This window comes from Chenopodium album, chromosome 22 (genome assembly GCF_948465745.1).
Source record: "Chenopodium album chromosome 22, dcCheAlbu1.1, whole genome shotgun sequence".
Lineage (NCBI taxonomy): Eukaryota > Viridiplantae > Streptophyta > Magnoliopsida > Caryophyllales > Amaranthaceae > Chenopodium > Chenopodium album.
Window position 1 is genome coordinate 38,749,511 of NC_137855.1, and position 115,630 is coordinate 38,865,140.

Genomic DNA, 115,630 nt, shown 5'->3' on the forward strand with positions numbered 1-115,630 from the left:
AGAGAATGAAAATTAATTGTTTTTAGAAAGATTATATTGTCTTTAATTGATGTATATTTTGAAATTGTTTGTATTATCCGGCGTGATGGATGAGAAACACTACACTCCATTCAATTGTGCAAGAAAATGGATCGTGTTTGGTTTTTATGTTAAGTAATGTATACTTTCACTATTTAGTTCTCATTTAATGTACAAGATAGAAGAGAAGGTAAATACTATATACAAGGAGGGTTGAAGGGTAGAAACTAGAAAGGCTTGCTGTATATATATAAGCTTGACTTCTTGTGTGTATATTTGTTGATTGAATGCCCATGACCCGTATTTTATAGTTGAAGATGGAGCTTGAAAGAAATGGCTAGAATACTCTAGAACTCCATTCATCATTCTTATTGATAGAATATGAAACACTTCATATTCTGTGATTATTATTTGTGTAATTATGTAGAGAGACTCTTCATTATACTTGTACATTTGCTATTTATATTGAAGCAATGACATAACATCTCTCAAGGAGATTTACACATTTCTACATGGTATCAGAGCCAATAGGAACATTAGGATTTTTTTTTCTGTTCATAAAGATCTAGAATTTTCACGAACCACATCTTTTAGTGGCTTCCAATGTGAAGAATTCTTTGAACTATAGTTACTATACAACTTGATAATTCTAGAGAAATCATGAGTAAATACTAACCTTACTTGATAATTCTAGAAGCTTTTAAAATATGCACAAATCCTTCACCAAACAATAATGGGTCTTTAAAGTTTGGATTACAAGTATATATCAACAAATTAATAGATACACTTGCTCTAGCTTCCATTAAAAATATACTTCAATTTATGGATCATTATATCGTTACGAAGTGTCCCTATTAACTAGCATCGTCCTCTCCTCTATTGACCGCATATAATAAGCTAACAAGATTTCAATTTAAAAGTCAATTGACGATAGATCGAGTGGCGGTATTTCCTACCTACTGTAGTTATCTTCTCTCTAATCTTCAATGTACAATGGGACAGCTCGCTAGTCGCGAGTCCCGACTCACATCGTCACAGGATGAATTTATTTGGTTCATACTTCATTAATCATTATAGAGAATTTTTGACAATTCGTTATGTTGTATACCGCCCGGCATGCAAAAACATACTATTCATCATATTTCTATTTTAATTTCCTTGCATGCATGATGACGTATGTTAGAAAAGCTAATTTCTCGAAAAAATATATAGAGTTCGTTGTCTTTTGGAGGATTTTTAATTTATTGTTTAATATGTAATTTTCAAGTTACAACTTTCTTCAAAAGTCTACACTCTATTCTCAAAGAAGATTGACTGGCTTACCTATAACTTTAAAACAGGATTATGTGCAACAAAATTAGGCTTTTTGGTATTTTGTCAAGACTCTTGAGATTATTAAACTTTGCACAAATTTATTGACTTGATAAAGTTAGCTTGATTTTTTTAGGTAAGTGAAAAACAAAAATTCATATATAATTAAACTAATACTCTGTATGTTTGAAACATAGCATCACGTATATAATTTTGAGGTGTCTTTTTTTTTTTTTTTAAAAAATAAAGGCCGTCACATTTTTTTAGATAGAAATCGATTAGTACTACCTTGTTCTCATTCCAGGACAGAGGGGAATGAGGATGTATTGTACTTAGGGCCTGTTCTGATTGAACTGAACTGAAATTAACTGAATATTTTATCAGAGGAGGATATTAGGAACTGAATTGAATTGAACTGAAAATAATCTGAAGAGAACATGCCCTTAGTAGATGGTTGGGATCTCCTAAGCCATTGTAGTTGAAGCCCAAGACTTATAAGCCTCATTTAGTGAGAATGGGATTCCATACTACTATACATGGTACATCTATGTCATAATCCATGTATGTGCATTTATGATTGGATTTGTGTGTGTGTTAATTTTAAAGTTAAGAGTTAAGGACCAATTTTTATCAATTTCACTTTCAATGACAACCAAAATTGAAAAATAATAATAATAAAGAAATAAATTAAATTAAAAAAAAAAAGATTTAATTTTCTAATTCCTATTCAATGTGATTTGACCTCATTTCTATCTATATATCTCATTTTTCAAATTTTTTTGTCTAATTAATCAAATACTTAATGGCTACTAAAAGTAAATTCAAGATTTTTTTATTTTTTGAAAAACTACTCTGGCAAAGATTGATTTACTATCAAACGATCATTTTCTATGACACAAGAATTATTATGTCTTGTCAAACATGCTAACCATTTAGCCGGAGTATGTGCGTGCATGAATATACTATCCATTTCATTATTGATGTGGACAAAGTAGCATGCATGTATACAATTATACGAAGGGGTGTGGTACGCTAGATTGTAAAAGAAAATTCTTGAAAAAGTTGGCTAGCTCATGCCGCAATCAATGTGTATGGATTTTTTTTCAAAAGAGAAATCAAGGGTTAACCCTTGAAATATGCATGCTCTACTTACTTCCATGTGCCTATCTTTCTAAATTTAAATCACCCACTTAAAGTAGTAATTTATTTTCTTCTACTGGTATATTATATTAAATGCACACTTTTATAGATTTTTTTTTTTTTTTTTTTTTTTTTTTTTTTTTTTTTTTTTTTTTTTGGGTCAAGAAAGGTATGCACATTGTAAGAACCTTCTTCATTGCAGTCAAAGGATGAGTTCTCATGCTTATATCGTGATATATCATTATCATCACTCAATTAACAGATTTCAGATCATTTAATTTCAACAAATTTCATCTTATCTCTAGACTGTGGTGATGTTCAATAAAGAAATTTTGTTTAGAAAAACATAGATATGTTGGATTGTCTAGAATTCAATTTTGAAGTGACTAGCGTTGACTAATGATATATAGATATCAACAATCACATTATGATTTATTTTGGGTACATATTTGTGACCTAGTCACTCAGTATAAGTATTATGACCGTAGGTGTATAGTATATGAAACCGTAGGTGTATAGTATATGAACTCGGTAAAACTAGCCATGTTGTGACAACTCCTCGAGATCTAATAACATATCCTTTTATCATAATTTTTACACCGTACTTCCAATCTTGCTCATAAATTTTGCAGTATAATCAACAGAAAGAGTGGAATCTAATGATAAATGGAGAAAATAATGGTACAGAAATAAGTTGAGAAAGAACAATCTTTCATTGTGCAATGGTAACCAGAAATGTCAGAAAAATAGTTACATGGTACAGAAATCGAATACAAAAAGAGGTTACATTGTGGCAAGCAACATTGCCCGAATTTTGGCTCTTAGCTCATCAGGAACTTCTGTTGTTTCAGGAGGGGGTAAAGATGGAGCCTTATCTTGGTAAGATAGCTTTGAAACATCAACAGAGGCTTCTGTACTAGCGTCATCACCAATGGCTAACGAAGACTGATCTGAAGATTTGGTTCTTATCTCACCTTCCTCCAATTCAATTTCCTCCCTTAGAGATTTTCTCTCACCCTTCCTAGATTTCCTTTTATGGGTGCCCTCTTCTTTTCTGTAGTATTTTTGCTTACGTTTACGGTTTCTGTGCTCATCTTCATCAGAAGAGCTATCATGCTTGTGCTTCCGGTGTCTCTGCTCATCTTCATCAGAAGAGCTATCATGTTTGTGCTTCCGCTTACGACGCTTGTGTTCATCATCAGAAGAGCTATCATGCTTGTGCTTCTGCTTCTGCTTATGGCCCTTGTGTTCATCATCAGAAAAGTTATCATATTTATATCTGTTATGTCTGTCATCTTCATAGGGAGAAGAAGTGCTATCATGGTTGTGTCTATGTTGAGATTCTCTGGTTCTTGACAATGAATGCTTTTTTCGATGTTTGTGAGCATCCTTGCTTCTATCTCTATGATGCCTCGAGGAATGATGTGACCTATGCTTCTTCCTAGAATGCCTTGGATCATCATATTCTTCATCATTCCCACTCTTCCCCAAGTACTCATCTTCTTCTCCTTCGCTGTCATCATGTTTTCGAGACCTATAATGACGGCTTTTTCTTCTTTTTTTTTCAATTTCATCATCAGAAGAATTCCTTACTGGCATCTCAATCCTTTTTGAAGTCTCAGCCTCTTCTGGAACACAGCTTCCTTCTCTATCTTTGACTTCTCCACTGGCTAGCTCAGTGGCAGAGCCAGGGAAATCGGAGCTGGATGGTTTTACAGATGAAGCTTCCTGGGGCTCTGTACCCAATGGTGCAACACCACTCTTTATCATTGCTGCAAACATCTTTGCTCGTCTCAATCTTTCAGCCTTCAACTTCTGCTCCTTGGTCATCCCAGCTTCAGAGGAGTCCGCCTCACCAGCTGCTGCACGAGCAGCAGTATTGGCAATTTCTTTAGCAACAGGAATTGTAACATTGGATTTCTGATTTTCTATTAACTTTTGGCCTGAACTTTGATTTTGAGAAGACTGAAGGCTTCCAAAACTTGATGCCTGCCCACCCTCATTGCTGGAACCACGACTTACACCACTCAAAGATGTTTTGGAGAATATATCCAAATTAGGTTTCTTAATGCCTCTAGTGGCAGCCTGAAGGATTGCTGCTGCTGCTGCTGCATCCACAGTAATTCCTGAGTGCTGCTGAGTCTCTTTGGATGGATGATCATGTGCATCTTTTTTTGATTTGCTAATTACCATTTTGAACTTCTCTTTCTTGTCACAGTCAAGTGCTGGATCATCATCTCCACATCCCATGGATGATGAGATATGACTGTCCTTCCTTGAAGCAGTGTTCTTTTCAGTCTCAATGTTAAAACTCTTACCGCTTAATCTGGACTGTAAGAAATGATGAAGGAAAGAGAAATCAGGATTCCAAAAATAAAAAGAGAAATATGGAACCAAATATAGCAGGGTTATTTCCTATCCATATCTGATGAAGCGTGAACAATAGGCTGTATCATGATGCAACAGTGAAATTGAAGGGCTTTGTCTCACACGGTCACACCAATATGCTTTATAAAGCTACATTCTAACAAGTTAAGCAGGAGGAATGTGTTAAATTGACTCAGAAGCTGAAGCTTAACTGATAAGGAAAGCTAAAAAGATAAATAGACATAGCTCAGAGTAATAAACATTGAGCAATAAACAACATTCTTTACAAGAAACAAAGTTTTCATTGAGTAATGTGTGACAATTATGAATCAGCTTACTTTTTAAATAGGTATCCTATATTTGAATAACACAGAAACAGAGGTCTACATATGACTATATGACTAAAGTATCAGACTGACTTCGCATCAAAAAAAAAAGTATAAGATACTAATATAAGCATCCCATTTCACATTAACAGGCCTCAATATCTAAGCAAATTCAACATAACCCACCGCTATCCAAACATACTTTTCAATAAGCTACTGGTTTATAACATGTAGTTACTTATAAATCTCCCAATGCCCATTGTCCCAACAGGCTCATCCAAAGTAAACTGGCCATGACTTATATATATGCCCATTTTTAATCAAAATTAATACATGACCTTTATATGACTAAGAAAATAACAGCAGATACTATTAAAAGACAAACCTCTTGAGCTTTCTTCAGAACCTTTAGATAATATGGGTGATACTGGTTGGATGGCACCAAGAATGGAAACCTGCCATGCTTTTTGTCCTGCTCTATAAGCACTGCCTCAAAGTCCCTACCATTTTTCAAGATGATCTCAACTATTCGATCAATTAACCTTTTAACTTCTGCTGGAGGGTCTACAAGCAGCGATTCACCTTCAGAAACTGGAAACGAACTTGAAGTTTTTGAATTGTCCATGATGGAACCAGCAGAAGCTAAAGTGCTGGCCTCTTTATTCACGGCATTTGCTTTTACAGACTTAATGCTACTGCTACGATTTTTACTCGATGAAGGCACTTTCACTTTAGAAGGATGTGCAACTTTAGAAACAATCTTGTCCTTTCCAGACTCGCTTTCAGAACCAGTAATTTTTTCTACTTCATGAGACTTGGACATCACAGCTACTGCTGTAGTCTCATCAGAGTCTACCTGAATAGATTCTTGGTTAGGCACAGCTGCAACATCCTCATCTTCTCCTGTACCATAGAATGAACCCAGGAGAGAAAGTGCTCCACTAGTTTGATCCTCATTTGTGTTCTCATTCTGAGACTTGCCATCATGGTCAGCTTTCAGAAGCTCTGGGTGATCAACGAGATATCTGAAGTATGGGTGTAGATGATGATGAGGCATCAAAAATCCAAACGTTGGGTTATCTCCCTGTTTCACTCTTAAAACAATTTCAGACTGGCCACCATTTTCTCCAACAAACAAAGCAGTCCTTGCAATAATCTGATGCACTTTATCCGTAGGAGGCTGAAAAGAATCAGAGGAAAACAAAAATATGCATTAATAAAGAGAAGATATTCTCACATGTTAAATTTATCTAAAATCTTGTAGAGAACCAAGAATAATAAAAGCCAAGGGAACTTGATAAGTAGCATCTCACGTAGAGCTTGATAATCTTAAACGATATATTATCAAAATTCTATGAGGAAACATTTCATTCCATATGCTCCACGCGACTATGATGATGTGAATTTCCAGGTAAAGTAATTAACTCTATCATCCTAATCCCACCTGCATGGCCCATCTGTCATCACATCAAAAGGGAACAATGTGCCCCTGAATGGCAACTTTAGGTCAGAAGAAGTCCATCTGCTCCAAGCATCTGAAAACTTAGACATAGTAAGCCTCAGAATAACATATGCACATCAGACAAATACCATTTGTTTACATCAGCTAATTATCCAAAGAGGAAAAAAAAGCATCAACTTCTTTAAACACTTATAGAAGCCATGTGTAAGATGTATAACTGAAAAGGGATCAGCTTACCAGATTTTGTAGTAAACTTTCAGGCACTGTAAATGGAGGATGAAATGCAGATGTGTCAGCCACATCAAGATTTTTCTGGTCACTGTAATCAGTAGAGTTTCCATAGGAGAAGGGCACAAAATGATATCCAGAGGCATCTGTCTTCGCCGCTTCATTTTCTATTTCTAACAGACAAAACAAATCCAAATACAGTTATCATCATTGTCTTCTGTACGAATTAGTTATATGATCTAGATTAATTGCAAAAGAAGCTGAGCATCAAAAGAACCCAAGAAAATTAGATATATGATGTTACTAGTAGAGTGAGGACGGAGGACATTCTTACTTGACATTTCAAGAGATTAACCAGTTGAAGATAAGATATCTTTCCTGCAAATGTGGAAATATGTAGCAAAACAACATAGCATGCACCTGTAACTAACACTTGTTACATTACAAATTGATTTCCATAACTTTCTCATCTATAAGTTAACCAATAAATGCAAATCAGACCTCATCAACTAAGTATCAAAATCCAGCGCCCCATGCCCATAGAAGCATTTTCTTAGCACTCCCTAATTTCCATGCCTAACAACCCAATTCCCTAAATTTCCCCTGCCCTCTCCAAAGATTCCAAAAACTCATTTATGTGATCGTTCTTAGTAGCAGGGAGATCACAACATAAGTGCTCCATGAAGCTAGTCACATCATCTTGATTTCCAAAAAATCCCATATACTCACCCTTATTGTTACTCTATCGATACAAGACCCTTTCAATTGCCCTTTTTATCTTACAAACCCACAAACATTCTTGCAATTGTACATCAAGCGCATAATATTGGTGAGGAAATGGAAGTCAATAGTCGAAAACTTGACTTTTTGGCCATAGAGTAGCATTAAGCTATTTTTTTTTAATACAAATAAAATTAATTCAAGGTACTCTTTGTTGATAAAAATAAATAGATTCAAGTTACTATTTGACAAAAGAAAAATCAATGTGGTACTAGCTCACAATTGGAGCAAAAACAAGCTATTTATTTTTTGACTATTTTGCCATTCTTATGAAGAAATCCTTAGTATATTGTGCGCCCATTCTGTGCACTTATACAACAAAATGAGCAACATGATCTGGCCTGCAATGAGTGCTCCTTCAAGTGAGCAACATTATTTTAATTTCAATAACCCATCCTCATCTGAATTATACTTATAAACAACAAATCAAGCAACACTTTCGTAATCTATTCTTCTCCACAGTGAGTGCTCTCTCAAGCGAAGATTATCTTAATTTCAAATACCAGTATACCACACTCTCATCTGAAAAATATTCTTAAAAGACGCGAACAAAAACAACCTTTTCGTGATCTTAACCACAATGAGTTTTCTCTTGAATTAGTAACATTATCATGAATACAAAAAACCACACCCTCGTCTAAATAACAGACTTACACAGCCAAACTTGTGATCTTATCTACATTCCAAGCACTAATTTGATCAACATGAACACTCTAAATGAAGCTGATATATAATTTACCAGATTATGACCTAGTTAACAAACTATAACTTAGACTAACAATTGAGAGTTCTAATTCCTTATAGTTGCATCATTTTCCACACTACATAACTTAATTCACTGGAATTAACTATAATATCAAAATCATAACACAGAATTCAATTTTTAATCAATTCAAAGCACAAATCAGTTCAATACATTGCTTGCTTATTGATAAATCACAAATCTAGAACAAATTCAAAATCAAACTTTTCAGCTGAAAAAAGAGAGCGAGAGAGAAAAAGAACAAACCTAATTCATCAGAAGAAGACGGAAGATCAGCGTATCGTTCGAGATCGAGCTCAGCTTCGAGATGAGAATCGGGAGACACTCCTCCGCCGCCGCCATGAACGGAGAGCTTGCGGAAAGAAGAGGGAGGATTTGTGAGAAGATTACGAACATCAAAACGATCGATTGAAAGAGAATTCCAATCAATTAGGGCATCTTTGGAGTTGACAAAGGCGGAGGTTGCGTCGTCGTCGAAGAGCATCGCATGGCGGCCGACTACCTCGAGCTCGACCTCCATTGTTGAAGAGGAGAGAGAAAGTTAGGTGAAGAGTGAATTTGATGAAAGGGGGCGAAAATAGAGGAGAGAGAAACCCTTAATTGGTGAGAATTGGGGATTCTTTCGATCAAGGTGATTGGAAACCTCCCAACCCAACGCCTTTTCCCTTCCGTGGAGGTTTGCTACTTGCCCCTCTTTTTTCAAATAATCCCTCCGTTTTTATACACTTGCTCTATTTCTACATGTGCGCAGTTTTAAGAAAAATTGTACTGGGGTTGATGGAAGGTAAATCGGAGGAAAGAGAATTAAAAGTAATAAAATTGAGTCCCACTAGTTAAGAGAAATGAATTAAATATTATAAAAGTTTTCCAAATAAGAAAATGGAGCAAGTATTTAAAAACGACCGCAAAAGAAAAGTGGGAACATGTATGTAAAAACGAGGGAATAACAGACTGTTTCGTATATATTATTATTATATGTACTCTGTACTACGTAAAATATTATGAGTACACCGTTAATAAGTTCTTTAGTTAAGCGTAATGGGAATAAAGTCACTCACGAATTGACACATTTTCAATTTTTGAGTAAAGAGTGTGGTAATCCAAATGGTACTCTCTTTTTTTTTTTTTTTTGGGATTTTGATGTTGCTTTTGAATGATTTATGTATCAAATTAGTTATCCCTTTGTGGGTTTTTAAGTAAAAAAAATTTATTTGATTATCTTAATTTGTAATTTGAATACCATTTACAAACACATAATTATATTTATCAGAGGGAGAAATGAACAACCTAACACAATTAACAAAAATACATGGAGCACAAAGTATGAATCATAGTTCTATTTAATTAAAAGACCTAACAATCATAATCCTTTATTATAGAATTTTGTTATCTTGATGTTATTCTTTTATAAAGACATTTGACTGCTTATGATTTTTGGGTGATCCATTAACTCTGTTCTATCTTATATTTATCCCATGATTTTCCATGAGAAGAATACACACATTATTCATCTACTATCATTTCTTTCTTCTTACTTTCTTTTCTTTAGAACATAAATTTATGTGACTCTAGTATCCAACCTGAAAACTCCTATGTGAAAAACGTTATCCTCAAAAAAAAAAAAAAAAAAAAAAAAAAAAAAAAAAAACCAATTCCAACTATGTGAAAAAAACCCTGAAAACTCCTAGAAAACAACATTATCTATTCCTATTTAAGCGTCGAAACCCCTCTCAATTCCAACAACACCAAGGTGAAGTTCAAAATGCTTGACTTTCAAGAGATAAATTGCAATTAAACACTTATAAGTTACAGTTGAGGCATGCTATGAATTAACAAGGCTTGAGTTACTACGCAATTACCTCAAACAAGCTGTAGTAACTAGTAAGATCAATACATCTAGAACAATTACTCTATCTATTTAAAAACTTATAATATACACATCACATATAACCATATTGCCTTGATATATAACTAAAACCAAAAACAATGATTACATGATATATATACATACTATCAGCTATTGGATATTGCAACACTACGCATTTGATTGGCAACAAAGAAGTTGTATGTTGACAATAAGTACTTGTGATTCGTGCTCAAACAAGACCGGGCAATCTCCACCAATTCATTGCAGATACTTAATACATTGTCATCTATCTGCATAAATTGAATAGCAAACAATATTATCAAACAATAAGAAGGAAGACATCCATTACAAGTATCAACATATTCATCCTTGTTTTATTTGAAGTTTTTGTCAATAGAGGTATAATATCATGTCTATCTATCTTTGAACTGTGTTCTCTTAAGTGAGCTTAGTAGCTAGTGTGCATGCTTATTTCTAATCTCCCACCTTCCCTTCATGCTAACATTTCCAAGTTTAATTTAAGTTGTTTAAAAAATAAAAGAATAAAAAAAATAGTCAAAATTTTTAACTATTGATAATACTATGGAGATACTAGTTTTAAACTCAAAAATCTTAGCTAGGCTAAGTTATCATCTACAAATGGTTTGTGTGTAAGGGACTAGTGGAACAAAGAGGAGAATTTAAAAGGTTGTATAAATGAGCTTCTAAAGCACTTGAGCTCCAAAAGGATTTCCACCTCCTCAACTAATCAAGCATTCCTCATACAAGTGACACTCACATTTACAACGCCTAGAGACTTCTATAGTTCTATACAACACCATTCCAAGGATACATACAAATAGAGGTCAGAACTTCTATCTCTTATTTTATCTCTATTGTGCCTTCATGGCTGGACTAGAGCCTTCGAATGCAGGCCCCTTATGCCTCCAAACATCCTTACATATATAGGCCATCAACGCATCCCAATCCTCCATTCTTGGACCTCGGCACATGCTCACTATAATATGTTTATTAGAATATTATGGCCTGGAAAATAAACTTCTTAATTGGGTAACATACAAATTACAAACACCTCATATCCATCACTACATCCACACATCCATTTCATTTTGCAAGGATTTTAAGCTGCAAAATAATTTCCACATGGTTTTTTTTCAAGCTCCAAAGTTATTACTCTTAAGGGGCAGCATACACTTCTACTTTTAGTACGAATGAGATTCCCCACTACCCACATCGGAGGAACCACATCCTCTGAACAGCGACCTTCAGTAATAACAAAGCCCTTAACACAGATAAACGCCTCATGAGTTTTAAGTGATCAAACCCTTATTGGCTCAAATACAATATGTAGCAAAGTGTCAGCAGTTCAGGTCTAAACCGTTAGGAAATTCTTTTTCTGACCAAGATATTCAGCAACAAATCTAGCGGTGCTGGGTGGACTAGCAGAAGAGTTGTGACAAGCACACCCTACTACATAGAACTGTTGCCACAAAAGTGCCACTGATAATCGCGACATAACGGCCGCATTTTTACACCATGCTTCAAACCCCATGAGGCCATGACAGCTTGTTGGGAGCTGGAGATGCAAGGGTGAAAAATAAATAGACTCCCTCTGTTTTTTTTTTTTTTTTTTTTACACATTTCTCATTTCACGGAAACCAAGAATTGTACTCCATATTTAAAGTTTTGGGAGAAAAAAAGTAAAGTGTCATATTGACATATAAAAATATTAGTTTGAGATTTAAGTGGTGGGTCCCATTTCTAAAAGTAGTAAGTTGTGAGTAAATTAAAAAAAATTCAAAAAAGGAAAGTGAGTATTTAAAAGAAAACGGAGGGAGTAGTTCAGAAGAGCCACCACTAAGCTAATGAAACTAATCAGGACCAAACCTGGAGGGCTGATACAATGCAGTTGCAAGCTTCAAGCGCAAGGCTTCCCCGAGCAATCTAGATAGTGACATTCAATTATTAACATAAGAGCCCATGATGAAAACTCGGCTGTAAAGGCAACAACACATAGAAAGATAAACATACCGGGGAAGCTTCTTCCTTAACTGCATGAACAAAGTCCTGAAGAATGTGACTACAGATAGATGCAAGTTCCTCATGGTAGTATGGATCATCAAAATACAGGAGGTCATTACCAGGAACCTGCATGACATCACTGTATACCATAAGAAGCAAGAGAGAAACATATAGCTTTTTCATATCTTAATTGAGTAACCTAAGCCATTAATTCGATAATGACAAGTTAAGCTTGCAAATTCATTAAAGAAGGGAAGTGGAACACTATTATGGAAAGATACAATTAAGGTTCATGTCCATCAAACCTGATGAAAAGATGGGAAATCAGTAAAATAATAACTTTTATAAACAGACAATTCATTCAAAAAAGACTACATCATTCTCACTAATTTCATAAGGCAAAATAAACTACCTCAAACATGGTAATCTTTTAAATAAACAGCTAAATAGAAAACCCTCATATGGGACTCCAGACGTCCTTCAGGCCTTCAGCATATGAGAAGCCCATTGGAGTATGGCGCTAAATAGCCAACTACACATACAAATGCAGCCAGCCAGCCAAAAATGGAAACTTTATAAGCTCTTCTTAAGCAATTGGACATTTGGACTAGCCTATTCGGGGCACAGCACTAAGTTATTGGATATTGGATATGATATCAAAAATATAAATGACACCGCAAATCTATTCTTTTAATACTTATAAACTGCAAGTTGGATAATACTACACCCTATCTAAGGCAGTATATACAACCACCAAGAAGTGAGGGCCTATACAGAATCTCAAGGGGATTAAAATTATGTGGTCATAATAACGAAAAAAATTACAGGTACAATTTAATTTATTAATTAGCAAAGTCCAGTCATATATTCTTTATAACAAAAGTTAAGCTTCCTATGAATGACATGAAAAATTTCATTGTCGAGACGACCAAAAGATGATTTTTGCATATATAAAAGATATCTCATAGCTAAATGGCATACCTCTTTCGTGCCACAAGGGCTATATGGGAGTTTATGCTGTGATAATGCTGCCAGCAAAATAATATTTGCGCACAATGTTCTGACTCTTAATCTAGCAGTATTTTGCCTGAGAATAAATTGCATAAATAAGGGGTGGAAAACAAAGTATTGGAAGTAAGATTCTTTTTGGTATTAATAAAACTTACAATGAGTGAGAATTAACCAGTGAGAGTAAGCTCTTTGGGATGTACGTGACTCCACGCATAGGGTTACCTTGAAGTGATGCAATTTATTCAGTATTCTGGTAGGAAAATTTCGAAGCATGATAATTTCTCATAGGAAGATATAACGAAAAAAAATGGGAGTGGTGAATTCTTCAAGCGGATGGGAAGAAGTGTGCAAAGCGGAATTTTACTTGCTAATATATAATCATAGGCTCAAAAGTTGGACTGAATAAATGTTGCCCCTGCCTAAACACAGAACCACTGGACACGGGAGATGACTAATTCCTCCTTTTTTCTTTCCTAGAATAAAACACATCACAACACATTTCACAGTTTGATGAGTGCATAAACAGCACACTGACAAAATGGAAAATCTTTATTTTTTTTTATTTTTTTTATTTATATTTGCCAACCTAACGCTTACATAAAACAAGCTCAAATAATCTTTTATTTATGAAATTTCAATATGATTGGTGAGATCTAAGTCCATCTATAGTACCTGGAACCATGATCAAAAGGCTGCACAGTTTTTGTATTATGCAGATGACTCTACCAACATCAAGCAGTGTCCCTGAATCTACAACACAAAATTAATGTTAAAAAGAATCTGCAGTTTGTAATACACATGATATGAACACACCAAGAAAAATCAAAAGCAATCCAGATAATCCATATACATGGCCCAGGTGATCAAATGAGACACTTATCACTAACAGTGAACATCTAAATGATGTGAAGTAGCACAGCAAGAAAAATCAAAAGCAATCCAGAGAATCCATATACATATTCTGGGTAGGCAAATTAGACATCTATTTGTAACAGGTGTGTTGCGATAGAAAGTCACCAAGCTCTCACATACTATACATGGAGTTCAGGTTTCATTCACTCAAATCTCAAGTGGTAGTTCTGAAATGTCAGAAAATTGTTTAAACCTAAGACTAAACTATGATCTTGCATCATTTTCCTTAACAATAATAGCAAGGTTTTTTAAATAGGATTAATCATTGGAGACATCTTCCATCATGAACCGAAGGCAAGTTTTCCACAGAGATTATTCAGAGAATTAAAAACAATTTTAGGAATGAACATTGCCCAATTGGACGCATAAGATAATGGAGTTGTGCTTCTCAGAAACATGTTGCTCGTCAGGTGGAAACCTTGACAGTAACATTTTAATATGCTAGCATAGGATTCTTTATTAATAATAGATGCTTTTAGCATTTACAATTTAAAGAATCTTTATAGGCACGATCAGCATTCACATGCAGTCCCACTATTTCTGTCTCTCTCGCTTCCCAAAGTCTCTTTTCCTCTATCTACTTGTTGATTGATCAGTTATCAGCTTATCACATCCACTATGTCATGAATGCCAGTGAATGTCTAAATGAACCAGAATGGAGATAGATAAATGTCTCTACTAATAAACAATATACATACCACTTATGTGAAGGTAGGTCTTAGACTCCTCTTTGAAAATTTTAGTAAAAGCATTTACAGGTCAAACCCAGTAAAATTGATTGTCTACAAATCACCTTTCACTCTTTCAGTGACTTCTATCAATGGTCAGTTGTAGCTATTAATGCAAAAGAATACTCCCTCTGTATTTTAGTAAGTGCTCCATTTCCCTGGGCACAGCGTTTTAGAAGAAATAGTAGAATGCATTAATTTACTATTGAAGTGGGGTTGATTGAATGAAGAATAAAAAGATATGAAAAGGCAATAGTAGGGTATAAGTGGGAAGGAGAGAGAATTAAAAAAAAAAAAAAAAGATAGGAGAACACTAGTGGGGAGGAAAATAGTAAATATTTATTAAAAGTTTCCAAAAATAGAAATGGAGCAATTATTGAAATACGGCCAAAAACAGAAAGTGGAACACTTATAAAATATGGAGGGAGTATACAGTATGAATGTTCAGCAAGGAATAATTGTGGTAGCTAAATAAAAACACATATCTTTTGGGACTAATAATTATAATCAGAGAAGAAAGTTTGTCAATCATAGAGGGATTGTGGTTGTATAGAACAACCAAGATAGTGGAGGACCCTAGAAGTAGCTTTGGTAGGATAGTATATTTCACTCTAGCCAAAATATTATTCCAGCAAAATTTGCATGATAACTTGTAAAGTGCTTCATTTCCCGCAATGTCTTGAATTTTTAATCACCAAAAGTACATATTTGTGCAACTACAATAAAGTGACAAATAAAGTTCAGAAACTGTAACCCAATGTTTTCATCAGCCATCTATTGTAGAATGCACTCATAGTGCATCACTTGGAACCACAACATTTGGTACATAACAATGGCTTAAATAGAAATGATTCAACTGAGCTGATAATGCATTGAAATATCTGGTTGACAAAACAGACATCAAATTATGAAGAGCTCAAGCAGGAAACCAGCGACAAACAAGAATGTTTTAAAATTTAGGGAAACAGACTAACCCTCAGCAACAAAATTTTGAAGAGAACTTAAAGTTGAATCTATTAATCCATCTGAATGACAAACTAAGCCGCTGGTCAATGCAACCTGGAAGTATATAACAGACCACCATGTGATTACTCTCAGTATTCAGAAACCTAATCCAACAACAAAAACCATTGAAGCCTCATACCTCAGCAGTCTCAAGATATAGATATAACTGCTTTACAGGAGTTGCAATAGAAGGAATTGTAGCTTCAGAAAATGCTAAACAGGACTTGCCAAAACAGACAAGTTGCTTTGAATCCTTCAAAGCTTTCATCACTAAGCAGTTTGCATGATGAACAAGAGTTTCCTGCAACAAATGGAAACATCATATAAAAGTAATTCATAGAAATTATTATGTCCTTTTGAAAATAAAAAGTCACTTCAATGGTCAAGGTTTCCAAGCTTTGACTACAACAAATACATATATATATCAAGCTAAAATTTGAAATTATTTCTTTTTCAGTACGTCTAAATCACTACAGAAATTCTTCAACGTATGCCTTCGTAAGATACACTGTTGATAAATAATGGTGACAGTCAACATCACAAAAACATTATATGTGGACTGCTTTTTTCAAACAGAGTAGTAAATTAACACGCCAAAATATTGCATCAATGCCTTTTTATAAGGCTCCCACCTATGGCAGGTTATTGTAGTCCGAGTAGGTTGTAAGAAGAAGTGTAGTTATGTCCCAACAATAATAATCAGCAAGAGACTGAATACTAGATGTATGTCAGTTCCTTTGTTTAAAGGTATCGACAGGCAAGCAACTTTACAACAATAAAGGAATACATAGTAGGCACATGAGACTGAATATTGGACCTAGTTCTCTATCTCCAAAGACCAAACATAGAAAGTTTTTCACATATCATCTCATTATGCGCAATAAATAAACGGTTTTTTTTCCCTATCCATTCAAATAATTTTGAATCCAAATCTACTAAATCAAAGATTCTAATGCATCATTAAAATTGATGTCATTCATAGAGTTGCTAATTAAAACTATATAAAAAAATAATAATAATAATAATAAAAAATAAAGGAAAATTTGTTAGAAACAACCTTTTAAAGTGTTCACTTTATTTAAAACAACCTTTTAAATATTTTTTTACAAATTCAGACCACATTATAATTTTTTTTTATCAAAGACAACCTAATGCTAATTTTCGGCGTTGACTCTATTTTTTCGATGTTGACAACGAGTGTATGAGACATGTGACCTCATATATTGCTAATTACACCCCTTTCCCTCCAATTCACTCGTACTAAATCCCCTCCTCTCTCAAAGTAATTTGTCACTTTGAAGGGTTTTAATAGGAGTTAATTGGAGGGGAAAGGGGTATAATTAGCAATATATGAAGTCACGTGCCTCACACACTCGTGGTCAACATCGGAAAAATAGAGTCAACGCCGAAAACTAGCATTAGGTTGTCTTTGGTAAAAAAATTTTATAATGTGGTCTGAAGTTGCAAAAAAAAATTTAAAAGGTTGTTTTTAATAAAATAGACACTTTAAAAGGTTGTTTTTGACAAATTTTCCAAAAATAAATAAAAATTAAAAAAAAAATTGTAATACCAATCAATGGACAGTCCAAAGGTCTTGCATTTTATCTTTCTAGTTCAGTTCCCTGTTTAATTGATGAGGGCAGAATTGATTTATCAAGGCTATGAGAACATAAGCAGAAGGAAAAAGATTTAGCAACTAATCATGGCAACATTTTGCTTTACTTAGTGGCATGCCTAGTAGAGAGTACTGACCTTGATTTCATCAGCACTAGCAAAAGTTGCACGACACTCAATCAAAAATGCCAGGTGACGTTCCCATTCAGTCCCAAAATCAACCTGCTCACACAGTTTCCAAAATCAAAAATTACAAGTCACATAACAGCAGCGTCAGCACATGATGATAGATAAATTTCACATAACACAAAAAGAGTTACTTTTAAAATTGGGAGAGAGGGGGATTGAGGGTTTGAAATTGTGTATATATGACTTGTTACCATTTGCACAAAACGAGAGCATAAACGCTCCAAAGGTTGATAATCACTGTCCAGAATGTCTGAAGAGCCCTTGGCATTATGCAGACCCTGACAAACTTCGAAAAGGAACTGTATAGTAGTCGGACACCAGATACATCCATTCCTATAGATATAAAAGATGTACTTAGGCAGACATGAAGACAACTGGAATTAGTTAAGACAAGTCCCAAAAGCAAGACTTGAATCCTCAGGCTTCTAATTGCAGAGATATCTGAGAAGGCTTAATTGCAGAGAGTATGAAAAGACTTTTAATTCCAGAGATACATGAGATCAGTGTCGGAGCATTCATATGCACAAAAAAAAAATGCAATGCATCAGCCTTTCATACTGCCTAATCATCAACTCAAAACACCTTCAACTATCAGAAACAGCACATGATACAGATACTGAAACCTGTAATTGGCTGCTTGCTAAAGTACCTTTCAGTTAGTAATTTCATCTTTGAGAAATACACATATTGAAACATCTAAGGTTTATTCAATCCAACCCCTCTTCTATATTTTTTTAATCACATATCCATTCTCAAGATATCCTGAAAATTTTAAAAAAAGAATGCTCCAATAATGTTAGCTTACATCAGTGCTACTTTTTTGTTTCAATCTACTTGCTACAAAATTAAATCCAGTGAATTTTTCAGAAATAGTCACTCCACCTGCCCGTCAGCCAAAATGATATATTAGGATGTTGTGGAGGACATTGAGGCTACTTCTCTGCTTAACTTCTCATTGCTCATATCATTTATTACATGATCCCTATCCTGTAGAGTGTAAACTCTCTATTGTATACCAAATATAATGTATTTTTGTTCATTTTCATTCACCCTCAGTATTGTTGTTTTATAATTCATATTTACCCCTTTTCTATTTTAGCAGGGGAGGAATGGGAGGAAGAATGAGATTTAAAGGGGGAGAGAGGGGTTCCATATCATCTGCAGTATCAAGCTGTTAATAGTAAGTGCCTTTTTTATAGATCCTCTTTTTACTTTTTAGCAATATTTCTACAGTGTACACTACTCGCATACTCCACTTTATATAAACTTGTGATTTAGCCCCCATTCTCTTCATCCTATCCAAATAATATTCAGTAAAAACAACCATTAGGTAAATTTAATTTCAGTACAATAAAAATAAGTTAAATCAAAAATAATTTTTAATCAGCAAAAATCATAAACTTTAAAGAACATATATAATAGAGAACCAGTTTAAACAAGTTCCAATCACTAAAAATAATTTCAGTAAACAATACTCAAGTTTAGCAAAATTAAAATAATTTCAGTTCAGCAAAAACAATACAAGTATTAGTTTAGCAAAATCAAGGTAAAGAAAACAAGACCTTATACTTAACGAAAAACAATTATATTGGAACTTGTTAGATTCGTCTCAATGAGTACTTTATTCAAAAATATATTGTATAATTTTTACCTTTAAATTATCTAGTATATACAGAAATGTTGCAGCTAAAAAAACGAAGGAAGTATCTCTTTTCAACGACTAAGATATATTTTTTATACTTCCATCTATTACTACCCTTTAATAACACCACCCTCCCTTAACATATGTTGTTGCAGTAGAATATACAGATTTCAGAACAAATATTAAGACCTATGACAGGTTATACCAAATCCACAAGACCACAAGTTTTTATGAATTGCAGTTGAAATTATAATATAGCTTAATCTAATTATTACATACACAATCAAAGGGAAAGCACTTTTAGTGAATATTTTAAGAGTGTAAACTAATCTTATTATATGTAAATTCAGTTGGGGAAAAAGCCATTATCCTACAAAGGGTATGTTTTTTATGTATCAAATTATTACAGCCATACCATCCGCTTGCCTGAATAGCTAAACATTACACCTGTAGGCTAGTAAATGATGATCCAGATTCTCCTCTGTAAACCTATTCATATACGAGCATTTTTATTCGCTCGTCATTGTTCAGAGAAAGCTGCTACCCTAATGTTTTGACCCAAAGAATTGTGTAAAATAAGTAAAAGATATCCAATTGATTGATTAAAAATTTCAACCCTTTATTCAGCTCATCTCTGTCAAGTGTAAAAGAGCTTTAGTGAACTGGAAAGCAAATTAATCCTCTCCTATGTTGAGGTAGTAAAAGAAATTAGATTATTGCCCTTAAATTTGCACTTTAGTGAACTCAACTTGTCGTTAGTCAAAGAGTATAACGAAAGGGGAAAAAAAACTTCATTCATCAGGATAGCAACTGTGAGACCAAAGTAGATGATACTATGTACCTGGTAGCAATTTCAAGAATACGCATATTGATGGCATTCTTTGAAGTCCCACGCATGACATCCATGATTTCAGCAAAGAAATTCTGCAACAACCATCAAAACTGATATTGAGATGACTAGCATCAGTAGCATGTACTCCAGTAACTTCATTTGGATACAGAAAACTAAGACATACAAATACTTCATATAGTCGCACAAAATTTCAAGTTAAATGTTCTTTTTTAAAGGGAACGTAGTAGGAGTAAAATATGTCAACACAGCAACTTACGGCGTAGTATTCTTTATCACATTACATTGTAACTACAATATCAATGCACTACAAACTTGTAATTTACAACACCAATGTATATACTAATTAGAATAGTATGAAACAATTATGTAACTTGTGTATAGGCATTAGTGCATAACCTTGAAAGACACAAAGCCTGAAATGGGAGTAATAATAATAAACTAGTTGTGCTCTAGCACACTTTTACAGCGTACAGACATCTAATCAAATCTGAGACACATAAATGTGAGGACAGTAGGAGAAATACCAGCTCTATAGTATCTTCCAAGCACTTTGTATGACTAAGAATCTTGATAAAAACAGACTGCAAGCTCTCCAGCTCACTGTCTTTTATCCATTTGTTGCATGCTCGCTCTGCAATCCTCTCAAGTAGCCCTTCCAATTGAATTTTCTGTCATAAAATAGAGTTGACCAGGAGGAACTAAGAAGCATTAAGTAACGGGTCTACACTTTCTATCAGGTTAAGAAAAATAAACCAGTATTTACAGTTACACCCTTTTTTTTTTACCAAATCAACTTTTAAAACCATGTATTCAATCAATAATAAAAAAAAATAATAATAAAAAAAATAAAAAAAGCCACGTTTGTTTTCAAACAACTGCAGAATAGGACATTTAACAGCTACTCTTACTCACCATCTGATTCTGAAGGACAACATCAACATAACCATCTATGACTTTTAGGTAATCACCCAGGTCTTGGTACTCAATAACATCCTGAAATTCCAAATATTAGTCAGCAAAATGAATAGGAAGTAAAGAGCAATATAATCATGCTCTATGTTAAAAGCTGCAACATGAAACTTGACAATATACAATCAGCTCTAATGGCAACTAGAGATATATACAATCCATGATCCAACATCAGTATCTATTTGTCTCTGCTTAATCTTACACAGATAATATCTCAAGAATAACACACGTGAATAAATTTGTTTCAGTAAACCTAAGAAGAGTGAATAGAGAAGAGAGGAGAAAAGCCATATATTTCAATGAAAGCTTAACAATATGGCAGGTAACAGCTCTTGATAATCAAGATCTAGTTTCAAGCACTTATCTAACTGAAAAAAATAGTTTATTTCATAAATGCATCCCTGACCTATAAGATAAAATACCCTCAAGATCAAAACTACAAGCAAACAATTGCAAAAAACAGGTATACATCAAGAAAGATCAGGTGGTACAAATGAACTGGAAGAATGAATTAATCATAAGAGAAACATTATAGACCTGAATCACACGCTCCAAAACCACATTGACGATCTCCACAGGGGCGTCTGTTTCATAAAGCCTGAATCCAAGGAGCCGGAAATTCATACACTAAAAATTAGGGAGAAAGTATAAAAAAAAATGAGTATTGAACAGTTCTCCTGAAAGCATACATCGGATATATATTTGTTAAGATTTCAACTCAGGAGAAATACACAGAGATCCCTTTTTTTTTTTTTTTTTTTTTGAAGCAAATATACACAGAGATCTAATATACCTGATCAAAGGATGAACCAATGCCGCACTCAATGAGGTCAAGAATGTGCAGAATATTAGATCTAACAGCCTCAGATGGGAGTTCCTTAAGTAGATGATGAAGAATGAGTGAGACACAAGAATGTTCGCCAAACAACTCTGATAAATTCCTTGTTATTCCAAGCTCGAAAAGTATATTGCATCCTTGCTTTAAAATAAAAAATTAATTAATTAATTAAAATAAATAAGTAAATAAAATAATTAAAAAAAAAAACACACACACACACACAAATGTCAGCTAAAGACAAGTATTAAATGCAAACTTCTAGGAAAACCATTAATGTAATGGATCAGTAAGTAGAAGCCACCCCTTTCCCCTCCCCACTTGGCTCTTTAAAATAAGAGGATTTTATCCACAAGAAGAGAACATACCAAAACTTTACAAACAAATATTTTCTAAGCCAAGAGACTATGTCACTATGATGGAAATTCAATAATGAAAGTCCAAAAAAAAATTACAAAGCAATGCAAAAAGACACTTTCTTCTCAGCACAGCACGATATTAATGGAAAAATTAAATAGTGTATAGTATGATCAGTGGTAAGTCACGTCCAGAGAGGTCTTCACCTAGGAAAGAGCTCAATCCTTCCCAATGAAGTTGCAATCTGCAAGGAGTGAGATGAGGCACAGTGCATGATAACAAACCCAAGTTATCAGAAATCCTCCAATATTGGTTTATGTAACAATACCATTTCTCTCTATTAACAATAAATTCACAAAGAAAATGAGCTAGACTTCTGAATTCATATGATCCCTTCTTATCAGCAGCAGTTTGGCATTGCTATTTGTGATAATGTTGTGTTCTTAGCTTATTTCTGACTAGACTTTATATGCCTTAAAGGTTGCAGTAAGCAATCTATGTTAATGCACCAGAAAATCATTTTTGTCATACGCTAGATTGGAAATCCTCTGTTTTGTGGTCAGACATGCATCATAATGCGGTTAAGGGACTCCAGGACTGACTAGAGTAGTTTATAAGCTTATCTTTGAGATTTCTTCAAGGCTTTCCCATGCTTTGTCTTTCAGTGATGCATGGTGTAGTTACAACACTCTAATAGCTAACGGAGGAGTACAGGACACCTAGTCCTATTTAAATGTAAATGATATTCATATACAACAAATATGTACCCTTAACTAATTATATGTATGACTAAATCTGACCTAGGATCTAGCCGCATCCTGAAATTCTAGAAGCAAGCAAAGCTACTTATTCAGAAACAAAGATTTGCTTCTAAGTTTTCTTGTGCTTTAGGTTTATACTAGAGAAATTGAAGATCTTGTACTTCCTAAATAACATCAAGACTACGCCAACCACAAAACACCACTGGCTTCTATTATTGCCAGCAACTTCAAGCTGAGATCACACTTAAACATTCTTGCCAGCACAAATTATAATTGCACTCAATGGCTCTCAAAACCAATTCCTTGTCAAAACAGAATTTGAATCTGATGGAAATCCAATTTGATACAGGAAAAAGAAAAGACAGTGAATTAGATATAGCAAGAGTGTAAGAGTTAAACTCATTAATGTCTAATCAAACCAGAAAGCATGAACTAAAGTTCATATCTATCTATGAACTTGTAAGCTCCAGATTCTAGAGAGCTATGAAAGAGAAGAAACCGGCCTTGAAGATAGGGGGATGTTATAGTCCCGAGCAAATAAAATCAGTTATCAGTAGGAAGAAGGAAAAGCCACATGGAAGAAGTTCAAGAAGTACAAAAATCCATTAAGCATGAGGGAAAGAAACAGAAGAAAAGACAGATTCAAGGAAATCATAGACTAAGATTGAGAAAAGAATAACCTAAAAAAGATGCAGAGCAAAAACCTTTACATAGCACTCTAATTTCTAAGTACAGTCGTCCTATGGGAATGAGCATGCAAATAACATAGAACTCACTAAAGTTACATACTCAGTAGTTAATATCTCACTGACCTGATGATCCTTAAATAAGCATTTCATGATATACCACATGGATGGTTCCATGAGGTGAACAACGACTTGATTATTCTGGTTGTTTCTACCTTCTGTGGTTTCTTTCGATGAAACAAGAGGTACCATCATGCGATTAATGTCTTTAATGCAAGTAACAAGATACCCTGCAAATTGGGTAGTTTATAAATGGTATCATAATTAATAAATAACTGAGAGAATGGTAAGATCATAATTTATGTAAAAGAAAAGTGGAAATCCCAGCAATAGACGAGGCAACAATTGTTATCCCACAAGCAAGCCAGGTGAGATTAATCAAAATTAAGCAAGCATGTATTTACAATTTCAAAGTCTTCAGCTTAAAATTCATCCATTTGGTATCTAGCTGAGTTAGTCTCATTTAGCAAATGTTGTGAAAAATGTGTTTCAGATTAAATGTTTTACTTTTATCCGGGGAAGGGGGAACACTACAGCAATCAGCTTGTTGCTTTAATGGTTCAAAAAGCCAGCTAACACGACAATGAGAGGCACATGTGACATTGTGAATTTCAGTTCTTAGTTACTCAAATAAGCATTTTGAAATTAGCTCCTTGGTGAGATTTCAAAAATTGATTTTCTTACATAAGAAGAAGTATATACTAGGCATCTAAACACATATATTGATATTTTGCTACTTAAACTAAAGTCTAGAAATTCAATGAGTTGTTAAGCAATTCCTCTTCCATACTCTTTCTTCTCCTAAAATATATCAAACCCACACTTTGTCCTACGACAACGACAACAAAGCCTTAGTCCCAAAATGATTTTGGGTCGACTAACATGAATCGTCATAAGGAACCGTCCGAAAACCCACACTTTGTATTCTATATTAAAAAGTAACCACAAACCAAGTGGTCCCCAAAAGTTACACTCTCTCATCTTGCATAGAATTGTGTATTTAGAGTGAAGTTCAAAGAACTAAGGAAGTATAACTAGTTAACTACTATTACTTGAATCATAATTATAATAGAAACCAACACTATAAAAAGTCATTTTTTTTTTTCTGCATTTAGCTAAAGCTTTTGGAACTTCTTTGAATTAAATACAGTAAAATTGATAGTTGAACCACATTAACGTAATTTATCTAGAAAAATGACAAACAATAAAAATATATAAACAAAAAACAAGAAACAAAAGACATAGGAATACACATCAAGCATAAACCCAAAAGGTACCACAAAACAAATATGCAAGTTTCAATTGAATATACCATTTTGGCATAAAGGTAATTTCTGAACACAGTAGACCATATATAGATGACAATATGCAGATGCCAAGGGATTGCCTAGCCCACGCATCATCGCCAGCAAGCGATGGATTACATCAGTGGTATCATCAAGTAAAAAACGCCAACAAGGCAATATAGCAAGCTCCAAGTAGCTGACATACAAAAAATCTCATAAGGTAGTGGCAAAAAAACCAGAAGAATTGTCAAAAGTTATAACAGGTTTGCATAATATACATACATAAAAGAAAACCTTCGGTTATTTATATGGATCTTGATGAGCATTTAGATGGATTCATAACAATGATTCTTGAGTTTGATGTTAATGGCAATGGACCAAGACAGTAAAGCCACATTGATAATATGTTCAAAGCTTCACAACATAAAATTTCTTTCTCTCAAAGGCTTTACACTCTAAAAGTAAATTATCTTTATCACACTAAATATAATTACCAAATTAAATAAGATTAAAACTCAGGAACAAATTCTAATTAGTGTGCAAGAAACTAATTAAGCAGATTACATTTCCAAAAAAATAAAATAAATGATAGGTGGTTTGCTAGAACTCTACTGTATCTTATCTCCAGCATAAATAGTTGCTAAATTGTGTCCCTATCCATGTGAATCCTCAATAATATTATTCCACTATAGCAACATCATGAAAATAGATGGACTGTAGCTGCATTGTTTGACATGCCCATATTTTAACACACACATTTAGAAGTAAAATAGTACTGAACAAAGTTAGAACTCATGCGATGCACGATTTATAACAAGAAAATCAAATTTTACAATAAAATATTACTTCCTCCATTTTTAAATAATTGCAAAACACCCTTTAGCACACATTTTAAGAAAATTACTATTCACTGGTCCCTAAATGACTAAACTCTTTCATTAACCCTTTTAATTATCCAGCTTACTCCCTTAAATTCATCAGCCATCCCTTCAACAGCCATAAATGTCCATCTCCACAACCCCTACCGCCACCGCCTCCACCATCGCCCTAAAATCAACTAGGAAAAAAAAAACCTACTACAACAACAACAAAACTTGATTTATCTGAGTTAGATAGTTCAATTTTGAAGAAAATATCCGGATCTAAGAAAATTAATCAAAGTTACTTATAAAGATAAATGAATTACTAAAATAACCACCATCACAAAAAACAACCCATCTTCCTTTCCTCCTCATCCCAATCACCGTCATCATGACCATTGGGCGCCGATACAATTAAGAGAGGAGAGAGTAAATTCAAGAATGAGATGGGGAACTAAATAGCAGTGGTGATGGAATAGACTGTTTTGCCAGAAGTGGTGAAGGTGGGTGGTGGTTTTGATGAGATTTGTAAGATGGTGGTTTTGAACTATCAAAGGCTCGGGGGGTTGGAGGTGGTGGTTTCGGACAGAGTAATGGAGGTGGTGATGATTTTAGTGAGGTGGGCGGTGGTTACTGTGGGAGTAGTGGTTTGGTAGGTGGTAATATTGGTTGTTATGGTAAGGGTAATGGAGAAGGGTATGTATGAGTTGAGCTTTTTGGAGAGTTTTTAGCTTTGAGGCCTATTAGAGGTTTGACCCTTGAAAGCATTTTTTAGGCTCAAAAGCTCTTTTAGAAAAAGTTCGTTATATGAGCTTTTTTTAAATTAGCTTTATTTGGCTATTACATACACAGAATTAGCTAATATGTAACACTTAAAGACCAAACATTTTAAAACAATCAGCAATTTACCAGCTAGTTAGACCATTTAATACCAGATGTAGCAATCAGCAGACTAGGTGCATAGATAATACAAGTAACATTTATGCATTAAAATTAATTCTTCAGAAAAGCATAAGAGACATTGAAGAAGAGAAATCTTTAGAATAAGAATATCGAACAGATGATTAGATGATATAAGCAGTTGGAGTGTTGGACAAATGGCCTCTACAACGTAATTTATCAGATTATAATATAGAATATAAAAAATTAAAAAACTTAAGACATACATTATGAGAGTATTCATCATTTGTTTTCTGCATATCTATGGGTCTTCACATCAGCATTCATTGGTAAGTGAATGAGGATGTTAGGATCTCAGTGCAAGTTAACTGCATTTGTATGTGCCTCAATGCATCTAAATGCAAGCAGGAGTTTAAACAATAAGGAACATATTAGAGAAAGAAGCAGTAATCTCACATTCGAGGCAGCAGATCACGTATGGAACCAATCTTGCAAAACCAATTGTGACAGGTTTCTTTTGCATCTGAGCAAACATCACTCACTTGGAAATCCTCTATCATAAACCAATCACAAATTTCAGATAACCATATTTATCTTAAATTTATGGAAATAATTTCATACACTAATTCCGCATCTACTGACATCCCTGAACCCTAATAAGAGGGTACTGTTTCTGAAAAACAACCAAAAGGAAGTGCAGGAAGTATAAGAAAGAAAAAAGATTTAACGTAATGTTCTCTTCACTTGAGTTCATTTTATACTATCTTATTTTGCTAGTCATAAACTTATGACTTATCTTATATTATTGGACCTTATTAAACCTTATTGGGCCATCTTCTGAAAATTGGCCTTCTGCTTAATGCGCTCCCAAAAGTTGAAGCAAGAACCAAAAAACGCAGAATGTGATGATTAAAAACAAGACGAAAACCTGGCAAAGCATGAATCTGTGAACCATCTTCTGAAAATTCGGCCTTCTGCTTAATGCGCTCCCATACCATATCACCAAGCATATCCAATATGTCAGTAGCAAGAGTAAATAAGGTTGGATAAAATTGCAGCAAAGCTGTATCCCTCAATAGCCTACCAACCTGCAAATTAAGCTATCTCTGAATTCCATGTTACATAAAGAGAAAATATCAAAACTGCTTGAGCGAACACAATTTTTAATTTATTTTCAGTTGTATAATAAAAATGAAATCCCTCATCTACATTAAATTGGACTCATCTTAAACATATTTTTTGAGGTAAAATCACAATTCTGATTCCACAAAAAGTGGCTTGTCGAGCAACTTTGTGGGAAGCAATGAAAACTTATTTCCTTAATCCCCGAGTGACCACAAGAAATGGTAAAAAGAGAAAGCAAAGTTTCTCCTACAATCACTTCTAGAGCACAAATGAGAAGCAAATCAATAATAAATTCACAGAGTTCAATAAATGGGGGAAATCACAAACAATTAAAGCATAGAAGCATATTTGAACCCAGAAGGACACCTGCAAGCACATAGAAAAATAACTAGAGTGGTCATTTACTCTCCAAATAAATATATGCCCTCCTTAACAGTGATATTGCTATGTCTGTCTGGTTGTTGTAAGGCAATTTATCTCTTCTTTTTATATACTCTCTGGCTAGTCTCTGCTGCTGATTAAGAGATGTTTATCATAACAATCACATAGAAACCCGTGATGATCTTGAATAAGGAAAGTATAAAAAAAAATTACCAGAAATGGCCTTAGAAGAATTTTTCAACTAAAATACAAAGATCACTTCACCTATACAGCAGCTTATTAGATTTAGCTAGGAGATGTTAATGAAGATGTGAGCAAGGTGCCTGGAATACATAAGGCCAGAGTCCAACTAAAGATAATGAAAAAAACCTACAGCTTCATCAACTTGCCTTAACAGATAACTTCAGAGATTTAAAATGATCACCAGCAGCCCAAGTACAAAGAATTTCATTCTTCATTTCACTTAATCTCGCAGTATACTCTTGCTGTGTGATAAATTTTACATCCTCAACAGCTGATCCCAGTGGATCATCCAATTCATCCAAATGCGTATTTGACTTCTCATATACTGCATAAATAGGCATCACTTCGGAATGAATAAGGTAGCTTAAAGCATTAAAGAGGCAACCAGCAGCATTTGTGAGGGGGAAAAGTCATAACATCAAAGGGGGCTGTATACTTGCATGTTTACAAAAAGGTAGAGACAAAAAAGCTGACATTGACATAAAAAAAATTAAGAGAGAAAAAGATCCTTATTACCCTTATGACTTCTGACCACCAAATCAGCAGCCTGAAAATGATGGCAACAAAGATGTGAATAAAACAGCTTACTAAAGAGTAAAGAGTAAAGACATTACATGTTCTAACATGAGAAAGGTGAAAATATTCAGGCTAAACCATGATTCCTTCAGTCAGATACTAGCAAATTTCCAAACAATATTTAGAAGTAAGACAATTAATTGTTTTCTAATGAGTTTTCTAGGCATCTTTGTCACACAAAACATTCATTTCAACAGAAAATACCAGCATGAAGAGGGCATATCTCTTACGACACGTTGGAAACTACAAAAAAGGTTCTGCTTGATTATTTCAAGAACTTCCAGGATCTAGAATAGTAAATGGGGTAAACGCAAGCAATAGACATACAATATTTGCTTAGTAGAGATGACAAAATGGCCATTCAATTCAGGTTTGGGTTAGGGTCAGATCATACTGAAATTAGGGGTCTTTTGAGGTACCTATACAGGTTGTGCCAGTTTTGGGGCTCTAGTTTTCAACTAGGTTTGGATATTAGCTGGGTAATTCTGGGTCAGATCTGGCTAAGTCTACTTTAAGTATTTATGATGTTCAGGTGACTGCCACGCTTACCGATGAAACTGCAACCGTCTTAGAAGGAGGAAACTTCTGCACCAAGAATTTCTTAAAAGTGGTCCACTCTTTCCCGAGAGTTTGAACAGCATTACTGCTTGAGATATCTGATTTAGAAGCATATGGAGCATCCTCTGAGTTTTTGGAAGGCACAACTATGCTGCCATGTGGTGATCGTAAAGGATCGAAAGTGCCATCCTTCTCTTCATCTTTGACATCAACCTAAAGCACATATTATTGCACAAGCAATTGGTAAGCAGAAAGAGGAAAAAAATATATAAAAAAAAAATGAACATTAATTGATCAATAGTTGGCACTTCACATAAAATAAAAAGGCTCTTCTAATTAACAATTGTTTTTCTATGCTCCAGTCGCACCCTGAATCACAAAAATAGCAAGTACAAAATCTTTCAGTTTCATTCTAATTTTTTTGTCTTTCTTTTCGAAGAGAAAATGTTTGACTCCACTAGGTGTGATCAGTGTGGAGATCTAATCCTTCTAAATTATGCTTAGATCATTCATTTCAATGCATTGTCTAACTTGTCTTGAAAAAAAGATATCATTATTTTGTGCATGTGAGTATCATCCTCCAAATTAATGTTGATTTTCACTATACTTGCATGTTATTTGTTTTGGTATGAACTATGATGCACATCACACTCCGGAGTGCACATAATAATTTGCTTCTTCGCCTAATATCCAAAATATTGTTTACCTTCATCTCATGCATAAGTATAAATTCATTCCGTGTACAGAAAATTAATCCAAAAATACCAAAATGTTCGAAACAAAGGTCGAAATTAATCACTGTTGAGTTATCTACATCAAAAATGATCAATTTCACCTAATTAGCATGATCAAACCCTAGGAAATTAAAACTATAAACAAAGCCATTAATTCAAAGTGCAAAAAATACACACTGATTTCCACATTACATTCCTCTTAATCATACACATCGAAATACTCTAGAGAAATCAACGAATTTTAAACTAATGATGAACAAGTCAACAAATTTCTAATGCAATTTGCCGAGTCCACAAATTAATTGAATTTTACTGCGAATAACATAGCTAATTTTAATCGAAATAAACATGAACAGAAAGTTGAGAATGGAAACCTGAGGAAGGAGAGAAGGAGTAGAGGAGAGAGGATGAAGATCGGCCGGAATACGAGGGAGAGAATGTGCCTTTGCTTCTGCGGCGTAGTCTCGTGCTCGAAATTTGACGACCATTTTTGCTGGTTTACTGCTTTCAGTATCCGCCATTACTCCTCGAGTCCCGGCATCAAAACTTCAAGCTTTCTAAATTCAGACTCGCTAATCAGGCTATTACTCGATCCAGTGGTAAGGTTTGCATTTCATAAGAATCGTAACCACGAGTTTGTGGAATAAAACCCCACTAGACACTTTGAAATGAGGTTTTTCTTACCCTCTCTACTTTTATGTGTCTACCTATTATGATTTACTGAATTGATTAAAGCTTAAATGAATAGAGCTGAAATGAATTGTTTATGAGAGAATTCGAAGGAAATTAAGAGTTGAACTAAACTGAACTGATTGGAGCTAAATTGAACCGAACTGAAATTAAGCTGAAGAGAATAGGTCCTAACCGAGGGTGGGTTGATCTACTGTTGTAGACTTGTAAGATACTTGCCTAGTGGATTTGATGAGGAGCTCACCTTATAACTTTGAGGTCACGACTTCGAATCCATTAAAAGTGCTAGAAAGAAATACTATCATGTAGGTTGTTGGGTCTAATACGAATCAAGAAAAAATTGAATTGTATGCTCGTGCTAATCTTTCATCGATAACAAGGGTCATAATGAGAAACATTTACTTAAGATCGCTTTATCATTATAAGACCACTTTTGAGAGTCATCATGATAACTTGTATTTTGGTATGGTTTTAGGGTGTCTTTGAACCTTGTTTACTTGATAAAATCAGTGTTTTGGTTCACTTTTGCTCTATTACTATGCAATTTTTGTATACCCTATGCTTCACGGGTTGTTGGTGTTTTTGTTGAGTTGCTAGGCCTAAAGACGACCAAGTGAAGCCTATGGATGATGAATCAAGTTGGAAAGCAAGAAGATGATGAAAAGAAGCCAAAGCAAAGTAGCCAAGTGAAGAAGAAGAAGAAGAAGAAACTGCAGTGGAGCGGCCTCTCCAAATAAGTGGCGCGGCCTCTCCTTAGGCGCGGCCTCTCCAGATTAGTGGAGAGGCCTCTCCACCCCTTTTGTTGCAGTTACTGTCAAAGTTGGCAGTTTCAAGGATTTTGTGAGGAGAGGCCTCTCCAACTTTGTGTCGCGGCCTCTCCATCTGGAGCGGCCTCTCCACCTATTTGGAGAGGCCTCTCCACCTCGTTGCCAAACTTCCTGCCTCACTTGGCAGTTTTGAAAGAAAAAGTTAGGAGAGGCCTCTCCAACATTATGCCGCGGCCTCTCCACCTGGAGCGGCCTCTCCCCCTTTCTGGAGAGCCCTCTTCGCCCTGCTACGAAGCTTTCTGCCATTTTTGTCTCCAGTTTGGAGCAGCCTCTCCAAGACCTGGAGCGGCCTCTCCACTCACATGGAGCGGCCTCTCCAGGCCTTGGAGAGGCCGCGCCTAACGGGTTCCGCGAACTTTCTATTGCGGAGTTTACTATGAAATTGGGGGTTATAAATAGCTTAAAGGGGCTCATTTGTGGGGATCTTCTTCTCTCTGAACTCCATTAGACTTATTATCTTAATTATTTCATAGTTTTTCCTCTCCCTTAGTTTAGTTTCTCAAAAACTCAATCATTTGTAAGAATTATTGGATTTGTTCCATCAATTTCAACAATTTTCCCAACTTTGAAGTTTATTAAGTAATCTCTTTCCTCTATCTCTTGCTCTTAATTTTTAATTTTAATTGTTTTGAGTTGATAATTTCTCCCTTAATCTTGTTTATTTATTCTTGCATGTTTAATCCATCCTTGTTTCATCTCTTTCCTAGCTTATTTGAATTCATGAAAACCTTAGATTTAATTGTTAGAGTAGTTTCCACCATGTTTAGAGTAGTCTCTTAGTTAGGGGTTGGGTGAAGACCCAACCAAGCTATGGCTAATTGACTTGGAATTATTCATGTGCTACTTTGGATTGATAGTTGTTTGTGCTTGAATTGATAATTGCATGTGTATTTTGTTGGCCACATTATGCCCATGTGTTCATCCCTCTTCTCACATCGAAAGATGGGGTTTTGGAGTGAGTCTTTTCTTGTGTAATTAGATTATGCTACTTTCATGATTTTGGATGTTTGGTTTCATTGACTAGGTTGCCTTAGTATGGTAATTAGGTGAGAAATCCCAATTATTCGAGCTTCATGCTAGTTCGGAGCGATCGAGAGACAAACTCGAGCTAGAAACCCACTTCCTATCCTTGAGATTTAATCCTTATCTTGTTAGTGCTTAATCTAGGGAGTACTTATGTTGTGACTTTGAAAGAAGGCAATGTTAAATTCCTTTTCTATCTTCTATGTGTGCTCATGATTCGTCCTTGTTATTGATTCCTTGGCTTTGGTTGGTGTTGAATCCCGTTTCCCCTAGCATTCTTTTATATAGTAGCTAACCATTCAAAACCCAATTTGTGACCGAATTAGCTTACAACCGTTTCATACTCTTGGTGTTCTTCACCCATTCCCTGTGGACACGATCCTCTACTTACCCTAGACTTGTCTTAGGTTAGTTTAGGTAAAAATATTGTTTGGTTAAGGGTAATTGTCAAACGACCGATTATTCCTTTACCAAAATGGCGCCGTTGCCGGGGAATGGCGTTAAGCATTGAGTCACTTATGAGATATGTGAGACTAGTTCATTTGTATAGCTTTATTTTTCTCTGTTTTCTTTGACTAACCTACTAATCTCCCTTCTAGTCTTCTTTGTTTATGCCCAAACGCAGCAATAGGACACTTCCTCTTGTGCCGTTGAATCTAGAGCTTGAAAAAGTAGTAAGGGCAAATCGAAGATAAAAGAGGGCGAAAGCTAGTGGTGCCACATCAAGTGAGCCACAAGTGGTAGTTGAGTCCGATCAATCTAGTTCTAGTGAGTCTAGTGGAGACACCATTCCATTAGAGTCACCAAGGACAAATTCTCCAACTTCTCCACCTCTTCACCAATTTGAGATGGCTCTTCCAAATAAGACTTTGAGAGAGTTTGGTGTTCCTCCTCCGTATCAAGAAGCAAGTGGGATTGTTACTCCCACTACCGAAGCAAATAATTTCGAGATAAGGCCCGCCCTTATCACCTTGATTGAGGGTCATCAATTCTCCGGGGCAAAGCATGAGGACCCCATTGCGCATCTAAAGCAATTCACACGGTATTGTAGCACCGTGAAGGCAAATGGGGTGACTCCGGAGTACATTCTTCTAAGCATGTTCAAATTTTCTCTTTTGGGGAGTGCAAGTGATTGGCTCGATAGGTTGACTCCGAATTCATTGACAACTTGGAATGAGGTAACTTCAGCATTCCTTGGGAGGTTCATTCCTCTTGGGAAAACGGCGGAGTTGAGGTCCAAGATTTCAAACTTCCAACAAGAGCCCGATGAGTCTCTCTACGATGCTTGGGAGAGATTCAAAAGCTATCAACAACAATGCCCCCACCATGGGATGGAAGATTGGCTCTTGCTTCATGGATTCTATAGGGGCCTCTTGAGATCGGACCGAATACTCTTAGATGGAGCATCGGGTGGGCCACTCATGAACAAGCCACCCGCGGAGGCATTAAAGATCATAGAGGATGTAGTCCAAAACGACACCGATTGGAGCCCCGATGAGAGAAGCACCTCTAAGAGAGGGGGAAAGTATGAGCTAAATGCTATTAACATGCTTAGTTCAAAATTGGATGCCTTGTCTTCTAAATTCGATCAAATGCAATCTTCTCCCCCTCCTATCTCCCCCCTCCCTAACTCACGTGCATCTAATTCTTCGAATGATAATGTGTCTATGCAATTGATGTCTTGTGATGTATGTGGTGGTGAAGACCATACGTCTTCCGATTGTTTTTTGTTGAATGAGCAATGTTCCCCTTCCCCTTCCATGGAACAAGTCAATAACGTGAATGCTAATCCTAGGTTTGACCCCTATTCCAACACCTACAACGAGGGATGGAAACATCACCCTAATTTTGGTTGGAGAAGTGGCCAAAACCAAGGGCAAGGTAGTGGTCAAGGTCAAGCTAGTGGTAGTGGTAATTATGTGTCTAATAATCAACGGAATTATAGAAATGACAATAGACACCAACAAAAAGGCCAATACTCTTCCACTCACAACCCACCCGGTTTTAATGGAGGAGTAAGACCAACCATAGCTCCTATCCCTCGACCACCACTTCAAATTCAAGTTCCCCCTCCTCCTAAGTCTAATCTAGAAAGCATGTTGGAGCAATTCATGAACTCCCAAACTAAAAAGACAAATGACTTAGAGGAAAGCTTAAAGCAAATGCAAACCCACAATAAAATGTTGGAAAATCAAATGGCCCAAATAGCTAGTGCCCTTAAAGGCAAGTCTAGTACCTCATTGCCTAGCCAAGGTCTAGATCCTAGAGAGCAAGCCAATGCCATTGTAACTAGAAGTGGAAAAAGCTTGGGGGAATTTCAAGGGAAGGGAATGCAACATGACTTAGAAGGTGAGAAGTCAAAAGAAAGAGTGATTGAAATAAGTGATTCCCATGGAGAGTTGAGAGTAGAAGAAGAAGAAGAAGAGAAAACCAATAAGAAAGAAGTTGAAGAAGAAAAAAAAGAGAGTGAAATCCCACTACATGTGGCAAAGCTTCCTTTCCCGGGAAGGTTTGCCGGGTCTAGACTTGATGAACAATTTGCTAAGTTTTTGGAGGTCTTGAGGAAGCTTTATGTTAACATTCCATTCACCGATGCTATTAAACAAATGCCAACTTATGCTAAATTTCTTAAAGACATTTTGAGTAATAAAAGAGAAGTTGACTTTGTGGAAACGATTAATATGCCGGAAAATTGTAGTGCAATTATTCAAAATAAGTTGCCCACTAAGCTTAAAGATCCCGGTAGTTTTTCTATTCCATGTGCTATTGGTGAAATGGTAATTGATCGTGCTTTATGTGATCTTGGTGCTAGCATAAGCTTGATGCCCCTTTCTATGTGCAAAAGACTTGGCCTAGGAGAGTTAAAGCCCACCAACATTTCCCTTCAATTAGCCGATCGTTCAGTTAAAATGCCTTTGGGAAAATTAGAGGATGTCCCCTTAGGGTGGGCAAACTTTACATTCTGGTGGATTTTATTGTGCTTGATATGGATGAGGACTTGAATGTCCCCATAATTCTAGGTAGGCCTTTCTTAGCCACGGCGGGGGCTATTATTGATGTGAAACATGGTAAATTGTCTTTGCTTGTTGGAAAAGAGAAAGTGGAATTCAAATTGAACCAAGTTATGAAATGTCCTTCCCACATGGATGATTGTATGAGTATTGATATTGTTGAGAATGTTATTAATGAATCCATACAATTGCATTTGCATAACACTAATGATTCTCTTGAGTATGAACTTGAAAGCAAAGATAGGTCTTGCAATGAAGACATGGAGATGGAGCCAATTGAGGAGATTCTTGACTCCACCCCCATGGACAAGGAAGAAGCAAACCTAGTAATTGGAAAAGAAGAAGTGAAGAAACAACTCATGAACGACAATGGTAAGGAATGCCCAAGTGTAAAGCTAAAACCTCTACCATCCAACTTGAGGTATGAGTTTCTTGGTCCATCTTCTACTTTTCCGGTTATTGTTAATGCTTCATTGGATGAGGTTCAAACCTCGAAATTATTGAATGTATTAAGGATGCATCGCAAAGCTTTGGGATATAAAATGGATGATTTGAAAGGTATAAGCCCAACGCTTTGTATGCATCGAATTTCATTGGAGGATGATGCTAAACCATCAATTGAAAGACAAAGAAAGCTTAATCCTCCAATGCTTGAAGTGGTAAAAAAGGAAGTTCTTAAACTACTTGCCGCCGGTATCATTTATCCTATTTCTAATAGTAGGTGGGTGGCACCGGTGCAAGTAGTCCCTAAAAAAGGAGGGATGACGGTTATTAAAAATGAAAAAAGTGAACTCATCCCTACTAGAACTATTACCGGTTGGAGGATGTGTATAGACTATCGTAGGCTAAACACATCCACCAAGAAAGACCACTTCCCATTGCCTTTTATTGATCAAATGTTGGAAAGGCTAGCGTCTCACAAGTATTTTTGTTATCTTGATGGTTATTCCGGGTTCTTTCAAATCCCAATTCACCCGGATGACCAAGAGAAAACAACATTCACTTGTCCATATGACACCTATGCTTACCGTAGGATGCCATTTGGCTTATGCAATGCCCCCGCTACCTTCCAAAGATGTATGATGACAATTTTTGCGGATATGATTGAAAAAGAAATGGAAGTTTTTATGGATGACTTCTCGGTTGGGGGAAGTTCTTTTGATGATTGTTTAATTAATCTCACGCGATGTTTGAAAAAGTGTGAAGAGTTCAACCTTGTCCTTAATTGGGAGAAATGTCATTTTATGGTTCAAGAAGGCATTGTTCTTGGCCATAAGATCTCCCATGAGGGGATTGAGGTTGATAGGGCTAAGGTGGATGTAATAGAGAAGCTCCCACCCCCTACTAATGTGAAAGGGGTGAGATCTTTCTTGGGACATGCCGGTTTCTATCGGCGTTTCATCAAGGACTTCTCTAAAATAGCCAAACCTCTTACTACACTTCTTCAAAAGGAGTGTGATTTTGTATTTGATGATTCTTGTCTAGATGCATTTTGTAGGTTGAAGAATGCATTGATCTCGGCACCAATAGTGCAAGCTCCGGATTGGAGCCTCCCCTTTGAATTAATGTGTGATGCAAGTGACACGGCGGTTGGTGCCGTGTTGGGGCAAAAGAAAGAAAAGAGGGTGCACGTGATCCACTATGCAAGCAAGACATTGAATGATGCACAAAAGAACTACACCATGACCGAAAAGGAGCTTCTTGCGGTAATCTATGCTTTTGACAAGTTCCGTTCCTACCTATTGGGTTCAAAGACCATTGTCTACACCGACCACTCGGCAATCAAATATCTCATGTCCAAGAAGAATTCAAAGCCTAGGTTGATGAGATGGGTGCTTGCTTTGCAAGATTTTGATATAGAGGTGAAAGACAAAAAGGGGACGGAAAATTCGGTAGCGGATCATTTATCAAGGTTGGAAATCCAAGATGAAGATGTTGATCAACTTCCAATCAATGATGAGCTCAAAGATGATGTTTTGTATGCTATCCAAGCAAAGTCATTGCCTTGGTATGCCGATATAGTGAACTACTTGTCTTGTGAGGCGATTCCACCGGAGTTCACCCCTCAACAAAGAAGAAAATAGAAGCATGAGTCGAAAAGGTACATATGGGATGATCCTATTTTGTACAAGATAGGGGTGGATGATCTTTTGAGAAGATGTGTTCCCGACGATGAAATTCAAAGTGTGCTTCATATGTGCCACTCGTCACAATGTGGTGGTCATATGGGAGCAAACAAAACGGTGGCAAAAGTGTTGCAATGTTTGTTATTTTGGCCTACTCTCTTCAAGGATGCATGGGTCTTTGTGAAGACTTGCGACAAATGCCAAAGAACCGGGAACATATCAAAAAGAAATGAGATGCCTCAAAATCCGATCTTGGAATTGGAGGTGTTTGATGTTTGGGGGATCGACTTCATGGGTCCCTTTCCTTCATCTTACGGTAATCTCTACATTCTAGTAGCGGTGGACTATGTGTCCAAATGGGTGGAAGCTCTTGCATCACCAAAGAATGACTCCAAGGTGGTGATGAAGATGTTTAAAAAGATCATATTCCCAAGATTTGGCGTTCCACGGGCTGTGATAAGTGATGGAGGGTCTCATTTTGCTCATCGAACATTCAAGGCTTTATTGGCTAAGTACGGAGTTCACCATAAGGTGGGTTTGTCCTATCATCCTCAGACAAGCGGCTAAACGGAGGTTTCAAATAGAGAAATCAAGCTCATTCTTGAGAAGACCGTGGCTAGAAGTAAGAAGGATTGGGCGGCAAAACTTGATGATGCCTTATGGGCATACCGTATGGCTTTTAAGACTCCCATTGGGACCACTCCTTACAAGTTGGTCTATGGGAAGTCTTGCCATTTGCCCGTAGAATTGGAGCACAAGGCTCAATGGGCAATCAAAGCCTTGAATTTTGACCTCAAAAGTGCCGGAGAGAAAAGAATGCTAGACTTGCATGAACTAGAGGAATTGAGAATGAATGCATACGATAATGCAAGCTCTTACAAGGCATAGTCTAAGGAGTTTCATGACAAATACATCATCAAGAGGGACTTCAAGGAAGGTGATAAGGTTCTTCTCTACAACTCAAGGTTAAAGCTTTTTCCCGGAAAGCTTAAATCAAGGTGGAGTGGTCCTTTTCAAGTTGTAAAGGTATTTCCCTATGGCTCAATTGAAGTTTGGAGTGAGAGCACCGGAGCATTCAAAGTGAATGGTCAACGCCTCAAGATTTATTATGATGGTGACAAGAAAGGTGTGATTCACTCCATCAAGGTCAAAGAATTCAATGTCTCCGGTTAATGTGATCGGAAGGTCGTCAAGCTAGTGACGTTAAAGAAGCGCTTCCGGGAGGCAACCCGAGTTCCTCACCCTCTCCCTTTAAACTATTACTTTATTCCTACTATTTTTATTTTTACTAACTTTTCTAACTTAATATCTTTTTTTAGGTATTTGATGAAAGGAGAAGTAAGAAAAGAAATTTTGGTTGAAGTAATCATAAAAAAAAAAAAAAAAAAAAAAAAAGAAGAAGATAGCAGCAGCAGCAAGGGAGCGGCCTCTCCAGTGATGAGGAGAGGCCTCTCCAGAGTCTTCACCAACATGCTGCTAAGGAGGCAGAATTGAAATTTTTGGAGAGGAGCGGCCTCTCCCAAAGCATGCCGCGGCCGCGCCTTAGGAGCGGCCTCTCCAGTCAAGAGGAGAGGCCTCTCCAGCACTTCCTCAAACAATCTGCCATTTAGGCAGTTTTAAAAAAAACGAGCAGGCGCGGCCTCTCCACTTGTTAGCCGCGGCCGCGCCTTTAGCAGTCAGACCCCTCTGACTTCGGTAGCCGCGGCCGCTCCTCTCGTCTGCCGCGGTCGCGCCTCGCTGGCTGGGCGATTTCTACCCCTCTTTCTTATATTAAAAAAAAAAATCGAACCAGTTAAACTGAAACCCCCCCTCCCTTCTTCTTTCACCTTTTCACTCTATCACTCATACTCACTCAAACTCTCCTTCCTCTCTCTAAAAACACCTCAAACACTCACCATCTCTCATCAAATCCTCACCTTTCTACTCAAATTTTCTCACCAAAATTCACAAATCCTCAATCCTCACCACATTTGCAACACATAGAACCCAAATTTACACATTCTCAAGCAAGAACAAGGAAACCCCAAAATTCACCATTCATTTGAAGAACAAGAAGTGGGTCAACGAATTTGAAGCAAGGAGGTACAAAATTGAGCAAGGATAAGCAAATTTAGAGTATTTCCATACTCTAAGGGGTATAATTTCTTTCCTTCCTTCACTTTTCCTCTTGAACCCTAGAGTTCTTCTTGTTTATTTCTTAAATTTGGTAAATTTGAGTGAATTTTTGTCATCCTTGTGTGTGAAATTGTGTAGTACATTGTTGATATTGTGAGAAAAATTGATATAATGGTGTTATATTGTGAAATTTGTGATTTGTGAATTTGACATATTGTGGAGTCATTTGTTAGAATCATTGTTCATGTTGGCTGATTGAATTTTGTTGATTGTGGGTAATTGTTGTTGTGAGTGACTTGTTGGTGTTGGGTTGAAATTATTGTTGGTAAATTTGGTTATTTTTGAAAAGAGAAACCATGGTATTTGGGAAGAGAAAGTCTAAATCCGCTACTCCATCTTCCTCTACCACAAATGTACCCGAAGAAAACCAACCTCCAATAATTAAGATCCTACCCGCCTACAAATCTGCTTACAACGATCTCAAAAAAAGAAAAATACTACCAACAAAATTTTATGACCAAGAAGCTTGTCAAACCCTTGGGATAGATGTGGGAGTAAGAAGGGTGGCTGAAAATTTTGGGTGGCTAGATTTTCTAAGCAAAAGAGAGCAAACTTATGCCGACCTCACCCTTGAATTCCTTTCCTCCGTCAAAGCCACAAAAATCTCCCAAGAAGGGGAATTTCCCGAGTTCAAAATCACATTTAGGATGTTTAATGCCGAAAGGACTTTAACCCTCACGAGATTAAATGAGATTTTTTGATGGAATCCCTTGAACCATGTCTTGGATCCTTTGAATGAAAATGTGAGAGGCTATGATGAGCCGAATTGGTGGAATGATGTAGCAAATACTCCTTCTTTCAAAACAAAGTCAAGCCTAGCTAGCCATATGTATAGCCCGGTTCTTCGCACCTTCCATAGATTAATGGGGTATGCTTGCTACTCAAAAAAGGACCTAGGCAAGCTCACAAGAGAGGAAATCAAAGTCCTTTACATGGCTTCTAGGTTAGAGAGAGATTTTGATGGACAAGTCAACATGGGGTTTAGATTCATCACTAGATGCATTGATTTGAGAGAAAAAGAAGAGATGAATGGAGATATACAATGTGGGGGTATGATAACTATCATAGCTAAAGCCCTTAAGTTTGAACACCATCTTAGCTTGATGACTCCGGTGGGTGGCTCTAATGCTTTAGATATAGAAGCAATGATTAACCGTTCCTTCATTAAGGCTTCTAACCGTCCCGGCATCTATAGTTGGAGAGTGAAGGATAGACACCATTGCTACATTCCCTCTCTTCACTTGACCCAAACTGTGGGTGCGGCTACTATTTGGGCGGTTCCCTTTCAACCCTTGCTTCCGGGAGACAACATTCCCGAAGTAGAGCCACCGCCACCCCAACCTAGGAGAGAGCCTAGGAGGGCTAGCACTTCCACCGTACCCGACTACTTGGTAGGTTCCTCTTCCTCCTCCTCTTTTGATCTTGAGTCCGCATTTAGGAACATGAACCTCATGCATTCACAACATTTAGAATATCAAAGCTATGTTGCACAACAATCATATCAACACCAAGTTGAGAGGGCTGACTTTCTCCCCTACCTCAACTACCCTAACCGACCTATTCAAGAGGGTCCCGTGGCGGGTTGGAACAACAACCAACCCACATACCCATTTTGGCAAGGACCACGTAGCTCCTTGACCGAGACTCGCACCTACCCACCCTATGACTACACCCAACCCGGGGGTAGTGACTATAGAGGCGACCCTAGCTACTACTACGTCCCCGACCCTCCCATTGAGTCTAGTTCTTCTTCCTCCGCTCCCCTTTACCCGGAGACCCATGATCATTTGTATAGGGGGCATTATGGTTTTCCACCCGGCTATGAGGGTGGATGGGGCACTAGTGGAGTGCCGGATTACGGTCATTATCGTAGTCAACCGAACTACGATTTATCCCCCTATACCAATGCCCCTTCTCCGAGTTCCCTAGGCGGCATTGACCCTAACTATAACTTTGTTTACTCGCCCGGGAAAGCCCATCTTAGAGAGGATGAGGACGTAGGAGACGATATGGATGAGGAGTAGGCACCTCTTTTACCATCCCCTACCTCTTTTTTCTTGTATAGGAACACCAAGGACGGTGTCAAAGACTAGCTTGGGGGGTGCTTTTGCATTGTTTTTACTTATTTGGGGATGGTAAACGCCTAGCTTGGGGGTGTGGTTTGTGTGTGAGCTCTTAAGGTTGGTTGTCGATGTTGATTTTGTTATGCTTCTTGATTGTGCTTGCTTGGTTACTCTTTTAGACATATTTGCATGTTGTATGAGTTTTGAGAGGTTGAAGGTGGTATGTGAGATGTTTTGGTCTTGACTTAGAATACTTGCATTTTGATGTGGTTTCCCTCTTTGTTCTCATATGCATGTGTCTTTAGAGTACTTATCCTAGCCATAACTTTGATTTTTCGCTCTCTCTTGGCATGTCTTGTTTGATGATGATGATGATGATTTCATGATAATGATTGTTGTGTTGGTGGATTGACTTGATGAGATTTTTGGTGATTCTTGCTCCCTCTTTAATCCAAAGCCCTAAGATCCAAACTTGCTTCCTTAAAATCCAAATTTCTTATCATGTGGATTTTAGTTTCCACTTTTCTAGTTAATATTGTAATTATCCTCTAAAAAAAAAATGCCCAAGGATGAGACTCAAATGACGATTCTTATGTGATTCCTTTGTTTGACTCTAGAGTGATGAGTAGTTGTTAAAAAAAAAAAATGTATATTAGAGTTAGGGTCATTTAGAAATTTATTAACCTTGATTGCACAAGTGTATATGAAATAAAAGCCGATGAATGCTCAATTGCACGTCTAGTCTAGGACATTGCTTAATTTGCTCGAAGTAGGTTATGTTTGAGTTAATTTGCGGTCCCGTGTGCCCTTGATGCGTTTCCCACTCTCCCCGAAGCAAAGCTTTACTAGAGACTTAGTTATTTGTGTAATGTATGAAATAAGTGGCACAATAAGCCACAAATTATCAATAAAAGAAAAAGCCGCTCACAGTTAAAAGAGGCGAGGGCATTGAATGAAATGAAAAGAGAAAAAAAAAAAATGGGACTCCAAAAATTCCCGATAATTTCTTTCTTTAGAGGTCAATTTGTGGTTGCCTCCCACACTTTTTTTTATGAAATGTAAAAGTCTCAAAATAGAGTGTAGTTAGGGGGTGTATACGCGCATCTTGGGAAGTGGACTAGTATTTTGCAATTTTATAACCGAAAGAGAGCTTGTTAAAACCTTGAAATAGCTAGATGTGCTCTAATGAACTAGTAAGAAGCTTAAGTAAGTGTCCTAGTGCAATCTTGTTTAATTTCTTTCTCTACCCCTAACTCTCGTGTACATTGGTTAGTTTTTCGTGAATGAAAGTTGCTCTTTATCTTTACTTATGTTTCACATCACGATGAGTTGACTTGGGCAAATAAACAAAAAAAAAAAAAAAAAAAAGATATTTGTAGTTTGATAGTTTTGTTGTGGTTTGTGTGAGTTGTGGGTTAAGCTCAAGGGAAACCCTCATGAGATAAAAACTCGTCCTCCATGGCGACTTAGGGGTTTAAATTGCTTTTCACTTGTGCTAAAAGTGATTATGGTTGTTACCATGCGGATTTGTATTTATGTGCTTCCTCCTTGTTGCTTTCCCCTTGATACGTTGTAGCAAGTTGCTGTCCTCCTTTGATTTGACATGTTTGTTATGCTCGAGGACGAGCAAAGGCTTAGCTTGGGGGGATTTGATAACTTGTATTTTGGTATGGTTTTAGGGTGTCTTTGAACCTTGTTTACTTGATAAAATCAGTGTTTTGGTTCACTTTTGCTCTATTACTATGCAATTTTTGTATACCCTATGTTTCACGGGTTGTTGGTGTTTTTGTTGAGTTGCTAGGCCTAAAGACGACCAAGTGAAGCCTATGGATGATGAATCAAGTTGGAAAGCAAGAAGATGATGAAAAGAAGCCAAAGCAAAGTAGCCAAGTGAAGAAGAAGAAGAAACTGCAGTGGAGCGACCTCTCCAAATAAGTGGCGCGGCCTCTCCTTAGGCGCGGCCTCTCCAGGTCAGTGGAGAGGCCTCTCCACCCCTTTTGTTGCAGCTACTGCCAAAGTTGGCAGTTTCAAGGATTTTGTGAGGAGAGGCCTCTCCAACTTTGTGTCGCGGCCTCTCCATCTGGAGCGGCCTCTCTACCTATTTGGAGAGGCCTCTCCACCTCGTTGCCAAACTTCCTGCCTCACTTGGCAGTTTTGAAAGAAAAAGTTAGGAGAGGCCTCTCCAACATTATGCCGCGGCCTCTCCACCTGGAGCGGCCTCTCCCCCTTTCTGGAGAGCCCTCTTCGCCCTGCTACGAAGCTTTCTGCCATTTTTGTCTCCAGTTTGGAGCAGCCTCTCCAAGACCTGGAGCGGCCTCTCCACTCACATGGAGCGGCCTCTCCAGGCCTTGGAGAGGCCGCGCCTAACGGGTTCCGCGAACTTTCTATTGCGGAGTTTACTATGAAATTGGGGGTTATAAATAGCTTAAAGGGGCTCATTTGTGGGGATCTTCTTCTCTCTGAACTCCATTAGACTTATTATCTTAATTATTTCATAGTTTTTCCTCTCCCTTAGTTTAGTTTCTCAAAAACTCAATCATTTGTAAGAATTATTGGAAGTTTGTTCCATCAATTTCAACAATTTTCCCAACTTTGAAGTTTATTAAGTAATCTCTTTCCTCTATCTCTTGCTCTTAATTTTTAATTTTAATTGTTTTGAGTTGATAATTTCTCCCTTAATCTTGTTTATTTATTCTTGCATGTTTAATCCATCCTTGTTTCATCTCTTTCCTAGCTTATTTGAATTCATGAAAACCCTAGATTTAATTGTTAGAGTAGTTTCCACCATGTTTAGTGAGTAGTCTCTTAGTTAGAGGTTGGGTGAAGACCCAACCAAGCTATGGCTAATTGACTTGGAATTATTCATGTGCTACTTTGGATTGATAGTTGTTTGTGCTTGAATTGATAATTGCATGTGTATTTTGTTGGCCACATTATGCCCATGTGTTCATCCCTCTTCTCACATCGAAAGATGGGGTTTTGGAGTGAGTCTTTTCTTGTGTAATTAGATTATGCTACTTTCATGATTTTAGATGTTTGGTTTCATTGACTAGGTTGCTTTAGTATGGTAATTAGGTGAGAAATCCCAATTATTCGAGCTTCATGCTAGTTCGGAGCGATCGAGAGACAAACTCGAGCTAGAAACCCACTTCCTATCCTTGAGATTTAATCCTTATCTTGTTAGTGCTTAATCTAGGGAGTACTTATGTTGTGACTTTGAAAGAAGGCAATGTTAAATTCCTTTTCTATCTTCTATGTGTGCTCATGATTCGTCCTTGTTATTGATTCCTTGGCTTTGGTTGGTGTTGAATCCCGTTTCCCCTAGCATTCTTTTATATAGTAGCTAACCATTCAAAACCCAATTTGTGACCGAATTAGCTTACAACCGTTTCATACTCTTGGTGTTCTTCACCCATTCCTTGTGGACACGATCCTCTACTTACCCTAGACTTGTCTTAGGTTAGTTTAGGTAAAAATATTGTTTGGTTTAGGGTAATTGTCCAACGACCGATATTCCTTTACCACATCACTACAAGCATGTAACCTAGTTTCACTCTACTCTTTCCCACCTACAAGGTGGTCTTATATTATTGGTAAGACAATTTTTATTAAAAATCTGTAGCCTAAGCAGCTTGTAAGTAGGCTCGTCACATTCCTAGCTCTAAATTTTTGCTCATGGTAAAAGAGTATACACTTTGTCAATCACATTTTTTGGTTTTAATCACTTTTTACACATTTTTGTTAAGGAGTATTATAGTCATTAAATCGCTCCTAACTAACCTTAACGCATCCCCAAGCCCAATTTTATTCTTTACAAGTTTCCAATATTCTCAAGGTATTAGTTATGGTTTCAAATTATTTCATACATTTATCTAGTCTAATATCTTCTTGGAAGTGCGGCAAATTCAAACTGGTGTGTTACAAGTAAATAAATATAGTGGAAGTACTATTTTAACAAGTTCATTCAACTCAAGCTCTTGAAAAAAAAAAAAAAAAAAAAGCTCTTGAATCTTTGTAAAATCAACTCATTGCACCTTATAATAGAAAATTCAATTTGCAGGAGTGTTTGACACAAATATATTTTTATATAATTGAACTCCTTGTTTAATATTTATGGTTTTTGAAAAGGAAAAAAACATGTTATGCAGAGAATAGAATGATTGTATATTTGTATCTGATGTTATAAATTATTAACTTGACACTGATGATGCCATGATGATGCTATGTTGACATCATGATGATGTCACATTGACATCATGATGGTGTCATTGTACAAAAAAAAGCAAATTTGCATTGTAATATACTTCTATTTCTTCCAATAAGTGTTGTAATTTTAAGTTAACAAAAGGGATACGTATCTATGTTAATAATTTTTGACTATAAAAACAGTGTTAGGGCCTGTTTTCTTACGTTGAAATTTAGTTCAGCTCAGTTCAGTTCAGTTCAGTTCAGCTCAGTTTAGTTCAGTTCAGTTCAGCTCCTAATTTCCTTCTCTTATAAAATATTCATTTCAGTTCAGTTCGGTTCAGTTCAGCTCAGCTCAGTTCAGTTCAGTTCAGTTCAGCTGATTTCAGGCAATGAGAACATACCCTTAATGTAATTAGCTACACGATTTGTCGCTAATTAGTCTTGTTGCTTAATGCTGTTTTCTAGGCCAGCCTTTGAGCTAGTTGTTAACATGAGATAATTAAATTAATGTTATGTTGAGATTGTTGACAACAGAAATAATGCTTCTCATGAGGCTTAGCTTGCATATTAGATTTCTGCTGCCTTTACTTTTTGAGCTAGCCATTTTGACCATACGAATACATACAGTGAAAAGGCATGGAGTTGACTTCAAGCTGATGCTTCCTTTAACAAGAAGTTGTACTGTTGTACATACACCACTTTCTGTAATAATTATAACTCAAAAGTCAACCCTTTATTTGTTCATAGATATTGATGACGAAATAAAAATCTATTCATATATGTGGACATGGAAACCAAGCTATTGACCTATGAGTAGTGTTAGCTTCCAATGAAAGAAATTAGTCCTAATGTTTTAATAAATATTATACTAATGCAAATAAATCATTAACATCAGAGGTAAGCATTGTGCTACCTCCGTTTCATATTATTTGCAACAATGGGGTAATATTTATGAGATATAAAATATTCCTTTGTTGCAAATAATATGAAACGGAGGTAGTACAAGTTAGGGATTTATTTATTAGGATGTCTGGAAAAACTACTTAATAAGCTAATACATATATCGACTAAGGCTTAATTAGTATAATTGGGGTCGTTGGGGATTTAATTTACTCGTACCCTTGAATTCATAAGATTGAATCCTCTCAATTGCGATACTTGGTGGTGATGATTCCAATCCTCACCTTTTCTCTTTCATGTGTCTGACTTGCAAATACTATATAGATCAAATTATAAAATAATATGAGGATTGATGAATTGAAGGTCTGGCTAGAGTCCTTTAAACCATTAAAGAAAAAAGCTATTACTTATGGAGTATTTAATTAAAATGCTATATTATATTTGTAGTTGACCAATTTAACAGACACTGCCTTTTTAAGTTTTTATATTAAGAGAGCTTAGATTGCCATTTCCTTTTGATAAATGAACAACTAATGGATTTTGGAATAGATTGACAGTTTGTATTATTCTTATAAACATACACCCTATGCTACATAGGGTACACATTCACATTAGAGATAGATTTAGGGCCTGTTCTCTTACGTTGAAATTTAGTTCAGTACAGTTCAGTTCAGTTCAGCTCAATTCAGTTCAGTTTAGTTCAACTCCTAATTTCCTTCTCTTATAAAATATTCATTTCAGTTCAGTTCAGTTCAGTTCAGCTCAGCTGAGTTTAGTTCAGTTCAATTCAGTACAGTTCAGTTCAGTTCAGTCAATGAGAACATGCCCTTAATCTATTCCGGCAACAGCATAGGGAAAATAGTATATACTACCTCCGTTAATTATTATGTGCAACAAGGGGTATTATTTGTGAGACATACAATATTCCTTTATTGCACATAATAATTAACAGAGGTTGTAATTTTTATCATTATTGAATTGATTTTCTAAGGGAATGTATTTGATCTTCAAGAATCTACTTCTTCAAGAATCTCTCTTGTAATCTCTTGGTACTAACAAGTTTTTCCACTTGTAAACGTTGAGTACTAGCATAACGAGCTGAGCCTCATGCTTCGTATTAGGGACCTTGTAATTCAAGTAATTAATTCAACATGCATGCAACTTACTTCCCTACAATTCAAGATACACACAAACTTCCATTATTAGTCATCTCTCAAAAGAAACCCTTAGCCTTAGTATTATATTTAAAATTTCAAACACACTTCATGCATGTATTGTCTCCAAATAAAGTAACCTTCTCACCATCCTTTTCCTTTTTGTTTTTTTAGAATATTAACTCCTACATTTTTGGAGTCAATTAACTAATTTCTTTCCTTTATATTCCCTTATAAATACCTTCATTGCCTCTATTACATCTTAAACCAACTTACTACAACATAACATCAAAACATCTATCTTTCCCTACCCTTACTCACCTCATCTCTTCCGCCTTCATCTCCTCGAATTCTTCTCAATAACTTACACGAAGATAATATCAAATGTCATCGAGGATGATGAAGATGGTAGTGAAGGCATTCGCCTTGATAGCCATCACCATGCTAATAGCCACCATCGCCTTCAATTCCATCACTATCAAATATGAACAACAAGACCACCCTAACGGAGAAAATAATAACATCGTGTTCCCTTCTAGGAGGGTTAGCAGGTTCCTAGTAGAGAGTGATTACAACCGTCATGGAAGAAGCTTAAAGCCCGCGGATCATTGTCACAAGGACTACGAGGTTTGCGACGCCACGTATGGGAAGAACTTCACGTGTTGTGGAAACAAGTGTTTTGATCTAACCATTGATCAGAAGAATTGTGGAGCTTGCCATAACAAGTGCAAGTTTACTAATGAATGTTGTGATGGAAAGTGCGTAGACAAAACCTATGATAAGAGACATTGTGGGAGGTGTAACAACAAGTGCTTGTCTGGTCAATTATGTGTTTATGGGTTGTGTGACTATGCTTGATTTAATTTACTACTTGTTCTTATGCAATTGTATAACATATTTTTGACCTATGATGGAAATTTTTTTCCGTATATAATATCTGATGCTACAATTATATTTATATCTTGTAACACCTTTATTACAACAAAATATATATATTGTTATTGTATATAAAATTTTGATCAAAATTTGTTCCTAATGTATGATCGGATCAAACTTTTATTTAGTATAATCTTCCAATTCAATCTCTAGCTAAACTTACTCGTGACGATTAATGAACTTATATAGTTTTATATATAGGAGAAATAATCAAACTATTTAAAGATAAACATAGTATAAGTATACGATACATTGCTGAGTAAAAGCACCTTTTAATCTTATGACAATCAAAATATGAACTTTCATAGGGGAAATCAATCTATTAAACGATGAACATAAGTATACAAATTATTGCTGATAACCTGAGTAACTTTGTTAAATCTTTTTGAAAAAAGCTTATGTTCAAACATAAGTATGGGAGAGTCCACCTTATAGTATTAATATATTTTTTTGTATGGAAATTTAATACTCGTACTTGTAATTGTATACTCACTTCGTCTCAAAATACATTACATTCAAATTGGGTGTCCGATTCTCATAGAGTTTGTTTACACTCTTTCTAAGTTCAGATAAAATAAGCCCATGAAAAATATATACTTTGTAATTTTAAATGATAATTAGTTAATTACATGCAATTTATATTAAAGAAATTTGTCACATATATGTCAGACCATCCACCTCTATAGGCATTAATTCGCGTTAAATGTGACAAACAAAAAAAAGAAAGAAAGGAACATTATTATATTGTTCTCATCAAAATAAATTTATTGTACAAAATCGATAACTGATAATGGTTTTTATTGATTGCAGCTTACTTATGGGTTAGAAGTATGTAATTACAAATTTTTGGTTGATTAGTATATTTTGTTATGTGAAGCTGATAATAAATTTGACTTTTTTTTTTTAAACATAAATTTGACTAATTAATTAAACTTAAACTGTATTCTATTGTTCAAATTAATAACTTTTACTAATTAAACCTTATTGCTGAAGAGTAAACCTATTGCTGAAGATCGAGAGTATTATGTAAGATTGAATAATGTAGCTAGGTATATATAGTAGGTATAGGACTATAGGTTAAACCTAGACATAGGTCACATACATCATTTTTTGTGTTCAATGATAGAGTATAAAACATATTCCTGGGCCTCAACCATTAGCTTAAGCTTTTGGTTGAGTTGGTCCTCTAACATGGTATCAAGAGCCAGCGTGACACAAAGGTCACGGGTTCGAATCTCATCCACCCCTCCTTTAAAGTGGAATTAATTCGCACCAGGTATGGGTGGGCCCATATTTCTGGGCCTCAACCATCAGCTTAAGCTTTTGGTTGAGTTGGTCCTCTAACATTCAAAGCCTCTATATTTGCAATTTTGAAATTATTCACATACATGTATTATATTTTTGGTTTTTTTCAAACAAGTTTTGTGAGTTAAAGGAAGTGAAAGATTACATATTTTTGTTAACACTAAAAGTTTACTATATATACAATAATAAACAAATAAATGAGAGTGATGAATAGCTCAAGTGGTTATAGGGGCGGAGCCAGAATTTATTAATTAGGGGGGCAAAATTTAATATATGTATTATTATCTCGTGCACAATTAATGAATAAAAGCTAAAAAAATGTTATGAGCAAATTTAAATAAATAAAAGATAAAAAAAATGTTATGAGCAAGCCTTGAACCTCTAGAATAGATCCCATTACTCTATTTCCAGCTCAACTATGACACACTACTTAACACAAATTATTGCAAAAATTTAATACATAACCAAAACCAAGGGGGAGGCCATGACCCACGCCAAGTTCTGCCATTGAGTTGTTAGAGCTTCCCTCCTGGTTCCAATGGATTTTGGGATCGATTCTCATCACCAGCCCTTATGGCTCTCTAAACACTAAAAAAAAAAAAACAAAGAAAATAAGATCAATCTAATTAGTCACACGATTAGTCACCCATTAGTTTTGTTGCTTAATTAATGTTGTTTTCCTTGCACCCTTTGAGTTGTTAACAGGAGATAGTTATTTTAATGTTATATTGACAACAGAAATAATAATGCTTCTCATTTCACACTTGTTTCATTCTTGAGGCTTAGCTTGCAATAGCTTGCATATTAGGTTTCTGCTTTACTTTATTGAGCTAGCCATTTTAACAATACGAGTACATGGAAGATGCATGGAGTTGACTTTAAGCTGATGTTTCCTGTAACAAGAAGCTGAACATACCCCACTTTATTATTTGATTAAGAACTCAAAAGTCAACCCTTTATTTGATAATAGATTGAAGAATAATGTACTCATTGATTTCATTCATAAGGACAAGGTCTTGACCTATGAGTAGTGTTAGCTTCCAATGGAAGAAATGAAAACACTAAACAAGTTCAAGTATATACGGAGTGTATGGAGTTTTTATAAAAGTAAGAAGCTAATTAATTACAAATGTGAAAATACTACTTAAAAGATTGATTGTAATAACATCAATTACATATGGCGTATATGTGGTTATAATTATTATTACTATACCTTACTAAAAGATTTATTGTAACATCAATTACACAAGGGGGCCGGGTTAGAGCTAAGTGAGGCAGATTTGGCAAATCAATAGTTTCCTTTTGCCAACGAACATCTAATGGATTTTGGAATAGACATACAGTATACTTTACACATTAATGTTAGGAGCTAGATGAAATTACTTAGTTATCCTTTTCGACCCTAACATAGGGAAAATGGTGCATGACTTATTGATGTGCTATTAGTTATTAATTAGAGAATATAATCTGATCTTCAAGAATCTTTTTCAAGAATCTCTTTTGTAATCTCTTGGTACTAAGCAGCCTTGTTCACTTTTAGACGTAGAATGAGCCTCATGCATGGTATTAGGGACCTTATTGTTAAAGTAATTTAAACATGCATGCAACTTAACTTATTACTTCCCTACAATTTAAGATACACACAAACTTCCATTTTTAGTTATCTCTAAAAAAAGCCTCTAGTATTCAAAGATTTCAAACACACCTTCCTTTTCCTTTTCCTTTTTAAGAATAGTTTACCAACTTTAAAGTCAACTACTTCGTTCTTTACTTTTTACACCCTTATAAATACATTCAATTCCTCTTAAATCTTAAACCAATTTACAACTCATCTTACCTCACTATTTCTATTTCCCCTTAGCTAGCTCACTTCAGCTTGCTTCCGCCTTCCTCACCTCGGATTCTTCTCAATAATTAAGAGAAGATGTCGAGGATGATGATGAAGGCAGTGAAGGCATTCGCCTTGATAGCTATCACCATGGTGATAGCCACCATTGCTTTCAATTCCATCAGTATCAAATACGATCACCAAGATTATAACCCTAACCCTAATGAAGAGGAGGAGAATATTTCTCTACTACTTCCTTCTAAGAGGGTTAGCCGGTTCCTAGCCGAGAGTGACTACAACCACCATGGAAGAAGCTTAAAGCCCGCGGATCATTGCCACAAGGACTACGAGGTTTGTGACATCAAGTATGGGACGAACTTCACATGTTGTGGAAACAAGTGTTTCGATCTCACCATTGATCAGAAGAACTGTGGAGGTTGCCATAGCAAGTGCAAGTTTACTAATGAATGTTGTGATGGAAAGTGCGTAGACAAAACCTATGATAAGAGACATTGTGGCAAATGTAACCACAAGTGTTTGGATGGACAATTATGTGTCTATGGATTGTGTGACTATGCTTGATTTAATACTTGCTCTTACGAAATTGTATACCATATTATGGATTTTTGGATGGAAAATTCTACGTATATCATTTGAGCTGCGCTAATATGTATAAGCATTATGTAACGTGAAATTCAGATCGTTTGTGGTCTCCTCATAAGAAGGGTCTCCTAATTAATAATGTTCCCTCTAATTATTGTCTTTATTAAAAAAAAAAAAAAAAAGAACATTTAATTTTGGCTGGAATAAACTTGTTCCAATTATATATAATCCGAGCTAAAGTAATAACGTTAAATCCTAAGAAAATTAACATCTGGTTAATACAAATCAATTATTTCTTGTTAATTCATAAGTTACTTATATTAATCATATGGGGTGTATGCTTGGTTGCTAGTCAATTATATATGATTATATAGCTAATTAATGATATGATGAATGCTAATTCTAATTTCTTTGATTTACTAGCTAGACTGCTTGTTGACATTATTTGATCATTCAAGCAACCCTCTTTCTTTGATGAAATAAAAGAAAGAGGGTTGCTTGAATGATCAAATAGACAGTCACATACATGTCATTTCTGTGCAGCAGAAAACATAATAAATATATACCATACATTAGGTTTTAATTTGTGCAGTGACTAGCCGCACATAGTATGACATTATGACCACACTTGTTTATAAAAATAATTATTTTTTGTTAATATGACTAACCCCTATTATTCATGGTGGTAGCCGTAATTTGCCCATAGAGTAAGCCCAATTCATTAGATAAGTAACATCAATTAATTTAAAATATAAGCGATCACTCTATTTGATCATTCAAGCAACCCTCTTTCTTTTATTTCGACTATTGAAATGTTAACTCTTTTTATTTATTAGAATAATCTCATTTTTCTATTACAGTAACCCCTAATCCGTCAAGGTAACCCCATTTGATCATTGTTGCAACTCCTATTACTTAAATTAGTGCAGGCTTATTTGTGGAATGGTCACACTATATTCTAATTTTTGTTAACCTTATTTTAAGGTTTAAAATCATGCATGGAAAAACGTGTTTATAAATGTATTAACCGAAATGAAATAGAGGAAGTATATATAAAGATTGCTCATGCATGACAATAATATGCATTTTCAATTCACCCAAACTCAGCTAAGATTGAATTATATGGACTGACAACTAAATTGATTTTATTGATTAATAAATCGATTTTATTGACCAAACAACTTATTTCAAATTATTGCAACTAATTTATGGATTAGAATAGTAACGTTTATAGATTACTTAATTATAAAAACTAAATTTTACTCGATTTAGGCCCTATTGGGCTTGTTATATCTTTTTGTAACTATCCCACAGTTATATTGTATACCGTACCATGCATACTTATTCACACCCATTTTTTAACTTTTACCTTTTCACTTGCGTTAAATCTTATACAAGACTATATGATCGTGTTGAGATCATAGAATCCTCATTCGTCAACTAGCAGTTCAGGTATACAAGAGATCATTAGAAATCTTTTTTTCATGGATCCTGTATCTTTAGCAATCCCTTGGTACTAAGCACATACACCCTTTCCCACTTTGAGATTTTGCCCCCTAATTTTTAGCACCTTTCATGTTACTATGTTAGGGACCCCATTTTAATCATGTTTTTCCTATTTAAAAAATTATTTAATAATTTAAATTTGTTTGATTATTTTTCTAGCCTTGCTTTCTCAGTAACTTTAAAATTCAAGTTACACACAAACTTTCAACTATAGTCATCTCGCCCCATGTTAATAAAAGTACCCTAATGATTCAAACACACTCCATGCATGCATCACGCCAAATTAACGTTACTCCTTAATTTATTAAATAAAACCTACCAAATTATTTAATTTAAGTCAAACTACTCTACACTTATTTTCTTATAAATACCTTTAACCACCTTAACACAACTAATTAAACTACTAAAACTAACCATCTTTATTTTCCTTGTTCTCCATACTCTCCTCCCTCTCTAATCATTTGTGATCCTTCACAACATCAATTAAAAATATGTCGTCGACAACAATGAAGACGACAATCAAGGCATGTGTTGTTGTAGTGATCACGATGACTATGGCCCTTATTGTTCTAAGTTCCTTTAGTAACAACTATTCGCAACAAGAACACCACGTCAATGAAGAACAAGGCAGCAACAACAACAACAACAACGCCGGGTTTCTCCCTTCTAAGAGGGTTAGCCGGTTCCTAGTTGAAAGTGATTACAACCGTCATGGAAGAAGCTTAAAGCCCGCGGACCATTGCCACAAGGACTACGAGGTTTGCGACGTCATGTATGGTAAGAACTTCACATGTTGTGGAAACAAGTGTTTTGATCTAACCATTGATCAGAAAAATTGTGGAGCTTGCCATAACAAGTGCAAGTTTACTCATGAATGTTGCGACGGAAAGTGCGTAGACAAAACCTATGATAAAAGACATTGTGGGAGGTGTAACAACAAGTGTATGGCAGGACAATTATGTGTTTATGGGATGTGTGATTATGCTTAATTAATCATTTTATACATATTAGTTCATTATTCATATCGTATTTAATTATTTTGTAAGACGGATATTTTGATCATCCGTTGAGCTAGTACATAAATTGTGATGAAAATTTGTTACTTCTATATACATGAAATTCTTTTGGCAATTAGCCAGATTTGAGATTTAAGAATGAGTTAAAATTTGTTATTGAATATCGTCAACTGTCTACTTTCATAGCACAATGTTTTAGAAGTTTTTTTTTTTTTTTTTTTTTTTTTGGTGTTTAGAGAGCCACGAGGACGGGTGACGAAAACCGCGGAAAGGGAGTTCTAACCACTTGAGCTATCTCTCACTCTCAAAGTTTATTTATTTGTTGCTTAAGATGATTCACATACATGTCCGTCTAAAGTTTGGTCCAACTTTCTTATTTTGAGCATCTCGTTGACTTTGCCCCATAAACTCATTAGTGCAGAAAGAATAAAATCGATGAAATTTAGAAAATGGCATGCAAGTTAAAAAAAAAGTGAAAATAATCGTTTCATATAAAGGACAAAGAAAATACCGGGTGATTCATTTATGATATTAAGTAGTCATCTAGATAATTACCTAATAATTTAATATACAAATTCGTATGTAGTAATAGCCAATGTTGTGTAGATATTGAGAAGACTCTAATGAAGAAAATAAAAGATTCATTAATTAATAAACAGAGTATGTTATTTTTGAAATTCATTGCAGCCCACTTGTGAGTGTCCCACATTGGAGAAAGAGAAGAGATGATTCCACTTTATAAGGTGGAGCGGTACCTCCTACAATTGTCAATTGGTTTTAGTAAGGATGAAATTTCTTGAATTCATAAGAAGACTAAAAAAATAAATTATAATAGCTAAAATATGTCTACTCATAACTCTAATCATCAACTCACGAATTTCTAAATTATTTCCCTCTAAATTTATAAGAATAAATTTTTTGTTAAAAAATAAATACGAAATTTTGATGAGATTGGTAGCTAGCCCCCCACCCAAAGGCTCTACAATCTACAAACAAGAAAATGGGCACTCAACTTGATCACCCAACCTTGGTTACTCTGATCTTGAGATCTGGCTTTAGGTTTATAGGACTTGTTTAGTAATTGGCCACAAATTATATGATTAATTTTCCCACCAAAATGCTAAATTTTAGATTTTTTTTTTTAAAAAAATCTGAATTTCTTTTAAAAAATTTGAAAAAATAAATAAATATCTATGAGTATATCCCTATCTCTTCTCTTATAAAAATTAGAAACTTCTCTTATGAATAGTGTAATGCCAATTATACCCTTCAAAATGTACATTTACATACATATCCTCATTAATATGTACATGCTATTTTTAATGAATAGTGTTTAGACAACTATACCCTCTAAAATATTTATGAACTTTTATGTTTTCATTAATATTAGTTGTCTTGAACATTTATACCACCTAAATATAGTTGTTTACATAATTTCTCTTATTGTTAATTTAACTAAATTTGTGACTTAAAAAAGCCAAACCAGAAAAACTTTCTAGATATGGCTAGCTATGACGCGCTACTGCGCTAGTAACATCAAAAACATCTTAAGAATAAACATTATTAATCCCAATACATATAACCATGTACTATATGTCTAGTCCATATTCATTTTAAGTCCAAGCATAGCTCGGGAATTAACTAGTTGTTAATATTACGCAGTACTCCGAATGTCATATATTGATAAGAATTACCGAACACTATCTCTTTTTGTGTTTACTTTATGGAAACAGAAATACAAGTTTCTCTAAGTGATAAACAAATATTGTTTATTACAAGACATTTTTTTAAATAAATTAACAACTTTTTCATTAATGTCGGCTCCACATTTGATGGTGATTGGATGAAATTGTTAATAAATTTACAAATTTGTCATGTGATAAACAAAAATTGTTTAACACTGAGATTAACTTGGGCAACATTTTTTTCCTTTTTTTTTTTATATATTTTTTTTATAAAAAAAATTTAATGGTGTAAGATGCAAAAAACGATGGAGTACGAATTTTTTCCAATATAATTACACTATTGTACGTGGCACTATTCTATTGCTGTTGGCATCATTAATTTAACATTTACTTGCGTTACATAATACGCATAACATAAACTAAGGAACCGAGTAATTTTATAATGCGTAATTCCAAAGTTTTGAGTTTAATTTACAGGCTAATTAATGATTAGCTTATTTCTTAACTAATTTTCTGATGATTTGCTCACTTCACAAAAAAACGTTTTTGCGCTTTGCTTCATATTATGGATTGACCAATTTATATTCTTTGGTGGTCGGTACTCCATGAATGAGCAACCCTTCTCCCTTTCTTTTTTGTGGTAAAGCATGATATATTAAATATGCTTAAGGGTCAAAATCTAATACTCCACTTTGTATTTTCTTTTTATTGGATTGCATTTCATGCATTAAAAACATTTTCTAAAATGATACTCCCTCCGACCCTCCGTTTCATAATGTTAGTCCCATATACTATTTTGGGCGTTTCAAAAAGATCTACCCATATTGCACATATTTCATTTATAACTTGATTTTTTTTGGAATTAATTGATTAAAGATTGATGACATGACTCTAAGTAAGGAGATTTTTACCTCAAATTATGCAATTATGACTTGTGCTTTCCTAATAAAAAATGAAAAAAGTTAAATAAGATAAACTAATTATGAATTATGTTGTACTATAATGTTAGATTCCAAATATATTTCTTTTCTTATTTTATGTGATTGATTTTACACGGGACTAACATTATGAAAAGATTGAGTATTAATAAATAATTAACTACTTTGTATATAATTATGTAATCATGCATCAATGGTTATTACTGATGTTTGTTTTATGTTTAATATATACCGTATACATTTTTATGTAAGCCATGCACGTTCATTTAAATTAAAATAAAGCGAAATGATGAACCACAATTTGACCTAATAAATTAGCCCAAATCTGAATCAAATAGCTTATCGCACAAATACAACAAAATTAGCTATCATTCGATTGACCTATTTGCCAACTAAATTAACCATTAGATAGGGAATAGGGGCACAAGTAAACCATGTTGAAAAACGGTGTGAAAATCAAACCTATTATTTGCATTATTCAATTCAATGTCTAATTATAAAACTTATATGGAGTTAATGAGAAATTAAGATCTATGTTCTAGTGATCGACTAGGATCCATTACACTTGGAAGCACCCTATATTTGACCCAATTATTTTACTATATACTAGTAAATAAATTGACTCCCCTCTTATTTATTTAATTAATTAACTCCTGAAGTTACAAAGAATATCTTTGAAAAGTAGTCACCTCCTTAATTTAGAATAAAAACCTCATTGGATTATACCACACTTCATGCATCCTTCCCCACAAAATCACCCTACAACGTTAACTCATTTTTTTTAACCACAATTTTCGCGTCAACTCTTTCCTTTATTCCCTCTATAAACCCCTTCTTCTCCTCAAACCATTCTTACCTCCCCTCTAACCCTTTAAAAGTTCATAAGCTATCATAACACAAATAACATAAAACTTACAACCCTTAGCATAACTCCTTTTGTTGACATTTTGAAACAAAATGTCGACAACGATGATTCGAAGGACTATCAAGGCAATAGCCTTGGTAGCAATCACCTTGGCAATGGTCATGGCAATAAGCTCCATCAACTTTAGCAACCAACAACACGAGCAAAACTTTGCTCGCGATTCAGGATATGTTGAGGACCATGTTGAAGAACAAGCCGAGGATGATCACTTGTTGCTCCCCTCTAAGAGGGTGAGCCGGTTCCTAGGTGAAGGTAACATTGATGATTTTCAACTCCATGGAAGAATCTTAAAGCCCGCGGATCATTGCCACAAGGATTACGAGGTTTGTGACATAAGGTATGGTAAGGACTTTACTTGTTGTGGAAACAAGTGTTTCGATCTCACCATTGATAAGAAGCATTGTGGATCTTGCCATAACAAGTGCAAGTTCACGCATGATTGCTGCGACGGAAAGTGCGTAGACAAAACCTATGACAAGAGGCATTGTGGGAGATGCAACTACAAGTGCAAGGAAGGACAATATTGTGTTTATGGGATGTGTGACTATGCTTGATTGATTTAAATCCCATTTTGAGTCATTATTTATTTGAGGTTTGTCATATTTATTTACCAAGTAATAAAGAGCCACAAATTTGTGGTGGATTATTTTCTGTTTTATGTTTTCATACAAAAAAAGTCTATGATTATACATACTCACAGTTTGTTTGATTATTCATACATATAAATCTATGTCTTGATATGATGATCTTCTGTGCTATCAAAACCAATAATGTACTATACATACATATAGCATTTAAATTTTCTCTATGTTGTAAAAAGACTTATTGCTTTGGCAATATTTTGTTGTTATAAATACTAATGTTGTGTTGTGTTATAGGGATTGGAAATGTCCATTTTTCTTCAGGAAAAGCATGATATTGATTTGATGAGGATACTTAAATAATTTGTGTATCGAGGTAATTTGAGTACGCGATTTTGTTTTCTAATTTTTTGGTTAAAAGTTAACCTAGGTCATCTTTTGATTATTCAAATAAAAGTAAACGTGATACAAGTAGCACTGCGCGATTACATGATACATTGTTCTCATTCTTGATTCATTATTAGTAATTCATCCTCCGTTTTTTTCTTTTTTTTCTTTATTTATTTATTTTATTTTATTTTATTTTTTTTGCCACTTTTTGTGTCAAAATAGCACAAAGGTGTTCCTTTTAACAATTTTATTGTTCATTGCATAGCTATTACAAATCGCTTGCGTAAAATTTAATTCAAAGGCTTATGGCAAACAATTTCTACTATGACCACCTTCTAAAACATCTACAACAATTTGCATGGCAATATAACTTTTACAAATTCCGCATACATTGTAGTATTTTTCCTAGAAGGAAGTTTTTTATTTAATTTGCAATGTCTTCTAATTTGCATATTGGTCTTACTTAATTTTTATTATCTTCTAATCACATGAGCACCTAATTAAAATACCAATTAAGCGTTCCTTACATATATAGTTACATGTTACAATAATAAAATAACAGTGGTAATATACTAAAATTAGGGAAATATATATTAATTAAAAGCGATTATTCTAGAAGTAAATAATAATACGAAGTAAGGCATATCAACGACTTGTATACAAAGTATAAATATATTGACACTTTTAATTTCAATTGTTTTGTTTTTATTGGCTTCAACTTTGTTCCTCAATTATTTTCTCTAATAATAACGAAAAAAATGAATATATTTTTAGAGGGCAAAAAATATTACTCCAATAACAAACGTGACTTATATGCAACAATTAGATCTCCTGGATAGTGTGTTTATGCAAAAGGCACAAAATTCCTTCACTATGCAAGATATGAGCTATCATTACAAAATTGTAAACCAAGTAATAATGCACAATTAGCACCAAAAATTAAGCATATTCCACATTATAGTTGCTTAATTAAGCAAAATCTTAAGATTAATTAATAAATTAATTAGATCAGAATCGCAGTCAATGTTGTAACACCAAAGTTTCTTAGAAAAAAAAAAATAATACGGAGTAATATGCATGGTACGTAGTATGTATGTATAATGAAATACAGCCTTCCAGATTTACGGTAAGCTTGTAAATTGTAGAAGAAAAAGCCAAAAAAGAAACCCAAAAATAAGAAAGCAAAACCTTGAATGTCACATAATTTTAATACAAGTATAAATATTATGTTTACGTGAAAACTAAAAAGAACCCATCTCCATTAAGTTCGCTTTGAACCACGTGTAACACTCGACCCAACAATAATAGTTTGCACAAATGATGGGAATTTTCACATGAATTCGTCGTCTGTTAGCAGTTAGCTAGCTAGCAACTAGCAAGAGAGTCAAAATGAGGCTACGCTAGCTAATAGTGTTATGAAAGTTGGAATTAATTAGAGATATTGACTTCCAAATACTAAGTTTTTTGGTGTTTAGATACCCACAAAGGCAGGGTGAAAAACGATCTCAAGATCTCCTGAATCGAAAGAAAAGCTCTTACCACGTAAACTACTATTTACTATGTGGTAGCTAAAGGTGGGCATGAGTCGTACCGGCACGCGGGCGGCACGAGCCCGGCACGATTCCGGCACGGCACGGCGGCCCACTTGTGGGCCATGGGCTGTGCCGTGAACACAAATCTTGAAAATTGGCACGGCACGGCACGGGCACGATCGTCGGCACGCCGGCACGACGACACGTTAATTTTATAATATATATATATCGATTTTGTATAATATATATTTTTTAATATAAAAAAAATTAAAAAACCGTGGTGGCCCACGGCACGGCACGACACGGCCAGCCAAGCACGTGGGCCGTGCCGTGCCGTGGGCTAGGGTGTGCCAAAACTTGGCACGGCACGGCACGGCCCGCCACCAAGCCGGCACGGCACGGCACGATGCCCATCTTTAGTGGTAGCCAAGAGTAGAGCTGTCAAAAACTAATTCAATATAACCATAGTTGAACAAAAACCAATATGGTTTGGAAAAAAATAACACATTCAATCAATATGCATGGACATATTGCTCTCTTATAAACAAATTAATAAATTTTAATTTATGATACGAATTAATTACAGTTCATAACCTGACTGTAAACACGATTTGATAGTCATGACATTGATTATACTAAATTCTAACAATCTTTGTATGTTATTAATATTCAATGGAAATACATGCTACCAATGAACTCAGGCTAAGTGGCTATCATCCATATAAAAATTCTTCCCTTGTGCCCTACCCTCATGTCCAACTCCATCACCAAGAACACAGTTGATGCATTGTAATAACCAACAAAATACACCTGCTCTACTCAGTATCACTATACCATACACCGGTATCTTGTGATGAAACCAATTTTGTATCCAAACATCAAACTCGATCCTATACAGTGTAAAAGCAAAATTCAAGTGCCTAGTGTTGTAGGACTTTTACTCTTGTAGGGATAGCTAATTAAGTAGGAAGAAATCAGGGGAAAACAGGCACAAAAATCACTTTTGAACAAAGCCAAGATGACATAATTTAAGGAATGACTTATTTTGTCACAAACAAGTCTTAATAAGATTCTTATTTACAAGAGGCTAAGAGATGCCAAATCCATGGTTCCAATCCTATGATTCAAACAAGGGTTTACAAGAGATCGAGTCCCTTTACTCTGGTACAGTTAGGAGAAGGAAATGTGGCGGTACCTGTGTTTCATGCCTGCACTCCAGAAGGGGTTATAATACATGAAAGCAGGAACTTATCTTCATTTCCTCCACTTAAATGCAGCAAAAGAACGGCCATACACATACTAGGCATTAGAGCAACAACACGACAATGAGATCCCTCATCAGATATTGCTCGACTCCATAAGACTATATATCATCATGGAGGCAGCAGATTTCTCAGCTTCCTTAATTCTTGACTTCTCATCTCCCAACACAGAAAGTTTCTCATCATCTGATGTTACGATCAGAACAGAACATATATATTTCTTCTCGTGACCCAACCCCACTTCTTTTTCAATCCTGCAAGTTGATGTGCATGAAAATTATAAGATTTGCTTAATGTAATTTCAGAAAAAACCTGTAAATCACTAAAAATACAAACAAGCTCATGCAGCTCCAACAAAGTTATACTTCGTACATTTCATTCGTCTCATTGCTATTTACACATAAAAAAAAGAGTACCTGTATGTTGCCTTGGACCATTTCTTTTTGCCACAAAGATCATTTAACTTCTGCTTAGCAGATTCAATCTCATATGTCTCGTTAACTTCATAATCAACATCCATATCGTTAACAGGTTTGTTGAGCTTCTCTAGTGCCAGTTTAGCTGCCTTAAGCTTAGCAATATTTTCCTGGTCAGAAGTTCTAGTTGCAACGAGCTTAGCATCCACGTAAATGCTACAAATATCTTTTTCACCCTTCCTCCAGTGCCTAATATCAACTTTTTTTCCTTCATTCTGGCATAACTCATAGAGCATTGCCACTGGCTGCACTGATAATGTCTCGAGTCTAACAATTGGCTCCAGAAGACCCCTAACAACCTACAATATACCGCCATTTTCAAATGTGACAGCATTGCTGTCATTAATTGATGCAGGAACAATGAAAGAACCAAAAACCGGTGTACTAACCTGCCAGAGAAACTTCAGATCAAAATCACAGTCAAGATAAACAGCTGCTATTACAGATTCCACTATGTCAGCAAGAACCTTTGGGGATTTTACTGCACCTTTATTAAGTGCCGTTTCATCTTCTGCTTCCACAACAAGTGCAAATTCTCGAACCTTTAGACAAGCAGAAATAGTAGAATGAGACGTATTCATATGCTGTAAATTATATGAGAACATTTCATGTATGTTTTATTTCATAAGTGTTCATTTTTCTTAATTATTGACATATGAAAAAACCATATATTTCGGCTTTTATGGAGTATAAATTCCTATACAACGTTGCCAAATTCTTTTAAAAATTAGAGCATTCAAGTAAAATCAAACCCAAAAAAAGTCTATAACAATCTTTTTAGTTGTTTCCAATCCACAGTATAGTCATAGTTAGTCATGTACTTACTAACTTACGTATGTCCATTATGTTCAAGTTCAACACTATTTATCTGATACTCGTAGGTTTTATTGAGTAGTAACATGGGGCAGTCACAAGAATGTGAGTAATGCAAGAGTTTATTAGTACTTAGAGGTACTCGTGTCATATGCATACGTGGTAAACAGGTAATAATCACCTCTTTTACTCTTAATCGTGTGCATTAGCACGAACCCACATTAATTCCAATTACAAAATAAACCAGAGGAGATAAAAATTAAAAAATGTGTATAAATATGAAAAACTCTGTTTCACAATAGTTGCATCTTCTCGACATTTACACATATTTTGATATAATTGTAGTATTATTGTTGTATTTTTTTTATGATTTTAAACGAAATGTACTTGTATGTAAAGATATTGAAGTACTCTGTATTAGTGTATGAAATATATATATTGGCAAATATCACATTGATGCAACTATATCGGCAAATATCACATGGAAGTAGTTTAGTTGGTTTTAGTTTAGTGGGTGTTAGCCTACAAAGACTTTGATATCAAATCTCGCCTGCATTATTTGTCTATTCGCTTCTCTTTACACCACGGAAAAAATTCCAACAAATTAGACAAAAAAATAATCAATACAAAACCCTTAAAGTTGAAGGGAAAATTCTACAGGACTGCCATAAGACCAGTGTTGCTCTATGGTACAGAATGTTGGGCTTCTAAGAAAGAGCATATTAAAAAGATGGAGGTTACGGAAATGCGCATGTTAAGGTGGATGTGTGGAAACACTTTAAGAGATAGAATCAGAAATGAGGTTATTCGCAAGAAAGTAGGTGTGGCGGGCATTGTAGATAAATTAAGGGAAAATCGTCTGCGTTGGTTTGGACATGTAAGACGGAGACCCGAGGGTGCACCGGTGCGAAGAGTGGAAGAGTGGGACCATGGAGGGATTAAACGAGGAAGAGGGAGACCAAAGATGACTTGGTTGGAAGGAGTGAGGAAGGATATGAAGTGCATGGATTTACGTGAGGATGAAGTTTTGGATCGTAAGGGATGGAGGAGAAAGATTTATGTTGATGACTACACGGAATAATCAAATTTGGTTCATGTTAGCCGACCCCACTTTTGGGATTAAGGCTTTGATTGATTGATTGATTGATTGATTGAATACAAAACCCTTAATAAATGAGTACCTTGGCATCAAGAAGAAGAGAATTACGACGAACATAACGATAAAGGCCAATACGAACAGCAACACGAGCAAGTTTCTCAGTATTAGTATTCGCACAACAGAGGAGATGAAGAATTCCTTCGTCAACATTTGGATAATCCAAAAACACTGAATTTGCGACTGCAAGCCCTAAAACGGCGTCGCCTAAGAACTCAAGTCTTTGGTATGACACTGACCTTAGTAGTAGTACTCGACGAGTGAGTCAGCGCTTCTTCTAGAAGCTTTTTGTTCCTGAACTTGTAGTTTAGTATTCCTTCGACGGATGAAACGCAGCGTTCTATGTCTTTTGGTGGGTCCTCCTCGCCGGAGATGGACATTGGGGTGGGGATTGACATTGGAATCGGTTGTTGTATTAGAAACCTAAATACTCTCGCGGTGTCCCGCGTGGAGGACAAGATAAGTTTAGTTTGAAAGCTAAAGGTTGAACACATTGGACTTTTCAAGGACTTGCCTAGGTTGGGTTTGGTGAGGTTGGATCGGATCAGGTCTAATTTAAATTTGACTCATGCAAAATAATTGTGTCCATTCAAGTGAAATTTTGAATTGTGTAGTTTTTTTTTGGATCAGTTACAAATTGTGTCAATCGAGTCAGTTTTTGACACCTCTACTTGTAATGAAAATTAATTTTAGATCAAAACTTCATTTGTATTGTACATTTCTAGTTGCTTGTTCTTTGTGGTAAATTTAAAAGATATGTACGCTTTAATAAAAAATGAGTCCGTTGAAATGTTGATGCAAGTTCATAGATGTCTTGAAAATGACCGTAATGTGTATTGGCATGTAGACTTTCTTAGGAAATGGAAACGCAATTTTCAAGAAGTCATCGCCAAAACAAAAGCATCCCGCTAGAGGCTAGACTGGCCCATGTGCCAAGCAAAGCAAGATTCATTCTTTTGGGTGTTGCTCTACTCCAAGTTATATAAGATTCAACATATGCTTACAGATTCCGGTAACCGAAAAAGGAAGCCAGTTGAAGAACCAAAGAAACAACTATGATAATATAGGTAAATAAATCACTTACATAGTTACATTAACGAATAACAAGTGTACATTACAATCCACAATTATGCCCAAACGATATGTGGATATGCTTATTTGGTTCTATGTAGAAAAAAACATGACTAGTATACATCAAATAAGGAATGCCTTAAGATTGTCAAATCAAAGTTCAACCTAACAGGCCATAAACTTTTCGAATTTATGGATTTGGCAGAGAAGAGACGCCAAATTATTTTGAAAAAATAATTGAAACCCGTATAAAGTAAACTTATCTACGGTTTCAAGTAAATATGTTATTGATACATGAGAGGCCCATTACTCTGTTGCAGTTAGGTCAAGGAAATGTGGAAGTACCTGTGTCTTATGCCTGTACTTCAGAGTTCAGAAATTTTCCACACCTGTAAACCTGGGTGATTTTCTCGGGGGATATTTCCGTTACAGTTTCAGGCATCAGAAGCAGGAACTTTCCTCCATTTCCTCCACTTAGCTGCAACAGATGAATGGGCCGCAATGGCTGCACATCATCAACACGATGATGAAATCCTTCAGAGATAATCGGACTCCAAAAGGCTATGGATCATCATGGAGGCAGCAGAATTCTCAGCCTCCTTGACTCTTGACTTCTCATCTCCTGACATAAACAGCTTCACATCTGCTGTTTCGATCTCAACGGAGCATATAAATTTCTTCTCATGAGCTAGCCCCACTTCTTTCTCAATCCTGCAAGTTTATATTAAACAACAGAAAGAAAAAAAATAAACCAGTTGATTTGTAATTACTAACAATTATTTGTCATTAAACAATTACAGTTTCTGGTTTCCAAATGCCAAAATATGAATGTAGTTATTCACATCTTATGCTAGACCTCCAAATAATTAAGACTTGATAAGTTTGGTTTACGAAGACCTTATTTTAGTTTCGAAAGAATTTCAAAAGGCAGTAAATCATGATTAATGCAAACTGAATATCATCATCAATTTAAAAGCATGCAGTTCCAAAACGATTAGATATTTCATTTATCGAACATCTCACAACAGAGAAAAAGTAACACCTGTATGTTGCCTTTGGCCATTTCTTTTTGCCACACAGCTCATGTAACTTCTGCTTAGCAGATTCAATCTCATTTTTGTCATTGACTTCATAAACAATACCCACATTATTGATAACAGATTTATTGATTTTCTCCAGTGCCTCTTTTGCCGCATTAAGCTTAGCAATATCCTTCTGATCAGAAGTTCCGGTAGCAATAAGCTTTCCATCCACATAAATGCTACAAATATTTGTATCAACCTTCCTCCAGTGTTTCATATCAACTTGTTTTCCTTGCTTCTGGCATAACTCATAGAGCATTGTCACTGGCTGCAGCGGCAGGGTCTCAAGGGTAACGATAGGCTCCAGAAGACCCCTGATAATCTGCAATTAACATCATAATTTGGAATTCAAACACAGAAGCATTCTTTTAATTATTAAAACAAGCTCAATGGAGCACAAAAATCAGTGTACCTTCCAAACATACTTCAGATCAAAATCACAGTCAACATAAACAGCAGCTATTATAGATTCTACTATGTCAGCAAGAACTTTTGGTGCTTTTACAGCACCTCCGTAAATAGCAGCAAGTTCATCCTCTGATTCCACAGCAAGTGCAAACTCTCGAACCTTTATACACACAAGGTAAATAAGATCAGATGGGATTTTTTTTTTTTTCATGCTTTAAATTAATATAAGACATTTCAAATGTTTCATGTAATGTTACAAAATGGACTAATTCTCCATAAATATACATTTGATTAAAGCCAAAGGTGTTCGAACACATGCCTAATACACTTCATATTACAAAAGCTGCCATAATCAGTATTAAAATTTCAGGCAAGACAATCGAATTTAACTTCATGAATATTCAATTTGCAGGGAAAGAAAATGACATGGGGAACAATTATATGGGCACAACAGTACAACAAAACGCCATACATTATGTTGTTAGAAGTACATCAGTTAAAATCATAGATGATGCAAGCGGTGATAGTAACAAGTGTTTGTCATTATAGATACGATGAAATGTTTGGGGATGAGTAAATTCACAAGACTGATTAGATCAAATCCAGTAAGGCTTTTGGATTAGCAAAGTTATCTAAGGGGTTATCACATATAGTTACAAATACAAAATGCCAAAGATTCAAAGACAAAAGCATCATGTATGATTATACTATTACCAAAGCCAAGTATCAACTTCACAATTATTGTTTTTCAGATAGATTAACCAAACAAAGACAATCTCTATCATCATAGCAAACTTTGACTGAGTCCATTCACAAATCTTATGGTGTGGTTGTGGTTGCTTTGTTACAAAAGACAATCATTGTACTCCCTTGGATTTATACATGATTTAAACACATCTTGTAACACTATATGCATTAAAAATTACTTTTTTTCAGCCCATTATTATAGCATCCTCTTATCAGGTATCAACCAAGTATAAAATTATAATAATAAACAACCAACAATCTAACTTGATTTCAAGGAAAGAACAAAGAATCAACCCTTTCAGGAAAACTAATAGAAAAAAAAAATAAAAAATTAAAAAAAAAAATAAAAAATTGCCACTCCAAAAATTGATTTTGACACTCAAAAATGAGTGCCAAAATCAGTTTTAGAACACCATTCCATTACTTTACTCCCTAATTACACATGCATTACAATTATGCATACCAAAAAAAAAAAAAAAAAAAAAAAAAAAAAAAAAAATCCTTCCTTAGTTCTAAATATATAAAACAAACCATAATCTTAAGCATTTCATTGGTTTACTAATCAATTGACTAATACATCCACAATCAAGATGGAAAAACTAAAATAACAGAGCAAGCACAATTCAAAATCAACCCAACATAATAACAAATTTTAAAAATTAATAAAAAAAAAAACGTACCTTTCAATTTTAAATTTATATAATTTATTTATTTTTTTTATAAAAAAAACCCGATATTAAATTAGTCAAAGTCGTTCATTAACAACATAGTCCAATTAATACTTCATATGTAACAACTCAACAAAAAAAAAAAAAAAAAAAAAAACAAAGGAAGTGAAATTAATTGATCAAATTTATCAAAAAATTAATAATAATTAATAAAACCTTAGCATCAAGAGCAAGAGCGTTATGACGGACATAACGGTAGAGGCCGTGCCGAACTGCAACACGGGCGAGTTTCTCCGTGCTGATATTAGCCGCACGAAGAAGCGATAAAATCCCCTGATCAACAGTTGGATATGCCAAATAAACAAAATTTGCAAAAGCAAGTCCAACAACTGCATCACCAACGAACTCCAGTCGTTGATACGATGCTGACTCAGTACACGAGGAGTGAGTCAGCGCTTCTTCTAGAATCTTCTTGTTTGCAAACCTGTAGTTTAGGATTGATTCTACTGATGAAACGCAGGATTCCATGTCGTTTTTGTGGGTTAATGATTCTAAGGAGAGTGGTAATGGTGGTGGTGAATTGAATCGGTGAGTCATTGTTGGGAAGAGAGAGATTGGTGGAGATTTATTTTATAGGGAGTTTGAAGTTTAGTCAATTTAGGTCCCTACTTTTGGGTTTCAGATGTTTGTTTTTGTTAAGTCTTGCGAAGTTACGAGGTACTCTTTCCAATTTGTTTAAATTTTAAACACAGTTTTATACGTGGATGGTTGATTGGTTGGCCATATCGTGAGACTATAATTAATTAATCAGAAGTTACTCAAGCAGTTAATGGTTAGTTGGTCAGGGGAAACTCGGTTAAGGGTTAATCGATTGATCAAAGATTACTTGGTTGGTCAGGGCCTCAGGGGTTATTCGTTCAAACAATTATCCGATTAGTATTTTAGTGTGTGTTAGCTGACCACACGGTGTGGCTAGTCATACAGTAAACACGCTGAATTTTAAATTCCTTGCATTATTGTAATAAGAAATTTTTTTTTTTTTTTTTTTTTTTGAGGTTAGCTTGGTCATCATATTGAATTCAAAAATTCATTACCCAACTTTTTAATTTATGTATACCTTTTTGGTTCAAATTACCTAAAACTCTAGTGTATAGAATTGCATTGGAGTTTTCATAGCATGGTTATTTTGATCAAGTTTTGTAAAATTTTGGTTTTTACAAACTAAAGCTCAACTAATACAGAGTATTAAAGTAATAAAGTTCAACTTAAATCAGTGATTTTCTATCAATTACATATTTGCAACCATGTTTTGTGCTTTGTATGCAATGTCACATTAAGTTTCAATCTTTATCTGTTAGGAAAGTTAGGAGAATATTATTCATTATTATCATATAAATTAGTTTCCTTAATTATAGCCTTCATTGACTCAAGATAATACTTAGAATATCTTGTGATGTTATCTTAGGAAGCTATGTACTCTACATATATGATTTGAGATCAATGAGAACACTCAAGCTTTGAGCCCTAATATTATTTGACATGGTATCAGTCGCTCAGGAAGATTAAAAAAAAAAAAACAGAACCAGAAAACAGAGCAAAAACAATCGCCATGCCTGGTGATGATACACCACCGCCTCCTCCTCTACGCATTGACATTACCTCTCCGTATTATCTTGGTCCTCACGACCGCCCTGGAGACTTCATTACTCTGACCCGCCTTCGTGGTGAGAATTACGATGAGTGGGCCGGTGATATTCAAACCGCGTTAGAGGCACGGCGAAAATTTGTATTTCTTGAAGGTACAATTAATTCTCCATCCTCTCCGTGTACTCAGACGGATTGGAATACCATTCATGCTATGTTGATTTCTATAGAAATGTGTAAATCTCCTTAAGAGATGTTATGTCATTGCTTCAATATAAATAGCAAATGTACAAGTATAATGAAGAGTCTCTCTACATAATTACACAAATAATAATCACAGAATATGAAGTGTTTCATATTCTATCACACCCCCGCAGTCGAAGCGGGAGGAGGCCGGACGCTGAGACTGGATCTGAACTCGAGGAAAAGTTGCCGAGGTAAACCTTTAGTGAAAATGTCCGCATACTGATAGGAAGACGGGACATGGAGGACCCGAATATGTCCCATAGCCACCTTCTCTCGTACAAAATGAATATCCATTTCGATGTGTTTGGTGCGTTGGTGCTGAACGGGATTACTAGACAAGTACACGGCTGACACATTATCACAATAAACCAAGGATGCCCGTCGAAGAGGGCAATGGAGCTCCAGAAGAAGATTCCGAAGCCAACAAGTCTCGGCCACTACATTAGCGACGCCTCGGTATTCCGCCTCTGCACTAGATTTCGACAATGTAGCCTGTCGTTTAGCAGACCATGAAATAAGATTATCCCCTAAATAAACGCAGTACCCAGAAGTAGATCTGCGAGTATCCGGACAACCGCCCCAATCGGCGTCAGTGTAGGAGATCAAACCAGTAGGTGCAGAGCGATATAGATGAAGTCCAAGATCAAGAGAACCCTGAATGTACCGAATAATGCGCTTTAACGCATTAAAGTGAGGTTCCCGGGGAGCATGCATGAACAAACAGATTTGTTGCACGGCATAGGCAATGTCTGGTCTAGAGAAAGTGAGATATTGGAGAGCCCCGGCTAAGCTTCGGTACAATGTGGGATCAGCGACAGGAGAGCCATCCGAAGCACTAAGTTTTGACTTGGAGTCAACTGGAGTAGCAACAGGCTTGCAATTGGACATATGAGCCCGGTGAATGATTTCTTCCGCATATTTCCTCTGAGAAAGGAACATACAATGTGGAGTCCGAGTGACCGAGATACCTAGAAAATAGCTCAATTTCCCCAAATCAGTCATAGCAAATTCAGACTTGAGCAAAGCAATGATGTCTGATTTTAGAGCTTCCGAGGATGCAGTCAACACAATATCATCGACATAAAGCAAGAGATATGCCGTAGAAGCACCACGACGAAGAATGAACAAGGAGTTGTCACTCTTGCTACATACGAACCCAATTTACAGAAGAAAATTGGCAAAGCGCTGATACCAAGCCCGGGGTGCCTGTTTTAAGCCATAAAGAGACCTACGAAGGCGACAAACATGTGACGGTGCCTCTGGGTCCACAAAACCAGGAGGTTGATGCATATAAACTGTCTCTTTAAGGTCACCATGTAAAAAGGCATTTTTGACATCCAACTGATGTATCGGCCAATCCTTGCCCATAGCTATACTCAAAACAGTACGAATGGTAGCCGGTTTGACCACCGGACTGAAAGTCTCATCACAGTCAACCCCCACCTGTTGTGACTTGCCATTAACAACAAGTCTAGCTTTATGCCGCTCCAAGTCACCATTTTCCCTGTATTTGTGTTTGAAAAGCCACATACAACGAATAACATTCACACCCTCGGGTCTAGGAACTAGATCCCAAGTATGCTGGTTAGTTAGAGCATTATATTCCTCAGTCATGGCCGCATTCCAATTAGAGTCTAACATGGCTAATTTCGGACTTTTTGGTAAAGGGGAAATAGTTTGGGTCGCAAGATTAAATTGGACCTTAGGTTTGAAAATGCCAAGTTGGGCTCTAGTAGTCATGGAGTGAGTTGGAACTAGATTGGGCCGCCCAGTTGCTGATTGGGGAGTGGAGGGAATTGGGCTAGGGGGAAAATCACCAAACTGGATAGTTGGAGAGGGAGGAGTTTGGTTTGGGCTAGGAGGAAGTGGGCTGGACGGGGGTGGTGGGCCTGCTGTACGGGTAGCCCACGTACTGGCTGTGGCAGGTTGCACTGACCCACGGTCAGTCCGTGGGCTATTATGCCCGTTTGCAGCAGTGGGTTGGGCCGTATGTGGAGTGGGCTGGGCCGAGAATGTTGGGTCAGCAAGGAGAAGAGGGGTGATGTTGAGATTATCTTCATTCAAGAAATCATATTCCGAATTTTGGAATTTCTGGATGTCAGAGAAGGGAAATATGTTTTCTTGAAAAGTGACATGCCTTGAAATAATTATTTTGTTTGAAGAAAGGTCAAAACAAAGATATCCTCTATGGTTGCTAGGGAATCCCAAAAACACACATGGAGTGGAGCGGGGAGCCAATTTGTGGGGTGCCGTAGCAGACAAGTTTGGGTAACAAAGACTACCGAAAGTGCGTAGATGATCATAAGAAGGGGCTCTACGATATAGAATTTCGGTTGGAGTTTTGTTACCAAGGGTAGAGGTTGGAAGAATATTCAAGACATAAGCCACCATGTGGATGGCATAGACCCAAAAAGATGGAGGAAGGGATGCGTGAAAGAGCATAGTGCGAGCCATATTGTTTATTGTGCGAATAATTCTCTCGGCCTTACCATTTTGAGAGGATGTATGAGGGCAAGAAAATCGAAAAGACATGCCATTGTCCGCACAAAAGTTAAGGAAAGGAGAATTATTGAACTCACGGCCATTATCCGATTGAAAAGTTTTAACATGCTTTTCAAATTGTGTGTGGATATATGCTTTAAACTGAAGAAAAAGAGAGAAGACTTGAGATTTATATTTGATTGGATAAATCCAAAGAAAATGAGAAAAATCATCGAGAAACACCAAATAATACTTATGTCCCAATTTGCTAGCAATAGGAGAAGTCCATAGATCAGCATGAATTATATCAAAAGGAGAAAACGTTACACTCAAAGAAGACTTAAAAGGAAGTCTAACATGTTTTCCCAAAGGACAAGAGTAGCAAAAATGGGCATTGGTTCCCTTATTACAATTTATCAAATTGTTGTTTCTGAGAAAATTAAAAACAGGTGCTCCTGGATGTCCAAGTCTACTATGCCAGGTTGAAGGAGAAATAGCAGCAAATGAAAGATGGTCATGTTCTCTTGCAGCGGAAGACGAAGAGAAAGGATAAAGGTCCTCTACACTATTGCACCTCGCTAGAACCGTCCCCGAATGAAGGTCCTTCACAGAAAAACCAAAAGGGTCAAACTCAATAGATACGGAATTGTCACATGCAAATTTCCTAACAGAAATGAGGTTCTTAATAATATTAGGAGCATATAAGACATTTTTGAGTTGAAAGGGGGTTTGAGGTGGAGGTGTTGAGGTATGTCCGTAACCCTGAATAGGAATGCGTTTGCCATCACAAAGGTCACGGGTTCGAATCTCATCCACCCCTCCTTCAAAGTGGAATTAATTCGCACCAGGTATGGGTGGGCCTGTGTTGCATCCACATTTCAAGCCCAAAGGGCCTTTCATGTGAGGGGGAGTGATAGAGTATAAAACATATTCCTGGGCCTCAACCATCAGCTTAAGCTTTTGGTTGAGTTGGTCTTCTAACATGATAGAATATGAAACACTTCATATTCTGTGATTATTATTTGTGTAATTATGTAGAGAGACTCTTCATTATACTTGTACATTTGCTATTTATATTGAAGCAATGACATAACATCTCTTAAGGAGATTTACACATTTCTATATGGTATCAGAGCCATCATGACACAAAGGTCACGGGTTCGAATCTCATCCGCCCCCCACTTTCAAGTGGAATATTAAGCGCAGGGTATGAGGAGGGCCCATGCTGCATCCACACTTCTAGCCCAACGGGCTCTCGTGTGAGGGGGCGTGATAGAGTATAAAACATATTCCTGGGCCTCAACCATCAGCTTAAGCTTTTGGTTGAGTTGGTCCTCTAACAATTTCATGGCTAATGAACACAATTGAACCCGAGGTCAAGAGTACTCTGTCAAAGTACAAGGACGCCAAACGCTTGTGGGAGACCTTTAAGATGCGCTTTGCTACGATTAATGGCCCTCGGATTCAACAAATAAAGGCTTCAATTGCAAAGTGTGAGCAGACGAAGGGGATGTCCGTGGCCTCATACTTTGAAAAACTAACTGCTCTATGGGAGGAATTGAATAATCATGAGCCAATTATAGCCTGCTCTTGTTGTGAGAAGTGTACAGCAGGGGTGGAACATGAAAAGCGTCGAGAGAATACTCGTCTCCACGAGTTCTTGATGGGATTGCACACCGACTATTATGCTCAAACCCGCACTAATATTTTATCCCAGGACCCTATGCCCAGCCTTGATCGAGCCTATCAATTAGTCTCACAAGATGAACGTGTTAGGCTTGCAAAACACGTACCTGAAGAGCAATCACAGGAAGCTGTTGGGTTCGCTCTCCGAACGAACACAGGGAAAGGGAAGTCTGGTGGTGTGGTCGATAATCCTGATAAGTCTAGTTTGCAGTGTACTTATTGCAAGAAAACAGGTCACTTGATCTCTGGATGTTTCGAATTAAAGGGGTTTCCAGATTGGTGGCCGAATCCTTCCAAACGTGGCAAGCCACAACAGTCCAACAACAAAGGCAAAAACCAGGCTAGAGCAAATGCTACTACAACCGTATCCACAAGCAACAACAATGCGGAGTCCACAGGTGGTTCGTCACAAACCTTTACAGCAGAGCAATGGAAAGCAATAGCCGGATTTATCGGTAACACAAAAATTCCCGATGATCGTTTGAACGGTGAGTTTGACAACGGTTTATGGATTGTTGACACAGGTGCCTCTAGACATGTTACTTGTGATGACAAATGGCTCTTTGATGCTCAACCCATCTCATATTGTCCGGTTGGTCTTCCGAATGGCAAAACTGTTAATGCCACAAAGGAAGGCTCGGTTCGGTTATCCTAAAAAATTGTCCTTAAACATGTGTTATTTGTTCCCGATTTACGTTGCAATTTAGTTTCGGTATCCCAATTGATCGATGATTCAAATTTTACTGTCCAATTTAACTCTAATATGTGTGCTATACAAGACCAGTCGAGGGAGCTGATTGGAACGAGTGTTAGGCGAGATGGACTGTTTTATTTCGAAGGAAGAGCAACGGTGCAACATGTGGCAATTTTTGAGTCTTCAGCAATGTTAGAGCTATGGCACAAACGGATGGGTCATCCTTCGGAACAAGTTGTAAAACATCTTTCTCCCGCTCTTAATTATAAGGGTAGTTTAAATAAAGCATGTGAAGTATGTTTTCGTGCTAAACACCCTAGGAATAGTTTTTCTTTGAGTGAAAATAAAGCCGCTAGAATATTTGAAAAAATACATTGTGATTTGTGGGGATCTTATAGAAATGCATCGTCTTGTGGTGCTCGTTATTTTTTGACGATAGTTGATGATTTCTCTCGTGCTGTTTGGATCTATTTGCTTGTTGATAAAACGGAAGTATTTCGTATGTTCATGTCTTTTGTGGCAATGGTTGATAGACAGTTTTCTCAAACAATTAAAATCGTACAAAGTGACAATGGCACCGAATTTAATTGTTTACGAGATTATTTTAATGCAACTGGCATATTATTTCAAACTTCATGTGTTGGGACTCCACAATAAAATGGTCGGGTTGAGAGAAAACACAAACATATTTTAAATGTAGCGAGGGCATTGAGATTTCAAGCTAATTTGCCTATATTTTTTTGGGGTGAGAGTGTCCTTGCTGCGGCTCATTTAATTAACCGAACTCCATCACCTCTCTTGCATCACAAAACACCCTATGAAATTTTATTTGACACAATCCCTTCCTATACTACCATTCGAACTTTTGGTTGTCTTTGTTTTGCTCACAATAAAAAAGCTAAGGGAGATAAATTTGCGAGTAGGAGTCGTAAATGTGTTTTTGTCGGATATCCATATGGGAAGAAAGGTTGGAATCTTTTTGATCTTGATACGAAAGAATTTTTTGTGTCACGTGATGTTAAGTTTTTTGAGGATGTTTTTCCTTTTCTTGATCCTATTTCTTCCAATATTATTCCGGAAAATATTGTGCCAATACATGTGGAGGTGCCATATGATTTTGATGATGTGCATATGGAGTATCAATATGTTGATAATAGCAGGGATAATGGGCCGCATATACCTCAGCAGCATCAAGTCCCCAACCAGCCTGCATCAGCCACGCAGGAAGACCCTGTGCCTGCTGGCAGTTCGCTGGCTGAGAGCACCGAGCCTTCTGCTCAGCCCGCTGGCAAACCAGCGCCTGCTGGCGTGAGCAGTGGTACGGCCAGCAGCGATAATACTCACAGGGGGCAGCAGCACTTACCTCCTACAGCAGCAACACAGATCGAGCCTCACAGTCAAGTCACTTCTTCTATTGATTCGTCCCTAATGCAAGCAAATGAAGCTCAATTGGGTAAAGGCATGCGTGACAAATTTCCAAATGTTCGTTTCAGGGATTTCGTCACTCACACTATCATCACAAATAGTCCATCGTCTTCTTCTTCTCCTAACACTCCGTCTCCAAAGCATCCCTCAGGTACTCCTTACCCTATAGCGCATTATATTAATTGTGACAGTTTTTCTCCGTATTACCGAAATTTTATTGCAGCTATCACTTCGGGCAAAGAGCCTAGGTCTTTTAAGGAGGCCATGAAAGATGCAGGTTGGAGACAATCAATGCAAAATGAAATTCAGGCTCTAGAAAAAAATGGGACATGGACAATGGAGACCCTTCCTCCTGGCAAACGACCTCTCGGAAGCCAATGGGTGTATAAAATCAAATACAATTCCGATGGCAGTATTGAACGACTAAAGTCCAGATTAGTTGTTTTTGGAAATCATCAGACAGAAGGCATTGACTACTATGAAACTTTTGCACCCGTGGCTAAAATGGTCATAGTTCGTGCTTTTCTTGCCATTGCAGCTTCTAAAAATTGGGAGCTTCATCAAATGGACGTTCATAATGCTTTCCTTCATGGTGATCTTGAAGAGGAAGTCTACATGAAGCTTCCTCCGGGTTTTGAATCATCGGATCCTAATAAGGTATGTCGCCTTAGAAAATCCTTATATGGCCTGAAACAGGCTCCTCGATGCTGGTTTGCCAAACTCACTTCTGCTTTGAAGGCATATGGTTTCTTACAGTCATACTCTGATTATTCTTTGTTCACTTACACTAACCGTGGCACACAAATTAATGTGCTTGTGTATGTCGATGATCTTATTATCTCTGGGAATAATTCCGCTGCTTTAAGGGCATTCAAGGCATATCTTAGTGACTGTTTTCATATGAAAGATCTTGGTACTCTGAAATATTTTTTGGGTATAGAAGTTGCTCGCAGTTCTTTTGGGTTGTTTTTGTGTCAGAGAAAATACACTCTTGACATTATTTCAGAGACAGGATTATTAGGTTGCAAACCCGCCGACTTTCCTATGGTACAAAATCACAAGCTTGGTCTAGCAAGTGGCCCTGTACTTTCTGATCCTGAATCCTATCGCGGACTTGTTGGCAGGTTGATTTATCTTGCAGTCACTAGGCCAGATCTAGCCTATTCGGTTCATATTTTGTCTCAATTCATGCAAGAACCAAGATCGGAACACTGGGAAGCAGCTCTGCGAGTTGTTCGATATCTGAAAGGCACTCCAGGTCAAGGTATTTTGTTAAGATCTTATAGTGAACTCACTCTGCAGGGGTGGTGTGATTCAGACTGGGCCGCATGTCCCTTAACACGCAAATCTTTGACGGGATGGCTAGTGTTTCTAGGCTACTCCCCTATTTCTTGGAAGACCAAGAAGCAACCAACTGTCGCTACAAGTTCGTCAGATGCAGAGTATCGATCTATGTATGCTATCACTTGTGAATTAAAATGGTTGAAGGGTCTTCTTTTGAGCTTAGGTGTACAACATCCCAAGGCTATTAAACTGTTTTGTGATAGCCAGTCAGCGTTGCACATTGCAAAGAACCCGGTGTTTCACGAACGCACTAAGCATATTGAGGTTGACTGCCACTTCGTTCGAGATGCTATCACAGATGGTCTCATTGCTCCCTCCTATGTCCCAACTCATGTTCAATTGGCCGATATCTTCACCAAACCGTTGGGAAAATCGCAATTTGAACAGTTTCTTCCCAAGTTGGGCGTCTTCACTCCACCCGCTCCAACTTGAGGGGGGGTGTTAGGAAAGTTAGGAGAATATTATTCATTATTATCATATAAATTAGTTTCCTTAATTATAGCCTTCATTGACTCAAGATAATACTTACAATATCTTGTGATGTTATCTTAGGAAGCTATGTACTCTACATATATGATTTGAGATCAATGAGAACACTCAAGCTTTGAGCCCTAATATTATTTGACATTATCCCTTCAAAAAACAATAAAAAAAACTTTAGGTCTTGGGTCTGAACAAATTGACCAGACCCACTTATAATTGTGCAAAAAATAATGGGATAAAAAATAAAAAATCTACGTACATCAAAGGATAAAAAGCCTTTCCCCTAAGAATTGCCTCAAGTCCCCAAGGGAAATCCAGCCTCTTTTTTCCTTTAAACACTCACTCTGTCTAAATTCTCCAAAGCAAATAGTCATAAAGGAAGCCCTTTATAGTGTTGGTTTAAAGCATGCAAAGTCGCGTACCAATTGAAACAAAATATATTCCTAATGTTTTCTTTTTCTTACCTTTACCAAAAAGAAAAAAAAAAATGATAAAACATAAACATTCACTAACTTCAGAGAAAATTTTAAAACTAATGTTCAGGGAACCTTCCCAAGGGATACTGAAATATGTTGAGTGACTCACCTACCACAGAAAAGAAAATATTCTTGTAATTGGATTTTTGTTTTTATTTTGGGTTTAAAAATTAAAAAAAACTTTTACCTGAATAGCATGTTTCTTTCTAAACCCTCTAACCAAGAAATAACGCAGATAACAGTACCTCAGTATCTGGACGTTATCAGACACAAATTATTAACAGTCCAAAATCACGGATCAAAACAGCAATTAACTGAAAACTCGAAAGCAATTTCCTTTATGTACAGAAAGATGATAGTTAACAGTACTAAATAATAAAGAAATAAATATGATGAAGGAAACGCTAATAATGTCTATGCTAAATTGCTAATTATGTTTGACATTCAGCTAAAAATTAAATTCTATTCGGCCTTTTCACCTTTTTTCCTTTTCTGTATACAGGCATACAACGCAAAGCTTCTAATGATATGTTTAAATTGAATTGGCAATACATAGGAGGTCGGAAGCAATCACTTGGTATACAGGACAGGAAGCTTGTAATATGTATAACTTAGTTCACCATCATATGTTCAAATCCAGTTCCAGGTTGAAATGCAACTCGAGGTCCTCCAACATTGAGAAGCAGCTGTTGAAGCCACTTTCTTGTAGTTGGATCTTCCTGAAATTGAAACCATGAAATGTATGTGAGAATTTTGAAGATTAATGAGTTTTATAAAGCAAAATGAGCCCTCAAATCATGGCTATAAGACTAAGCTTTCAAACAATAAATGAGTTAATGAGTGAATCCACAGTGCACAAAACGCGCCACGTTCAGCAGCAACAAAAAAGTCAATAGTATGGTCCAACCATTGATCATGTTTGAAAGACAAATCTAGCAGTCCCACAGGCTATAATAGTAGATACAGCAGATATTCCAAGTGCCAGATGTTTTCCTGTCGGACCACTAACCACCTAAACTTGAACCCAGGCTATTGACTTTTCAAGTACTCCCTCTGTTCCATGAAGTTCTTCCCATTTACTATAGATAAACGTACTAAGAAAAATAAATGATGCAAGTTTGTACATGTAGGAGAGAGTGTAGTAGGAAAAATGGTCCCAAAAAGTGGGTCAATTTAGGATAAAATTATAGTATTTCATTGACAAAAAAGTAAAAGTTGGAATAACTTTTAAGGAACAGCCCTAATTAGAAACTGGGAAGAACTTCATGTAACAAGGGGAGTGATGAGATTTGAACCAATAACATAGTTAGATCCATACATAAAGAAAACGCATCCTGCATCTTGCCAGCGATTAGTGTGTGCATCTTCTAGAAACTCCCCAAGACCAAAGGACTGAGAGATTTCTATTTTTCATCAGCGTAAGGAAGATACATGGCAGTTTCTAACATTTTCATTAAGGTATGAAGACTCAAAAAGAAGCTGAGAAATTTTGGCACCTAAAAGCTCATATTGTGAGAAATGCCGCCAGGTTTAGTTGAAAAAGTTTCATTCTGCAAATAAAATATAAAGATGATGTGGTTTAAGTGTTTAACCAACATTATACCCACTTACACAGTGAGAACATGATGCTATATTGTATTTTCTCAGATCCATGATGCAACTGTAGTCTGTGGCAGATACAGACCATACAGTTGTTCATGTTTCTTGAATTGGTCAAAAAATGTGCTGAAAGCCTATTATTTCTTGTCAATATCAGATCAGGTCAATTTTTGCAAGTTCAAGCACCATACATGACACTTAAGGAAAACCCTCAGAAGCAAAGCAGCAATGTAGCATTATACCAGATAATCCCAAAATTATCAAGGACAAATCCAAAATTCCAAACTACAATCCATGTAAATCACTCAAGAAAGGTTAAGGGAAAAGGGTAAACCCACGTTAGCCTCAAAAAAATAGCTGACTCTTACAAAATTGTTTTGCATAAAAACATTTTACATCAAACCAAAAGGGGCCTAAATGCATAATGGAATGGAACCATGAATCACAAACACAAAAACACAATCAAAGCCCATGCTATAACCTTCACAGATTTCTCATACCACAACATCAAGGACCACATCAGATACTTGCATTTATATAAACATAAAAATATAAAAAAAAATTAACCCCAAAGGAGAAGAGATACACTACATATATATTTTATGGCACAAAATGACACACAAAAACAGAGGAAACTTACACGAAGGCAACTAGCAAAGGTGGCATCCCTCAACATATCTGGCAGACAGCTTCGCAAAGCATCACATGCTCTGCAGAACAAACAGAAGGCAACACAAATAATTAAGCATAAATAAGAAGACCAAGCTGAAAATAATAACCATAAATCCAATCACTTTGCGAACCTTGGATTATCTGAAAGTCTAAGGTAACATCTAATAATATGTTTCAGAAGCCGTGAAGAAGGCTGCTCAGCCAATGCAGCAACCATGTTGGCTAGAACTCTTCCAACTGCAAAGAAGCGCTCCGCTGTTGTACATATGTAATCCAAGCCTACATCATCCAGAAGAATCTTTTGGACTATAAATGTAGCAACCTGTCAACAACCAAACAGCATGCTGAACTTTACATAACATAAAAAGAACAGGTTTTGACATCCCACTAAGAAGCTTTTTCCTTCCCTCTGTGCTTTAAGCCTTTAACTAATTATCATATTTCCTCCGTTATTTTTTTGTTGACAAATGTTGACTTTTGACACTAATCACAAAATCTACTCTGACTAGCTTTTGTGATTTATAGTTACGATATTATCATAGTTATGTGGGGTCATCCTAAAATCGTCTCAATGCATGCATTCATATATCAAATTGTTATAATTTTAACATATTAACAATAAGAGATATTAATCGTTGAACTTGGGCGTTGGCACATGTGATAAGAGAAACATGTCAGCTGAAAAAGAACATAGAGCCCATACAATAGATAACAGTATATACCATAAAATAGGACCCACAAATCAATCACATAAAGAAGCAAACATCATATACAGTAGGGCCACTTAGCTACAATAAACAAAAAAAAAAAATTTGAGGGGGTGGGGTGGGGAGAGGGAGGAACTTGACGGAAAGCATCTATCAAGGATACAAGAAACTTACTGTTTTTGACAATTCACTACCCATTTCCATGGTACGAAGACACAATGGAATTATTTCTGTTGAAAGAAGGAAACTAATGACTTCTGTGTCATCAACCTGAAAATGAAATTCCCGAATTACAGAAATATATGCAACATCAGTGATCAGTCTAATGAATATCATTTTATTTTTATTGTCATAAAGAATAGGATCCACAAAGTATACTATATACTTTCCATGACTCTGAACTGTTTCAACTACCAATACAATCTTTAAATTTTCATGTGTCCTTTTACTCAAAAAGTTAACCTAAGATTAGTATATTATTGTTTATACATAAACAGGAGAATAATGAGATGTATTTAGCTTGAAAATTGAAGAATCTTAAATCATATCAAGAATGTCAGGAACAGCTAAAAGTGCTCCATGACTTTAATTCTTTCGTCCCTTTTTAGTTGCATCACTTTTCTAAACCGGAAGTTTTAAATTAGTTGCATCACTTTCCTTTTTAGTTAATAATTTCTCTCTCTCTCTCTCCGATAATATGGGTCCATTTTTTTTATCTCTCTCATCTCCCAAAATTGCCAAGGAGTCCGCAATTTGCAAAGTGATGCAACTAAAAATCCGGAGGAAGTAATAAAGATCCTACTGCAATCTTCTTCCTAGTTCAGCCTCCCAACTCCCAAGAGACTAGTTCGGAATTATTGGTAAAAAGCAATACAAGTAAGTTAAGACAAAATATGAAAGAATCCAGAAATATTAATACCTTAACCAGAGCACCAATGACACCCAAGCTAGTTAGCCGCAAGTACTCAAAAGGCCTGGATTTGCTTGTTGTGTTGAGGAATGGATATAGATATAACGGGATATGTGCTGAAAAAATAAACATATAAAAATGGTTCTGGACTGTGTCGGCAACTTTAAACATTACAGCATGCTTTAACATGTAATTCTTCAAGTTAATAAGAATTTTTGTCAAGCTTGAAAATCTGACTTAATATAGTGTGCCACAAAATCCTAAAAGGACAAACATTTCTAGATAGATGGAGCAACACAATTGATCACATGGTTCTCATGGAACCCATTTATTCCAATCTAAGTGTAGTCAAGAGGATAGCAAAATTATAATTGCTAAGAAAATATCTTATTGTAAGTTACTAATGCACATAATGCCTGCCACACCTCGACATGCACAATTCTAAACATGATAATTATAAGAATCACAATGAACCCAGCTTGAATGTACTTCCATGGAAGCATTTAACATGGTATAGCTAAATACTTGGTGATAACTGGTCAAAAAAGAGAGAATCAGGCCTATAGTATTATAACTGCTAAAATAAATTATTCAACAGATAATGTAAATGATCTCAAGTCATTACAACATGCAGCTTACCTGAACATATATGCAGCTGTGGTCATGGTAGAGTTAACAAAAAAGATAAGTCATGCAAGCAGCAGAGAGTGAAAGCTATTTACAAATTACAATATAGGTACAATATAGGTACAAATTCTCTATACATAAAAATAAATGGGAACAAAAAACCATATACAAATGCAAGCAGCTGACTGATGGACATGAATCAATAATACATCCTCCAAAATTATGTTTCTGGCAACAGAGAATGTGGGACATGCAGTAATCCCAAGAAAAAAAAAAAAATGGTTCTCTCATATACTTATTAGAATGCACATGGTGATAGCAATAACTACGTATAAGAAATTAATTATGCCCTTACAATGCACTTAGTCAGGGAACTCACCATTTAAAAATAGCATCCGAGTATCAGGGTGAGATGCTACACACTGCAGGAAAACAGAAAGATTACTGTCACCGGACTACGAACATAAAATATTATATAGTCCAAGTACGGCCACATAACTCCTTTACTAAACAACAAGAGCGGCAAAAGAACTGGACAACCAATGAGGGCATATGAGCAGGACTACACAACTAAATTATCTTCATAAGTTAAGTTCTATATATAGCCACATGACCTAAGCAGCTTTTATATTTCAAATTTAATTTAGTGAACTATCCCCTTCAAAGATTTACAAAATTATGTGAAATGTAGCAAACCATTGAAACTCTGTAGAAATTTTCCCACCCAACAAATCCCCAAAGTTGAAGCAATGCTTACAAAAGTATACAGCAATCACAAATAGCAAATTGAGAAAGCAAGGGCGAGGCATTATAGAGGCTCAAATATGCCGTGGCCCCTCCCAAAGGCCCAAGTACCCTAGTAAAAGGCTGACAAGTCAAAAGTTTTTAGCTTTCTATTTGTCCACCCCCTCAACCATTGAATCTGGCTATCCCCTGAATTAATCAGGAGACGATACTTGGGACTTGAAAAAATTTGTCAAATAAGAAAGGCCAAATCAAATTCATATTCATGAACTTTGGACTTAATTGAAATCAAAAAATATTTATCCTTTTTGTTTCTATTTTCACATTTCTCTTCATAAATCGGTGTTGGCAACAACAGAGACGAATAATCAAGGAGGAAGAAAAGAAAATACACAGGAAGAAAAATAAAATTACTTCAAAAATAAGCAAAAAAAACCAGTAACCCCAATTAGCCACACTTTTAATAGTTGGAAAACATAAAGCTTGTAAACAAGCTACATACAACAAAGGAAACTAAATAGGTCAAACCTGCAATAGAGCAAGAGCATTGCAGACACGGTTTGATTGTCCTGGATTTAGGGTAGGTGGTGACAGCACCTGGTATATTGACACGATCTCCTGCAGCCAAATAATTACTCATCAATGACAGCAAAACTTAAATCTTATTACAAACAACTGATCAGTAATACACAAAACTCTAAATATTGCAGTACAATATCCTATTTTGTAACAGCTAGACAGGTATCATAGATTTCAAAATTATAAGAGGGACATGTACTGAATATTATATACTGTTTGAAGTTATAAAAGTAGAAAAATGATCAAAACAAGTAAGGCAATTTTTCTGTATTAGAACTTGAGAATCATACTGGTAGTTCTGTAATTTATGTTACCAGAATACTACATATATGTTCTTGAAATTTTAGATGATTTGACCCATGTTGCCTTGCACTTACACTGGGCTAGACTCGGGCCCCAAGAGGGATCATGGGTAGGTCAAGTTTGGTTATCTTTCTTGCCTAAACCTGGGTCTCCGTCAGCCAATTTTCACTTAGTTTGTCTGCAATGCCAGCAACACCCACTTTCTTGCGAATAACTTTATTTTTTTATTCTCTATTAACGTGTTACTGCACATCCATCTTAACATGTGCATTTCGGCAGCCCTTAATGTGCTCTTTTAGAAGCCCAACATTATGTACCATAAAGCAACACCAGTCTTATGGAAGACCCTATAAAACTTCCCCTTCAACCATAAAAGAATGCTTCGGTCACATAACACTCTCGTGGTCGCTCTCCATTTAAGCCACCATGGGAGCCACATCTTGAATGTCACAATTTCTCTCGATGATTGACCCAGAATCCTTTCCGTCCAAACTCACAAGCGGCATACCAAATATTTAGTCTTACTCCAACTTAGCTTAAACCCACTAAATTCCAACCTTTGCCTCCATTGCTCCAATTTGGCATTAACCTCATCTTTAGATTCATCCACCAAAACGATATCATCCGCAAACAACATACACCATACGACCTCATCTTGAATTGGTCATGTTACTTCATCTAGAATCGTTGCAAAAAGAAAAGGGCTTAATGCAGACCCTTGATGCAATCCAATCATAATAGGAAAATCAACATACCACATGTCCTCACATTTGTTGACACATCCCAATGCATATCCTTAACCAAGTCCTATACATTCGTCTTCAACATTGTCCACCAAAGTAACTCTCTTGGCCCCTTGTCATACGCCTTCTCTAAATCAATAAAAACCATATGAAGGTAATTCTTCTTTACTCTATAAAACTCTATCATTTATCTTATCAAATGAATTGCTTCCATTGTAGATCCCACGAGCATAAAACTAGATTGGTTATCAGAAATGCTTGTGCATGTCCTTAACCTATGTTCTATCACCCTCTCCCACAACTTCATAGTATGGCCCATAAGCTTGATCCTTGGCCGCGGGCCCACGCTCTGGGAAATGGGCTTTAGCTAGTCGAGGATCAGACACCTACGGAAGGCACGCGCCTCAAAGCGCCTTGGGTAAGGTGCGCCTTTGCGCCTCAAGGAAAATAACTAAGGTTTAAGTTATAATTTGAAGAATGGTGGACGTTTTTTCAAATTCAGACTACCTTAGATATACATATATCATTATTTAATTTATTATGAATCTTTTTAATTGGTATCAAGTACAATCAAAGTAAAATATAATTTGAAATAAATATATAAATATATGCGCCTTGCATACAAAAGGCGCGCGCCTTCGCCTTGCGCCTAGGCTGCAAGGACCATTTGCGCCTTGGTGCGCCTTGCACCTTTTAAAACTAAGGCTTGATCCCTCAATAGTTAGAACAATCTTGAATGTTCCCTTTGTTTTTATACACTAGGACCAAAGTGGAATAACTGTGGATCCTTGTAGCCCTCCATATCTTGTTAAAAAAGTTTGTTAACCAATCAATTAACAATCTTAACCAAACACCTCCACACCTCCACCGGTATACCATCAGGACCAGCAGCCAACTGCTTTCTCGGGCTTCATCTTCTTTAGTACAGTCTCCATCTCTACTCTCCTAATACTTCGCACATACTCCACGTTGATTTATTCATCACTCACAAAAGTATCTCCTGTGACAACTCCTTGACTTCCATTAAACAGTTTATCGAAGTATCCGTTCTCCTGCCCTTATCTTCACTTTGATACACCTTACCATGCCAATACCCTTCCTCGACTCTTGTCTACTTTTTTGCCATCTTATAAATGACATTTTATCCCTTCAAAGATTGCTTTTCGTAAACCCCCTGATAAAACCTTTTCTTTTGCTTGGCGAACAACTACCTTTGCCTTATTGTTAGCATCTTTATACGCTGCAAATGTTTTCTCTCTTCTACACTTTCCCAATGCTTAATAGCATTATCTTTACCATGTCAATAGTACTTAAATGTCCAAATTAAGAGTCAAAATCTACCGTACATCATACGTGGAATATTACAACTTCAACCAACACCCGCCCCCTCCTCAACACCCCGACAACATATTTCCCGACTTTGGTGTACTATGTGTTCTCATCTCTAACATATTCGAATTCAATCTTTGGACTAAAAACTTGACTTGAATTTTATCAAAGAGAGGAATGGAAAAAATGGTGAGATAATGTCTATGATATGTAGTTTGGTTTACGCTACCACAGTTCAAATGAAATCTCTTACCTAAATCATAATTTCTTTTAGTTATTTTCATTAATCTTGATGTATTCCTTTTAACTTTAAAATTAGTGGGGTTGTAAAAGTTTAGCAAGAGATATTTCGGCTACCAAGAGACAAGGTGGACAAAAGAAGAAGCTTAAGGCTTGGTTTTGGGGTCTACGGTGTGTAGGGATGGCAACAGGTCAGACTGAATTATGCTAACTTCGAAATTAGACCCTACAAGAATTAGCTAAATCTAACTTAGAATCCGACTCCGACATCCGAGACTCCGACTCCGACTTCGATCCAACTTGAATATCCGGGCTCTGGCTCTGATTCCAACTCCGACTCCGATCCGACCCAACTCAACTCCGACTATTTTTTCGGTTACTTGGGACTTTGCAACCCACACTACATACAATGATAGCAAAACACTACTTGACTCCACAATTGTAGTATAAAATTACACTTAACCCTAGAACAATTTTAAAAAATAAAAATATTATATATAAGTCGGACTATCGGAGTTGGATTATCTCGGAGTCGGCTAATTCGTTTTGTAGGATCCGATTATTTTAATGGATTCGGACTCGGATTTTCTTTTTTCTCAAACTCGAAGTAGATTTTTTTCCTCGGATCCGGACTGGTTTATCATCCCTAACGATGTAGTACGTTGGAAGAAACGAGCCACATGACAAGGAATGGTGGAGCTAGGAATAGAGTTGGTGTGAATTTTGACGAAAAGCTATTAAAAGAAGTAATCGAGACCTATCGAAAGAATGACAGGTTAATAAGGGTGAAGTTGTCATGTGGTAAGGAGATTGTTAATATTATTAGTGATACGCTCGCCAAGTTAGTTTAGATGCAGAGGAAAATGACAGCTTCAGGAAGACTATTGTTTTGGTGGATGAAACGAGAGACGGGGTTAAAGTTAAATTGGAGCAATAGAGGCAAAGGATGGAATCTAGAGGATTTAAGCTATGTTGGAGTAAGACTGAATATTTGGTATGTCGCTTTGGTACACAAAGGGGGACAAGCGATGATGTAGTGAGTTTGGACTAAAAAAATTTGACCACGAGTGAGTGTTTTGAATAACTTGGGTCAATCATCTACAAGAATGGTGACAATGATCAAGACGTGACCCACAAGATTAAATCGAGGTGGTTTAAATGGTACAAAATGTAGGATTTCTAAGAAAGAGCACATGAAAAAGAGGGATGTTACATAAATGTGCATGTTAAGAAGGATGTGCGGGAACACATAGAATCAAAAATTAAATTATTAGCAAGAAAGTGGGTGTTGCAGGCATTGCAAACTAACTAAGGAAAAATCGTTTGCATTGGTTTGGGCATGTAAGACAGAGACCCTAAGGTGCACCGTATGAAGAGTGGAAGAGTGAGATCATGGAGAGGATATGTTTGCATGAGAATCAGGTATTTGACCTAAGATATGGAAGAGTAAGATTTTTGTGGATGACTATACTAAATAATCATTTTTGGTTCAAAAAGCCGACCCGCTTATGAGATTAAGGCTTTAATTGATTGATCACCAAATTTGCTAACCTAAGCAACAATATATACTGGTTTCAAAGGACTTGAGCTTAAGAGTATGAAACGAATTATTCGAAAAGAGGAGAGTTATAGTGGAGTTGTGAGTAGTATTTTTGCATATAATGGTTACAAAGACTTCATAGTGGGAATATAACACGAATTCTCTGAAAAGTGGAGACTTGTAGCGGAGTTGTAGGAAGTATTAGGTATTAAATGAGAAGCTTAATCGACTCCTCAACCTCTAAAATGACGGTAATTTTAACTCCGCTAGTGTTTAAACTATCAACGTAATTATCTTCCATAGTTTGAACTTTAGATTTTAGGTATAATTATGGATATTCACGAATACCAAGTTTGGATCTTTCCTTTGTAGCATCGATACTCCAACGCAAATTTTTTCATATAATCCTATGCTTGAATTGAAGTTCTAAAATCTCCAAACAGCTCTCCTAAATCTAAAAGTTTGGAACTTGAATTGCCAATATTTTCGACCAAACAAATCGGAATTAAATCATAGAATTTAATTTCTAGAATTGAATTCTCTATATTCAAATGAAATTGACCTATCAACGACTCCAAATGCAGCCTCAATTCTAGAAAAACATTATTTTGCAAAATGCTATGCAATTCAGACTCTTCACTCAGCAAACAAACAGAATTTCGCAAATAAAAAAAATAAAGGGGTCGTTTGGTTTAAACTTTTGGAACGGAATTAAAATCCATTACATCCGTTTTAATGTTTGGTTAGACATTTTAGGTATGAAATCTTATACAGGGTTCTAATTCCACCCCATTTCCCTACTATCCCATACCTGCCCCCGCCCCCGCCCCCGCCCCCGCCCCCGCCCCCTAAGATTCACAATCCATTCTTTTAATGAAGGATAGAATCCATTCCAACTTTAAAACCAAACAACTTTGGGATAGTATGGGTTTTAGAACCCATACCTATCTCGTATTCCGTACCAATCCATTCCAACTTGATGAACCAAACACCCTCAAAATTGACTCCTTAAACACTCACACATGCAAAACCTTCTAGCATGCCACCAATCTTCATAATTATGAAAATTAAAAAATAAAAAAAAAATAAAAAAAAAATGAGCACAGTAAGGTGATGAGTTCACCTGTAAAAGTGCAGCAATTGTTCCAAAAGAATTCCAAAGCAAAGGAGCCAAATCCTGAAACAATTCTCTTTTCTGATACGCAAAACAGCAATCACCAACAATAAATTCAATCGAAATTCACAGCAATAATCAATCCAAAACCCTAAATCAAAAATCAAAAATTAAAATCAATACTTGAGAGGGAAAAGAGAAACACCTTGGAAAGTTCGAGAAGCGCGTTTTCACGGCGGTCGGGATTGCTAAGGTCGAGGACGAGTAGTTCCGCCGATTGCATTTTACGATCGTTAGGGTTGGACTGTGAATTCGCCGGCGAAGTAGCAGCGCCGATAGTTGGGCCGTAAGCTGGTGCGTTCAAGGAGAGAGATTGCGGCAGATTTGCCATTTTTCGGTTGATTTTCTTACTCTTTGTAACAAAAACAAAAATTATTAAAATAAGATTCTTCTGTGTAATAAAATTATGAAAATTTTGTTTTTATATTGTGCAGTAGTAAATCCTTTTTTGACTCTGGTAAAAGAAATTACTTCGTAGTTTGTGATTTTAGGAGACCGTCCTCACGAGAGAAATGCTTACGAGTATTTTTTTTTTGAAAGAGCTTACAGAGTATTTATTATACAAGTGTATATTGTATTCTGTACTCAGTGTTACAAAAAATAAATACAAAGTCCATACATATTTTGCAGGTTTAATTGACATTTGATGTGGAGTAATTAGGATCTAGGAGTATTCCATATGACCATATAAATTATGCACAGATTAATATTCCAGTTTATCTCCTCTCACAATTTTAAAGAATGATTTTTATGCCACTTCATTATTTTACTTTTATCATTTAAAAATTAAAAGAAAATGATTAGGTTGTGAGAGGAGATATATTCACAGGTTTTTCTCAAAGACAAACTTGAATTTACCCTAATTGTTTTATGGGTTTATGGATTGTTAGGAATTATGTTAGGGTTTTATGTTAGTTTAATAGATTTATACGAAGAGAATATTGTACATTATTAAGAGATTTTTAGGTTCATCAATCATTTACTTTTAAAAAAAATAAAAATTTATTTAAAGAAATAATATGACAAAGATACAATAATGACAAAGATATGAATATATATTCCACCATCAATTATCTCACAGAATTAAGGAAACAATAATAATCACCAAGAAAATATTTACTAAATATACCAAGATTATCCTAACATATATACAGTGATATATAATTATGCAATTTTTCCCTTAAAAAGAACTTTGATTTAACAAAAGGAAAATTCAATTTTAAATATGCAGACTTAAGAAGGATACCCTTCAATAAAAGACTTATCAAAGATTAAAATAATAATAATAATAATAATAATAATAATAATAATAATAATAATAATAATAATAATAATAATAATAATAATAAAAGGTCAATAGACACACTAGCAATGACACATCAATAATCAATCATCAATCAATCAATAACTATATACTAAAAGACACACCAGCCATGACACGTGTCATCTCCTGGTGTGTACATAGTATATTTTTTAAAAAAAATAAATAAAAATTTATTTAAAGAAACAAATAATATGACAAAGATACAATAATGACAAAGATATGAATATATATTCCCACCATCAATTATCTCACAGAATTAAGGAAACAATAATAATCACCAAGAAAATATTTACTAAATATACCAGGATTATCCTAACATATATACAGTGATATATAATTATGCAATTTTTCCCTTAAAAAGAACTTTGATTTAACAAAAGGAAAATTCAATTTTAAATATGCAGACTTAAGAAGGATACCCTTCAATAAAAGACTTATCAAAGATTAAAATAATAATAATAATAATAATAATAATAATAATAATAATAATAATAATAATAATAAAAGGTCAATAGACACACTAGCAATGACACATCAATAATCAATCATCAATCAATCAATAACTATATACTAAAAGACACACCAGCCATGACACGTGTCATCTCCTGGTGTGTACATAGTATATTTTTTAAAAAAAATAAATAAAAATTTATTTAAAGAAACAAATAATATGACAAAGATACAATAATGACAAAGATATGAATATATATTCCCACCATCAATTATCTCACAGAATTAAGGAAACAATAATAATCACCAAGAAAATATTTACTAAATATACCATGATTATCCTAACATATATACAGTGATGTATAATTATGCAATTTTTCCCTTAAAAAAAATCTTTGATTCAACAAAAGGAAAATTCAATTCTAAATATGCAGACTTAAGAAGGATACCCTTCAATAAAAGACTTAACAAAGATTAAAATAATACTACCTCCGTTAATTTTTATGTGCAACTTTGGAATATTTTATATCTCACAAATAATACCCCAAAGTTGCACATAAAAAGTAACAGAGGTAGTAATAATAATAATAAAAGGTCAATAGACACACTAGCAATGACACATGTCAATTTCTGGTGTGTCCTTAATATATTATTTTTTAATAATTAATTATTACGAAGTATAGTTTATTTAAGGAAATTATTTTTAAAAAGATGTTTATTTTTGTCAACTATATAAAATGAGCAATAATATTTACCATTCTTATTCAATTTTGTTCAAGATATTTTAAACAATTTTTATATTGTATGCTATAAATAAATTAATTTGTCAAAAGAAAATATGGGATAATTAAAATAACTTTGCATGGCACGGGAACTGACCTAGTATTAATAATAATCCCTTCATTTTAAAATAAATTTAGGCAAATTGTTAAGAATCTCTATATATATCTACATAAAGTCTTATATTTTATTCTTCCAAATCATAAATATATATTGTGTAAGGTAAATTTATAACCATATAGCCAATTTGCTATTGGTGTAGTGGTGATTGGGACTACATTTGGGCATTTGGTAGGGAGGAGCCGTGTTCGATCCCCGAATCCGGATTAGCCCAAGGATAAACCGGGTGGAACACCAAAAAAAATAACCATATTTAAAAAATGATGAATCTATACTATATTAATAATCAATAAATTTTGTAATACTTAATTAGGTAACTCCTGACTCCAAATCATAAATATAACATACGAGTAACCTCTGATTAAGTAACCCCTGATCGACCGAGTAAAGCCACATATGAAAGTTTGCGATAAATTTATGAGTAACCTCAATTTATTTATACTTCATATGACGGTATGAGTAACCTTATTTCATTTATTTTCCCATAAACTATATGAGTATGACAGAGGAATATTCGATCATTGTTAGACAAAGACTTTAGTCAAACTACCTTTTACTATCAAACAATAATAAGCATATGGGAAGTAGACTTAGTCACAAGTTTGGTTTTTGGTTAAATAGACCACATGATAACTAAACTAGATTAAAAGGGTTAATATAGGAGACAAATGCTGGGAGGAGATGAGATTTGACACCCACTAACCAATGAATCAATAAATTGGGTAATACATAAACTTATGACTGAGCTAAAACTCAATGTTGCATTCTCTCAAAGCCACAATTAACACTAAGCAATTCTAAAATCAATCTCAACTAAGCCAACAAATTCTCAACGATAGATACTGCAACAAAGTTGCTCCAACAGTTAGGAATCCACGTTCATTTTAAAAAAACCCCTGTTTGTGCTCCTTTATGCCGCTCTCGCTAGCAGGGAATCTAGTTCAGCGGCCAGGCTCCCGGTGAAGCAGAGAAGACGGTTAGGATAACGAACTTGGCAAACCAAGTGTAGATTAAACATACAATAACAATTATGCAAGATTAAGAGAGCTATTAGAAGTTCAAAGTAAATAAAGACATAAAATAGTAACAGAAAAGGATAGAAATTACTACTTAATTCAAAGTTTGAAAATAATTGCTGAAAACAAGAGAACAAGTCTTGATATTATCTTCTACACTAATTGAGTTGAGAATTCTAAGCTTAATTCACTAATTAATTGAAGTTCTAAATTACATTCATAATAAAGTATTCCTCTAGAATAACCGCAGAGAAACCTAGGCATGGTCGCGCCACTCTTTGAAGAGGCCGCATCATATTTAGTTAGGGGTAAGGTAGATTGTTTAGAACTTAGAGGAGAGGCCTCTCTAAATAGGAGATATTGTGTCAGGGGGGTGGAGAGGGTGAGATGCCGCACCTCTATGCTGGAGAGGTCGCGCCTCTTACTTTATTCAAATCAATTTGAGAGGCAATAAGTTTAGTAGCAGGATGCATGGAGATTGGAGAGTCCACAGCACTACTAGAGCTTCAACAATTATGCCAAATGGGGTAATTTTTTCAACAAGGATCATTTCTCATGTGATGAGGAGAGGCAGAGCCAACGGAGAGGCTGTGCTAGTAGAGAGGAAAGGCTCTGCCATTGCTACTAGAAGAAAATCTCAAGTTTCAAGCCATCATTTGCTAAGTGGTGGTTTAAATCACATTCTTTGGTCATCAAACCTGCAATATAGTTAAGCCAACAAAAGGGAACCACAAGAGCGCCAAAAAGAGGCAAAAAAAAAAAGGTTAAGTAAATACTACAAACAGAAAATAAAGTAGAAAAGGGGTAGAAAAGAGTAAAATAGAGAGAAAAGGCTACAAAAGAATAAAAAAAGTAAAAACACCAATTGAAAAATCAGCTTATCAGAGTAACCCGAATTTATTGTACAAGTAAATCAATTAATTAAAAATTAAGTAACCCTATTTGTCCATTCGAGTAACCCTTATTATTTTAATTTGACTATCTAAAGAATAACTCCACTTATTTGTAAAAGTAATTACATCTATCCATTGCAGTAACCCTTCGGCTCGTTTGTCACAGTAAACCCATTAGATCAACGTCATAAACCTTATTTTGTTATTGTTTTTAATATCTCTCATAAGTTTGGTGAAAAAACAAACCCTTTACTTGCTATTAACAATATTTGACTACCATATACAAAGTATATACTTCGTATGTAGTATTACATGCAAATTTACATTGTATGTTTATAAAGCATGGCACCAACAATGACCAAATTAGACGTACTTTTGATGACAGTTTTGAGTACATACCCTCCAGGCTTTCAGCGTACAACTTGTCCTACCTATGCTAAACCAGGCTAAGTAATAAACATTTAGTTTGTCTCCATAACCCCCTTCGTTGGCATGACATCATTTTCTCCAACTGAGGACTTGAGGTCACTGGAACTGCATCCCAAATAAACCTCCCGCAGACAGGCCTGAGAGCAGTGATAACGCGTCATATGTACAAGATTGCCCGCATCTCGTTTGATAGTGTGTACATTATCCTTTGCCAAAAGCACATTAATTCTTGAACTGTCATTCAGGTTTAGTCTATCACTTGCTACCAGTATCAGTTAGCATAGTTGTAACTCACAACAGTACAAGGTCCAAACTAGATATGTCTGCAAAATTTGCATTCCTCTATCCGTTAAAAAATCATGTCCTCAATATTCGTGACAATTTGTAGACCTGCAATTCATTGCAAACCCATATTGCAATTCAATATCCATGGGAATGAAATCAAGAAGTCTCAGCATCTACTCATCTAGATGATCATGGACTCTTGTACAGAAGGATGTTAATCTTCTGTACCATATATCATAGAGAAGATATAATAAGCTAATCACCCAAAATTTTCCCCTTCGTGATTACAATAACAATGAATTTTGTCCTTCAGTTTCATATATAACTACCCCGTATTAAAAATCAAGCACTCCTTATTTATAAGAAGAAATCCACCACCAATAATTTTTTTTTTTTGATCTTGAAAAAATAAAAGCTAAATACCTGAGCAGTCCTACTAGGCAATTGCACTTGTAGACAGTCCTGGAGACCATCAATTCTGCATAACCAGCAGAGATTCAGTTCAAGGAAGATTAACAAACGGCAGCAAACCAAAATATGTACGGAAAGTACAGAGTATATATATATAAAAAATAATAATAAATAAATAAATTTAAAAAGAAAAAAAATAAAAAAGAAACACTTATAAAAAGAAAAAAAACATGCTAACCTCTTCCTAATACTTCTCTGGAGATATTGCTCACGGTTGACAATATCTCTTCCACCATATTTCTTCTCATCAGTATTTAGAACAATCTGTAACATCAACTTAAGCGTAAGGTTCTTATAAAGTTAGAAGTGAATTCATTGCTTATGATCTTTCATTTCGCTTTTTATCAACACAAAAACTCTTAACGAGACAACGGTGCAATTTTAAAAAAGAGGAAGTAGATAATTGCGCTCTTCATTTCACCTCAGGTACCAATAACAGACTAACATTGACACATGGGTATGCGTACTTGACACTTCATATTGGACTAATTGGTAATTTTTTGTTAAAGGATGGAGCCTAAAATCTCTGCACATTTCATGTTCAACACGAGTAGCTTTGTCTTAGTAACATAGACGGCAATTAATGATCAGTAATATACTTCTCCAGATTTGTTTGATGCCAAATTTGCCAGTTCAGTAACTATTCAAGATCCATGTTACTTATTCTCAGAAAGATTAGAATTTAACCAAAGTCTGATGATGATAAGGCAGCTAACATTTATAATTTTTAAGGTGCTGCATTTCTGCATTCTTAAAGCTAAAATCAAGATCAAAACGAGCTTATAACTGAAATAAGTCAAACATGCATAATGTTTATTTTTGAGCTACCCCATCCCATTTTTATGTTAACATGCTGTTTTTAATTTTTGTCTCCTCTTACGTAATTTTTTCCTTACCCATTCAAATTATCTGTCTCTTGAATATCTGCTATTTCCTAAAATTAACTCATGGAATGCAGGGAGTACTGATTAATGCTGTTGACAGCAAACATCAATACAATGCAACATGGCCAACATCTAATCTTATACAACAAATAATGCTAGAATGAATAAGTTATAGGAAAAGACAATCTCAGACATTCATTACATGTATAATACATAGACAGGACAACAAACACAGAACAGCATATAAGGTAAAGCATCTTTAGTGGCAACAGCAGAAATAACTTTCTAAACATATGAGAAACCAGAAGTTCATAAACAGATCCAGACTTACTTGATATTCCCCAGCCTCTTCAACTCCAACATAATATCTCTCGTATGAATTAGTCGGATGAAAGTTAAATATGAACAAAAGCGGACCTCTCATGTAAGAAATTACCTGTAAAGTAAGAGAAACTTGTATAAATTAATTGTGTTGTTCACACTGATGGAGTAAAAGAGACCTCCAACTTCATGTGAAACCTCCAATTTCCTTATTTTCCTATTGGCAGGTCACTATGTCCAGTACTAAAGTATCTTCTTAAAAATAAAAAATAAAAAAGTCAGTCAAATGCAAAAAAGTATACATCAATAGAAATACTATGTGCTCATGTAAGAAGTTTCTCTATCATATGAACTTCAGTAGCCATGAACAATCATCTAGATACAAAAACTCGAAATGATTGTCAAACTCCCATGGAAGAAAATGCTATCGTAGTAGCTCTCCAACAGGAATTCCCAACATTGTGCAAAATAGCTACAGAAAAGACATACATATGTTTCCAAACCCACAAAATGCCTGAGGTTTTGATTTGCAAAGGGTCATGAACTCTATCAAGTTCAACTGCTCCTTTAATGGACAAAGAATACATAGTTTTAAGTTCAGGAATATGGATTTCTAGATAGAATAAGAATAGGCATACTGCAACAAAAGTGAAACAAGAACCATTTTCTACAAATGATAGTTGGAATTGTATTACCAAACATACCATTGTATCATCATTCACATGGTGAACATTTAGTAAGCCTCTTGAAAGAACCCTTTCTCTTTGATCCATCTTCATCATGTCCTACAAAAGAAAACCATGCTGGACTCAGTATCTCATGATAACCTCTCCATGTTAAATATATCAACTTTCCACAATGTTTCCTCCCAATTTTAAGAGGGATGGTGGAAAGGAAGGGAAGAACAAAGTAAGAAGCTATTGTTACTATGAGAACAAATGCGGCAAAACTGTAGGGATAGAATAAGACCTGGTCAAAGGCATATAAATCACAGTGAATGCCTTGCTCTGTTAACAAATCCCAACGTCGGTTAGCTGATTCCATTGAGAAGTCGTTGCTTGCTGTTGGAAACTCAACACTCTAGTACGAGGAAAGGCCATACCACATGAGAAGATGCAAATTATGCAATGCATTTTCAACATAGTAAGAGACATGTCACCTTGGGATGCCCAAATTCATTGCCCATGAAATTGAGATAAGCACGGCCACCGATAGTAAAGGTAATCAGTCTGATAAGCTGAGGCAGGAAAAACTTGAGTTTCTCAAGGTAAACTCATCAAACTTTCTTATACTGAATTACACAATAACGTCAAATTTCAAGGAACATATAAACACTATATAACGAAAAATTGATGAGAAGCAATGGCAAAAAAAAATAAATAAATAAAAAATAAAAAAAAATATATATATATATATGATGAATTACACATCTATATTCTCTCAAGACACAAATTGCAATCCAAAGTTAGAATTTGGACCAGGAAAAGGGAGCATAAAGGCATACTTTGTGTAATGATGTTCCTCTTAGAAACAAGTCTGTTGATTCTAGTGACTGTTCTTCAATATTACCAAATAATATCTCTGCAAAAGACTTCCCTCCAGATATGGACTGAACAAGAAAGAAAAATATGAGACTGAATTTTTACAGATTCCTGTAAGAATTCAAAGTTCAAACATACAATTCTGATGAATAGAGAGAAACTGATCACCTGATTGTGATTTTCAGCATATAGAAGCATCTTGTCAGCATGCAATTTGCTACCCATCAATGTTGTCACAATCTGCAGCATATAGACATTTTTTGCAAGAAAAAAGTTTGTAGTCTGAATAACTGACCATATCAATTTAAATTGTAATGGTGAAATCTAATTATCAAGTTGTACAACCTTACTCATGCTCCATTCGTTATCAGGGACATTCTCAAGAAAGTCCAGCCACATCTCAGATGCAGAAAGATTAACATAGTAATCGAATCCTAGTCCACCTTGAGAAGTGGGCTCACACAATCCAGGATAATATGTCGCCTGAACAATATAGCAACACTGATCTTAGAATTGAAGTACAACGGCCACAATTACATGTTTATGAAAATCAACTAAAGCTTTAATAAATGCATGCAGCATAGATTGAGGAGATGTACAAGTATGTAGGAAATTTAGAGAAACAGTTTGGGTTTATGACAGAACGTTCAACCATGGAAAGGATTGATTTGATAAAGAAAACGATGGAGTACAAAAGAGCGAAAAAGAGGGAATTGCATATGATGTCACTGATCTGGAGAAAGATTATGACAAAGTGCCAAAAAAAGAACTTTAGTGGGCAATGGCCAAGAAAGGTATTCCTCCAAAATATATTGCCTTAATTAAGGATATGTACCAAGACATGAAAACAGATGTTAGGATTTGTGTTGTAGTTACTATTGGACATTATCAAGAGTCAGCATTAAGTCATTTTCCCTTTGCAGCAAATTAGAACAAAGAAACAAGGTCTGTCTATCCAGGAAGAGGTACCATAGTTTTGCGGATGACATCGCACTGGTGGAAGTGACTAAAGTCGGAGTGAAGGCTTTGGAGCAATGGAGAAAAAGGATTAAGTCCCGCAGGTTCAGATTTAGTCAGAGTAAAATGTAGTACATGGGATATCGATTTAGCACTACTAGGGAGTCAAGCGGGGATGAGCTTTGGAGTTTGGATGGTGAGTTATCCCAGAGCGAGTGTTTTAAGTACCTTGGTTTGATATTACAGAATAATGGAGATATTGAGCAAGATTAAACCAAGGTAGACCAAATGGAGAGTTGCAAATAGGGTATTGTGTGACAAGAGTAACCCTTAACATTAAAGGAAAGATTCTACAATACGCCAATCAGACCAACATAGCTATATGGGTCTGAAATCTTAAAGGAATGTTGGAGTTGCAGATATTGAGGGTAAAATAAGGGAGAACAGACTACGCTGGTTTGGGCAATTACAAGGAAGACCAGAAGAAACACGGTAAGGAAAGTAGAGAGGTGTGATCATGAGAATCTTAGAAGAGGTCAAGGAGGACTTTAAATGACTTGGATGGAAGGAGTTAAGAATAAAATGAAGAAATTGGGTTTCGAGGGGCACATAGCACTAGAGAGAAGGTAATGGATGGAGAGGATCAGTGTTACATGCAGCAATGAAATAGTAGATAAGAACGAGATGTGAAGAAAAAAAATACAGTATCAACATATAGTGACAATCCAAAAGCAATAGTCTTACATCTTCTGCAATAGTTATAATATTAGGATGCAGAACATGCAGAATGTCATTTGCCATGATTAGGTACATTAGGGCATCCCTGTCTACATACTGGTTGCAGTATCTGTAATTAAACAAGTTTTACAAGTCAATATCAATGTTTTAATCAGGTATGATGCATTTAGAGCATTAAGTATGTCTAAGAAAATGATTGCCTCTTCTGCAAATAGCACATGCCGGCTTGAAAAAAATTACAACAGAAAATTGCTGTAAAGGTACACGGTAAAATGTTTGAATAAAGTTTTTTTTTAAAAAAATCATAATTAAAAAATAAAAATAAAAATAAATAAATAAAAATAAAAAAAGAAAAAAATAAAGAGGATAGTGGAAATTCATCCAGCAACATCAGAATTGCTACAGTTAAAATGATAATCCCATCCACAAATTATGATAACTGATAAGTCGAACTTTTTAATTATTGATTTTTCCCCCACAAAATGCATCAATAATTTTAGAGTGAGGGAGTGAGGGGCTAAAATTTTGTAACAAGATATAAGAATTAAAAAGTATCAACATGATAATTTGACGCATGTCTACTTTTGGGATTTGCTGGAATTAGTAATGTAGATGTTTGGCAATGCAATACTCCTTTAACAAAGACAGCAAAGACATTTATGAAGACTTACTCCCCCAATTCACCAGTGAAACTAGCAAAGCCATTGTGTGTATAAATCATTGAAGAGAGCGAATGAAACTGAAAACCATCAATTCGATACTCTTCAACCCACCTGCTCAAATAAACCATCAATTTAAAAACAATCAATTTCATATACCATCATGTTAACAGAACATAACTTTAACAAAATGAGCTGACAAATAAGCAAAAGATACAAATCGATGATAACAGTAAAACAATAGATCTTAAAAGTTGAATCACTACCAATTCAGATTGGAAAGGAGATACTGTAGCACATCAACATCACCATACTTGAACATTCTAGTTCCCCAATATTTGTGCTGTCCTCGTTTCCCTAATCACAAAACAAGCACATTAAACTAGCTTCAGAAATATTACTTCTCAAAAAAAAAAAAAAAAAAAAAAAAAAATCATAATTCCTGAAATAATGACATGAAGGCAAAGGAAACAAGCACTTTGGAGTTATACTTCGATTCTCTTTATGCTTTTGGTCATATAAATTTCTGGACACCCATGAAGAACGACATCTTAGGAAGCATGAAGTATGGCAAGGGGACATAGACATAGAGTGAATCATAAATCCACAGAACACCAGAAGTATCAGTAATAAGATTACCAGTATGAAAGTAGCAGTCATTTGTTCCATCAAAATGTGACAATCCAATCATCTCATCTGCTGCTGCATATGAATGCACAATATCTAGAAATACTAGTAGTCCTAGACCTGTCAAAGAATAAATACGAACAAAATCATTTTGTTTGGTTTCCCCTCCAGATAAACAAGTAAAGAAAATTTCACCAAGAATACCCCGAGGTTTGGTACATATTCAGTGAGATGCCTTTAGCCTTGATGATATATATTAAGGTATGTAACATGTTGATGGCTAACTTATTTCCAAAGAGGTACCTACTGCATGACCAATGACCATTTTACCCCAAAAAACACTGGATAAGTCATTGATAGCATGGACTATAACTCTTTGAAAATATACTTAATCCATAGTCCATAAGATTATAAATCAAAGTCAAGAGTTCCCATCACCCAAATTTTTCAGAATAGAGTATTATAAAGAGTAATTGATATCTTGCTTATACTATTATAGAAGATGGGTAACAACCATGAGCTTCATCAATCAAGCGCTTGAAGTCTTCTGGTGTGCCATAACGACTGCTTACAGCATACATGTTGGTAACCTGTATCAACATTCAAATAAGCTACTAAAGTACTGCAAAGAATAAAAAATAATAAAATAATAAAAAAACATACTTTGAATATGTTTTTCTTCATACATTAACCTCCAAAGAGAAAAGGAGGCATATAGAACTTGAAATGATACAAAGCATTTGGGTTAAGGTTTCTTTTTTAAAGGTTAAATACTATCATTAATCTAAAGAGTAACTACACATTCTAATAGCTTCATAATACATAAAAGTATCTATATGCAAGTCAAGGTTTCATAATTCACACATAAATGGCTGCAAAGATAAGGAAAGGTGACATGTGGTATCTTGCAGGCTTGTAGCTGTGCACTTTTACCCCACATATACTTATTTATGCTCAACTGCCCAAGCATCATTTTAACAGGAGGTCACCACATTAATCTCACCAACAATTAAGCAAATGCAAGTAGATAACATTTTAAAGAAGAGTTAAGCATGTGAAACACACAGCTAGTGATACACTAGTCCCAGCAGCAAAATCAACTTGGACAAACAAGATATGCTCGTGAGCTCCGCTGATTTCTAAATCAATGTTCAATCATCTTCTTTAATGGCCAAAGTAGTGCCAAACTGACAAATTGGTATATGTAGGGTATTCAGCAATTTGGTAGACACTAGACAGAGTTCAATTGGGTACATATTGGTATATAAAAATAGCCACGGAAACATATAGGCATAGATATAGTGTGTGCCCATCAATACTTTACTTTTGTAGTTTTCTACTCCCTCCCATCCTTAAAGATTGCGCCATATACTAAAAATGTATGTTCTTATAAGATTGCCCCATATACTAAAAATGTATGTTCTTTTAAGATTGCCCCAAATACTAAAAATGGATGCCCTTAAAAGATTGCCCCATACCCTATTTGATAAATTGTTTCCACTTGCAACCCTACTTGTTCTCTTCATCTCTTCTACCTCCTCATCAATACTTGTCCCTACCCTGCACTAAATCTTGCTTTGATTCTTAAAGTGAATTTGAGGTTAAGGGCAATCTATTAGGGACAGAGGAATTAACTTTTATTAGAAAATTGGATTTCATCCCTCTTCATTCTTTACATTTTTTGGGGGTACAAGGGTGAGAAAAGCCTAAAAAATAAAGGAACAACAAAGCCTTTTTAAATTAATCAATCAATCAACCAATCAAAGCCATAATCCCATAAGTGGGGTCAACAAAGCCTTATTCCCAAAAATTATTTGGATCGCCTAACATGAATTGTGAAAAGGGACCATTCGTGAAAAGTGAAACAAGAAAAGTTCAAAACATGGCAAAAGCTACCCAAGCAATGACCTCATCAAGTATATACCACAGTTCTGGTGGCGAATCTTGTAAATTACCACCCTTCAAAGCTTGTTCGATTCCCTAACTAACAACCATTAGGAGCCAATAGGAGAATTGAATAAAAGGTTAAATATTAGGGCTATATGTGTCCATTGATTTAGTATCACTGTGTAACCTTATATACCAAATTGTCCAATACACATAGTTTTATGTATCATTTTGTCAATTGGACCCTTCTTTTTCACAGAAAAGACCATGAAAATGGAGATAAAAGTTTTAACTCACTCTATAACCAGCTGTGAAGTAATCTTTGTGCTCAATGACACCAAATAATTGGACTGCATTGTACCCGAGCTGCTTTATGAAAGGAAGGGTCTGCAATTTTAAAGCCAGGAAAACAAAAAATCAATAAAGAAAGAGCCATAGACATCTTATCAAGGGATGAACATAGATATTCTATTTCAATACTGCAGATCATCCAAAGAGTGGAACCTTCTCAGTAAAATCATTAAAGGAGGTTATCGTAGGCTCTAACCCACTGATTCCGACGTGGCACTCATAAATGCGCAAGGATTTAGGGACAGTCGGTTGCTTGTTTCTCCACTTATGAGCGCTCTCAGGTGGCGGCTCCCAGTGAACAGCACAAGGTTGATCTCCCTCCACGTCTATAGCATGTGCATGAATCAAATGAAATCAATTCTCAGTGTCTGACAAAGTCAATATTGGATTATGCTTGGGGAAATAACAACAATGTCTGCAAGACTCTAGAAAACACACAAGTGATATAAGTAATGGGAATGATGATAATAAAGGAATTGGTGGATTTCAAACCTTGATAAACTAAACAGAACTTATCAGGTAAATAACTAAATGCCTCTGCAAAATCACCTTATGTAGCATCACAAATCGTAATGTAGCAATGAAACAAGATGTCAGATTGTTAAGTCTAGGGCAACGTCATTACTTTAATATAACAATGTCAAAGGACCAGAAAGAGCAGCCAGAACTACTAGATTTCATGTTTGAAACTCAACTATAATTATATACTGAACAAACCATACAAACAACACAGAGCACAAGGCTTCATATTCCGCCTCAAGTAAGGTTGAGGCAGCAGAAGTACTCAGCCTAATATCTTGAAGAGAGGTCATCAAGCATCTTTTGTATGTATCCAAGACAAGAAGTATCTGCAATATCTGAGAAGGTCTTCCTTACTTAGAATATAGCACATGCATATAAGACAAATAAGACAAATTGGCTACAAACAATGTTCCAACTGCTGCTTTTCTGAGCAAGGTAACTCTTGAGAAAAGTCATGGAAAAAAAAAGTTAATTTCAAACCTGAATAATTCCTGATAGTATCAATAGAAGGAATTTAATTCACCTGGAAGAACGTAAGTAGCCCAGGCTGGAACCCTTTCCAAAGCTCCATCAGGAGTGTTGAAATAGACCCTGTACTTGCTTCCGTGTGGAATACAAGGACTATACTTCTTCATCCAAGCTTTTCTTCCTTTTCTTGTCTCAAACCAATAAGCAAGAGGAGGCTTCTTGTTACGAAATTTCTCTCGAGAAATTGGATCAGCCACAACATTATAAATGTCATATTCCTTTCCACTATCAATCACATCATAACGAACAAATTCAGGAGGCTTATCTTTATGCTGTTCTCTGTAAGCCTTATATCTAGTTTCAGCATCAGGTAATTCTTCCAATTCCTCCAGTGTTTGTGGTCCATTAGGGCCAAAAATTTGTTCATACAATTTCGATGCTACTTCATATCGATTATTGAGGTAGCGATCCTCCCCTGGTTCCCAATACTCATCATTTGCTCTCTGGAAAGCTTCGTCAATGGAAACCGTATCACCTTTATCATAGTCATCCACATAATTGTATTGCTGGAAATAAAGATCATCGGCCTCTTCTCCATCCCTCAACTTATCATCAAGAATTACAAACCAATACCCATAATCATCATGGCCAAGGTGACCTTCTCTAGCAGCATTTTCAACAGGAGACCAATTATTGAAGTCACCAACTAGAGCACAATATCGTGCACCTGTGGTTGGATGATGTGACAACATGATATGAGCAACCTTTGCAAAAACAAGCATAATGGGCCGATGGGGAATTGAAACAAAAAAAAAGGTACTAACGGTAGATTGAGAACTAAACACATTTATCACCATTAATATTCCTCCCCCTTACACCATTTCATTCCTTCATGATAACAAAAGGTTAAGCTTTCCCTTTTATTGTGTGCCACTTAACAATTGAGAAAATAAGATTGCTAGTTATCTTAAAAGTGAAGAGCCAACACAGAACTCCATCCAAAATTAACAATCACGTCGACAATATAACTTGAACTAGTAATGTGACAAGTGACAACTAAGTATAATTTATTAATTTGAACTAGTAACGTGACAATTGACAACTGACAACTAAACCCCGAACGTAGGAAGTATATAACATAACTACAGAATGTGCATTAAGGAAAACCTGGAGCCCATTCCATGAAATCTACCCGATGCTGCGGATGGCGATGCATACCCAACAATTCATACCTGCAGAAACACACACACAAACAACATAAGAACCATATACATTTCCACCATAGTACATTGTCAAAATAAAAAAAATAGAAAATAAAATAAAAAAAATCAACATTTTTGAATTAACAATAACTAACCCAGAAGCCAATTCTTTGAGATTCATGAACCGCTGAAATATTTCATCTTTACGGTTTTTATAAGCCTTGTGCCTACAACACATAAAATTATCTCAAAATTAACACAAAAACCAAAATTTCCATTAAAAAATTGGGGAAAAAATGCTAAAAAATGGGAAATTCAATACCTTTCACGCAGGAACTGAGAAAAAGCTTTGTGGGTAATTCCGAGTCGAGTTAAAAACCCAACTGGGTCAACTCGTTTCTCAGTCGTTGATGATTCTTCTCCTTTTCTGGGTTGATTTTGCTGTTGTTGGGGTTGTTTTGAAGAAGATGAGCACCTCCATTTCTTAGAAAATTTGAATTTTTGAAATTGGGGTTTTTTTGGAAGGTGAAATTGAGGATAATTGTTGCTTAATTGTAATGAATAACACTGAGATTGTGCTGTTAATGTGATGAACATTTTTCTTGCTTAAATTTGAGAAGTTGTGTTGAAGTTTTAGATAAGAGGGTTTTAGAAGGTTTATGAGTTTGGACTTTGGAGGGGTTTTTGAGTCGACTCGTTTTAAGAATGATGATCAGCTCCCGAGTTAAACCTGATTTTTCTTTTTTTTTTAAGCAAAACCTGATTTTTCTTTGTTTTACTACAGTTGATTTTTAACTGTATTTTTTAACTGAAAAAAAGGGGAAATCATTTCTCAAAAAAAGTCAAAATTGATTTTAAAAAAAACACACACAAAAAAAAAAAAAGTCAATTCATGGGGCCTTAATTGATGAGTGAAAACACTGTTTTTACTTTAAATTTAAAACATATCCCGTATATATAATTAAGATCATATGAGAATTTATAAGGCTAAAATGAGAATAAGAAAACAATTTAAACCCTTAGATCATCATATAATCAACCGAACAAGGTTTTTCTTGTGTTCACGATTTTTCAAATTATTTCCCCAGTTTATTCACTTTTGAAAGCAATTTCTAAAACCCATTGATTGATTTCATTTATTTTTACTTATTTTTTTTACGTAGTATTAACAATTTATAGCTAGAATTTGAAATCACTTTGTAAAGTTATAAAATTACCTTTTGATTGTAGCATTTCCTTAAGCAATGATTTATTTTTTAAAGTTGATCTGACATCATAAATCCTTGTCTCTACTTAGTTTAGTAGCTCGTCTTCTTTCTACATTCAACATATATTACTAAACCTTAGGGTGCAAGATGTTGTTTCCTATCTATGTATCACTTCAAATGAAAGATTCCAAACGAAACAAACATAAAGAAACAGATGGAATATGCTACATTGTATAATCAGAAACATATGCTCATAAATAACAAGAAACATAGAGGTCATTTGTTATTTGTTCAATCACAAGTAACAAGTTCAGACACCAGTTTTTCTAGATCACAGTAGAGAGCAAACGTATAGTTAAACCAAAATGCATGAGTATGTATGGCCTTCTATAAAATTGTGGGCCACAAGTTTACAAAATAGTATTCAGATTATGAAAGCTCATGTTTGCCTTTGGTATATAAATTCCAGCTTACATATTACAATAACTGTGACAAGACTGGCAACAACCAACTAGCACAAGTATTATACGACTTCGCAGCCAATGTGTATACCCACAGGCCACAGCCATGAACACACTGCATTTGAACTTCCAGAGTACAATATGATGACAGAACGTTGAGACGAGCGGTATCAGATCAGCCATGTATAGAAGAAAGTATGCGCCGTTATAGCATTCATTGTTTCTTCGGGTACTCCCTTGGGCCAAATATTGTCGATCCAATTCTCACATTAGTACTACCCATCTCTATCTGCAAAATTTATACAACACAAGCATTTTCAGACCCTCATTCACAAACAACATCGCATAATAAAATGGTAGATAGTGTTTTTTACTGCTAGCTCAAAGTCCCCAGACATTCCCATTGACAGTTCACATTGCTCCTCAGCAATTCCCAGTTCTTTGCAAACTGCACCTCGACAATTTGAAAGTGTCTGCAAAATTTAGAGGGATCAGCTTGTTGAGCAATCAATCTCAAGAAAACCAATTCACAAACAAGACATTATACTAGTAAAACAACAACCTCTTTCAAACAAAAATAATATATAAGTGGGATGTAACACAAGTTGAGAGAAGTTTAAGTATCAAGATATGCCATTTGATGCACATCAAATGGCCAGGGAAAACATAATGGATGTTATTCACAACAAGTTAATGTGGAAGATGAGGTAAAGTAGAAACAAGTGACAGTATATTATCACCTTGAAATTTTCAGGGGTAGAAGTGTAGTCTGGCATTCCTATTGTCATTAAGCCACGAAACTCAAGATTTGGACACCCCAACTTGACATGCTTCACAAGCTCTACACATGCTGGCGGATCAACTCCAGCTTTTGCTGTAGCAATATCAGAATAAATATGTCCTCCATGAGCAATACCACTGTGTAATGTATCATATTATCAGAAGTAGATTCAGCAACTAGAAACTCGTACAATTCAAAAGGCAACAGGGAGATCATGTCCGAATGATAACTTGAGATTGATGCCCATACAAGCTAACAATTTACCATAGGACATGCAACTTTGAAGAAATTCAATTTTTTTGCAAGTAAGTGAAGAAACAGGTTTGTTAACAAAATGGAAGAGAAAATTAGTGTAAATGGTGAATTAGACAAAAATAATTAAAAGAATGAGAACAGCAATCAGAACTGTGAGCAGCTTCCCACTGAACAAAACCTAATTCTGAGTTTATACTCAAGACCTAGGATCGAATCCATTCTACATTGCTGCCTTGGCAATTTAGCCCTTCAACTTAATCGCAATTCAACAAATTAACTCATTAGAATGCAAAATTAGTTCTGTAAAAGTGACGTTGACCAGATATGTCTACACTGCCAACTCAGCAAGGTAGATGGATGATAGCTGACATGCTTAAAGAACATCTTTAGCTCACCGCTAATCCCCATTAAGAATATCTTCTTTATACAAAAATTACACAAATATCAAATTTGATAGCATTGTGCCACCACGGCACCACAGGAGCAAACAATTAGTTAGGATCTACATCATCAAGAAAATGTAAGAACCGGAAAGCAATGGATTCTAGTTCGGGAATCAGCCTCAGCATATAGCATAACAAAAGTCTAAGAACAGAAGGCAACCTCTGCTCCTATCTTATTCTATACTCTACTTCTTAACCTAAATAGGCACACTATCACAGTACCACCCCTGCCTTCCTTCCCTCTTGTTACTTCTGATTATAGAGCATGAAAGTGACTAAGATATTTAACACATCGAAATAAGATATTAAGGCTCCAAACCCCCTCCCCCCCCCCCCCCCCCCCCCCCCCCCAATATCCTGTTTTTACACAAGTGGGTGTACAGAAAGTTCTTTGGAACTCTGAAGTTGTTTCAAATACTTACATGTTTCACCACTGGTATTCACTTGCACCAAAACCTTAAGAGGCTTTCTTCCTATAGCTGACACTGCACGATCAAGATGATTGGCTAGCTGTTTAGCATGGATAGTTTTTGGTCAGTTCAAGGATTTCACACAGAAAAGCAAACTGAATATAAATATCTTTAATGAACATAAAAGAACCAGTTCAAATGATACACCAGCTATTTTCTGATCTCAGTTAATTAAGAAATCATACCTTCTGGCTATCTACACCCTCAACCATATCAAGGTTTGGCACACAAGCTGCACAATAGAAACAAACATAGGGAAATGGTTGAGTCACATAATATATAAGACTGGAATTTCAGATTATCAGTAAAAGTAGAGCTAAGATGATTGCATAACTTTCTAAAATTATGCACATTACTAAAGACAATATTTTGTCAATTTTGTATTCGTCACAAAACCCCTCTTTAAAACAGCTCATTTATGAGTTTTGGATTGGTATTAAGAGGTACAGTCAAACATGAACAATTAGCTTTGCAAATGCACCAATTGTACTAGCATTCTTCCATCACCCTATACTTTACAGTAAACTATTCCAACATTTCATCATATCAATAAAAGTTTTTTTTAATCTTAAATTCGATCCCCTCAACTAAATTACCATTCACCACCTCAAATTAGATTAGTACATTCAAATAATGAACATAAATTTTCATTTACACAATATTGCAGAATTAAAGGAAAGGAAGTAAGGAACCAGTAATTAGTAAGCTGAGTACTTATGCACATAGCATCAAATAGAACAGAATTATGCACTCAAACACCATAATTTTCATTTTTTACATAACAAATCTAAAAACTTATGAATAATCTAATCATTCCAGAAATACAACCATTTTTCAAGGAAATATCAGCATTTAATTTCTTAAAAATTTAATTTATTTACAATTAAACTAAATACACTTGTAATTTCCTCAAATTTCCAAAATAAAAGAACTTACCGAGCAGAGATTTGACTTTATTAGTCTGCAAATGCCCAATAAAATGCCATTCAATATCCTCCGGCAACTGCAAACCCCACAAAAAAAAGACAACATTTTTCCAATTAAATTCTCAAACCCAATATAAATAATAGCTCAAAAGGAGGAGAGAGAAAGATAGAGAGAGAAACCTGAGGAGCTTTTTCAAGGAATTCTTGGACGTAATTCTCGCCGAAGCAACGGTGGCCGGCGTCGTAGAGTTGGCGGATGAGAGAGATTGGTTTTGTTTTGGACACCGCAACAACCCTTACTCCGCCGGGGTCACGGCCAACTTTCGCCGCCGATTGACGGACGCGGCTCATCACTGATCTTAATGCTGTCACTGCTATACCCTCCATTGCCGGAGCTGCCATTTTTTGTAAAAAAAAAAATGGTGAGTAATATTTCTGGCTTGTAAATAGATGACTTGGGATTTGAGGAGCCTGAGATAGTATTGGGCTTTATAGTCTAATACTCGTTTTCACAATCTAAACAATCCATTACAATATGGATTGGTCCAATTGGTAACAAGTTAAAAGGATTTGACGATTATGAATTAGAAGGTTGTCGTGAAAAGTTGTTGGAGTGACTTTAAAATTCACGGAGTATTAGGACGTACTCGGTACTCATGATGATGCACTGGATATGTTATTGGCTTATTGCCTATTTACTTACGAAAACAACACAAAGTGAAATGTTGGTATTTATTAGAATTTCTTAAAAATAAAAAAAGAAAATTAGTGGGACAGGTAGTTAATATTCTAACACATAATGGAAAAACTGTGGTGAAAGACTGTGGTAATCAAAATCCCAAATCGATCATTTTATCAAAAAAAAAAAAAAAATCGATCTTGTGATCAATTATTATAATTATTACTGTATTATCGTTTTGGAATAACCAATACAATCTATTTTTGCACACTTGTCCATTACAAGTATTTTGGAACGAAAGTGGAATTTTTCTGGCACGCATCGACTGCACCAAGGGTTAGATGACTAGTAGAAGACACTATCACAGTTGTAAGTACTAAGGGCCTGTTCTCTTACGTTGAAATTCAGTTCAGCTCCTAATTTCCTTCTCTTATAAAATATTCATTTCAGTTCAGTTCAGCTGAGTTCAGTCAATGAGAACAGGCCCTACATATGTGAAGTTTAAGCATGCCTACAAGTGTGGCCAAAATTTTAAAATACTAACGAAAGATTGACGACATCATAACACTTACTCCCTCCATTTTTAAATACAAGCTTCATTTCTCCATGCACGGAGTTTTAAGAGAAATTGGAGAAAGTAATAAAATATGGAGGTTGTGGGGGTAATTAAGAAAATAAAAAATTGTAAAAAAACAAAAGTAGTGGAAGAATAGTAGGAGAGAGAGTATTATGTTGGGTCCACTAAGTGTGAGAAATGAATTAAATATTATAAAATATTTCCAAAAAAGGAAATGGAGCAAGTATTTAAAAACGGGCAAAAAAGGAAAGTGGAGCATGTATTTAAAAACGGAGGGAATATTAACTCAATTACACAAAAAAAACAGTTCTTTTTATTTATCTGGGTAGGGTAGGGATGACAATTTAATCCGAGTTCGATTCGAATCCGATCCAATCCGAAAGAAAAAATCCAATCCGAATCCGTTAAAATTAATTCGAATCTGATAAAATAGATCCGAATTAGAGTAGGAGGCGGATCGGACTTGGACCCTACGCAAAGTCCGATGGAGTCCGATCCGAGTTCGAATCCGAGAGTATGAGCATATGCTTTATAACTTGGTACAATTGTTTGCTTGTTTTGTAGCAAAATTTTGTTATGTAACTAAGTTTATAATTTAAATATGTTATGTTTATACTTTATTTGGTATGACAATACAAACAATTTTTAGGTATATGACATAACAAAAAAAATAATAAAAATATTCGGATCATTTTGGAGGTCCGTGTAAACAGAGCGGATTCGAACTCGGGTTTTTCGGACTCAGATTCGTATCCGAGTCCAAGATCTGTTTACTAAACAGATCGAATTCGAATTTAGCTACATCTGACCCGAATCCGATCCGTTGCCATTCCTAGGGCGGGTGGCCCAAGTGGGGAGTTGTGAATAATGAGAAGCTTCAATTAGATAGAATTGATACAGATAAGATGGTCCCAACATTAAAATTTAGGTATTACTTTCGTAAGAGTAGTGTTTGCTCCTTCATATGAGTCATATGAAAACAAGTTGAACTATTTGGACAATGAGAAATTGAAGTCACTCAATGTGCTTGTTGAATTTGATCCAATAAGATATGGCATAAGTTGTAAACATAAGTAGTTAATAGGGCCTTCTGATTGACTGGACTGGACTGAACTGAACTGAATTGAGCTGAACTGAACTAAACTGAATATTTTATGAGAGAAGAAAATTAAGATAAAAACTGAACTGAACTGAACTTATTGGAGCTGAACTGAAAATAAGCTAAAGAGAACAGGCCCTAAGATGAATACGGAGCTTCTCAAAAATGAAAATTTGAATTAAACATAGTTGGTGTTTAATTTGGATTATGATGTTTTATGACCTTTTTTTAACATATGTTTTGAAAGGCAAATGGGAAAGGTTATTCATGAGAAATAACGGAGTTTACACATATATTAACATGACAAGTACATTAACATAGAGTTCCATGCTTATCCCCTTGAAAACCAATCATCCATAATTATTTATGTCAAACTTATTTTCATGTTTACAGCTGATGGCAAGGAAATTTAGGCATCAAAATCGCGTTATATCAGCTTCCGTCCGTCGACGACATCAGCTTATGTCCATTGACGACACCGACTTTTGTCGAACAATGAGCTTCTGTTCGTCATCGGCAACACTTGCTTCCAAAGTTGACACTAGCTTTTGATTCGATGAACAACGTCCAACGGTGTCATCAACATCAACATTACATCAACTTAAGGTTACATATGAACAAAGTGCACCATTAGAAAAAGACAATGACGAAGGCATGCAACGACACTAACATTAAAGTGGATGCAAAGTCCAAACTAAGTATAATTTTCCTAGTTTTTGCCGTGCTCCAACTAAGAAAATGGGGACTATTGTTATGGGTCAATTTGTACGAACGTTGACCGATGTTGACAGCCAAGACGAAGATATACAAGACCCTGTCAAGATAGTTAGTAATGGTCCCTAAAATCAAGGAGAAATAATAGATCAACAAAAATAAGTATTCAAGGTTGTTACGATGTATATACTCTCTAAAGCAGTTCAAGTTTGTCAAAGGACCAAGTAAAAGAGTTAACCACTACTCCCACTATTTAAGGATGTGGCTGATGAAACCATGCAACAACCACCCAAAAGTATCTCAAGATTATAATATCTCAAGACTATAAAGTTCCTACGGCAAAGAGGAGGAAAAAACCTAGCTATTTACTCATTTACTGCCAATCTCTATATCCAATCCCATGAATCTCATACAATCGATATCAACTCATCTAATCCTTAGTACGTACTTCGTATTTCCTAATTTCCATCCACATAGGAATTCCACTAGACCACTACGACAAATGCCACTGACATCCTACTTATATAACCTCCTCCTAAATACACTACATACTACTCCTTTATTCCCATGCAATGTCACCAACCTCATCCACGTGGACTTTCCACTAAATGTATCATTGCCCAACTACTATATTCTAATTCCAACACTACTCATCTAAAAGACCACTACTATAATGTGCTTCTACAATATTGCTAGTCTACTTCGCCAAATACCTTCCTGACCAAATACTCTCCATTAATATTCAAAATCTTCAGCTATCTTTCCTAGAAAAATGAACTATAATGTGAGAAA

The 115,630-nt window shown here is 35.6% G+C and overlaps 11 protein-coding genes, 1 non-coding gene and 1 pseudogene across 15 annotated transcripts; 5 read left to right on the plus strand and 8 right to left on the minus strand.

The window, feature by feature from the left end:
• Nucleotides 1–3,126: 3,126 nt before the first annotated feature.
• LOC145604502 (uncharacterized) lies at nucleotides 3,127–9,051 on the minus strand. 3 transcript variants are annotated; one of them, XM_081660387.1, is made up of 5 exons: nucleotides 8,642–8,775; nucleotides 7,187–7,272; nucleotides 6,862–7,025; nucleotides 5,548–6,342; nucleotides 3,127–4,800 (listed from the first exon to the last, which is right to left on the minus strand). In XM_081660387.1, exons 2-5 carry the CDS (start codon nucleotides 7,191–7,193, stop codon nucleotides 3,253–3,255), a joined length of 2,514 nt encoding a protein of 837 aa, XP_081516513.1. In that variant the 5' UTR covers nucleotides 7,194–7,272; nucleotides 8,642–8,775; the 3' UTR covers nucleotides 3,127–3,252. The 3 variants fall into 3 exon arrangements, with proteins under 3 accessions (XP_081516513.1, XP_081516511.1, XP_081516514.1); XM_081660385.1 differs by lacking the exon at nucleotides 7,187–7,272 and having other exon boundaries at nucleotides 8,642–9,051; XM_081660388.1 differs by lacking the exons at nucleotides 7,187–7,272; nucleotides 8,642–8,775 and adding an exon at nucleotides 6,607–6,697 and having other exon boundaries at nucleotides 6,862–7,001.
• A 1,102-nt stretch (nucleotides 9,052–10,153) lies between these two features.
• Nucleotides 10,154–31,204, minus strand: LOC145605405 (uncharacterized). Its single transcript, XM_081661448.1, has 23 exons — nucleotides 30,944–31,204; nucleotides 29,827–30,048; nucleotides 29,218–29,248; nucleotides 28,848–29,026; nucleotides 27,881–28,040; nucleotides 27,409–27,505; nucleotides 25,219–25,388; nucleotides 23,973–24,136; nucleotides 22,001–22,186; nucleotides 21,745–21,834; nucleotides 21,151–21,231; nucleotides 20,763–20,906; nucleotides 20,227–20,309; nucleotides 17,935–18,076; nucleotides 17,693–17,776; nucleotides 16,080–16,241; nucleotides 15,910–15,994; nucleotides 13,968–14,045; nucleotides 13,451–13,517; nucleotides 13,266–13,371; nucleotides 12,294–12,410; nucleotides 12,150–12,206; nucleotides 10,154–10,552 (listed from the first exon to the last, which is right to left on the minus strand). Exons 1-23 carry the CDS (start codon nucleotides 31,088–31,090, stop codon nucleotides 10,409–10,411), a joined length of 2,796 nt encoding a protein of 931 aa, XP_081517574.1. The 5' UTR covers nucleotides 31,091–31,204; the 3' UTR covers nucleotides 10,154–10,408.
• A 3,131-nt stretch (nucleotides 31,205–34,335) lies between these two features.
• Nucleotides 34,336–34,442, minus strand: LOC145606375 (small nucleolar RNA R71). Its single transcript, XR_014105269.1, has one exon. It is a non-coding gene; the product is annotated as a small nucleolar RNA R71 (small nucleolar RNA).
• Nucleotides 34,443–49,019: 14,577 nt separating this feature from the next.
• LOC145606124 (stigma-specific STIG1-like protein 3) lies at nucleotides 49,020–49,584 on the plus strand. Its single transcript, XM_081662178.1, has one exon. The coding sequence runs from the start codon at nucleotides 49,111–49,113 to the stop codon at nucleotides 49,582–49,584; it is 474 nt and encodes a 157-aa protein (XP_081518304.1). The 5' UTR covers nucleotides 49,020–49,110.
• Nucleotides 49,585–52,891: 3,307 nt separating this feature from the next.
• LOC145606118 (uncharacterized) lies at nucleotides 52,892–53,377 on the plus strand. Its single transcript, XM_081662173.1, has one exon. It carries the CDS (start codon nucleotides 52,892–52,894, stop codon nucleotides 53,375–53,377), a length of 486 nt encoding a protein of 161 aa, XP_081518299.1.
• Nucleotides 53,378–55,395: 2,018 nt separating this feature from the next.
• LOC145606258 (uncharacterized) lies at nucleotides 55,396–55,998 on the plus strand. Its single transcript, XM_081662287.1, has one exon. It carries the CDS (start codon nucleotides 55,396–55,398, stop codon nucleotides 55,891–55,893), a length of 498 nt encoding a protein of 165 aa, XP_081518413.1. The 3' UTR covers nucleotides 55,894–55,998.
• A 3,502-nt stretch (nucleotides 55,999–59,500) lies between these two features.
• On the plus strand, nucleotides 59,501–60,111 carry LOC145605959 (stigma-specific STIG1-like protein 3). The gene has a single exon (XM_081662024.1). The coding sequence runs from the start codon at nucleotides 59,501–59,503 to the stop codon at nucleotides 60,020–60,022; it is 522 nt and encodes a 173-aa protein (XP_081518150.1). The 3' UTR covers nucleotides 60,023–60,111.
• Nucleotides 60,112–63,205: 3,094 nt separating this feature from the next.
• LOC145604383 (ribonuclease 3-like protein 2) lies at nucleotides 63,206–66,076 on the minus strand (annotated as a pseudogene). Its single transcript, XR_014104934.1, has 4 exons — nucleotides 65,704–66,076; nucleotides 64,099–64,251; nucleotides 63,650–64,008; nucleotides 63,206–63,487 (listed from the first exon to the last, which is right to left on the minus strand). The product of XR_014104934.1 is annotated as a ribonuclease 3-like protein 2 (transcript).
• A 721-nt stretch (nucleotides 66,077–66,797) lies between these two features.
• LOC145605803 (ribonuclease 3-like protein 2) lies at nucleotides 66,798–70,266 on the minus strand. Its single transcript, XM_081661867.1, has 4 exons — nucleotides 69,871–70,266; nucleotides 68,244–68,399; nucleotides 67,792–68,153; nucleotides 66,798–67,460 (listed from the first exon to the last, which is right to left on the minus strand). Exons 1-4 carry the CDS (start codon nucleotides 70,249–70,251, stop codon nucleotides 67,286–67,288), a joined length of 1,074 nt encoding a protein of 357 aa, XP_081517993.1. The 5' UTR covers nucleotides 70,252–70,266; the 3' UTR covers nucleotides 66,798–67,285.
• Nucleotides 70,267–75,379: 5,113 nt separating this feature from the next.
• Nucleotides 75,380–79,606, plus strand: LOC145604386 (uncharacterized). The gene is made up of 3 exons (XM_081660295.1): nucleotides 75,380–76,351; nucleotides 77,309–78,706; nucleotides 78,809–79,606. The coding sequence occupies exons 1-3, from the start codon at nucleotides 75,380–75,382 to the stop codon at nucleotides 79,604–79,606; spliced, it is 3,168 nt and encodes a 1,055-aa protein (XP_081516421.1).
• An 818-nt stretch (nucleotides 79,607–80,424) lies between these two features.
• LOC145605154 (uncharacterized) lies at nucleotides 80,425–91,691 on the minus strand. The gene is made up of 9 exons (XM_081661181.1): nucleotides 91,446–91,691; nucleotides 91,250–91,321; nucleotides 85,921–86,010; nucleotides 85,028–85,070; nucleotides 84,031–84,137; nucleotides 83,286–83,381; nucleotides 82,536–82,726; nucleotides 82,373–82,442; nucleotides 80,425–80,852 (listed from the first exon to the last, which is right to left on the minus strand). The coding sequence occupies exons 1-9, from the start codon at nucleotides 91,629–91,631 to the stop codon at nucleotides 80,745–80,747; spliced, it is 963 nt and encodes a 320-aa protein (XP_081517307.1). The 5' UTR covers nucleotides 91,632–91,691; the 3' UTR covers nucleotides 80,425–80,744.
• Nucleotides 91,692–96,111: 4,420 nt separating this feature from the next.
• Nucleotides 96,112–107,861, minus strand: LOC145603765 (1,4-alpha-glucan-branching enzyme 3, chloroplastic/amyloplastic-like). Its single transcript, XM_081659748.1, has 21 exons — nucleotides 107,548–107,861; nucleotides 107,381–107,452; nucleotides 107,191–107,255; nucleotides 106,079–106,750; nucleotides 105,187–105,359; nucleotides 104,980–105,069; nucleotides 103,310–103,385; nucleotides 102,808–102,915; nucleotides 102,435–102,525; nucleotides 102,181–102,282; nucleotides 101,516–101,618; nucleotides 100,160–100,297; nucleotides 99,983–100,054; nucleotides 99,778–99,882; nucleotides 99,433–99,510; nucleotides 99,243–99,353; nucleotides 98,978–99,058; nucleotides 98,284–98,388; nucleotides 97,247–97,332; nucleotides 97,021–97,075; nucleotides 96,112–96,702 (listed from the first exon to the last, which is right to left on the minus strand). Exons 1-21 carry the CDS (start codon nucleotides 107,820–107,822, stop codon nucleotides 96,670–96,672), a joined length of 2,691 nt encoding a protein of 896 aa, XP_081515874.1. The 5' UTR covers nucleotides 107,823–107,861; the 3' UTR covers nucleotides 96,112–96,669.
• Nucleotides 107,862–108,687: 826 nt separating this feature from the next.
• On the minus strand, nucleotides 108,688–112,370 carry LOC145604911 (uncharacterized). Its single transcript, XM_081660897.1, has 7 exons — nucleotides 111,950–112,370; nucleotides 111,780–111,846; nucleotides 111,029–111,075; nucleotides 110,796–110,883; nucleotides 109,635–109,768; nucleotides 109,269–109,367; nucleotides 108,688–109,183 (listed from the first exon to the last, which is right to left on the minus strand). The coding sequence occupies exons 1-7, from the start codon at nucleotides 112,169–112,171 to the stop codon at nucleotides 109,109–109,111; spliced, it is 732 nt and encodes a 243-aa protein (XP_081517023.1). The 5' UTR covers nucleotides 112,172–112,370; the 3' UTR covers nucleotides 108,688–109,108.
• Between the last annotated feature and the right edge of the window lie 3,260 nt (nucleotides 112,371–115,630).

Excerpts from the sequence above, each read along its gene's own strand:
- LOC145605405 (XM_081661448.1), bottom strand. The coding sequence starts at position 31,090 with ATGGCGGATACTGAAAGCAGTAAACCAGCAAAAATGGTCGTCAAATTT. Across the intron at positions 28,041-28,847 it reads CTCTGAAGTTATCTGTTAAG|GTTGGTAGGCTATTGAGGGA; the intron begins GCAAGTTGATGA and ends CTTAATTTGCAG. Across the intron at positions 10,553-12,149 it reads GCATTGTATCAGCCCTCCAG|ATAGATGACAATGTATTAAG; the intron begins GTTTGGTCCTGA and ends CAATTTATGCAG.
- LOC145606118 (XM_081662173.1), top strand. The coding sequence starts at position 52,892 with ATGTCGAGGATGATGATGAAGGCAGTGAAGGCATTCGCCTTGATAGCT.
- LOC145606124 (XM_081662178.1), top strand. The coding sequence starts at position 49,111 with ATGTCATCGAGGATGATGAAGATGGTAGTGAAGGCATTCGCCTTGATA.
- LOC145605803 (XM_081661867.1), bottom strand. The coding sequence starts at position 70,251 with ATGACTCACCGATTCAATTCACCACCACCATTACCACTCTCCTTAGAA. Across the intron at positions 68,400-69,870 it reads CTCTTGCTCTTGATGCTAAG|GTTCGAGAGTTTGCACTTGC; the intron begins GTTTTATTAATT and ends GTGTGTATAAAG. Across the intron at positions 67,461-67,791 it reads TGGCCAAAGGCAACATACAG|GATTGAGAAAGAAGTGGGGC; the intron begins GTGTTACTTTTT and ends ATAAACTTGCAG.
- LOC145604502 (XM_081660385.1), bottom strand. The coding sequence starts at position 8,915 with ATGGAGGTCGAGCTCGAGGTAGTCGGCCGCCATGCGATGCTCTTCGAC. Across the intron at positions 6,343-6,861 it reads AAAGTTTACTACAAAATCTG|CCTCCTACGGATAAAGTGCA; the intron begins GTAAGCTGATCC and ends GATTCTTTTCAG. Across the intron at positions 4,801-5,547 it reads TTCTGAAGAAAGCTCAAGAG|TCCAGATTAAGCGGTAAGAG; the intron begins GTTTGTCTTTTA and ends CATTTCTTACAG.
- LOC145603765 (XM_081659748.1), bottom strand. The coding sequence starts at position 107,822 with ATGTTCATCACATTAACAGCACAATCTCAGTGTTATTCATTACAATTA. Across the intron at positions 103,386-104,979 it reads ACTTCACAGCTGGTTATAGA|GTTACCAACATGTATGCTGT; the intron begins GTGAGTTAAAAC and ends ATGTTGATACAG. Across the intron at positions 102,283-102,434 it reads CTCCTTTCCAATCTGAATTG|GTGGGTTGAAGAGTATCGAA; the intron begins GTAGTGATTCAA and ends TTATTTGAGCAG.
- LOC145604386 (XM_081660295.1), top strand. The coding sequence starts at position 75,380 with ATGAACACAATTGAACCCGAGGTCAAGAGTACTCTGTCAAAGTACAAG. Across the intron at positions 76,352-77,308 it reads ATGCCACAAAGGAAGGCTCG|GGAGATAAATTTGCGAGTAG; the intron begins GTTCGGTTATCC and ends AAAAAAGCTAAG. Across the intron at positions 78,707-78,808 it reads CTGCTTTAAGGGCATTCAAG|AGAAAATACACTCTTGACAT; the intron begins GCATATCTTAGT and ends TTTTTGTGTCAG.
- LOC145605154 (XM_081661181.1), bottom strand. The coding sequence starts at position 91,631 with ATGGCAAATCTGCCGCAATCTCTCTCCTTGAACGCACCAGCTTACGGC. Across the intron at positions 91,322-91,445 it reads CGCTTCTCGAACTTTCCAAG|AAAAGAGAATTGTTTCAGGA; the intron begins GTGTTTCTCTTT and ends TTTGCGTATCAG. Across the intron at positions 82,443-82,535 it reads AGACTTTCAGATAATCCAAG|AGCATGTGATGCTTTGCGAA; the intron begins GTTCGCAAAGTG and ends TTTGTTCTGCAG.
- LOC145604911 (XM_081660897.1), bottom strand. The coding sequence starts at position 112,171 with ATGGCAGCTCCGGCAATGGAGGGTATAGCAGTGACAGCATTAAGATCA. Across the intron at positions 111,847-111,949 it reads TCCTTGAAAAAGCTCCTCAG|TTGCCGGAGGATATTGAATG; the intron begins GTTTCTCTCTCT and ends TGGGGTTTGCAG. Across the intron at positions 109,769-110,795 it reads GAATACCAGTGGTGAAACAT|CAAAAGCTGGAGTTGATCCG; the intron begins GTAAGTATTTGA and ends ATATTGCTACAG.
- LOC145605959 (XM_081662024.1), top strand. The coding sequence starts at position 59,501 with ATGTCGACAACGATGATTCGAAGGACTATCAAGGCAATAGCCTTGGTA.
- LOC145606258 (XM_081662287.1), top strand. The coding sequence starts at position 55,396 with ATGTCGTCGACAACAATGAAGACGACAATCAAGGCATGTGTTGTTGTA.